This window comes from Bos grunniens, chromosome 29, assembly GCF_055505025.1.
Source record: "Bos grunniens cultivar Pamir isolate PY7600 chromosome 29, Bosgru_T2T1.0, whole genome shotgun sequence".
Classification (NCBI taxonomy): Eukaryota; Metazoa; Chordata; class Mammalia; order Artiodactyla; family Bovidae; genus Bos; species Bos grunniens.
This window is the reverse complement of record NC_141193.1, coordinates 22,830,052-22,956,153: the sequence shown is the minus strand read 5'-3', so window position 1 is coordinate 22,956,153 and position 126,102 is coordinate 22,830,052. Positions and strand designations below refer to the sequence as shown.

Sequence of the window (126,102 nt, the reverse complement as noted above, 5' to 3'; positions counted from 1 at the left end):
TGGGCTTCATATCAGATTGTTTGGGGGAGCCGTTTAACTGTTCAGAATCATCTCCACCGTCCTCCTTTCTGCTCTCACCTAGATCTTCTTTTCAGTGTCTACCTGTTGTCAACACAGACCAAAGGCTGAGCCTGCTCTAGAAATAAATCCAGATCCACTTAAGCCAATTAGCACCTTCATCCCTTCAGGCGACTCTTATTATTCCAAGACCAGACATGTGATGCGATTTAAGCCTAATTAGGAGAGAAGCTCTCAACCAGGGGTGATTTCGCCCCAGGAGACATCGGACAATGTCTGGAGACATTTGGTTGTCACAGCTCAGGGTGGGGAGGATTTCTGCTGTTTGTACCTAATGGGTAGAGCCCAGAATGCTTCTTGTTAGTGTTAGAGTTAGTCGCTCAGTCCTGTCTGACTCTTGGTGACCCCATGGACTGTAGCCCACCAGGCTCCTCTCTCCACATACTTCTTACCATCCTACAGTGCTCAAGACAGACCCCCACATTCCCAAATTAGACAACCCAAATGTCACTAGTGTCAAGTTCAAGAAATCCTGAATTAGGCATTAAAAATGTCATGCGCTTGAGAGGGAAACAAGTTTAGAATAAAACTGACCTGGTAGGAAGTAGAGCAAAAAAGTGGAAAGACACAGTATCTGTCCCTTTACTGATGGTGTTAGGTCAATGACCTGCTGAATCAAAGCTGAAGTCCAAGGACTTTCTACTTGTTTGAGCCAATTAATCCCCTTTACTTTTTTATTCCATTTTAAACTTTTCTTTTATATTGAAGTATAGCTGATTAGGGCTTCCTTGGTGGCTCAGCTGGTAAAGAATCCACCTGCAATGCGGGAGACCTCGGTTTGATCCCTGGATTGGGAAGATCCCCTGGAGAAGGGAACAACTGCCCACTCCAGTATACAGTCCAGAATTCCATGGACTGTATAGTCCACAGGGTCACAGAGAGCTGGACACCACCTAGTGACTTTCACTTTATAGCTGATTAACAGTGTTGTGATACTTTCAGGTGGACAGGGAATGGACTCAGCCACATATTTCCATGTATCCATTCTCCCTCAAACTCCCCTTCCATCCAGGCTTTCACATACAGTGAGAAGAATTCCCTGTGCTCTACAGTAGGTACTTTTGTTAGTTATCCACTTTGAATGTTGCAGTGTGTACATGTCCATCCCACACCCAAACTCCCTAACTATCCTTTCCCCCAATCCTTCCCCCTGGCCACCATAAATTCACTCTTTGAATCTATTTCTGTTTTGTAAATAAGTTCATTTGTATCACTTCTTTTTGGAGTCTGCATATAAGGGATATTATAGGATATCTCTCCTTCTCTGTCTGACTCACTTCACTCAATATGACAATCTCTAGGTCCATCCATTTTGCTGCAAATGGCATTATTTTATTCTTTTTAATGTCTGAGTAATATTTCCTTGTATATATGTACCATATCTTCTTTATCCATTCCTCTGTCAATAGATGTATGAGGGCTTCCATGTCTTAGCTATTGTAAACAGTGCTGCAATGAACACTGGGGCACATGTGTCCTTCAGGACCGTGTTTTTCTCCAGATACATGCTCAGGAGTGGGAGTGCAGGGTCATATGGTAGCTCTATTCTTTAAGGAACCTCCATACTGTCCTTCATAGTGGCTGTACCACTTTCCATTCCCTTCAACAGTGTAGGAGGGTTCCCTTCTCTCCACACCCTCTCTAGCATTTACTGTTTATGGTAAATCCCCTTTATTTTTAGTAGTTTTAAGCTGCAACTGATGTTCTTCTAAACTTTTGACTGTGTAAAAGAATGGAAAGGAGAAATGTAGATATGAAAAAAAGGGAAAGAGAGGAAAGAACCTAAGATAGCGACTAAAGAGAACAGCAGCTACAGCCTGATCTGCAGAGAAAGATAACAAGTGACTGTCCACCAATCTGGCCTTTCCCACCTACCATTTGAGAGTCACTGGAATTATTAACATTGTAGAGGATGAAAGACATACATAGTCATGATTTTGTCTTTCCTCAAGGAACCACAGACATTCATCAAGGAAATAAAACAAAACATCCACCAAAAAAGAGTACAGGAAAGATAAGAGAAAGGATTTTTTAAAAACATGACACAAAAAGCACAAACCATAAAGGAAACAGCTGATAAATATGATCACATTAAAATTTAAAACTTTCAAATATCAAAAAAACACCATAAGCAAAGTGAAAAAAACAGCGCAGAATGAGAGGAGGTATTTGCAATTCAAAATGCATAAAATTAACAAAAGATTAGTATCCAGAATATAACTCCCACTCAGTATAAAAGCTGTGCATGAGAATGGTAAACACTAAATCCATGATAGAGATGACTGTGGAAGGATCAAAGAAGAGTAAAAACAGAGAAGGGAACGAAAGGGATCTCAAGAGTGTATAGTCATCCTTTGGGAGCCATGGGGGATTGGTTGCAGCAGCCTCCATGGATACAGAGTGTCCACTGTGTTTCTCTGTTTTCTTTAATCTGAAGCAAATTAAGACAATGAATGAAAATCAATACAACAATTTAATGAAACTAGATGAGGGAAACATGAGAGTATTTTTTAATATCTTCTATACAAAGCTATGATTTTTCCACTACTCATGTATGGATGTGAGAGTTAGATGATAAAGAAGACTGAGCATGGAATAATTGATGCTTTTGAATTGAGGTGGTGGAGAAGACGCATGAGAGTCCCTTGGACAGCAAGAGATTAAACCAGTCAATCCTAAAGAAAATGAACCCTGGATATTCATTGGAAGGATGGATGCTGATACTGAAGCTCCATCCTTTGGCCCCTGATATGAAAAGCCAACTCACTGGAAAAGAGTCTAATGCTGGGAAGGACTGAGGGCAGGAAGAGAAGAGGGTGACAGAGGATGAGACGGTTGGATGGCGTCACCAACACAATGGACCTGAGTTTGAGCAGACTCCAGGAGATGATGAAGGACAGGGAAGCCTGGTGTGCTGCAGAGGTCACAGGGTTAGACATGACCTAGCAACTGAACAACAACAGCAGATCCTCTATTCTAATTTGTATCTTTCATATCAGTCAGTTCAGTCAGCTGTGAACTGACTGTGTCTGATCTTTGCAACCCATGAACTACAGCACAACAGGCCTCCCTATCCATCACCAATTCCTGGAGCTTGTCCATTGAGTCAGTGATGCCATCCAAGCATCTCATCCTCTGTCGTCCCCTTCTCCTCCACCCTCAATCTTTCCCAGCATCAGGGTCTTTTCAAATGAGTCAGCTTTTCTCATCAGGTGGCCGAAGTATTGGAGTTTCAACTTCAACATCAGTCCCTCCAATGAACACCCAGGACTGACCTCCTTTAGGATGGACTGGTTGGATCTCCTTGCAGTCCAAGGGACTCCCAGAGTCTCCTCCCACACCACACTTCAAAAGCATCGATTCTTCGGTGCTCAGCTTTCTTTATAGTCCAACTCTCACATCCATACATGATTACTGGAAAAACCGTAGCCTTGACTAGATGAACCTTTGTTGACAAAGTAATGTCTCTGCTGTTTAATATGCTGTCTAGGTTGGTCATAATTCTCCTCCCAAGGAGCAAGCATCTTTTAATTTCATGGCTGCAATCACCATCCACAGTGATTTTGGAGCCCAGAAAAATAAAGTCTCTCACTGTTTCCACTGTTTCCTCATCTATTTGTCGTAAAGTGTTGGGACTAGATGCTATGATCGTAGGTTTCTGAATGTTGAGCTTTAAGCCAACTTTTTCACTCTCCTCTTTCACTTGCATCAAGAGGCTCTTTAGTTCTTCTTTACTTTCTGCCATAAAGGTGGTGTCATCTGCATATCTGAGCTTATTGATATTTCTCCCACCAATCATGATTCCAGCTTGTGCTTCATCCAGCCCAGCATTTCTCATGATGTACTCTGCATATAAGTTAAATAAGAAGGTGGCAATATACAGCCTTGATGTACTCCTTTTCCTATTTGGAACCAGTCTGTTGTTCCATGTCCAGTTCTAACTGTTGCTTCCTGACCTGCATACAGGTTTCTCAAGAGGCAGGTCAGGTGGTCTGGTATCCCCATCTCTTTCAAAATTTTCCACTGTTTATTGTGATCCACACAGTCAAAGGCTTTGGCATAGTCAATAAAGCAGAAATAGATGTTTTTCTGGAACTCTCTTGCTTTTTCCATGATCCAGCGAATGTTGGCAATTTGATCTCTGGTTCCTCTGCTTTTTCTAAGTCCAGCTTGAATATTTGGAAGTTCATGGTTCACATACTCTTGAAGCCTGGCTTGGAGAATTTTGAGCATTACTTTACTAGCGTGTGAGATGAGTGCAATTGTGTGGTAGTTTGAGCATTCTTTGGCATAGCCTTTCTTTGGGATTGGAATGAAAACTGACCTTTTCCAGTCCTGTGGCCACTGCTGAGTTTTCCAAATTTGCTGCCATATTGAGTGAAGCACTTTCACAGCATCATCTTTCAGGATTTGAAATAGCTCAACTGGAATTCCATCACCTCCACTAGCTTTGTTTGTAGTGATGCTTCCTAAGGCCCACTTGACTTCACATTCCAGGATGTCTGGCTCTAGGTGAGTGATCACACCATTGTGATTATCTGGGTCGTGAAGATCTTTTTTGTACAGTTCTTTTGTGTATTCTTGCCACCTCTTCTTAATATCTTCTGCTTCTGTTAGGTCCATACCATTTCTGTCCTTTATTGAGCCCATCTTTGCATGAAATGTTCCCTTGGTATCTCTAATTTTCTTGAAGAGATCCCTAGTCTTTCCCATTTTATTTTTTTCCCTCTATTTCTTTGCACTGATCACTGAGGAAGGCTTTCTTACCTCTCTTTTTTATTCTTTGGAACTCTGCATTCAAATAGGTATATCTCTCCTTTTCGCCTTTGCCCTTCTCTTCTCTTGTTTTCATAGCTATTTGTAAGGCTTTCTCAGACAACCATTTTGCCTTTTTGCATTTCTTTTTCTTGGGGATGATCTTGATCACTGCCTCTTGTATAATGTCAGAAACCTCCATCCATAGTTCTTCAGGCACTCTGTCTATCAGATCTAATCCCTTGAATCTATTTGTCACTTCCACTGTATAATTGTAAGGGATTTTTTTAGGGCATACCTGAATGGTCTAGTGGTTTTCCCTACTTTCAATTTAAGTCTGAATTTGGCAATAAGGGGTTCATGATCTGAGCCACAGTCAGCTCCGGGTCTCATTTTTGCTGACTGTATAGAGCTTCTCCATCTTTGGCTGCAAAGAATATAATCAATCTGATTTCAATATTGACCATCTGGAGATGTCCATGTGTAGTCTTCTCTTGTGTTGTTGGAAGAGGGTGTTTGCTATGACCAGTGTGTTCTCTTGGCAAAACTCTATTAGCCTTTGCCCTGCTTCATTCTGTACTCCAAGGCCAAATTTGCCTGTTACCCCAGGTATTTCTTGGCTTCCTACTTTTGCGTTCCAGTCCCCTATAATGAAAAGGACATCTTTTTTGCCTGTTAGTTCTAGAAGGTCTTGTAGGTCTTCATAGAACCGTTCAATTTCAGTTTCTTCAGCATTACTGGTTTGGGCATAGACTTGGATTACTGTGATATTGAATGGTTTGCCTTGGAAACAAACAAAGATCATTCTGTTGTTTTGGGGATTACATTCAAGTACTGCATTTTGGAGTCTTCTGTTGACTGTGATGGCTACTTCATTTCTTCTAAGGGATTCTTGCCCACAGTAATAGATATAATGGTCATCTGAGCTAAATTCACCCATTCCAGTCCATTTTAGTTCACTGATTCCTAAAATGTCAATGTTCACTCTTGCCATCTCCTGTTTTTGTTTTGGCTCCATATCAATAACCTCAGATATGCAGATGACACCACCCTTATGGCAGAAAGTGAAGAGGAACTAAAAAGCCTCTTGATGAAAGTGAAAGTGGAGAGTGAAAAAGTTGGCTTAAAGCTCAACATTCAGAAAACGAAGATCATGGCATCTGGTCCCATCATTTCATGGGAAATAGATGGGGAAACAGTGGAAACAGTGTCAGACTTTATTTTTCTGGACTCCAAAATCACTACAGATGGTGACTGCAGCCATGAAATTAAAAGACGCTTACTCCTTGGAAGGAAAGATATGACCAACCTAGATAGCATATTCAAAAGCAGAGACATTACTTTGCCAACAAAGGTTCGTCTAGTCAAGTCTATGGTTTTTCCTGTGGTCATGTATGGATGTGAGAGTTGGACTGTGAAGAAGGCTGAGCGCCGAAGAATTGATGCTTTTGAAGTGTGGTGTTGGAGAAGACTCTTGAGAGTCCCTTGGACTGCCAAGGAGATCCAACCAGTCCATTCTGAAGGAGATCAGCCCTGGGATTTCTTTGGAAGGAATGATGCTAAAGCTGAAACTCCAGTACTTTGGCCACCTCATGTGAAGAGTTGACTCATTGGAAAAGACTCTGATGCTGGGAGGGATTGGGGGCATGAGGAGAAGGGGACGACAGAGGATGAGATGGCTGGATGGCATCACTGACTCGATGGACGTGAGTCTGAGTGAACTCCGGGAGTTGGTGATGGACAGGGAGGCCTGGCGTGCTGCGATTCATGGGGTCGCAAAGAGTCGGACACGACTGAGTGACTGATCTGATCTGATCTGATCTTCATTCTTTCTGGAGTTATTTCTCCTCTGATTTCCAGTAGCATATTGGGCACCTACCAACCTGGGGAGTTCATCTTTCAGTGTCCTATTTTTTTGCCTTTTCATACTGTTCATGGGGTTCTCAAGGCAAGAATACTGAAGTGGCTTGCCATTCTCTTCTCCAGTGGACCACGTTTTGTCAGAACTCTCCACCATGACCTGTCCATCTTGGGTGGCCCTAGATAGATAGAGCTAGGGATGGCTCATAGTTTCATTGAGTTAGATAAGGCTGTGGTCCATGTAAACAGACTGATTAGTTTTCTATGATTGTGGTTTTCAGTCTGTGTGCCCTCTGATGGAGAAGGATAAGAGGATTATGGAAGCTTCCTGATGGGAGAGACTGACTGAGAGGGAAACTGGGTCTTGTTCTGATGAGTGGGGTCATGCTCAGTAAATCTTTAATCCAGTTTTCTGTTGAAGGGCAGGGCTGTGTTCCCTCCCTGGTATTTGACCTGAGGCCAAACTATGGTGGAGGTAATGAAGAAAATGGCAACCTCCTTCAAAAGGTCCCATGCACGCACTGCTACACTCAGTGCCCCCAACCCTGCAGCAGGCCACCACTGACCCACACCTCCTGGGTCATGCACCGGCAAGTCTGGGTCAGTCTCTTGAGTCACTGCTCCTTTCTCCTGGGTGCTGGTGCACACAAGGTTCTGTTTGTGCCCTTCAAGAGTCTGTTTCCCAGTCCTGTGTAAGTTCCGGTGGCTCTATGGCACGGATAATGGTGACCTCTTCCAAGAGGGCTTATGCCATACCCAAGCCTGCTGCACCCAGAGCCCCTGCCCCTGCAACAGTCCACTGCTGACCCGTCCCTCCTCAGGAGACACCCAGACACAGTTCTGTCTCACTCTCTGGGTCCTGGTGGCAGAAGGTATGTTTGAGTATTTCTGGTGGGTATGGGATTTGATTCTAAATGTGATTTTGCCCCTCCTACCATCTTGCTGGGGCTTCTCCTTTACCCTTCGATGTGAGGTATCTCCTCAAAGTCACTCCAGCACCAGGCAGCTGCCACTCTAGCACCTACGATCTTGCTGGGGCTTCTCTGCCCTTGGATGTAGGGTAACTCCTCACAGTCAACATGGATCAGCCATATGTATACATGTTTCATATACATTTTACCAAAAAAATTTTATGAATTCTTGCAATTCATTAAGAAGAAAAAATTAGACAATTGGGCAAAAAATATGAGCAGAAACCCGAGTCCAAAAAGCAAATGGGAAAAACATGTTCAGCCTCCCCATTAAGGAAAATGTAAATTAAACAATAATGGGATACAATTTCTCATTCATAAATTGGCAAAATTTAAGTCTGACAGTAATGAGTGGATCCTGTGAAACAGTTGAAACTCACATTGCTCTTGGGGATGAATGTAAATTGGCACAGAAGCTGGCAAATGTGTCGACAATAAGCACACCCATTAGTGGGGAAGAAGGTCAGTATATAATACCCCTCCCTTCCCACCCCAAATTCTGAAGCAACTGACAAAAAGGAGGAACACCGGGATCAAAAGACATTGTTTAGAAACAAGAGTATTTGGGTGGAACTGTGGCTGAATTTAATCAGCAATTAATATAGCTCAGAATAGATAGTGAAACCATCTCCCACGTATCAGTACAACTGCTATTGGGACTTGGCGTCTTCTCATTTGGGGAGAGAGTGAGAATGGTTTTGTGAGAAGATGGAGACACAGTGTGGATTTCGTTGTTGTAATGAAAGCTCACAATAGGCTCAGCAGGATACATAGGCATTCAAGTACCCGAAAGCATAGACTATACTAATTACTAAGCGGCTGTCCCTCAGCTTCAAGCCCGCCTTCCGGTTGGCTCTGTGATGCTGGGCCTGGGCGCCACATGCCACACCTCACTCCTGTCCTTTGCAAGCTGGACTCTTTTGTTGTTGTTTAGTTGCTAAGTTGTGTCTGACTCTTTTGCAGCCCCATGGACTGTAGCCCACTAGGCTCCTCTCCATGGGATTTTCAAGGCAAGAATACTGGAATGGGTTGCCATGCCCTCCTCCAGGGGATCTTCCCAACCCAGGGATCAAACCCGTGTCTCCTTCATTGGCAGGAGGATGCTATAACCACTGAGCCACCAGGGAAGCCCTGGACCTCTTTTAGGCTCCTACAGTAGGGCCACGAGGGAGACTGCAAGGCTGAAGGAGAAGGTGACACGTGCTCATTTCTGTCCATTTCCTGTTGGCTTCCTCTGCCCGTCGGTTTCGCTGTGCTTCTTCTCACCCCAGGGCAGTGTCCAGTCCTGAAGCAGCTTAGCCCAGCTTTCCAACAGTCACAGCTGGCCTCAGCACGCCCCCTCAGAGGTGCCGGCCCCAGCCGAGATGTGTTCCTCCTCAGAGGTCTGACTTCCAGCTCCGTGAGCCCCTTTCACTATGTTTCTAGGTTTGGTTGTTGGTTTTTAACTTTTATATCATAGTATAGCCGATGAACAATGTCGTACACAACTCCGGTACACAGTGAAGGGACTCAGCCGTACATACACATGTATCCATTCTCCCCCAAACTCCCTGCCCATCCCGACTGCCACAGAACACTGAGCAGAGTTCCCTGTGCTCTATAGTAGATCCTTGTTGGTTATCCATTTTTAATATAGCAGTGTGTACATGTCCATCCCAAACTCCCCAACTATCCCTTCCCCTTCTCCTTCCCCCTGGCCACCATAAGTGTTTTCTCTAAGTCTGTGAGTCTCTTCTATGTTTTAAAAACTCCAGCTTCTTCTCTTTGTTCCTCCAGGCCTAACAGTTAGTAGCTGCTTCCTGCAATTTCTATCTCCTTAATAGCTGAGGTTCCTCTATTAACTTTTTCAGTCACCATGTTAACAATTCTTTACACCTGATTAACAATTCTTTATGTTACATTCTATCTATTAAGATAACTATAGAGGGTTTTGTTCCATGATTACATGGTGTCTAATTCAGATGGGAATCAAAATATCAGTTTTCTTTTCTTTTTTTTTCCATTAAGAAGAGTGGGACGCAGGCTTCTGGATGAAGTTGGAAGACTGAACATGTGCATCTAATTCTGTGTCCTCCAGTAACCCCACAAAAACAACAGCAAGTGGATTTTTGTTTGTTTTTTACATTCTAGCATGGTTAGTGCAATAGGAAATGAGGCAAAAATCAACAAATTTTAGAAACTGGAAACTAGATTCAGCTGAACTGAGAGCTCCAAATCCCAAGCCTAATCCGAGGAAGGCTGAGCATCAACACAATTCGCACCACCGCATTGGCAGGAATATGCAGGACTCATTAGTTAAAGGGGGGAGGTGGCAGGCGATGTAAAAGAAAATGGCTTAAAAGCTGCTTAAGCAGCAGTCAGATCCTTAGATTCCTTTCTCCATTTCATGCCACTGGGAACCTGCCCCAACACACTAGCAGAAATCCGGAGGTTTGCAATCCAGAGAAAATAGCATAGTCCCCAGACTGGGAGATACAGGCCCCCTTGAGGGCAGAACCACCTCGCCCAAAGAAGTGTGGCGTGACCACGAGCACACTGACTCGTGAGTCCAGAGACATCCAACCCTTTTTCCCATTCCTCCCCCACAGCATAGGGAGAAGAACCCTAACCTTCCAGATGAGAGACTGGAAGGTCCTTCTCTGAAGACTCTCATGGAAATAACTGGCATTAGGGGTTCTCCACAAACAGCCCATCAAATCACTTTGAAACTCAAAATCAACAAGATGACCCATGTGATAGCAAATGTGATCCAGTCAGTTTTCTGGTTCTTTATTCTTGAATAAAATCACTCTTGATCGGCGGAGGATTATGAGATATACAGACAGTTGGTCAAAGCTACTAACGCAGAAAACAGAGTGGTTTTCTTTTCTTTTTTTTTCTTTTTCGTTTTATTGCTTTTTGGCTGTGCTGGGTCTTCCTTGCTGCATGCAGGCTTCCTCTAGTTGCACTGAACAGGTGTGAGGGCTTGTCGCTGCAGTGGCCTGCCTTGTTGCAGAGCACAGGCTCGAGGGCACTCGGGCTCAGCAGTTCTGGCTCATGGACTCAGTAGTTACAGCACACGGGTGTAGCTGCCTCGCAGCATGTGGGATCTTCTCGGACCAGGAGTGGAACCCGTGTCCCCTGCATTGGCAGGCAGATTCTTAACCACTGGACCACCAAGGAGCCCTAGAAAGCAGAGATTTTTAAAAATTAAATTAGCTTTATAAGATAGGCTATTCAGGGAGAAGAAATCTTTTTTTTTTTTTAATTCCAGTGATATCCTCAGAGAGGAGAGAGATTACAACCAATTTTTTTCAAAGGATAAACACTCGGGAAATGAAAAGAAAAGCTCTCAGAAATGTCAAACTTGGTTACAGATTTTTAAAACTCAATGAAGTTGGCAGTTCCTCAAAAAGTTAAACATAGAATTGCCATATGACCCAGCAATTCCACTTCTAGGTGCATACCCAAGAGAACTGCAAACATATGTTTGTACAAAATTTGTACATGAATGTTCACAGCAGCATTATTCGTAATAACCAAAAAGTGGAAATAAACCAAATGTTCATCAACTGATGACTAAGTAAATGAGATGTGACATATCTATACATTTGACCTTTGAAAAACAGAGGTTTGAATTTCTGGAGTCCACTTACACCTGGATTTTTTTTTTCCAATAAATGCAATCAACCCTTTCTATTTGTGGATTTCACATCCTCAGATATGGAAGGTTGACTGTATTCTATGCCATTTTATATAAATGACTTGAGCAGCCATGGATTTGGATTGATTCTGGAAATCCCCACGGATAGTGAGGACCACTCTACAACAGAATATTATTCTGCCCTAAAAAGGAATGAAATATTGTCAAATGCTAGAACATGGATGAACCAGGTGAAAGAAGCCAGACACAAAGTCCACATATTGTATGATTCCATTTATATGAAATGTTCAGAATAGGTGAATCCATAAGAGACAGGAAATAGATCAGTGTTTTCCAGGGGCTGGAAGTAGGAGGCAATCAGGATTAACTGCTAATAGGCACACAGCTTCTTTCAGGGATGTTGGGAATGTTCTGGAATTTAATAGCAGTGATGGCTGCACAAAATAGTGAGTAGACTCAAAACCACTGAAGTATACACTTAAAGTTGTAAATATGCTATATGAGACATATTTCAATTTTAAAATGCTATTAAAATAAAATCAAGAGAATTGAAGGGAAAAGTTGAGGAAAGCTCCCAGAAAGGAGAGTCAAAGGAAAAAGATGGAAAATAGGAGAAAGAAAATTAGAAATTTAGAGAGAGCAGGAAAACAGAATAGGAGAAATTATCCAAGAAATAATTCTAGAAACAACTGAAGGACATAGGTTTCCAGATTGAGGACCCTATGGGTGTCCAGAACAATAACTGAAAGTAAATCCACGGCAAGGCACATGGAGAAAATTTGTGACTACTGGGGACAAGAAGATTCTACTTATTTCAAGACACATATAGATCCCACATACAGGGTAAGAGATCAGAAGACTTTCAAGCTTCTCAATAGCTACACTGTATTGGAAATTTCTTCAAACTTCTAAAGGAAAAAATTTCAAGCCTAGAATTCTATACTCCACCAAGCTATCATACAAGTGTGAGGGTGAACAAAGATGTTCTCAGACATGCAAAGTGTGTTAGGTATCTTCCATTGTCCCTTCCAGACCTTCATCCCGCTCTGTGTACTCAGAGAATTTTTTTTCACGGTCTGCATCGGTGGGCTCCCTTGCCTTCCAGTTTTGATAACAAAAGGCACCATCAGGAGGTCAGAGGACGCAACAAGAGCAAAGGAATGAAATTTGTTCCCCTCACTTGGCTTCTATGGATTGTCTCCATCCCTCTATCAAAGGCCACAGCTCTCATCACACACCTTCTCCTACAGTTACTGCCCAAGTTCTGGTAACTCCTCCCTCCCCTTGATCCTTTAAGCCTTCCATCAGCATCTGTGAGGCTCTGCCCCATCTCTTACTGTTTTTTACTTTTTCTTGTGTATCTGCTGCATATACCAGCACTGCATTTCCACCACTCTGGAGTCCATGTCTTAAAGCAGCCATTTGTTCTGACAGATCTCCAGGTCAGCTAGAACTGGGGTGACTTAGGATGGGCTCAGCTGGACTTCTTTACTTCATGCTTTGGAAGCTGGGGCAGCTGCTTTTCTCACTGGAGGTCTGTGAGATGGAAGCAACTCTGCTCCACAGGCCTCTCACCCTCCTTGGATCGGTAGGTATGTTTCTCTCATGACAGTGGCAGAGCCTCAAAAGAGCAAACACAACACAGGCTTCCTCTTAAGGCCTAAGCTTGGGACTGGCATGGTCTCACGTTCACCCACATACTATTGGCCAAAAAGTCCTCCAAGCCCAAAGAAGTGAGACAGGGAATTACACTCTACAAATAACAATACCATGTAAGGATATGGATAAAAGTAAGGATAAAGAATTGAAGTCAGTTATTCAATCTGCTGGTCCCATCTTCGTCATTATAAATAGCCCCTTTTATTAAATCCACCTCAATTACATTATTTGAATGTGCCATATGTTGCCTTCCAGACTCTAGACAAAGGTAAGAATAGATATCAAAAAAGGACCGAAGAAAACCGTCCCTAAAAATGGGATTCTAATATTCTATAGCTATTCTAATATTCTATTTAATAAATATTAAATATTTATATTCATAAATATTTTTATATATAAATTATATATATGTGCTATTTAATAAATATTAAATATTCTATTTAATAAATATTAAAAATATTTATTTCTTTGACTGCACTGGGTCTTAGTTGAGGCAGGCAGGATCTTTGATCTTCATTGGGGCATGAGGGATTCTTTTTTAGGTTGAGGCATATAGGATCTAGTTCTCTGACCAGGGATCAAACCTGGGCCTTCAGAATTAGGAGTGCAGAATCTTAGCCACTCACTGGACCACCAGAGAAGTCTCTATTACTCTCATATTTAAGAAGCACACAACTAACTTTTTTACCAGGAGAAAATGGGATACTGATAATCCATGGCATTTAGTGGCATCACAGTGACTCAATTTATCATTGGTGTTAAAAGGGATGAAGTTCAGGTGGTGGGCAATAGAAATAAAGTGACTGTGATACTTAGTCACCATGGTGACAATAGCTATTATAAAGATTGTAGAGTCAGATGGCTGCTTCTGATGGCTCCAAAGAGAGTAAGAAGGGAAAAGGACCTGTTGAAAACTTTTAATACCCAACTCAGAACCAGGTGGAAAATCAGGAAGTCTCAGTGTTTGCTCTAAAGAAATACTTCTCCTCCTGTAGCCTCTGGATTGATGTGGGTGAGGATCAAGTCTAGAAAATGATTTTAATGTGGCAGAGTTGCAAACCCAATTAAATACTCAAACCCTTTGGTTTAAGTCCCTTACAATAAGTGGAGGGTATGATGGGAAAGGCCTCCCTGGTGGCTCAGTGGGTAAAGAATTTGCCTGCAGTACAGGGGGCCCAGGTTCAATCTCCAAGTCAGAAAGATCCCCTGGAGAAGGAAATGGCAACCCACTCCAGTGTTCTTGCCTAGAGAATCCCATGCACAGAGGAGCCTCACGGGCTACAGTCCATGGGGTCACAAAAGAGTTGGACATGACTGAAGTGAGTGAGCATGCACACACGGATGAGGAAGAAGGAAGATTCCAAGGTATGGAATGGAGACATTTGTGCAGACACAGATGAAACTGAGACCTTGAATACGCAAATCCTTCTAAACCTTCCCAAATGAAAACCTTTCAATGACCATGCCAAGAAAATGTGATTTTCTTCAGAAACCACCTCCACTATGCTCAAGGAGGGTTAAATGGCAGCATAGTTCAGATAGTAAAGTACAAGACATGTGCCCGGAGGAGACAGATTGTTTGCCAAAAGAAGTGCAGGATTTCATTAACTTACATCAACTCCTGTAAAGAGTTCTGGGGAACATGCATTTAACTAGATTCTAAGGTTGCTAGACAAACAAGAATGTAATCGAAGGCCTGATTACCTAAAATATTTTGAAATGGGTGCTCAACTGGAAAATAGGATGTAATGTCATGGTTTGAGCACTTGGGAAGAGGTATTAATATTCAACTAGGTTAGCCAATCTTGACAGTAAGCTATAGCCAGTAAGACTGAAATATCAGACATGCTATAGACAGAGGTCTAAATGCTAAAGAATGTGAGGATGCTAAAAAGGATCTATTATATGCAACCTACTCAACCATTCAGCAGCCATATTTCCTCAGGAGTTCCTGGAAGGTATTCCATTCTTCAAGGAATTAAGAAATAAATTCAGATCAGTTCAGTTCAGTCGCTCAGTTGTGTCTGACTCTTTGCGACCCCATGAAACGCAGCACACCAGGCCTCCCTGTCCATCACCAACTGCCGGAGTTCACTCAGACAAATGTCCATCGAGTCGGTGATGCCATCCAGCCATCTCATCCTCTGTCGTCCTCTTCTCTTCCTGCCCCCAATCCCTCCAATTAACCTGACCCTAATCCAGGTGTCTCTGTGGTAAATGTAACCTAATCCAGGTGGCTCAGGCCCAGTGCTTGGCAGGACTCTTTGGAGACACAGAAGCCACGGGTTTGATCCCTGAGTCGGGACAATCCCCTGGAGTGGCAACCCACTCCAGTATTCTTGCCTGGAAAATGCCCACACAAATGCTAAAATCTGAAGCCCCCCACCTTCGTCCACTAGTCAGAGTGTGCTTATGAAAGTCAGGTAAAAGATCCACCTTCCTTGGAAACTCAGTGGGACCATGGATCTATTTTTATGGTTCCCAGTCTCAGAAAATATACTTGGAACAGACACACGTAATAACATAGTGGTCCCGTGACCTATGGAGTGCAGTCTATTATACAGAAAGGAGGGCCAAGCAGAAGGTCCCCAAACGCCTTACCCCCACCCATTCTCCTCTGCTGAGCTAGTAACCCAAAAACAAGCTAGAAACCATGCCAGAGGAATCACAGAGTTTGTGTCACCATTAAAGACTTGAAAGAGGCAGAGGTGTGATTCCAACCACATCCCCATTTAACTTCCTTTTTTGGCTCTTTCAAAAAACAGATGGTCTTGGAGAATGGCTGTAGATTATCACACACTTAATCAGTGATGCCATTTGCAGCTGATTCTGGATGTGATATCTTTGCTGGAACAAAGCAACGGAGCCCTTGGAAGCTGGTATGCAGATAGTAGCCTAACAAATTCTCCCCCACTCCCCATTCCGATGGCCAAAGTTAATCAGAAGCAATCTGACTCCAGGTGGCAGAGACAACAATATATTTCACTGTAAAGGCACCTGCTCTTTGTCATGACAGTCTAGGGAGACCTTGATTGTCTTGGTACCCTAAGAACATCATACTAGTCTGTCACATTGGTGTCATGATAGAAAGCTCAAGGATTTGCCACATCAGCAGCATTCCTAAGGATCTAGAGGTCTAGATCATGTCAGGATATACTCTGACAGGCACAATGCTTGCCTCTTTGAATTTTAGAGGCAACATATACCACATATGATCGTGTTGCTCCCACCCACATATCAGGAAACTCATCATAAGGCTGTCAGATCAATGGTGAGTGAGACAGGTAGTGCCTTCTCCATGAAGATGACTTCATGGAAAAGAACAGGTCAAGGAAAGTTTCTTAGGGGGAGAAGAGGTATGGGATCATATGTTGGAAAGAAAAGATGAGTCCATCCGAGTCAGGGGAAACCGCTATAATACTCAGGTATTTTCATTCAGTTTTGTTTCAAAAACCTAAAAAAAAAATATTGTACATTAGTGATATATGTGGAATCTAGAAAAAGGCACAGATGAACCTATTTGCAAAGCAGAAATAGAGACACAGATGTAGAGAACAAACATATGGACACCAAGAAGGGAAAGGGCTGGGATGAATTGGGTGGTATTGACATATACACGCTATTGATTGTTGTTGTTCAGTCGCTACGTCATATCCAACTCTTTTCAACCCCATGGGCTGCAGCATGCTAGGCTCCTCTGTCCTCCACTATCTCCCAGAGTTCGCTCAATGTCATGTCCATGAAGTTGGTGATGCTTCTCACAACAAGGCTATGGTCCATGAAGGAGACGCACTATTGATACTCTATATGAAATAGATAACTATTGAGAGCCTACTGTACAACACAGAGAACTCTGGTGATTTAAATGGGAAGGAAATCCCAAAAAAGAAATATATGTATATGTATGACTGATTCACTTTGCTGAACTGCAGAAAATAATGTTATAAAGCAACTATTTATTACAATAAAAAATTATTTTATTATTGCCAATAAAAAAATTTTTTAATCTTAAAGCTCAGGAAGAAGTATCAATCTTAAATTACAGAGGTCACACAAAGCTCAGAGCATTAGCAGGAGTAGGGACCATAGGCTTGCTTCTACCCAGGTTCTTCAAGTCCAAACCCCACTGTAATAGTCTTTGCCACCAATGCCATATCTGGCTCAAATGATATTAGGAGGTGACCCAAAATAGGGGAAAAGAAAGTGGTGCCCCTGGGCAAACCTGGATGGAGCAGCACTATGGCCACTCTTAGCTGCTATACCCAGGGATGATTTTTTTAAATTATTTTCATTCTATAACAACCTAGGTCCCTTGAAAGACAGACTCCTTCCTAGGAGTAGACTGTGGCTGGCCTCGAGGTGGTTTCTTTCTGGAACTCTTCGCTCAAGGTCCCCAAATCCACACTCAGATGCCAGAGAAAGGATACCCTGCCTAGTTTTGCCTTCCCTTTGGAGTAGGCGAAGTTGGAAGTAAGGGGTAACCCTCAAGCATCTCCCGGACAACTGGGAAAAGGCAGGAGCCAGGGGACTCCAGCCAGTCCGTCATGGGTCTCATTTGTGACACCCCGCAGAAACGAACCCTGAGATGCGGGCTGGACTACATCCCTCATGGGAGAAGGAAATGGCAACCGACTCCGGTGTTCTTGCCTGGAGAATCCCAGGGACGGGGGAGCCTGGTGGGCTGCCGTCTATGGGGTCGCACAGAGTCAGACACTACTGAAGTGACTTAGCAGCAGCAGCAGAAAGGAACCCTGAGATGCGGGCTGGACTATATCCCTCATGGGAGAAGGAAATGGCAACCCACCTCTGGGCAATTCTTGCCTAGAGAATCCCGTGGACAGAGGAGCCTGATGGGCTGTTGTCCATGGGCTGTTGTCGCACAGAGTCGGACACGACTGAAGCGACTTCGCATGCATGCATTGGAGAAGGAAATGGCAACCCACTCCAGTATTCTTGCCTGGAGAATCCCAGGGACAGAGGAGCCTGGTGGGCTGCCGTCTATGAGGTCGCACAGGGTCGGACACGACTGACGCGATTTAACAGCAGCAGCAGCAGCAGAAGCAGCTACATCCCTCACCGGCGTCTGCCCTTGTCCCTGTCCCTCCAGGAGAGAAGCTGTATCAGGCCAGCGTCTGCTAGTCAGGGGCCAGCTGGGGCTGAGGAGGCGGGGCCGGGAACGTCGTGAGGATTTGGCCAGGTTAGCAGCCTTCGGATGGGGGGTGGAGAGAGAGACTTGGAGGCCCAGGCAACTGGAGCGCGATCCTTGCTCCTCCTCCTCCCCGGGAAGAGGAACAGGCTTTCAGATACCAGCCTGCTGAGAGCGCTCCCCCTTCCCCGACGGGGCTCCCAGCATCTCCCGGCGGGGAGGAGCGAAGTGCTGGGCGCGGGGACAGCCGGGGGCGTGAGTGGCTGCACCGTGTCAGCAGTCTGGCTGCTGGGGTGGCGCTGGGGGGTGGAAGGGCGGCCGGCGGCGCCCTGAGTCGGGGGAGCTGCTCTGGGGTTGAAATACTGCAGTGGGAGTTTTAGGCAGCATCATGATTTGTGTCTCCATCACCCTGTTGTTAGCGGCGGTGTTTTTATTGTGGTTTAGCACTCTGCAGTGCCTCGCCTCTCTCAGGGTTCTCCCGCCAGCCCCTCCCACAGCCTTCCCCGCCTCCGCCCAGGGCCCCAGGAGCCCTCCACCCTACCCCAGCAGGCCTCCGGTTCGGTCTCCCCTCCCCACCTCGAGCCAGGAGAGCGTGGGGCTAGGGAGAGGACAGGCGCGATGCTAAGGTACTAACTGTATTAATGAGAATGGCAAACACACATCCTCTCCATCTGGCGCCACAAAAAGAGATGCTGTTGGGGATGCAATTACCCACTACAGGAGAGAGTAAAATATTTGTCAGGTTTCGCAATGAAATTATTAATAATAGCCCCAATTACCAAAACCCTACTAATGAGATGAATACAAATCGCCCTTCCTGCTTGCAAGAGGAAAAACAGGTTGAAGAGAATCCAAAAGGCCATTTGATGGCAGGAATCTCTGCCACTCAGAAAGGCATTTTCTGTGTTTGGGGATTCTGGGGAGCGGAGCTGGAGAGGACGTTCCAATTGTTGGTGACGCACGCTCTGACATTACAAGCTGTGGTTGTGTGTCCGACTGTCTATCTTGAGCTGGGCTCCCCGGACTCCAGAGGGCTCTGGACAATCCCCAACCCGCATGACAAGACGGCCAAGAACCCCCGACCCCCCAGTCACTGTTCCCAGGCTGTCTGTGCAGCCTTCCAGGTCTCCTGCAGAAAGTGGTTGTAGCCCACTTCAGGCCAGATATTTCTGCTATTTCCGACATTTTTTTTCCTTCATGAAATTTGTATATAGCAGAAGCTGGGTTTGCTTTAGGAAGAGCATATGCTTCATATTTATTGGAATAAGTTTTCTAGTTCCTTAGCATTCTGTTCACTGATATTCCGTATGTTAAAAATATCTCTGCTTTTTCCCCTGATACTCTAGTAGGCAGCCACAGTTTTCCTCTCTAGCTTTTCTGGGTAGAAACCAGAACCTGCTCTCCACAGCCTGGGGGAGTATTCTATACCTTTGGAGAGGATGACCTGATTTCCTACCCATGAAGACAAAGACAGTTCTTACTCTCCACCTGTTTTATGGATAATGGTATCAGGCAGCCAGATTCTAGGGAGCTAACTAATATAACTTATATTATAAAGAAAAAAACTAAGGCCAAAGACTTTGTCTCATCCTTAGGTACTCTGCCCTCTTGTAGGTCTTTAATGTGTTAAGTGGAGGAAGCAAAAAGAAGAGACTCTGAACACTCCTGTAAGTCTGGGATTCAAGGAGATTGCAAATCAGCTCAGCAGGTCCACAATTCCCAGGAGGAGTGGGCCATAATTCCCTGGGGACCTCACACGCTAAGCCCACACTCCAACAGGCTCTGTGATTTCCCAGGGGTCTGATGGGAAGGTCTTTGCCCTTGCTGATCTCCCTGAGACACACAGGGGCTACTATCTCAACAACAGGAAACTCATTTTTATGACAGCCCCAGTGACAAGAGAATAATGAATAAGCTGGAATTATCCACATTTGAAAAACAGAACCTGGAGTTAAAATAGTAAAAATCAATATCCAAATTCATATGTGCGTGTCTGTATGCGTGTGTATGTGTGGGAGAGAGAGAGAGAAAGAGAAGGGTGTGATAGAGAGAAAAGAAAGTAAAAAAGGCAATGTGCCTGGTGGTCCAGTGGCTAAGACTCCTGCTCCCAATGCAAGAGGTCTGGGTTTGATCCCTGGTCAAAGAACTAAGATCCCACAGGCAGCAACTGAAGATTTTACACGCCACAATGAGGATCAAAGTTCTGGCCTGCCGTAACTAAGACTCAGCACAACCAAACAAAATAATTAATTAAAAAAAAACACACACACACACAGAGAGGGACTGAGACAGTGGTGTAGGGTCAGGGAGATGTTTACAAATAAGACGGAAGAGCAAACCCCTTCTTGGAGGTGACCTCAGCCTCATATGCCCCTCATCAGGTAGAAGAGTGGGATGGAGGATGGAGTTGCTGAGGCCAAGGGTGATGACTCACTTTTCTGAGCCCAACAGCCCATCAGAGATCTCCTGAAAAGACCCACCCCCTCATCAGCCATTTATATCAATCAGGACAGCTTGTCGTCTTGTCTGAGCCAAGAAACTGCACAGATCAGGGTTGCAGGTCATGGCTTGGTAAACCCACTAGCAGGTCAGGTCCCCACCCTGGGCCATGACCTGTCTTCTCTGGACCTGACCTCAAAGAGGTTGCCTAAGCAGATCAAACTCAGGAAGTCCATTTGCTTCAATATTCTTTTGTAAGCTGGCTATCTCATATTTAAAATGCCTTTCCTCATGGAAAAATCACCACATTGGTTCATTCACTCAACAATTGTTTATTGAGTACCAGGTGCTGAGGACACAATGATGAAAAACAGACATAGGCATTATGGTCTCAGATCTATCTATTTAAAAGCCATTTAATCAATAATGAAGGCAAGCTCCTTTGTGTGTGTGTGGGAGAATTCCATTTTGAGCTCCATCTCGGGCTACCTGGAAAATAGCATTCCCTGCCTTGGCAATAGCAGTCGCAACTCCCACCTGGTCCCTTGAGCAACCGCAACCACAAGTAAGAGGTGCAAAAACCAGTATCTGTTGAGGGCCTACTGTATGCCTGGCGGTGCTCGCACTTCACATACCTCTGTGAGATGCGACTCTGTGAAACAGACACAATTGCTCTTGCTTTACAGATAAAGAATCCAATTCTCAGAACCTAAGTAAGTTGCCTAAGCCCGTTGCGGAGCATGGGCTCTAGAGGGCTGGCTCATTAACTGTGGCTCTCGGGCTTAGTTGCTTCACCATTCATGGGATTATCCCAGAGCAGGGATCATCCCGGAGCAGGGATCAAACCCATGTCCCCTGCATTGCAGGCTGACTTTTAACCACTGGACCACCAGGTAAGTCCCTAAACCAGGAGTCTCTAAGAGTCTTTGCAGTCTCCTGGTTTTGGTCCCCCTACCTAAGCATCTGAGCCATTTTCTGCTTCCTCTCATTTCATAACCTATTGTTATGAAATTGTTATGGCTATTGTTTCGGAACGGCAAGGCTCCAAGGGTTGACTCAAATGGACATATAAGAACATGTTGATAAATCAAGGCCTTTCCCAATCACATACCTAGTTAGACCCCCTCTGTCAGGTTCCAAGGGGCCACTCCAGCCACTGCCGTCAACAGATGTCTTTTTTTTTTTTTTAATCAGAGGAAAATGGCTTACATTTTGTGTTGTGTTGGTTAGGAGGTGTCTTAAATAAACCAAGGCTGCTGCTATCTCCCTACCCTCGCACCATCTCCCCAGCATGTGATCCTTTGCCCCAGTCCAGTTCATAGAGGGCTTCTTTGCACAACAGGTGGCTGCCCACCAGACAGCCCCTGTCTGCAGTGAGAGAGGCAAGACTGTCAGAGGAGACTTGCTCCTCGGCCCAGCCACCCACATCTCAGCCTCAGGACAGTTTTCTCTGCTCCACACGCCCTGCGTGGGTTGGCTCCTGTTGCTAGGAGAACCTGACCATTTGCATTTCCTGCTGTTTTTATTTTAGATTAGCAGCCGCACTGCTGCAGAAACACAGGATATTTTAAGAAAGACAGAAAAAGGAAGGGCGAGGGAAGGACCTAGCATGGGATCTCCTTCCCAAAGGCCTGCAAAACACTTGGACCAAGGTGGCTCCCATCCCAGCCCCCACCCTGGCCTCTTGCCTCCTCTCCCTGAACACCTCCATCTCACCGTCCTGACACCTTGACCAGAACTTTCAAGCTATACAAGAACAAGAGGGACTTCCCTCATGGTCCAGTGGTTAAGACTCTGCCTTGCAATGCAGGGGCTGCAGGTTTGATCCCTAGTCGGGGAACTAAGATGCCATGTGCCAAAACTAAGACCAGAGGCAGCCAAGTAAGCAAACACAAAAAATATTTTTAAAAATAAAATAAAGAACAACACAGTCTCCTCCCAGAATAAAAAGTCAGGCTTTGTACTCAACCCAACATAGAGAGCATAGTTTCCCTGTGTTAAGCAGAAACACTTCTAGATTCCCAAAGGAATTCTCCAGCCCTGCCAAAACATCTGATCTCCAAAGATTATGTTTTCTCTTCCTCCTGCCCCTTCTTTCCCAGTTCAATTCAGTTTAGTTCAGTCGCTCAGTCGTGTCCGATTCTGTGACCCCATGAACGCAGCACACCAGGCCTCCCTGTCCATCACCAACTCCCGGAGTTCACTCAAACTCATGTCCATCGAGTCAGTGATGCCATCCAGCCATCTCATCCTCTGTCGTCCCCTTCTCCTCCTGCCCCCAATCCCTCCCAGCCTCAGAGTCTTTTCCAATGAGTCATCTCTTTGCATGAGGTGGCCAAAGTATTGGAGTTTCAGCCTCTGCATCAGTCCTTCCAATGAACACCCAGGACTGATCTTTAGGATGGACTGGTTGGATCTCCTTGCAGTCCAAGGGACTCTCAAGAGTCTTCTCCAACACCACAGTTCCAGGTGCTGCCCTAAAAATGGGGGTTTGATTTTGCCTTAAGGCCTCACACAAATCAGTATTCCTCCCTAAATTCCTCTCTCTTCTACTAACCTCTCCAGGCGCCCCCGAGCTCAGTTGCTTCAGTCTGTCCAACTCTTTGCAACTCTATGGACTGTAGCCCACCAGGCTCCTCTGTCCATGGGATTCTCCAGGCAAGAAGGCTAGAGTGGGTAACCATTTCCTTCTCCAGCAGATCTTCCTGACCCAGGGATCGAACCTTGTTCTCCTGCATTACAGGTCAATTCTTTACTGTTTGAGCCACCAGGGATTTCTGAGACAGTTCATTAATAGGGAAACAGAAAACTGGAGTGGAACTTTGTTGCCCTCCCCTCTTCGTCCCATCTTTTTCCTTCTCCTGCCTAGAAGACAGATGTTCGGCTAAGGTTCTAGCAGCCATCTTGAGCCATGAGATGGGTACCACATACTGGGGCTGACCCTGTGGAACATTATATTGGCTGTGATGGAAATTCAGAAATCTCCTCAGAAAGCTGCTTATGTACACACACACAATTTTGCAAACAACTTCCAGTTTCATGAACCCTGTAACCAATGCATGGACCCATGTCAAGAACCCTGCCTTATAGATGTGGGGTCACTCAGCTCTACCCCAGCTTCTTAGATCATCAGGTTAAAGTGATCATACTGAGTGAAGTAAATCAAACAGGAAAGGAGAAATATTGTATGGCATCCCTTATATGCAGAATCTAAAAAGAAATGATACAAATGAACTTATTTAGAAAACAGAAAGAAACTCACAGACTTAAGGGAATGAACTTATGATTGCCAGTGGGGAATGATGGGGGAAGGGATAGTTAGGGAGTTTGACATGAACATGTTCAACTCTAAATTTAAAATGGATAACCATCAAGGACCCAATGTAGAGCACAGGAGACTCTGCTCAATGTCATGTGGCAGCCTGGATAGGAGGGGAGTCTGGGGGAAAAAGGATACATGGATATGTATGGCTGAGTCCCTTCAGTGTCCACCTGAACCTAACACAACATTGTTGATTGGCTATACTCCAATACAAAATTTAAAGTTTTTTAAAAAAAACAAAGTGGAGAAAGTCTAGGATTGTGTTGTGACTGTTGCCAAAATCTTGGTTCTCTGCACCAATGCCAGACAGAAATATGGAGACAGAGTTATGGAGGAGAAAGAAAGAGTGGCTTTATTACTTTGCCAGGCAAAGGGGGAACTGAGTAAGTAGGCTAGCGCCTCAAGAACTGCGGTCCCTTCCCTGGTGAGCAGGGAAAGGTTTTATAGTCAGGCAGGAGAATGGGGTAAGGATCAAGGCAGTAACAACCTTGCATTCTTCTTTCTTCTGCAGTTTCAAAAGGGCGGGGTTGCTGACAGATTAGGGTGTGCACAGGGTCCTAAGTGGTCCATCTCCTACTGTGGATGAAACTCTGCCTCAGGTGATTTCATTGCTGCTTCTCCTTTGATCAGCAACTGTTTTCCCTCCTGGAACTCAGAGAAGGTCGTGGAGGCTAGAATCTTGCCTACAAGGGATGGGGGACCAAAGGCATCCGTGCCCAGGAGTCCCACAGGGCCCTGCTGGCATCATGACCACATTTTGTCACCTGACAGCCCTCTTCTTCCCCCTCCCTCGCATCATTCCTCTTAGTTCTCTAAAGCTGGGCTACCCATCTCTCCTCCCCTCTCCTCCTCCCCACCGCCCCCCCCACCAGCTTTCTCCTTGCGCTGCCAATCCCACTCCAAAGTCACTTCATACCGGGAAGGAAATTAGCATTTGTGTTGGGACAGAAAGTGACACTGCTCAGCGCTCACTGTCATTCTGCTCTTAATTAATATTTAACCTCAGAGAGATTGTGCAGCAGACGGAAGTGGCTGATGGGAGAACAAAGCCGGAGCTGGCTCTCCTTCTCAACACTGTCTCCCCCACTTCCAGCTTCTCTCCCTGTACCTTCGGGCCCTGAAGGACCCAGAGGGCCCACTGGGAAGTGAGGAGAGGTGGCCCCTGAAGATCCCCGGTTGTACTTTGTGGATTTGCTCCCTGAAATCTCTTGCCGAGAGAATCCTTCTGCAACAAAATGAGAGCAGCTGGAGCTCAAAACCTGATTCCCAGGGCCCCCGAGCTGGACCCAGGCCTGGCCTGCCCAGCAGGATAAAAAGACCAGAGGGGGAAAGAAGAGCAATGCAAACGTGCCCCTCAACAGATTATATTTAATGCACTATTTTTAGTTGCCTTCAATCCCTCGGGGCTGTCAGGGCGGTTGCAGCCCCACTCCCCCGGGAGAGGAAATGACAGGCATTATTACCCAGCCCAGAACACTGGTGCAGTGCGTGGTGGGTGGGGGAGGTGCTGCCTTGCCAGCTCCAAAACTGGGGAACTGAATTTTCCAACGGGAAATTGAGGACACCGAGGAAGATCGGGCCACGGACGGAGGGCCCCCAGGATCCCTTCCTCCTCCATTCCCCGCCAGCCTGCCAGACCATCCCCGCATCCAGTCCACTGGGCCGGGACCAGGAATGTGGGAGTCTCCTCAGTCCCCAAGTGTCTGTAAAGTAGGTTATACAACATCCCTCACTGCCAAGTTCTTCCTTGTCTCTAATCTTAGCCCTGCCTTCGGTCTAAGCCCGTTTCCCCTTGCTCCACATGCAGAGGCAACGGAGGACAGCTGGTCACCAGCCCCCAGCGAGAGATCCCTTCTTTGTCTTGAAGAAAATGATTCAGTTTCCCCTTGGCCTTCTCCTCTCCAACCTGAGTCATCCCAGTTCCTTTAACCTTTCCACACATGTCATGTTTTTTAGCTCATCTTCTTATCACCCTTCTAACTCCGCTCTGAATAGATCCCGAAGTTCCTCCTTGGAACCTGAGCTGACGCTGGGCCTTTGCCAGGGAGCACCTGAGCATCCATTTGAATGAAGGAATTAGTCCCCCACTGTCTTGGAGTGATTTTTCTCATTGCCTTAGTTATCCTCAGGACCACAGTCTCCTTACAGATCACATCCTCCGCCTCTCCCACCTCCCTCACCCTCCTCTACACCCACTAAGTGCGAGGCTTCTAAGTACTGGTACATACATTCTCGTTGCGTTCAGGTTTAAATGAGATGTGTATATAAAAGTTTTCAGGAAATAGCTATCGTTTACTTTGTAAATTATACAGAGGCCTCTAAGGAGTGGCTTTTATTCTTGTGGTGCCTGCCAGACCTCTGGAGAATGTTTTCTTAACCACAGCATTGCAAATCATAGCATTATTCTGTATTATATTCATTTGTTTGGTAAATATGTTTTGAGTTCCTCTATCTCAGGCAATATGCTAGATTCTGAGATGTCAAAATGAAAGATGGAATCCTGGTTCCACAGGTATTCACAGCCGAGTAAGGAAGGTAAGATGTAAACAATTACCAGGCAGGGCTTGTGTGCTGTGCTCGGTCGTGTGTGACTCTTTGCGACCCCATGGACTGTAACCCGCCAGGCTCCTCTGTCCATGGGATTTTCCAGGCAAGAATACTGGAGTGGGTTGCCATGCCCTCCTCCAGGGGATCTTCGCAACCCAGGGATGGAACCCGAGTCTCTTGAGCCTCCTTCACTGGCAGGCAGATTCTTTACCACTGCACCACCTGGGAACCCCTGAGGCTTCTAGGTAGGCTGATAACTGCTAATAAAGTGCTGGTGTAATATTGAGGAGGAGGAAACAGACCACAGCTCTCCACTCTATGATTCCACCTTGCTCAGCATTTATATGGATGTGTTTATGGCTGTCAGCATCTCATCCTAGGCTTGGTCCAATCTGCGTTTTCCTGGAGTGCTTGTCAGTATTGTGAAGAAATACCCAAGAAGGACTGCACAGAACCCTTTCAAAATTTGGTATATGGATTCATACAGAGAAGGGTCTTTCCATCTCTCTCTTTTTTTTTAATTTTGCAGTTTGGTGCCTGTCTGCAGCCTTTTCACCAATGTGAGGGTCAATCTAACACAGAGAGACTCTGAGAGAAGCACTGTGGAAAGATGGCAAGGGAAACAGAGACTTGACAGCACATTCTAAGCCCCCGGGTCCACCCATCCACCCATGCCAACCCAGGTAAGTGGTCTGATAAAATTCTTGATTTTGTTTAAACTAGTAACTCCAAAAGGAAACAGAAGACTGACAAGAGCCCTCAGAACCAAGATCTTTTCCTAGAGGGGAGCAGAAGGTGGTTGCCTAATGTGCATAGAGCAATTCGGCCACATGGCTCCATGACTGAAAGATACACGGGTAGGGGAGAAATTCATCTAGATAGGAGAGGAGTTGTGTCTGACTCTTTGTGACCCCATGGACTATACAGTCCACAGAATTCTCCAGGCCAGAATCCTGGAGTGGGTAGCCAGCCATTTCCTTCTTCAGGGGATCATCCCAACCCAGGGATTGAACCCAGGTCTCCCACATTGCAAGCGGATTCTTTACCAGCTGAGCTACCTGAGAAGCCCCAAAGACAGGAGAGGTGGCATCATAAGGAAGAGCTTTGTGGTGAGCCAGATTTGAGTGGAATCCCAGCTCTGCTGCCTACAGCTTGTGTGATTTATTCAAGTTACCTAACTTCTCTTTTTCCCCACAAGTTCCTTGCTGGTAAAACGTGGATGACAGTATTTGCTTCATTGCACTATAGTCATGGACAGATGTGAGAGCTGGGCCATAAAGAAGGCTGAGCACTGAAGAATTGATGCTTTCAAATTGTGGCACTGGAGAAGACTCTTGAGAGTCCCTTGGACAGAAAGGAGATCAAACCAGTCCATCCTAAAGGAAATCAACACTGAATATTCACTGATAGGACAGAAGCTGAAGTTGAAGCTCCAATGCTTTGCCTACCTGATGTGAAGAGCCGACTCACTGGCAAAGACCCTGATCCTGGGAAAAATTGAGGGCAGAAGGGGAAGGGGACAACAGAGGATGAGATGGTTGGATGGCACAGTCAACTCAACAGACATGAATCTGAGCAAACTCTGGAAGGCAGTGAAGGACAGGGAAGCCTGGCATGCTGCAGGCCACGGGGTCACCAAAGATTGGATGTGACTGAGCACACATACACATGCAAAGGGTCTCCGACCTGTCAATTTTTTAAAACCAATAAAGATCAGCCATCTGACCAGAGAAAAAATGCCTGTACCTATCCAGTCCTCATCTATCTTTGGGTTCTTGTCTCTGTCTTAAAGGAATTTTCCCGACTCTCCAGTAAGTCTAAGTATAGCAAGCCCACACAACAGACTTGGGACAAGGGAGAGAGGTGCTGAGACAGACCAGGGGACAAAGGCTTTGAGCGTGACTAGAGGAACTATAAATGGTCACCCAGAATCCTACAATGGTTCCTCAACCAAGCAGAGCTAATCTAGGACAACACATGAGAAAGCCCAGCTGCACAAGATCGAATAAACTCATGTCTGAAATGTTAGCTGTTCCGACTTAGAATCTTCAGGGTCTGTCATCAAAGAATCCCTGGAAATAACTCGCACTTCCTGCCCCCGTCCTGTCAGAATACTGGGTACGTTAATGTGAGGCACTCAAACATCTCTTGTATTATTACAGCATATTAGACAGTCATTCGTATATATCTTATAGAAAGCCTGAATTGATAGTGGCTTAACTATATAAGAGATTGTTTCCGCATGAGTTTAGCATGTTGCTTTACGGTCAAAAGACAGCTGATGCAGCTCTGAACTTCAGGTCTGTATTCAAGGCAGGAAGAAGAGGAACTGGTGATGCCAGCTGCTTCTGCCTCCTCCTATCTGGAGAGCAAGAGCTTTCCCAGAAGATTTCTCAGCAGAAATCTGTTCATATCTCATTGGCCATATCTGGGCTGTGTGATCAGCCTTAGCTGTCATAAAAGCTGTGAAAGTGGAAATAGGCTTAGATTGATTATGACGCATTGTCAGGTCCGGACCCATGACAGGCTCCAACAAAACTGCCGTTCTCTTAGGAAGCAAGTAGAGGGAAATACATGGTTGTTGGCTAGGTAACCAATAGCTTCTGCCATGATGGTTTGATTAAGATCTACACATCTTCATATAATATCCCAAATGTGGAACTTTCCTGTTGTTATTTTTTTCTTAAGACATTTTTGATGTGAACCATTTTTAAAGTCTTTATTGAATGTGTTACAACATTGCTTCTGTTCTATGTTTCAGTTTTTGGGCAAGGAGGTATGTGGGATACTAGCTCCCCAACCAGGGTTCAAACCTGTACCCTCTGCATTGGAAGGTGAAGTCCCAGCCACTGGGCCACCGGGGTGGGCGGTGGGGGGAGGGTCTCTTTCCTGTTGTGATGATCTGACATATGTTTAGCAAATCATAACATAGCTCAATTCTGCCATTCTGTTCCCATGTAGGACAGATGGTGCTCTCTATTCTCTAAGAACCAGGCTTTAAAGTACTGGGCTTTCCTGGTGGCTCCGTTGGTAAAGAATCTGCCTGCAATGCAGGACACCCAGTTTCAACCCCTGGATCAGGAAGATCCCCTGGAGAAGGGCATGGCAACCCACTCCAGTATTCTTGCCTGGAGAATTCCACGGATAGAGCAGCCTGGCGGGTTACAGTCCATGGGGTTGCAAAGAGTTGGACATGACTGAATGACTAAGCACATTAAATTATTAGAGAAATGCAATCAAAACCACCATGAGGTATCTCCTCACACGAGTCAGAATGCCCATCATTAAAAAGCCCACAAACAATAAATGCTGGAGAAGGTGTGGAGAAAAGGAAACCTTTGTACACTGTTGGGAGGAAGGTAAATTGGTGCAGCTACTATGGATAACAGTATGGAATTTCCTCAAAAAGCTAGAAATAGGGAACTTCCCTGGTGGTCCAATGGTTAAGCTTCATCTCCAATGCAGGAGGTGCCTGTTCAATCTCCGGTTGGCGTCTAGGATACCACTTGCCTCAGGGCCAAAGAAACAAACAAAAACACGTAAAGCAGAAATGATATTGTAACAAATTCATTAAAGACTTTTTAAAAAATTGTTTAAAAAAAAACGAGTTACCATTATGATCCAGCAATCCCACTCCTAAGACTGTATCTGGACAAACCTATAATTCAAAAAAATACATGCCCCGCTATGTTCACAGCAACACGATCCACAGTAGCCAAGATAAGTAAGCAACCTAAACGTCCATCAACAAATGAATGAATAAAGAAGATGTGACATAAATATATACACATGTGTATGCCATGGAATACTGTTGTTGTTTAGTCACTCAGTCGTGTCCAACTCTTTGTGACCCCATGGACTGAAGCCCACCAGGTCCCTCTGTCCATGGGATTCTCCAGGCAAGAATACGGGAGTGGGTTGCCATTTCCTGCTCAGCTATAAAAAAGAATGAAATAATGCCATTTGCAGCAACACGGATGGATCTAGAGATTATCATACCAAGTGAAGTGAGACAGAAAGAGAAAGGCAAATATCATATGATGTCACATACATGTGGAATTTGAAATCGACACAAATGAACTTATCTACGAAACAGAAGCAGACTCACAGACATAGAATAGACTTGTGGTTGCCAAGGGAGAGGTTGGCAGGGAGGGATGTGTTGGGAGCTTGGGATTATGCAAAGTAGTATATATAGGTTGGACAGACAACAAGGTCCTACTGTTTAGCACGGGGAACTATATTCAATATCCTGTAATAAATTATATTGGAAAAAAGTATGAAAAAGATTGTGTCGAACACGACTAAGCACATACGTGTATATATATATGTACGTGTGTATATACATGTATGTATATATGTATACATATAACTGAATCAGTTTGCTGTACACTGGAAGCTAACACAAAATTGTAAATCAACTACAATAAAATAATTTTTTTTTAAAAGAACCAAACTTTCTAGTCTCACTTATGAGGAACATCTGTTACAGGATTGTGTCTACCGTACAGATTGTTGACTCGGTCTCCCAGGCATGTGTGAATACTGAACACCTCTGGAAAGGCTATCTAAATACCTTAAGACTCAGGGTCAAAGGGACAGAGTGGTTTTACCTAACATGCCTTCTCCGCTAAGCAGTAGGAACATTTCCACTAACAACCCAACCCCAAAACAGCTCATGTTCCAGCACTCCCCACCCTCATACCACTCCGACACAGGATCCCACGGCAGGCAAAGCAAAAATAACAAAAGTATATCAACCCAAATAACGATCAGTTCTTGCCTCGTTGAATGCAAACACTCCACCCAAACTGCAGAATAACAAAAGCTTGTAGTTAATAATCCTTTACTTTCCAGTGCTTCAGTCTGACCAAAAAGAGTAAAAAAGAAAAAAGTCAAACCAAAGAAACATCACCAAAGTTAGAGTCAGGGTTACTCTGGGTAGAACTTCTGTCATCTTTACATAGGGAAAGGCATTTGACCCAACGATCAAATTCCTGTGTCATGGTCTAATCTGAGGGGTGTGTGACATGCCTTGCATATTGGGTGGTGCACTTGAGGAAGTGTTTTTTCTTTTTAATAATTTAAAAATTTTCTTTATTTTTGGCTGTGCTGGGTCTTTGTTGCTGCACAGGTCTTTTTCTCTAGTTGAGGCGAGCGAGGGCTGCTCTCTACTTGAGGTGCGCTTCTCACTGAGGCGGCTTCTCTTGTTGCAGAGCACAGCTCTACGGTGCATGGGCTTCGGCAGTTGCAGCTCATGGGCTCAGTATTTGCAGCTTGCCGGCTCTACAGCACAGGCTCAATAGTTGTGGCGTACAGGCTTAATTGCTCCACGGCACATGGGATCTTCTCAGACCAGGGATGGAACCAGTGTCTCCTGCATTGGCAGGCGATCTCTTTACCACTGAGCCACCAGGGAAGCCCTCGAGGAAGCTTTTTCTCGTAGAAGGCCTGCCATCTAGACCCTACAATGGCTGAATTCTAGTATCTGTTCTCCTATGTCTGGGTCACATATGCCATCCAATAGCATGGCAGTCTGTGAGGACAGATTTGTCTGTGTCCCCTTCCTTGTGAAGTCTAGATAAGAAACCTTTCCATACCAACACTAACTGTCCTCGCACAAGTTCGTGTGAAAATTCAGTAGATGCTTGTTGATAACACCATCTCCAGCCAGATGGCGGATCTGTATTGGTTCAACAAAAGTGACTGCGGAAGGCCCTTAAAAAGTGAAAGTGCTAGTCGCTAAGTCATGTCCGACTCTTTGCAACCCCATGGACTCTAGCCCGCCAGCCTGCTCTGTCCTGGAATTCTCCAGGCAAGAATACTGGAACGGGTTGCCATTTCCTTCTTCGGGGGATCTTCCCAACCCAACAATCAAACCCGGGTCTCCTGTATTACAGGCTAATTCTTTACCGTTGGAGCCACAAGGTAAAGCCACCAGGTAGATCCTTGCTTGCCTATAAATGGCAGTGGCAGACTGATCTTCATCTACCCAACCGGCCATTGGTTTGGCCTGGTAGGCAGAAATCATTAGCATAGAAAATTATTCAAGGGAATAGGGATCAACTGCATCAGACCACCAAATGAAAGAAAAATCCCACTTTTTAAAATGAAAAGAAAACCCTCTAAGCTTATCACTGTAAAGAAAACCTCCAAATTAAAAAAGGACAGCAGACTTCCTTCACATTCCCATGGTTAAAACTTTGCCTTTCAATGCAGATGGTGTATTTTTGACTCCTGGTCTATGAACTAAGATCCCACAGGTGGAGGGGTGTGGCCAAAAAGTTGTTGTTGTTGTTTTTTTTTTTTAAAAAAAAGGACAGCAAGGCCACAAAGTCAGGCTCTGATCCCCTGACAGCCAATTTCCTCTTAAGCTCTCTTACTGACGGATGCTGCCACCCAGCTGGCCTGTGGACCTCGAGCCCTGGGGTGTGTCATTCTTCCTTTGATGTCCCTTTGTGTAGCTAAGACAAAGCTGAAATGCTCCACCGAGCTAAAGGAAGGAAACCATAAAACAGCAAGAGAAACACGAAACTAGATAAACTGGTTGTAGGCTAAGTTCCTTCTCAGGCTCTCAGGCCCTGTCATGTTCTGTCTTCCATGCTCCTCCCATGAAGGGGTGGGGAGGGGGATCTCAGCAAGGATTTCCACGGAACACAGATCCCAATGTCTCGGCTCCTGAGAATGGAAGCCCAGAAGCTGAATCTCAGAGAGTGGAGGAGTCGCCTCCCTATTTAAGGCCCACCTACTACATTCTTGCTGAAGACATACCTGGGCCTCCACCAGAATCATATGTGTGTGTGTGTGTGTGTGTGTGTGTGTGTGTGTGTATGCTGAGTCTCTCAGTCGTGTCCAACTCTTTGCGACTCCATGGACTATAGCCCGCCAGGATCCTATGTCCATGGGATTTCCCAGGCAAGAATACTAGAGTGGGTTGCCATTTCCTCCTCCAGGGGATCTTCCCAACCCAGAGATGGAACCTGCGTCTCCTGTATTGGCAGGCAGGTTTGTTACACACGAGCCACCTGGGAAGCTCTCAGCAAATCTCCCACTGCAAATTAGATCATGCCTGACCACAGAAATATGCACTTTCCTTTACCCCTTACTTCATGTTGAAATTCTTTCACCCATTTTTCAATCATTCAAAAAAGAGAATTTGTGAAGTATCCACTATGTCCCATACATCGAGATAAGGTTCAGTTCAGTTCAGTCACTCAGTCATGTCCGACTCTTTGCAACCCCATGAATTGCAGCACGCCAGGCCTCTCTGTCCAACTCCCGGAGTTCACTCAAACTCACATCCATTGAGTCAGTGATGCCATCCAGCCATCTCATCCTCTGTCATCCCCTTCTCCTCCCACCCCCAATCCCTCCCGCATCAGAGTCGGTGGTTAAAAGAGCTATTTTCATTCTTTATGGAGCTTTCAGTTCAAAGAACATACTCTTTAAAAATAAGAATTAAAGGGTCCCTATTTTTCTGAGAAGCTAAAGGCAAAGGAGAAAAGGAAAGATCTAAAGACCCATCTAAATTCAGAGTTCCAAAGAACAACAAGGAGAGATAAGAAAGCCTTCCTCGGTGATCAATGCAAAGAAATAGAGGAAAACAATAGAATGGGAAAGACTAGAGATCTCTTCAAGAAAATTAGAGATACCAAGGGAACATTTCATGCAAAGATGGGCTCGATAAAGGACAGAAATGGTATGGACCTAACAGAAGGAAAAGATACTAAGAAGAGGTGGCAAGAATACACAGAACAATTATAGAAAAAAGATCTTAATGACGCAGATAACCACAATGGTGTGATCATTCACTTAGAGCCAGACATCCTGGAACGTGAAGTCAAGTGGGCCTTAGGAAGCATCACTACAAACAAAGCTAGTGGAGGAGATGGATTTCCAGTTGAGCTATTTCAGATCCTAAAAGATGATGCTGTGAAAGTGCTGCACTCAATATGCCAGCAAATTTGGAAAACTCAGCAGTGGCCACAAGACTGGAAAAGGTCAATTTTCATTCCAGTCCCAAAGAAAGGCAATGCCAAAGAATGCTCAAACTACCACACAATTGCACTTATCTCACATGCTAGCAAAGTAATGCTCAAAATTCTCCAAGCCAGGTTTCAACAGTACATGAACCATGAACTTCCAGATGTTCAAGCTGGATTTAGAAAAACCAGAGGAACCAGTGATCAAATTGTCAACAACTGTTGGATCGTCAAAAAAGCAAGAGAGTTCCAGAAAACCGTCTACTTCTGCTTTATTGACTATGCAAAAGCCTTTGACTGTGTGGATCACAACAAACTGTGGAACATTCTTAAAGAGATGGGAATACCAGACCACCTGACCTGCCTCCTGAGAAATCTGTATGCAGGTCAAGAAGCAACAGTTAGAACTGAACATGGAACAACAGACTGGTTCCAAATTGGGAAAGGAGTACATCAAGGCTGTATATTATCACCCTGCTTATTTAACTTATATGCAGAGTACATCATGTAAAATGCTGGGCTGGATGAAGCACAAGCTGGAATCAAGATTTCCAGGACAAATATCAATAACCTCAGATATACAGATGACACCACCCTCATGGCAGAAAGCAAAGAAGAACTAAAGAGCCTCTTGATGAAAGTGAAAGAGGAGAGTGAAAAAACTGGCTTAAAACTCAACATTCAAAAAGAAAAAACAAAACTCAACATTCAAAAAACTAAGATCATGGCAACTGGTCCCATCACTTCATGGCAAATAGATGGGGAAACAATGGAAACAGTGACAGACTTTATTTTTTTGAACTCCAAAATCACTGCAGATGGTGACTGCAGCTATGAAATTAAAAGACGCTTGCTCCTTGGAAGAAAAGCTATAACCAACCTAGTCAACATATTAAAAAGCAGAAACATTACATTACCAACAAAGGTCCACCTAGTCAAAGCTATGGTTTTTCCAGTAGTCATATATGGATGTAGGAGTTGGACTATAAAGAAAGCCGAGTGCCAAAGAATTGATGCTTTTGAACTGTGGTGTTGGAGAAGACTCTTGAGAGTCCCTTGGACTGCAAGGAGATCCAACCAGTCCATCCTAAAGGAAATCAGTCCTGGATATTCATTGGAAGGACTGATGCTGAGCTGAAACTCCAATACTTTGGCCACCTGATGCAAAGAACTGACTCATTTGAAAAGACCCTGATGCTGGGAAAGATTGAAGGCAAGTGGAGAAGGATTTGACAGACGATGAGATAGTTGGATGGCATCACCTACTCAATGGACATGAGTTTGAGCAAGCTCCAGGAGTTGAGATGGATAGGGGAGCCTGGTGTGCTGCAGTCTGTGGGGTCCCAAAGAGTCAGACAATGACTGAATGACTGAACTGATTGAATTGATATTTCAGGGACATACGTGCTTAGTCGCTCAGTCGTGTCCAACTCTTTGCAACCCCATGGACTCTTTGTAGCCCACCAGGCTCCTCTGTCCATGGAATTCTCCAGGCAAGAATACTGGAGTGGGTTGCCATGCCCTCCTCCAGAGGATCTTCCCAGCTTAGGGATCGAACCCAGGTCTCCCACATTGCAGGTGGATTCTTTACCGTCTGAGCCACCAGGGAAGCCCATATACTTGAATATTTATAAGTAAAATGATAATGGGGGAGTCATGAGGAATATTGGTAAATTTGGTGATGACCTGAGACTTATTGAAAGTGAGTGATGGGTACTTGGAGTTCCTTTATGTATTAACTCTGTTTACTTTTGCATGTGTTTTTTCTAAAGTAAAACAAAAGGTTATTTTTTTTTTAAGTGTTAATATAAGGCAATAGTAGCTAGATGTCAAATGGATGACAACCATGGCCTCTGGATCCAGACGAAAACCACCACTCTACCCAAGCTCTCAGACTAGAGAGTGTTCAGTTCAGTTGCTCAGTCGTGTCCGACTCTTTGAGACCCCATGAATTGCAGCACACCAGGCCTCCCTGTCCATCACCAACTCCCGGAGTTCACCCAAACTCACGTCCATCGAGTCGGTGATGCTATCCAGTCATCTCATCCTCTGTCGAACCCTTCTCCTCCTGCCCCCAATCCCTCCCAGCATCAGAGTCTTTTCCAATGAGTCAGCTCTTTGCATGAGGTGGCCAAAGTATTGGAGTTTCAGCTTTAGCAACATTCTTTCCAAAGAACACCCAGGACTGATCTCCTTTAGGATGGACTGGTTGGATCTCCTTGCAGTCCAAGGGACTCTCAAGAGTCTTCTCCAACACCACAGTTCAAAAGCATTAATTCTTCGGCGCTCAGCTTTCTTCACAGTCCAACTCTCACATCCATACATGACCACTGGAAAAACAATAGCTTTGACTAGACGAACCTTTGTTGGCAAAGTAATGTCTCTGCTTTTGAATATGCTATCTATCTTGGTCATAACTTTCCTTCCAAGGAGTAAGCGTCTTTTAATTTCATGGCTGCAATCACCACCTGCAGAGAGTGTAGCGTGGAGCAACTTAAATGTGGAATGCTGGCTACGTACACATTCCAAGAGATGCCCATTCTGTATGACTTCAAGAGTCGCTATCTCCTGGATGTTTCCCCTTCTTCCCTAAGGTAGACAATGGCAGGAAGAATGGCCTGCACCTCACCTGACGCACATTACTGAAAGAACAAGGAATCTCTTTTACTTAAAAAAATTGTTTTTAAGTTTTGGGCCATGCCATGATGCATGCGGGATCTTAGTTCCCTGATCAGGGATCGAACCTACACTCCCTGCCTTGGAAGCTCAGAGTCCTAACCCTGGACTACTAGGGAAGCCCCAGGACTCTCTTTTATCCATTGTCCACCTGAACCACAAAAGGAGAAAAGGTCTTCAAACAGACTAAGGTAAAAACCATACCTCATATAAGTCTTTTTATAAAAACAAACAAACAAACAATTAAAACAGGCATTATCTGGACCAAAATTGAAGTGGTTCTTAGGTTTGTGTGGGAGTTTAAAATATTATCAGAATGGTTGTTTGCTTGTTATAAGAATAACTTTGTTGGTTCAATGTTTGCAGGTGGGATGTGAGGCTCAGCAGGTACACATGTTGCTAGGCCATCACTGGCTTTTATTCATCAGGAAACGCAGGGAAGCAAACTGAGGAAAGGGAAACGGAGGGCTAGAGAATAAGTAAATGGGGCAATATAGGAACAAGGAGCAAACTGCATGCAGGACTCAGAATTACGCTGAGACCCAGAGTAACAGGGCATGGACCGGGAGGAGGCAGGCCCCTGGCACAGGGGCAAGGGAGCAGGTGTGTGTTAGAGCTCTGAGGAGCGGCGGGGCTGCTGACCAGGCAGGAGCACACAGCTGACGTGACCTCGAGGCCTGGCAGTGCCCCAGGGTGTCGTCAGGGCACTGATTTAGACATAAACCCTGCGTGAGGGGCAGGCGATGGAATTGCTGTCCTCACAGTCTTTCTAGACAGGGAGACTGCATTGAGCCAACAGCGACACTAAATGCAGTGCGTGCCTGAAATGTCCTTCTGCCTACTTCCAGCCCTATTCACTTCTTTTTTGAAAAAATCTTTACTGAATTTGTTATAACATTGTTTCTGTTTTGGTTTTTTGGCCAGGAGGCATGTAGAATCTTAGCTCCCAGACCAGGGATTGAACCCACACTCCCCACACTGGAAGGTGAAGTCTTAACCACTGGACCACCAGGGAAGTCCCCTGACTTTTATTTCTTTTAGTCCTATTCTTCCTCCAAACCATCCTCCTCCAGGAAGCCTTCCTGGATCATCCAAATTTTCAATTATTTCTCCCCTATCTCAATTCTCATAACACTTACTGTCTGCATCATTCATTTGGCATCTATCATTTATTACTTTCAGATCAGATCAGATCAGTCGCTCAGTCATGTCCGACTCTTTGCAACCCCAAGAATCGTAGCACGCCAGGCCTCCCTGTCCATCACCAACTCCCAGAGTTCACTATTTATTACTTTAGGAAATATAAATATGTCTCATACATGTACATGTAGATACATATATTTATATACATCTATATCTATATATCGGAGAGGGCAATGGCACCCCACTCCAGTATTCTTGCCTGGAAAACTCCATGGACAGAGGAGCCTGGTGGGCTGCAGTCCATGGGGTCGCTAGGAGTCGGACACGACTGAGCGACTTCCCTTTCACTTTTCACTTTCATGCCTTGGAGAAGGAAATGGCAACCCACTCCAGTGTTCTTGCCTGGAGAATCCCAGGGACGGGGGAGCCTGGTGGGCTGCCGTCTATGGGGTCGCACAGAGTCGGACACGACTGGAGCGACTTAGCAGCAGCAGCAGCAGCATATCTATATATACATAAGCTATATGTGCACATAGATATATATACACATACATACATATGTACTTTTATCTGTAAGACTGTAAGAGCCAAGAGAAGAGACACAGCGCACGATTTGTTAACCACTGTAACCCATTCTTTCGAGCCCAGTAAGCACTGGGAGTTGTAGAGGTGAACACTCACAGAATTCAAAGCTGTAACAGAATTCTCGCCTTTTAGTCTTAGTCCTGCAGTGCACCAGACTCGTATCAACAAGACCCGAGTCCCTGAATCTCTCCAGGCCTCACTTCCTCCTCAAACGCGTTAAAAATACTAATACCTCCTCACACAGTTCTCAAAAGCACCAAATTAAATCACGATTGTGGAAACACCTTGTAAATCATTATTCAGATTTAGGATAATATTACCATTCTCTTCTGGGTTTTAATCCGGGCTCTTGCATTTCATGCCAGTGGAAGCTTGGGTAAATTCTTCAACCCCTGAAAGTTCTTCGCATCCTCATCTGTAAAATAGGAAAGATAAGGCCTAACTTGCAGGGTTGTTATCAGAATTAAACGAAATCACATTGACAACGTGGCTAGCACGACACACAGCACCCAGCACTCACTCGGAAGTTTGCTCCCTTCTCTGTCTCACCAAGTGTGTCCTGGTAAGCTTTTTCTATCCTGCCTGGAGCAGCACCCTGCACACGGCAGAAGTTCGAGAAATATTTACTCTTGATAAAGATGCTAATGAGAATGATGTTAATGAAAACAGACAACGACTACCCGCAAAGATGACTTCACGGTGGCCTAACGGCTAGCAAAACCGACTTTTAGATTTGAATGCCGTGTGCTTTCTCCCCCTTGCCTTTCTGAAATGTGGGGGTAGGGTGGGAGGAGACCTCCAGTCTGGTAGAGGCCCCTTTAAAAATGTACCCGGGTTCCTCCTCTGCCAACCAAGTCTCTAAAAATACTACCACAGCAAAAGCTGAAATATTTGCAGAGAAAAATGAATTTCCTGCTACCTTCACCCCTTCCACTCAAAATCCTGACCTAAGAAGCCCCCAGCTCGGCTTCACCAAAGGCGCAGCCTCCCACATCCCACCCTCGTCTTATGGTGGAGTCCCACCGTGGGTTACAGCTAGGATGTTATGTTCAGAAAGTGCCCACTCCAAGGCGGGGAAGCCACAAGTCTTGGCAAATAGCTTGCCATGTGCCTTGGCGTTTGTCTCCGCTTATGAGGACCAGCTCTCTCCAAATCCCCCTCCATCTGTCCCAAGAAGAATCTGTACTGGACCCTAGAAGCTTCCCACTAATCCATCTTTTATCCTCTCTTGTGTTGAGCCATCTCCTCCTCTGCCAGCTTTGCCTTCCAGCTGTGCCCTCCACCTCCCTACTCCCTGCTGAGTCCAGCCTCCTCTCTGCACCCACCGGCCCCAGCTCACTCTCAAACCAGGCCCTTCCAGAGTTCCTCCCCTTTCTAGGCCTGCAATCCTCCTTCAATAGCAGTGGAAGTCGAGGAGTTTTTGAAATGTGAAGAGTCAAGGACAATAAATGCAGGGCCCAAGCCCAGCAGGTTAACAGGTAACACTCCAAAGGCTGACCTTGGCCCCAGGCCCCAGGCCAGGCAGTTCTCTGTGGGGAGTGTCATCTGGTCTCATCAGTTCCTCAAAGTCCTGGGACCCCTCAGTCCTCACTGCTCCTGTCTCCTTTCCTTCTCATTGATTCGAGAATCAGAGGCTCACAGATCCACCCAGCCAGACTTGCCGACAACCTTAGTCACCTAGTCCGGAAGAGGAACCCCTCACCAGAGGATGTGCGTGTCCTTGATGTGTGCTGGTGGAGGGGCCTGCTTCTGTGCGTATCTTTGGATGTGACTGTGTGGCGAAGAGCCCACAGTACGTGTCTCTGAAGATGTGTGACCAGTGTGTGTGTGTGTGTGTGTGTGTGTATGCATGTAGGTGTCATTACATGGGGACATCCCCATGTAGTGGTGCTGCTCCCCTCTGGATACTTGAGTCTGTGGGTGTCTGCCTTCCTATTTCTGTCTCTGCCTTCCTGTCTGTCTACCTTTTCCTCACCTCTGCGCCTGCCCATCCCCCTGACAAGCGCTGTGGCCAGTTCTGCGTAGGCGCCTCAAGTGGGCTGTTGCTGAAATGGTTGTTTTCCAGGTAGAACCACAGTCGCGTATCCATTGTCCCTTGGGCCTGCGGTTGTTCAGAGACACCCTCACCTCCACACAAAGGTGTCGTTCAGGAGGAGGAGAGGGCTGTGCTGCCTGTGCGGGGCTCTGAAGGGGGGGTGCATTAATAAGATACCCCCCTCTTCAGCTCTGACCAGCAGGAAGAAGGGCCCAGAGGCAATGCAGCCTGCAGAGTGATGTTGCCTAGCAACTTGGGAGACTTTACTGCAAACTCACTCAATCCCGAATTCCTCAGCTCTAATTTGGGAAGAGATAAGCACGGAGTCCAGGCCTGATATCCAGTGTGCCCCTCAGGTCCTCCTTCCCTCCCTCCTCTGGAAGCCAGAGTTGAAAACTAACGCTAACTGGCACAAACCCGAGGCCCTCATGTAGGCAAGGGCCCGAGTTCCCAGGACTTTCTGCCATTTGGTGGAGGTGGGGGGTGGGGGATGAAGGATGTGCCAGAGACAGACTGGGGAACAGATTTTCAGTTACAAGGGTGGGTGGGTCCCAAACCTGCTGAGAGAGACACCCCTACACCCCGGGGCCTGGAATCCCAGCCGGCATCCAGCTCAGCTTGGGAGACAAGCTGGCTAACCCTGTCCCCAACCTGAGTGGCCACCAGAGTTTCCCTCCCACTCATTTTCCCTTTGGCAAGCAAAGCCCAAATGTTCAGGTAGGAAGGAAGCATGTGACAGCCGTGCTAGGACGGGCAAGTGGCTGTGGAGTCTCATCAGTGCCGTTTCAGCAACCCCTGTCTCAGCCAGAGCCACAGGGCATTTTCCCCCTCCTCCCCTCTGCTCCAGTCCACACATCTGAAGAGCAGGCATCCTTGCTTCCTTCCCTCCTCTAGGACCTCAGCTGAGAAGGACCTCCCAGTTTTCTCAGAAGTGGCCCAACCTCTTCACTAGCATGCCACGCTGCTAGCTCTGGTACCCTGACCGGTTGGGGGAGGTTGGCAAGCTGTTCCCCCACCAGGCTGTTCTCCTACGAGGCTCCTCCTCCCATATCTCCCTTCCCAAGCCTCTCACAAAGCCCACATCCTTCCTCCACCATGGACCCAGAGAACTGATGACTTTGGATATTTCCCTACACTGGGGTTGAGAGTATTTTCTTCCCCTCCCAGGGGCAAGGGTGAGAGTAGCCAGTATTTGTCTTATACAGAAGCAATGGAACAAGAGGTTGGGGAGGTGTGGCTTGGGGAGTGGGAAGGAAAGGTGTGTATATCTACATATATCTTTCTCTCTATATATACACACACCAAATGGGTGTCATGCATATATGATTTTATCTTGTTAGTGCAGGACATATAGATGGATGGATGGATGGATGGATAGATAGATATGTAATGCAGACATTTCCAGTAGGGTGATTGCCGTGTCCATGCGTGCTGGTGTGTGCACATAACAGGGAGTCTGCGTGTATCAGCACAGCGTGTGTACAAGGCCTGTTTAGTTATTTTTGCAGTCTTTGTCTGCGTGTCGAAGTGCACGTTTTAGTGAGCCTGGGAAGTATCATATATGGGCGTGTTGGGCTCTGGTGTGAGCTTTTGTGTTTACGCGTGCCCACCTCCAGGTTATGTACCCACACCTTCCCCATTCCACCGCAGAGTGATGACGATACCTTTAAACCGCACGTCCTAGGGGGTCATTAAATTCTTTGAGGCCTGAGTGGGGAGGGAAGGTAGAAGAAACCATATTTGGGACTCTAGCTAGTTTGTGGAAGTGTGGGTGAGGGGTGCATGGTTTTCTCTCTGTGGGTGGGAGGAGTGTTGTGCCCAGATGCGAGTGTTTTTGTGCCCGGGATGTCGGGGTCCTCCTTCTGCGTGCGCCGGCATACATCTGCTTGGCAGTCTGCCGCCTCGGCAGCAACGGGGAGGGTGTTGGTGGTGAGTTTGGGAGGATGGGGTGTGTAGGAGGAATGGATGAAAGTGTGTAGGCAGAGGGGTTGGGGCAGGAGGCGGGGCGAGGAGGAGGGAGCCGCGAGGGGGCGTGGCCCTGCCTCTAATCCCCCCGCCCACTCTGCCGAGGGCTTCTCCTGATTGGCTTCTCTTCCGCAGGGCTCAGGATACTTTCTCCAGCAGAGCGGAGCGCGGGAGAGAGGACCCGAGAGCTGAGCTGCTAGTTCGGCGCGGATCGGCTGCCTCGCCACCGCCCCAGGGTCCCCACCTGTCACCGCGCAGACCCCCTGCGCCAGCCTCCGTCCCAGCCAAGGACTCCTGACATCAAACATGGACTGCTGCACCGTAAGTGAGCGGGCCTGGGGGACGGGCACTCAGCTTGGTCTGGGGAAGGGGCTACCGAGAAGCTCCTGGAGGGGCAGTGGGAAGTGAGGGATGGAAGTGGGTGCAGAAGACCTAGGAGCCATAAGGGTGCCTGCTGAGACGCGAATGGTGGGTGGTGGAAGGCGCCCGCCTGACTTGGAAGCCCTAGGAAAAATGCTCCCAACTCGCGGGGGCGTCTGGGCGCCCATCCGCTAAGCAGTCTAGGTTGGACCCGGAGATCGACAAGGCTCTGCAACAGGAAAGCTGCAGGTTAGACGAGAAGAGGAACTTCCCCAGGGAGACGCTGGAAACCGTCGCCTAGCGAAGCAACCGCGACTCCTTTCCCCTGGCTTTCGGCCCCCACCCCAATCCCCATCCCACTACTGCCGCCGTCGGTGGGCGGACAGGATGACCTTGGTGACCCTCGCGTCCTGTGCAGCGCCCGGTGAGATAGTCAATTCATGTTGGTTACCTTAGTACTGATGATGGGCAGCGAAGAGCCTAGTCCATGTGGTCCTGGGGAGGGATTGGCCCGGCCTCCAACGCTTTCTAGCTCTGGAGGGGGCTGGGTGAAGTGACCGCGAGAGAGCCCTGCTGGCGAGGGAAGGAAGTGTCTGCAATTTGTCAGCGCCCACAAGGAGACCTGACGCCAAAGCAGGTTGCTGTTAAAGGTGCGGGCATGAAAGCGCCTCGCACAGGACCAGGCTCCTGGCACATCCGAGGAGTGGTGATCATACGTGTATACGATATGTTTGTATTTGTTTATTTACTTGTTACTTTTATTTATTTATTTTTAGTCCTTACGTATAGAGAAAGTCCGACTCCAAAGTCCTTGTATTCTCAGCCATTTGGTCAACCCAGCTAATGACACAAGAAGTTATAACTTTGCCTGCTCCCCACCCTCCACCGTATGGCTTAAAAAGGGGGGTAAATGAGGTTTGGATGGAAGGAATAGCCCAATTTAGAAGAGGTGAGGGTTCCCTGTGTCTGAGTACCAAGAGGCAGAAAGAAAGGGGCAAGTGGTTGTGGCTGTTATGATGTTTAGCTCTTATTAATACAAATAATTGTTGTCAATTTGTGAATGCTTACCATGTACCTAACACTTTATATTTAAGCATCATGACAACCCTGTGAGGTAGACATTTTTCCATTTTACAGATGTGCGAAGTGAGGTTTAGAAAGATTAAATGATTTGCCCAAGGAAGCACAGCTTCTAAGTGTGGAGGTAGAACACCAGACTTGTCTGATTCCAACAGCTGTAATTTAACCTCTCCTATAAATATTTCCAATATTTCCTCATTGTAAAGGTAATATGCTCATAACAGAAAAAAAAATTTAAACTGAAGAAAAGTATAAAAAAGAAACATGTCAATCATCTACAATCCCACCCCTAGAGAAAGCCCTGATAACATATTTTCTTCCAGCCTTTCCTCTCTGTTGTTCTCCTGGAAGCAGTTTTTGTTTGTGAAAGGAGAATTGGGCTCTTAATGGAGGTTCCTGGGCTCCTCACCCCCCAGTGGTGTTTTACAAAACAGAGAAAATAAATGGATGGTGGGTTCTGGGTATGCCTGTGGGGGAGAGGAAATATTGCCCAGATGGTAAGAATGGTGGGGAAGATAGTCAGGAATCATGGTCAATGGAAAGAAATGCAAGAGCAAAGACAACAAAAAGCCAGAGAAGGACAGTAACTTGTCCCCACTGGCACCTGCAGGACTAATTAGAGTAGGATGTCGGGTGCCTGCCTGTGGGCTCTGGTCTGCCCTGGACCATGTTCCTGAGTGCCCAGAAAGCCATACTGAAGGGCTGGTGGGCATGGTTGGAATAAGTGTCCCCTAAAAAAGAAGACGCTGCTCACTCAAATAATACAGCAGAGGCAAACACACAATTATCCCACTTGCCCTGTATTCTGGGTCACCTCCTCCAGTGCATTCTGTACACAGGCGCCCTCCCCCTTTCAGGTCGTGTCTTAGGTATGCAGGGCTAAAGGGCTGGGCAAGAGACAGCACCACTGCCAGGCTGTGCAGGGGGTCCAAGAAGAGGTGACAGGCTGAGGGTTGGGGCAGGGCTGGGACTGAGCATCTTCCTACCCATCTCCATTCTGTGGAGGGCTGAGCTCTGCACTGGGAGGAAGCTGGGACATGCATAGTGAACAGAGCACATCTGGGAGGCTGGGAACCAGTCCTTCTTCACCATCCATCCTGGGCTCTCCCTGCTGACTATCCAACCTGGTGTTTGGGCAACACCTAGGCCTCCCTTATTCCCTTCTTTCTCCTTGGTAAAGAGGCTCAGACAGAAATGGGAAGAAAACAGTCCTGCTTTTTTTTTTTTTTTAAGAGCAAGAGCTGTTGATTCAGATGTACCGGTTGCCAATTTACATAGTCACAAATATCAGGCTTTTCCTGAATCACTTAATATAAAAAGGCAAAGAAACAGTTTTGGACTTTTTTTTTTTTACTTAGTCTAGTTGTTGATCCAACTCATAGAAATAATTACCTGCCCTGAGGAAGTAGTTCGCAGCACAGGTTTCTGAATCCCATCACTATTTGTCGGCTCTGTGACCTTGGGTAATTTGCAAGATATCTCGGATGTTTCTTGACCTGTAAAATAGAGATTAAATGAAGACGTCCTTTTTGGCTCAGCAGTAAGGAATCCTCCTGCAATGCGGATGACATGGGTTCAATCCCTGGGTCAGGAAAATCCCCTGAAGCAAGAAACAGCAGCCCACTCCAGTATTCTTGCCTGGGAAATCCCATGGACAGAGAAGCCTGGTGGGCTCCACAGGGTCGCAAGAGTAGGACACAACTGATCAACTAAACCATCACCACCACCAACGGGTGCAAAGTGCTTAGCACAGGGCCCAGCATATGACAAGCAGTAGGCAGGGATAATTCTTAAAGCCTTTAGAACAAGGGAGCTGAAGGAGACTGCCTTAATTGGGGACAACTTCTAGATGTGGCTGAAGATATTGAGATCCTCAGAGCTGAAGTGATGTTTGGGACCAAGAGCCATGACTCGTGTTTTGCCCACAACTATCCACCTCCCCCTTCCAGAAGCCCCCTAGTTCATGCAGAGCTCTCAGCACACACCATCAGATCTTGGTTTTGGAAGGCACCAACGTAGGCACCCTTCCTGGGTCTTTTTACTGTCCCTCCAGCTCTGCCCTGAGAACTCAGCTGAAGGAAGAGGGAGTGGGCTCTGGGGAGAAGCAGTGAGTTGGGGGTGGCTCTGCCTGTTGTTCCATTCTGGATGCAGCTGGGGTGGGTGGTGGCAGCAGGTGGGTATGAGCATTTCTGGGGGAAGATACCCCTTCCTCCGCTCAACTGCTACAGCTGCTGGCTCAGGGGAGGGCTTTGGGCATGCATTTTTGATCATTGTCCTCTTTGGAGAAGAAACTTTCACCATTCCCTAAGAATATCCCCAAGAAAGGTTTGAGTTCTGAGAATCGAGGATCAAAAAAAAGAGTGATTTCTGTTTATAAGTGGGGAATGAGATGTCAGGGAGAGAGGGATAGACCCAGGAAAGACAAAAAGAGTGTGTCGGGCCCCTCCAAAGCCACCCCAGCCCTTGATAACACCTTTTATCTGCACTTAACTCAACTGTGGGCATCTTGAGCGCAAACCAAAGATCTCTGAAGCCCAGAAAATGCAGACAACCTTGAGGACCATGATGAGAGGAAGCCATTTGTAAACCTGGACTTAAGCATCTGAGATTGAAACCTATGAAGGTCCTGGGGTGGGATCTGGTTGGGGCAGTGGTCACTGAGGTCCCACTCACACTCATCTCAATTCTGTGAACTGGATGGGTGATGGAGGGAAGAGAAAGGAATGGAACTGAAGTACTCTTAGTATGTAAGACCTTGGTCATCTCCTGCCAGAGAAACAAAAACACAGGGAAAGTAGTGGAAGTCCTCAGGCAAAAAAAAAAAGTCAGTTCAAAGGAGAAATGCCCTTTTAACTCCATAGTTAACCTTAAGCTTCCCACCTCACCTCATAGCTGTTGGGTTGGGTCTCCTTATTTTTTGGTTGCTCCCTATGATATTGCTTTTACATGACTGCTTCAACCTACTGAAACAACTATCTTGCATCAACTTACCATTATTTAAAAGAATCATAATAGCTACCATTAATTGAGCGACTAGATTGTGCCAGAAATTTTCTGCATATCACAGTGTTTATTCTTCCCCATGACCCAGAGGGACCTGATTTCAGATGGTTTGAGTTCTGAGAAGGAATGGAGATAGGAAAAGATTAGAAAACTTGCCCAAGACCACTCAATTAGCAACTGGTAGAGCATGGTTCATTTTCTTGACTGTCTTTGCTTATCTGCAAAGTAGGGGTTAAAAGGGGCTTCCCAGGTGGCGCTAGTGGTAAAGAATGGGGAGACACATGAGACACAGGTTCGATCCCCGGGTTGGGAAGATCCCCTGGAGGAGGGCAGAGCAATCCACTCCAGTATTCTTGCCTGGAGAATCTCATGGACAGAAGAGCCTGTGGTCCATTGGGTCACAAAGAGTCGGACACGACTGAAGCGACTTAGCACATACACAGGCAGGGGTTAAAAATAGAGTCTGGACTCTAACATACAAAGGCTTGACTCTTTGGTCCTGATAACTACCTGTACAACCTCAAGTAGGTTTTCAAGACTTAACTCAGTTTGATTAAGGGTCAACTGGGATAACAATAAAAGGTACGTCATAGGGTTGTTAGCAGGGCTAAATAAAATAACATCTGTAAAACCTTGTGTTGCCATGCCTGGAACAAGGGCAGTGCTTCAGTGGTATTAGGAACTATTGTCATTATTCTTTTCTTTCTCTTGCGCACCTCATGGAAAGGACTTCTTGCTCCTGCTTATCTTTCCTTTGTCCTTTTTTGAAGTGAAGCCTTTTCTCTGTAGCTTCTTGCAGACCATTCCCTCTCTCCTGTGTTTGGAGCAGTGCAGAATAGAGCCTGAATGGGAAACAGTCTCTGGCCTCTAGCCCTGGGTGGGGGAAGGCTGCCCCACTGCAGGGTAAGCCCCCTCTTCACCTTCATCCCAGCTTTGAGCTCTGGGGTGATTTTACTCAGCGAAGGGACAGCCTGCTGATTCTTCTAAACCCTCCCCCAGGGAATCCTGGACTCAGCAGGGACCCTTCTAAGCCAGAGGCACCCTCTGAGGATGGGGGAAAGGCAGCCGTGTCCAGGAGTCCCGCCGTGGTTTACTTTGCTCTTCTCCAGTAATTGCAGGCACCCTCCAGACAGCTAGACGACTCCCCTCACTGGGCCGCTGGCTTGGGCCGTGGCTCACTTACGGCTACCTGGCTGTCTTGTAGCACATCTACTGTGCGCTTCTTTTTCCGGAGTTGGGAACACAGCTGTGTCCACCTGACCCTGAACGTTCCTTTTTGTCTGCCGCTGCCCAAGACACACAAGCACACACATACACCGTCCCCTCCCCCTGCCCCAGTGCGGGCCCTGCCTTAGCCCCTTCTCTGCGCTTCCCACTCCCGCGTAGCCCTGGTCTCAGTCCCGCAAGTCTCTCCTCCTACCCCACCCTCTCGGGGATCTCGGCTGGGTCATCCCACAAGAAACACCCCCTCCCCGCTACCCTACCCTCAGGAGAGCGCCTGCTCGAAGCCGGACGACGACATTCTAGACATCCCTCTGGACGATCCGGGTGCCAACGCGGCCGCTGCCAAAATCCAGGCGAGTTTCCGGGGCCACATGGCAAGGAAGAAGATAAAGAGCGGAGAGCGTGGCCGGAAGGGCCCGGGCCCCGGGGGACCAGGCGGAGCTGGGGGCGCCAGGGGAGGCGCGGGCGGCGGCCCCAGCGGAGACTAGGCCAGGTGAGGCGGGCCGCAGGCTCTCCTTCCCGACACCGGGCCCCTTCCTCCGAAGGTGCAAGGATGACTAAGGGCACTGGGGGATGGAGAAGGGTGTGGAGGGAGCCAAGGAAATTGGCGATGTGGGGTGGGGGCGCGTGGTGGGGACGAGGCTGCGGGCTCGAGAGCTCACCTGTTTCTATCTCCATCCTCCGTTCTGCCTCGCCCCGGACCGAAGGACTGAGCATTTTCGAAGGTAATGAATGCGACTCCGAAGCAGCGGGGTGGGACCCTGAGTGATAGAAAAGCCCCAGACCCACCCCTTCCCTCTTCCGCCCCCACCCGCCTCCCAGCCAGGGAAAATGCCCCTGAGCCTACGGGCTTTCTGACCCTTGGTAACAGCTGACGCTGCGACGGGCGCAACTGGACCGACACACCTGTCACCCGCACTGGACTCCACAAGCCGGGCCCAGGGGTCACAAACACCCCGCGGCTCGCACACCTACCGGCCGCGGGCTCATTTCAGCTCAGTGACTCCGAGTGGGCAGTCCCGGGTGATCCCCGCTCCCCGCCCTGGGTGCCCCGGTTCAGGACGGAGGGTAGAGAAGAAAGTACTGGGAGCGGGCAGGTGCTCACCCCTTCTCTCTGCTCAGTTTCCCGAGACAGATGGATGCCGCGTCCCCTTCGCAGTGACGAGACTTCCCTGCCGTGTCTGTGATCCTCTCCTTTCCACCAACCTGCCAGCTTCAGGAGCCCTCTCTGCTTCCCCCAGAGACTCCCTCTCCCAGGAACACTTCGTCCATCAGTCGCTAAGGCCGTGCCCTTTTAGTTAGCTCTCCAGTCTCGTATGGTCCCCGTTCGCCCTTCCTCCCCATCCTGACCCCCCCATCCTCGCGCCCCCAAATCTTTAGCTTCTCGCCCACCTCTCCCCGCACCCAGCATGCAGCTCTCTCTCCGCAGCCTCCGCGTGCTTCCCTTCGCGCACTGCGGAGGGCGCCCTAAGCCTGGCCCAAGAACACTCCAAAAAAAAAAAAAGAAATCCTTTCGTTCCGCGCGCAGCTAAAGGGGGCGCCCCTGCGTCTCTGCTGCGCCGCTCACGCCCCAGCCTAGTCTAGAACTTTGGGGCGGGGAGAGAGGGGAGGAGGGTTTTTATGATGTCGGATGCCCCTGCCGGTGATCAGAAGGGAAGTTGCAGTGTCACGCCCCAACCCCACGCCTGCCTGTAATCAGCCCTCCCCTCTCCCCAGCGTACCCCGAGAGCCACCTCTCCAGCTCTCCGCTTGTTTACGCGAACGCGGAGCGCGGGGGCGGCTCGGTAGGAGGAGTCTCCCGCGGCCCCGCCCCTGCTCCTGCTGGCCCCGCCCCCCACGGGCTCCTGGGGCTGTGGCCGGGAGGGTTTTTATCTCCGTGTGTGCATGTGACTGTGCTGGGTTGGAATGTGAACAATAAAGAGGAATGTCCAAGTGTTCAGAGGGTGCCAGAAGGGAGGGAGTTTGGGTACATGAGGCCACCGCTGGAAATCTGAACAAGTCTCCTTTGACCAAACCAAAAAGTGGAGGTGGAAGGGTGAAGGGAGGAGGGGAACCAAGATTAGAAGGTACCTTGGGAACCAAACTTCCCGCCCACAGCATCCCTTCTGGGAATACTCTTTGGGCAGTCTAGAGGAATTTGCTAAACCGGCAGAACGAAGAGAGAGACAGTATGGTACCCAAAAACTTTAATTTCTGATATTCCCCCCTCAGGGATCAAGAGAGAAATCAGACAACCATAGGGAGCTTTGACTTGGTCGTCACCGTGCTGGCAGAGGAGGGCCTCTCCAGGAGCCCATTGCTAGAATCTTCCCTTTCCAAAGGTTGCTCAGAAACCCCCGGTGCCATGGCGTCCTCCCTGATGGGATACAGGCAATTCTTAGTGAAAGCTGAGTGCATCCCTCAGAACACACCCATCCTCTATCCCAGGGACTTCTTATTTTTACTGTGCGTAGGAATCCTTGTGGAATTTTGGTTGAAATGACAATTCCAGGCCCTATCCCTCCCCCAAACACACACACACACACACACAGATTCTGCTTCAGGAGGAATAGAAGTGGTTTGAATCTGAATGTTTAACAAACTCCTAGTTCAGGTAATCTGAGGACTGGGCTTCCCAGGTGATGCTAGTGGTAAAAGAACCCACCTGCCAATGCAGGAGACATGAGACACAGGTTCCATTCCTGCATTGGGAAGATCCCCTGGAGGAGGGCATGGCAACCCACTCCAGTATTCTTGCCTGGAGAATCCCATGGACAGAGGAGGGATTGGAGAGGACAGACTGGCAGGCTACAGTCCATAGGGTCGCAGAGTTGGACAGGACTGAGGCAGCTTAGCACATAGGAACTCTCCCAGTGTGAGGACCACACTTGGAGAAACGATGCCTGACTCTGGACCCCACAGCTGACAGCTGAAGTTGATGACAGGTGGCTTTTGCCTCTCCTTTCCTTACTACCTTTCTCTGCCCCACACAGAAGAACTAGACTCAGCTGAGAGCTCAGGACAAACAACTCCCAGCCTCCACAGCCTGTTAATCTATGTAAAAGTTCCTTAAAAGTGAAAAGCAAAACATTCTTCTAAGTGTTAGGAGGGAGAGGGTAGCTCATGAACCAAGCCCTCCACCCTGCACACTTCACTCACACGCTGAAATACACAAGCCGCACTGCACCCACAGCACAACCAAAGCCCAGGGCTGAGCCATGCCCCTCACCCTGAAATACCCCTGAAGGTGTCAGAGTTTGAGAGCTGCCGTCACCAACTCTTAACCCAAGCCCTTTCCTCCCACCCTGACCAGCCCTCAGCCCTCCTGCTCACTGTAGGTCACTCCCCCCGAATGTCTCCTTGGGCCTCTTCCTCCTTTCTTTCTGGAACCTTATCAGGCAGAACACAGCCACGGACAGGAACAGCAGGCCCAGCAGCACCCCAATCACAGTCCCAGCCACTCGGCCTTTGGAAGGGTCTAAGGAGACACGTAAGGAGATAAATGCCTGGTGGCTCAGATGGTAAAGAATCTGCCTGCAGTGCAGGAAACCTGGGTTCAATCCCTGGGTGGGGAAGACCACCCCATGGAGGAGAGCTTGGCAATCCACTCCAGTATGCTTGCCTGGAGAATCCCATGGACAGAAGAGCTTGGGGGGCTACAGTCCATAGGGTCGAAAAGAGTTGGACATGACTGAAGCAACTTAGCACACATACAAGGAGACACATGATCGTCAGAGCAACAGACCTTCCTTGATGCCCCAGATGGCTTCACACTGACCCCCTACCCAGGCAGACCAACCCAGCCTTTACCCAGCATCCCCTACCAGTCACAGAGAGGGTCAGCTCACAGGACGCACTGCCCATCTGGTTGGTGGCCACACAGCGGTAGGTGCCCGAGGAAGCCAGGGAGAGATTGGTGAGAATGAGCTGGCCAGACACCTCATCTAGAGAATAAGGAAGAAGTGTCCATCACTCATTCGACTCACAGTGAGCTACACTATGACAAAACTGTATCTCACTTCATCCTTACCACAATCCCATCAGGAAGGAACTAACCTCGTTCTATAAGTGGGCACACTGGCTCAGAGAAGGAAAGTAATTGTCCAAGGTGACCCAGAGAGGAAGTGCAAAACCACTGCAACTTCTGTACTCTTTCCACCCTACACAGCTGCCTTTTCAGGGAAGGGGAAATGGCACACATGAAGGGTTCAGACACCGCAGTGAAACTGGGGTGGGCTGGCTACTGGCTGATGTCAGGTTCTTGGTTGGTGGAAAGGGTTCGATTGCTAGAAATTGTGTTCTCTGGAGTGGGCTCTAAGCTGACCCAAATGTTCTTCTAAGCTGCTTACCTTCCCTTTACAAGGAAAAGTACACATTGGGAGGTGACCTGGGGGCTTTCTGCATTGGTAAAGTGGTTTGCTGGGCTTGGGAGGGTAGCCAGGGCACTGGAGCCAGCATGAGGAGACTGAGAAGCCAAGGCTCTTAGCCAGCTATGTGATCCCCTGAAGGAGATTCAAGCCAGTCCTTGCTACTCTGCCTCGGCTTCCTCTCTAGGAAGTTTGGAAATGATTCATGACCATTAAGATATCTACAAGGAACCCCAAGCCCCAGAATAGACAAGTGGGAGTCACAGAATACCCCCTGCCTTCCACTGTCTTCCAGGATATCAGAAATATGTTTAGCTTGATAAATGCTCCCAGGACCACACAGCTGCAGATGGTACAGGATGACAGGAGGGAACAGTAAAGGCAGCCAAGGAAGAAGTAGGGGAGATATAGCCATGTATCTCATACCTCCAGACATGGAACTTCTATTGTGGCTGTGTGGAGTTTAGAGGCCAGATTTGCCCAGGCTCTGAGTCCCATCTTCCTTGGTGGCCTGGACCCTTACCTTGCACCATGCTGCCAGGAGAAGGTGTAGGAGAAGCTCCAAGGCGGATCCAGTTGTACACAGGCTTGGGGGCTCCCATAGAAGAGCTGCATCTGAGCGCAGCAGAGCCCCCCACGAAGGTCTGACCACTCTGACTGCATGCAGGTCTACTGGGGGGCACTGCAAAAGTCATAAGAAGTACCTTAGCTTTCTTCTGGCTCCACCTCCATGAAGTGCTAAGTTTCCTGCTTTAATACTCCTACCTACCACCTCTGTTCACACACCACCTCTGTTCACACACCACCTCATCTCCAGGAAGTAATTTCCACTATTGGAAATTCTGATTGTTAGAAAATTCTTCCTCATGTCAAGCCAAATCTGTGTTAATATGATATCCTCCCATTGGTTCCATTTCCTGCCCTCTGGGCCCACAGAGAAAAAAGAAGAAAAATCTCTCCTCCATAAGACAGCTCTTCAGATATTTGATTGCAGCTGTTACACACCACCACCTAAGTCTTCTCTTTTCCATCTCAACATCCCCAGCCCCTTTAATAGTTTCTTCTGTTTGCTGATCTCCAATCAGACTCTAGTTTGAGGTTAGATGGATGCTCTGAACAGGAAGTTATTGCTTAGTGATGGAGTGCCATCTTCCTTTAATTGGCCATAGCTTTTCTCTGCTGCTAACCTAGAGAGAAACAGAATCTATCTGCAAATGGGAGGTTCCCCTAAAGATGGAGCTGTTGGGGGATGACTCAGATCCCTATCTGTGGGAGAGATTTACTAGGGACTGAGGGAGGAGGGTGGAGCAGGGGTAAGATTAGACAACTTTAGGAAAGGGTATTTTCCTTCAAGGTCTCTAGTGCAGTTAGGTGCTTGGGCTAGAAAGCAGGATAGGGGAGATTTAGCAGGCCAGTGCAATCTTTCAGGTCATGTGGGTGGCTGGAGGGTCCCTAGCCTGGCTTACCCAGCACAGTAAGGTTGATTAGCCCCAACCCATTGGTGTAGAAATCTGGCGGATTGTTAATCTGGCAGAGGTAGGTTCCAGTGTCTGAGGGGCGGACATCGGTCAGTTTCAGGGTGGCCACTCCTCCTGTGGGGGGGTTCTGAAGCAGGCTGGCCCTCTCTGCCTTAGAACCAGTTGGATACAGCTGGCCATTGGTGAAGTACAGGATCTAGGGAGAAGCAGAAGACATGCGGATGTGCCTTTTGCCACCTGGTGTCAACTCTACAGTCCTTCAAAGCAGGTATAAGAGACCCTCCCTAAAGCAGCCAGGGAAGCTGATACTCTGTAGCCAGAACCGTGAAGGTCTATCTGTCCCCAAATATCACCCCTTCCCAGGTGGTGAATGAACTGGATTCATTGCTTTCAGCCACGCAAGCTCTCAATCCAGGGGTAGGGGCGGGGAGGGAGAGCAAATATTCCTGGAAGGGGCAGCATTTTATCCTGCTTTTAATCACAACAGCTTAGCCTCTGTGAGTTTATGAACTGACACTGGAGCTGCACTCACATAGGGAAGTGGCTAAGTCCCATCTGACTCTTTATGACCCCATGAATTGTAGCCCGCCAGGCTCCTCTGTCCATGGGATTTCCCAGGCAAGAATACTGGAGTGGGCACCATTTCCTCCTACAGGGGATCTTTCCAGCCCAGGGATCAAACCCTGGTCTCCTGCCTTAGTGGGGCAGATTCTTTACCACTGAGCCACCAGGGAAGTCCAACTATGGGGGAGGAAGTTACAAACTGCAGGACTGTGTATGTGATACAGGGTCATGCAGACTGTGTTCCTAAGAAGATCTAGAAAGAGTCCACTGATTTTTTTTCATCCAAGTATTTTCATCCCCAAATGCACTCTCTCTGACCCCCTGCCCTCGTCCTAGGTGGGTCCCCTGGTCCTACATCTCCTTGTCAAGTCCACCAAAGGCAAGAAGGCCCCCCACTCGCGCAGGCACCCCCAGCTCACCGGTTGGGACATGGAGACAGGCTTCCCAGGCTGCACAAAGCTCCACTCCAGGGCAAAGTTGTCTCCCACCGAGGTGCTGTAGCTGCAGGTCAGCTCCGCAGTCTTGCCCACCGGTGCGCTCAGGGGCTCGGAGGGCACCGTCACCTCCACAGCCAACCCGGGGGCTGGGGGTGCCAGAGGCCGGCGGGGGGAGGGCTCAGATGACTCTGAGTGTCCTCCCTCTGCCAGGGCTCAGCTCCCTCCTCTCCATCCCTCCCTTTCCGAAACCTGAGGTTTCCGGGAGGGAGGAGCCCAGACCCGCCAGGTTGGTGAGTGAAAGGACCAAGACTGGGCCAGGTCCCGGGGTGTGTTTGTCAGGAAAAGAAAAACAGAAGTTGGGTGGTGGTTAAACCCTACCGAGAGAGGCCCAACTTGTCCTCCAGCCTCTGTCCTCGACCCTCCCAGCAGCCTTCCATGTCCCCTCCCCAGTCCGGTTGCTCTCATCCCCATCTGTCAGCCCCCTCCTCACCACTTAAGCCGACCCAGACCAGCAGGACCCTGCAGAGGAAGCACCCCGGGAGCCAGGCCATCATCCCGCCAACTCTTGGTCCGTCTGAGTGTCTGGGTCTGGGAGAAGGAAGGGAGTGCCCACCAAGCAGCCTGCTGGTGCTGGGCCGAGCGAGACTGGCTATCTCAGAGCAAACAAGGGGAGAGGCCGGGCCCTGAGGTAAGGAAGGGCTCCTCCCTCCTCCAGGCCCAATACAGGACTCATTCTCACCCTACCCCCTTCTGTTGTCCCCTTTCCCCCAATTTCTGAAGCTGTCAGGTGTGGGGGGTGGGGAGGGCTGGGTTTGGGGTGGGGTGGGCACTCCAGGGAAGGGGAGGGATCAGAATGGGAGCTCTGCAGGGAAAGAGCGACCCTGGAGGAAAAGAGATGCATCCTGATAACTGAGATGATGTCACCACTTCGGGGTCTCACACTGTGAGCCTGAACCCCAGGCTAAGACCCCATCACCCCCTTCCACTCCCTTCACAGAGTCTTGTTCCTTCTGAGGCCCTCGGAGGTCCTTTTCTCCCCTGAGACCCCTTCTTTGGCCCTTTTGGCATCCCTTGTTGAGACAGGTGTCTCCATGGAAACTACAACCCTCCTCCCGCCTCACAGAGTCACCCCATTACATGGGCAGAGAAACTGAGGTCTAGAGAAGCCCCCGCCCTGGGTATGAAAGCGTGTGGCAGGATTGGTATGGACATAGCAGCCCCACATCCTGTGCCTGGCTCTGCCTCAGTACCGGGGGTCACTGCTGGATGGACAGGAAGGATTCAGTGGTCTGGGAGAGGGCAGGAGGAGTCAGGTTCTTCAGGCCCTGCACTTGAAGAGGAAGCAGAAGATTAAGTGCACAGGCACCCAAGCTGCGAGCTCCAGCAGAAAGTCACCAATTTCATCCCCTTGCTGCTTAAAGTGAGTTAGGACCTCCCCTCGCCTCTCCAGCACCACCTGACAGCACATGACCCTTGTAAAGACTCTAGAAGAGCTATCCTGAGCCAGAAAGCCAAGTCAGAGGCTGTGTGGAGAAGCCCTGCTGGGTCCACAGTCTGGGTACCATCCTCTTTGCATCATCCCGAGAGTCAGCTTCTCCCTGGGAGTTCCAAGTTTGAAAAGGCGACTGGACTCTCACTTTCCATACAAACACAATATATCTTTATTGAAGTTGGCGAAATAAAAACAAAATCATGCATTTCAAGTGAGAGGGAAAAAATATCTTCCTTATCCCCTGCCCCAACAAAACCCAACCAAGCCAGCAGGGTAGGTTATATTAATGCAAGGAGCTGAAGTGGGGAGTGAAGGATGAGGTTAGGTGGGGTGGGGTACCAAAGGGGCCTAGAGGATTGGTTGACTGGCGATCCCCACCAGGTCTGGGGGTTGGGGGGAGGCAGTGGTAGCAATTTCAGCAGCATCCCACTGCAGACTTAGAGACAGCCAGGGGTGGGAGTGCTTCTTAATCCCAGGTCCACTTCCTCTTCTCCTACTTCCTGGAAACTTGGGTTTCAACTGAGCCTCAGAAAGGTGAGGGCGGAGGACCAGAGGTCTGGAAGGCGGCCACCCTCCCAGTCTCAGGCCTCTGTGCCAGGTGTGACTGAACCTTGCAGGAAGGAGAGAAACCAAATGGCTTAGCCACCGAGTGGCTGGGCCATCACACCAGAGACCCAGCCTGACTTTGGGCAGGAACCATCACAGGGACAGCACCCATTCGGCTCAGAGCAGAGGAAGAGACCCCACCAGGGCCGGGAGATATTGGCTGAGGGTGGGCCCCATCTGTCCTGGGCAGCCTTGGCGAGGGCAGGACCTGACTGGAGAGGCTGGGTGTGGGAGTCAATGCACCAAGCCTGGAAGGGCCCTGGGGTGGCCGGAGGGCTCGCGCTGAGGTAACAGAGGAAAGGGTCCCATTCTTGGAAATTGTGTCTGAGCCCTTGGGCCAAAGCAGCGTCCGGGGAGCGATGGCGTCCTCCCTAGTCATCAAAGAAGTGATAAGAGGTCAGAAGGTGGAAGGAGGAGGAGAGGAGAGTTTCCATATGCTTTGTCTTATTCTCACTTCTCCTCCCTTAAAATCTGCCCATAGAAGTGATGTCTCAGCCACCGCCCATCCCTACCTTAGATGGGAGCTCCCTGAATCCCCAGGGAGAGCCCTCATCTTGGCAGAGACCAGGGGCACTTACTTGATATCATTGGCCGGCTCCTCTAGGGCCTTGCCTCGGCGTTGGTACAAGAGCACCAGTCCGGCCAGCAGCCCCAGTCCGACCATGGTGCCCACGACAGCTCCAGCAACCACCGTAGCCCTGGGCCCTGGAAAACCTTACTGTCAGGCGGACTCTCAGCCATTCCCCGGCCCTTTCCAATCCCACTGCCCCTCTGCCCCACCACCACCATACCCAGTTTCTCTCTTTGTTAAGGGGAAGGTGACTGTGAGCAGGAAGTAGTCACTGACCAAACACCTGCACAGACACGTAACCAGGACAAGCACCTTGTCCTGTTCTAACGAGAGGCCTCCGCAGACAGCCCTCCTCCCCTCTCTTGCTGACCCGCTCCCACCACTGATCAATCTTCTCCTTAACCACACTTACCCCTCACTGACCTGTGCTCACAGTCAGGGTCATGTTGCACTGGGCGCTGCCCACCTCATTGTGGGCCTTGCAGATATACACTCCAGACATGGAAGTGGACAGGTTTTTGAGGCTTAAAGACCCGTGGATGGCATCTGTGGACACAATTTGGCCATCAGTCCAAGGATCGATCCCCTTTCCCATAAAAAATCACCCTGCCCTTCCTCTGGAATGTCTATTTTGACTCTCTGAGAGCCTTAGCTATCTGAATCCCTGATGAAAGGTGAAGGTGTGACGATCAGTTGCCAAACTGCTAGCTCACTACCCTTTTCCATTTCCACTGCTCAGTGTTCCCAAGTGATATCTGAAAGAAGGCTAAAGAGGAAGTGATGCCCAGAAAAACTAAAACCTGATTTTTACTTTTATTTCTGAGTAGTGAGAGAGAAAAAACACTGAGCAAGGAATTAGAAAACGTGGCATCCAGAACAGGCCATGGGACTTTAAGAAAGCTATTTGCTATCTCTGGGTCCCAATTTATTCATCTATAAAATGGGGTGATATGACCTAATTGATGGTGTTGAAAGGAATGTATGAAATAATCTAATGATTTTAACAGTTAAAGTTTATTGGTTGCTTACTCTTCACCAAAGACTAAGTTCTTTACATGTACTAATTTATATAAAAGTCTCACAACAAACCTATTATGGAAGCTCTATGTTAAAAAAAAAATTAAAAAGTTTTATTATAAAAATGGTCAAATAAAAAGTAGAAGGAGGAACAAAATGAAAACCCATATATCCACACTTGCTAACATTTTACTACACTTATTTCATTTATTTCTCTTTTTCTCAAGACATTTTAAAATAAACATTTCAGCATGAAACTCCAAAACATAAGGATACTGTCCGACATTACTGCAATACCTTTACCATAGCTGATAAATTAAGAATGATTCTTCCAAAGCATCGGGTTAAAATTGTTCCATCAATAATCTTAATAAAATTGACAAAAAAAGTTCCAGCTGCCTCCAAGTGTTTTTTATAGTGGTATTCATACATGCATGCTCAGTCGTGTACGACTCTTTGCGACCCCATGGACTGTAGCCCACCAGGCTCCTCTGTCCATGGGATTCTCCAGGCAAGAATACTGGAGTGGGTTGCCATATCCTCCTCCAGAGGATCTTCCAGACCTAGGGATCAAACTCCCATTCTCCTGTGTCTCCTGCATTGGCCAGCAGATTCTTTACCACTGAGCCAGCTGGTGTGCTCAAGTCAAGGCTATTGATACTCCCATTTTACAGACGAGGAAACAGTCACAAAGTCACACATATAGTGAATGGCAGATCCTCCAGCCCCAGCGTCTCTTGTGTGGCATGGTCTTCAGCACCTGTCTGCGCCTGGCAGGCCTCTTTCTTCAGCCCCCTCCCCACATCCTCCTTCCCCCGCCCCCCACCACAGTGCTTTTCAGCATTGCTGCCCCTTGCCCCCCAGTCCCTCTGGTCCTCATCTTTCCTCTACCCCAGCCACACTCTCAGTTGTCTCTGGAAGTTCCCTCACCTAAAACAGGTGCAAAGAAAACCTGGGAGGATGGGGGTGACCGCACCCACTGGTACTGGGCAGTGGGCTTACTCCTTGGGGACTGGCAGCTCAGGGTCACGTTGGCCCCCACGTGGGCCACACCGCGGAGATGGCAGGATGGCGGAGCTGGAGGGACTGGGGGAGGGAAGACGGGTTAAAAACTCATATCAGGGGACCAGGAGCTCCCCCTCCCCCTCCCACACATGGACCCTCTGTCACCCTTTTTGCCCCTCCCCCAACCTTCCCCCTCGGTCACTTGGGGGAGAGGCCTGCCTGACCTCCCACGGGTGCCTCTGGCTCACCCAGCACATCGAGCTCTAAATGTTTGCTGCTTTGACCTTTAACAGTGCCTTGATTGTCTTGCAAGTTCACAAAACAGAGGTAGGACCCGGAGTCTTTCTCCTGCAGGTCCCGCAGCCGCAGTGACACGTTCCGGGAGGGCATGGGGTGGACCAGGGATGCTCGAGGCATGCCCGTTGTGACCTGACCGATGTATGTCAACACCTGGTGGGGGCAACAACACCTCCCCATCACAACATGCCTGCTCTGTGCCCAGGGCTCAGCTCGTCCCCCTCCCCCAAACTGGGGGTCCTCAAATACCCCTTATCTGCACCATCCCCTCTAACCTGTAGCAGCTGTCCATCCACCTCTGTCTCCCTAGCCACCCTCTCACCGCCCCAGATCCTCTGCATCAGAACAGGTCCTCTTTCCCTGGATGCTGTTTCTTCATCTCCCACTTGGGTGTTTAGAAAGTGGTAAAAATGGACGTGTGTTAGTTGTTCAGTCATGTCTGACTCTTTGAGACCCCCTGGACTGTAGCCCGTCAGGCTCCTCTGTCCGTGGACTTCTCCAGACAAGAATCCTGGAGTGGGTAGACATTCCCCTCTCCAAGGGATCTTCTCGACCCAGGGATTGAACCTGGGTCTCCTGCATAGCATGCAGGTTCTTTGCCATCTGAGCCACCAGGAGGGGCTCATATAAACATATAAAACATATGTTTATAAATCATATAAACAAGCGGAGAACGTATGAAAGAAACAGGCTGCAGGGGGACAGCCAAAAAGAAAAAGTATCTTATAAAGTTTTCTTTTTCTTGAAGACCCTCCCCTCCAGTGTATAAATCCCAGCCCCACTCCTGCAATCTAAGTTGCTTTCATATTTCATATGTTTTCATCCCCTATTTACCAAATGACTCCCCCCTCAACACTCTTCCTAGGACCTTGCAGGGAGCCCATGTAAAGAAGGTGCTCTGAAAATGACATTTCCCTGGCTTCGGGGTAAATCTGCCTCTGATGTCAGGAAAGTAGAACAGGTAAGAGACTGTAGAAAGAGACCCACCCTTGCTTCTCAAGGAGTTCATAAAGGAGTTGGGCGAGGGGGGGGGCAGATAATCATCTGGGGAGTGGGCTTACTGTGACCTGTGGCCTGTGAGCACATCCAAAGGACAGATAATGTGAAAACAGGAAGATGCTCAACTTTTAAAAGCTGTGTGACACCTGCCCTAAACTTCCTGTTTCCTGTATCCTCAGTCCCCACTTTCCCCCTCACCCAGCAAAGTAAAACGTTGGCAGTGTTTGGTGTGCTGGGTTTCTAGGGAACCCTAGGAAAAGGAGAAATGGCTGGGTGAGGGGAAGACTCCAAGATCAAAACAAAACTTGAACTGGTGACACGGATCTTGCATTTCCCTGACATCTCTGGCGACCCCTCCCACCGTCGCCAGCTCTTCCCAATGCACTCCCCGATTCCTCTCCCCTCCCTCCCCCTAACCCCCTCCCACTCCGAACCCCCCAGCCCCGCCTCTAGTAGGTAGCTAGCCTCCTGCCCAGAAGTTCCCTCACCTGGCTCATATTCTTATCCTTCCCTTCTACGAAGAACCATATCACGGTGGGCACCTCCCAAGGCTTGGGCTTGGTCGGAGACAGCTCCCCTTGCAGGCTGTACCACGCTGGGAGCACCACTTCCGCTCCCTCCACCGCCCGCAGCTTCGTGAGGCTGGCGGACACGTGCACCTCCATCTGGGCCCGCGAGGGGGACGCTGGGGAGGAGAGAAGGAGAGTGAGCGCGGAGCCCAGGGACCCTGCCCAGCGCGGTGGCAGCAGAGGACGAAACTCTCGGGGTTCTCTCCCAAGACTGCCCAGGGCTCGCTGGCCTGTGATCCCGCGATGGTCGAATCCATCACCGCGTCTTCTCCCCAGCCTCAGCCCCGCTGGCTTGTAGCAAGGATAGGACCCATGTCTGTAAATTCATTTGTATTCAGAGGCACAGATTTCAGAGCACCAAGTGGAGGGGGCAGATTTCCAGCGAGAAGGGGAAGACACCCAAGAGGAAGGGCGGATTTAATACCTTTAATCTACACTCTACTTAAGCCACTTGCTCCCGCAATTTCCCCGGGGCATGAGCCAAGAAGGAAAGACGAGGGTCAGGATCAACAGCGTTCCGGTCTCCTGCAGTCCTCCACCAGATGGGCAGAGGGGACCAGGAAGGTTAATCGTTTACCGATTAACCCCGCGGCTCCTTCAGAACTACTCCGAGCCAGAGAGACTGGAGCGGCCAGTGCCCAGTGCGGCCCAGTGACTGCTGGGCTCCACGACTTCCTGCTGGATCTCCACACGTGGGCTCCCCCCAGGAAACCTCTCAAAGGCCCTTTGGGGGCCCACGGGAGATGGGGGGAGGGTACTCTGAGGTCACTGGGAACCTCGGCAGAGCTAGGAGGAGAAGCAAAGTCCCTTGACCATCAGGTACAAAACCGATCAAGCACAGAGCTTCCATCTGCCTGTGGCTGTCCTTCAGGAGGTGGCCGGGGGTATGGGTCTCAGGGAGGGGACTGTCGAATCGGAGCTTGCCTCATGGCGTCCAGAGGCACTCCCTTACTGCCCTTTGGAGAGGCAGAGGAGAGGCCCAAACAAAAGTCCTTTGGGGGAAGAACCTTGGGCTTGTCGGAAGCCAGGCCTGAGGATGCTGGCGGCTCTGGACCTTCACCCAGCTCTTGCTGAGGCTCTTGAGTCCTCGGCCTCAACGGTCTGCACTGGAGTCTGAGATGCCATCTCTGCGTGGTGGTTAGGGGGCCGCCGAGCGGACAGAGGCCGCGCACAGGCCGGGCTGTCCACCCTCCTGGAGGCCGGCTGAAGGCCTCTGAGGGCCCAGGAGCGGATCCGGCCAGGATGCGCGCCACCCCCTCCGCTTCCTGGTTGCGCGTCTTTACAGAACCCTCACCCCAATTCCTTGGCCTTCTTAGCACCCCCCTCCCCATTTCCTGGCGGGGTCCCTGAGGGCTGAGCAGGAAACTTGTGCCCGGTGATAAGCCAGGAGACAATGCCGAGGGCGCCGCTGGACCGGAGGCTCTGCAGGCGAAAACAACCTCCGCTTCAAGGAGCCCGCCGCCCGTTGAGGACCGACCGGCTGGCCGGGACACCAGAGAGGCCTGCGGGGGGCGCAGGCCCTAGCCGGGCCTTCCTGCAGCTCACTCCCAGAGGCCAGACACAGTTCCCGCGGGAAACCTGCCGGGGTCCCAGGAGAAGAGTGAGCCGCCTCCGCCCTAGGCGCCCCTCGCTCAGGTCCTGCATTTATAATATCACTTTACAAAGAGGGGGCGGGCAGGGTAAGTTAGTAAGTAGTAAGCTGGACACACTGGGGCCTGGACACAGGTCAGCTAGGAGCTGGAGAAGGTCCCAGGCTTCACTGCTCTGATCCTGGGTGTCCCCCGGACCACAGACCCCTCAATTCTTCAGGGCTTTTTGCTCCCAGGTGCCACAGGGAGAGGAAAGGGGGGCGGGCGGATCTGAGTGAAGGAACCCAGGGCAGGGAAGGGACCCTACTGGGCCTCTCCAGACCAACTTGTGGAGCAGGCAAGAGCGAAGGAGAGCGAAAATGGGCTCTGGGCTGGCTCCCCAGGGCTACTATTTTTAGTCTCCCTTTCTCTGAGAAACTCCCCCCGCGGGCTTCTCACGCCCCAGGGGCAGCATCGCTGAGCCGCGAGGGAGCATAAGGGCCTCCGGGTAGAACCCGGTCGGGCAGAGCCCAGTGGAGCCGGTATCTCCCAAAATGCTGACCATCCAGAGGACCATTTAACCCTCAAGTGGCCAGCGAGAGTTCGGCAATCCCCAGCGGGGGTGGGGTGGGGGGTGGGGGTGGGGAGAGGTAGGGATGCTGAAGCCTGGACCTTCAGTGTGAAAACAGGCTCAGAGTTATCAGAGCTCGGATAGAAGGAGGATGGGTTGCAGGAGAGACACAGATGATCGGATGACGCCCTGGACACTGACTTGAATTTTTCTGCCTTGCTTCAGAGATCCCCAGCAGGAAGGGGGATGGGGAAATTGAGGATAGAATGCAGGAAAGAGACAGTTTAAGTTGGGAGAGGGGGACCTGAGAAGTGGAGAGATCCTATAGCAGGCCACCAAGCCTAGAGGGGCTGTCTGGTCTTGAGCCCCACTTTGTCTGGGGACCCTAATACTTCCTGCCCTGACACCCTTGCAGCACAGATTGGGCTAAAGAGTACCCAGGTGAGATTTAGATGGTCCCCATCTCAGTCTCAATCACTATGGTTCTTTCCAAGCCCTGGAGACTTCCAGCCTGAGAGAAATGAGGAGTTAAAGCTGAGCCGGACAAACCCACCCTTCGCCCTCATTTGGGATCCTTGAAGGATGGCAAGAAAGCCTGGGAGGCAGCATGTGAAATGGTTTATAATGAGCTTTGTTCCTGTGGGTCCTTTTCTCCCAGATGTTGGACCGGGCCACTCCAGCTTCTGGGTGTTCCTGGAGGCCTTCACACAGGCCTCAAGCACTTGCCCCAAGGAGGTGGCTTTCCTCTCTGACTCTCTGAGGCCCTCCTCTCTATTTCCTTTGTCCCTTTGGCTCAGAGAACCAACAGGGGGTGATGGACCTCTTGGTGGGGGGGGGGTGTCACAATTCTGCTCCTCTAGGCATTCGAACCCCTCCTCCATTTCCTGTGTCCTACATGACCTCACGGTCAAGCTTTGGGGGCACCTCCCTTGATTCCCAGGGCAGGAAGCAGAAGGAGGGGGCCAGAGGAAGGATCCAGGCTTGTGAATTGAGGTGAAGTCCCTGTGTGAGTCAAGCTGGAGTACCAGGGAATTCCCCAGGGGCTCTTGCACATCAGCTTGTGTGTGGGGTGGGGGGCTGGGAGGGGGGCTAGAGTTAAGTCCTTAAGCTGTTTAGCCAGTGTCTCCTCTAGCAGCTCAGCTCATCTGGCTCTGCCGGTGGAGGTGGGGAGTGAGGGTGAGGAATGGTTCCAACAAACGTTCTCCCCTGCCACAAACATACAGCACCCAAAGTGGTGGCTGTTCCCCAACACAGGCGACAGAAATCAGCACCAACCAGTGACACCCAACCTAGGGGAAAGTTTAAGTGCTGGGAGGGAAAGAGCCGGAGGAGGCGGGATCCTGTCCCACCCAGCTCCTCATCAGCTCCCCAAACCAGCCTCTCAGGGTGGGATTCATCCCATCTCCCATCTCATGTCCCCTCCAGGTCCATCCAGGCTTTCACTCACCCAGAGTAGTCAGCCCCAGGAACAAAACCCGCAGCAAGCTGGTCGCAGGAGACCCGGGCAAGGAAATCATGGCCTTCCCTGGTCCCGACGCAGTCAGGGGCGCCGGCTCGGGGCGCACCGACCGACAGGTGTTCAGGCTGCCCGGCAGCTGGAGCGGACGCGGGAACCGGGCCACTGATACCAAGGGCGGCTCTGGCCAGAGTCTCTGAGTGTGTGTGCCGGTGGCGGGGTGGGGACCGCCGGGGACTGGAGGGCGGGGCACTCGAGGGGGCGGAGAGGTCGCCGTCCTCCCGGGCGTGGCTCCAGGGTGACCCGCCGCAGGGGGGCGATCCTCGCGCTCCGACGGCCGGATCCCGCGGCCTCCACCCGGTCAGGACGCAGGGTGGGGTCGGGTGAGTCGTGGGGCCCTCGCAGCCAGCGGAGGTCCAGGGCAGAAGAGAGGGTCCTGACCTGTCAGACCATGCCATACCCTTCCCCGTCCGCTACGTGGGCTAGGAAGGAGGGCCAGGAAGGAAGGGAGGTTTGGGGATTGTCCGATGTCCAGGGGTCACCCTAAGCGTCCGGGGGTCCCGCCCCATTAACTGACTGGGGGAGTTTGCGGGTACAGAGTCCTCAGGCGCGTGTCCCCGGGGCCACTGGGGCTCACAGTGTGGGGGTCGGGGCGGCAGGAAGGGGCCAGAGTGCCGGCCACGCGGGCCCGGTTCTGCTGCCCGAAACGACCAGTTTTCCAAGGCCAGCGGCGGGCTGGCCGCGGGAGCCGGCCGGGAGAGCGGCGCAGGGATGCGGCCGCGGCCGCCCCCGCCCATCCCTGCAGGTGCCGCGGGATCCCTAGGCTGCGGGGCAGGATGCGAGGACCTGCGGGCGGAGATCGGACCTCTCCGCAGGTTCCCCGAGGCTCCCTAAAAGGCAGACCCGAGGGTCACTCGGAGCTTGTGCCGGAAACCCAAGGAGGGAAACGATTGGCGCAAGGAACCCCAGGTTCTGAGCGGGAAACAGGAGAGAGGAGCCAAGTTCCTCTCTCAACTCTGAAAAGCCTTAGGCAGACCGGGGAGGAGGGGGCAGCTGCGGGAAGATAGACTGGACTGAGTCCGTCGGTTTATTTCTGCCCATATCTTCGCTGCCTCCCATCCCGCCCCCAGCGCGTTCTGATCTTTTAATTCCCCGGACTAGATCATGTTCTAGTGAAATTTAATTTACCCGTCCCTCCCCCACCCCACCCCGCCCCCACCTCCCCGCGCGGGTCGGTCAAATGCTCCTCTGCACCCTCTGGCGGCCGCAGTTCTCTTAGAGAAGGGCGCGCACCTGTTCTGGCTTCTCTGTCGGACAGCCAAAATAAAGATGCTTCAAACGTCGGGGCACAACTCAACCACCGAGTCAAGGTCACCGAGGGCAGAAACCATAACAACGAATCCCTGGCGCTGCCTGCTCCAGGTGATAGTTTACTGGGCAGAAAAGATGCCAGGTCTCCTGGATTCCATTTACTCCACATGGTTCTCAGGTCTTTGAGCCTGCACTCTCCAAGCAGGAGAATACACGGTGTCCCACTGACCCTCTCGGCTCCTTCTTCCTAGTATGACCTTCGTGACTGCTCTTTAAATACCTGCCATGCAGTGGCGTTGAGAAATGGCAATGCAAACACTAGACTGCTCATGCAATCCCTGGAATCTAGTACTCGGCAGCTTAGTGCCAGCAAAGGGAGTAGTAATAGGTAACTGCTAGTCTCATACCTTTATGCAGGGGCTACAGGCTTGAAACTGTCAACTAGATTGTGTGTGTGTGTGTGGTGGGGTGCTGTTGGTTTGGTTTTTCTAGTCTATCACAGTCATTTTTTTTTTAACTTTAGTCTTCATTGCAAAGCACCTTTTATAAACATCCCTCCTTTACTTCCAGGTCAGGCTAGGTTACCCCTTCCAAGAAGAGCAGTGAGCTCTTGGTTGTCTCAGGTGCACTAAAGCATCTGATTACAGGCTGTAATCAAGCGCCACATAATGCAGAACCTCAACATTCACTCTCAGTAGCTAACTTTTCAGAATTTGCACCCGAAGTAATTTACATCAGAAGTAAAGACACAAATATTATTTGTCTGGCAACCACCACAGTAATCATTGTTGTAGGCAAGATTATGGGAACAAGTGAATATACAGGGGCATACTTTGCACTCTTCTTACAATATTTTATAAATCTTAAATTATTTTAAAAAAATCTTAAATTATTTCAATAAAAAGCTTCTTAAAGGAAAAAAAAGAGGTAAAAATACAAATAAAGATTTGTAGGCAGCGATTCTCTCCAAGTGACACAGAAACAGTGCTTTCAGGACTCTTTCACTGTTCTCACCCAATAGAAGAATTTTCTATACTATCTCCTATTCCAACCACTTTTTTTTCCCTGCTGACCCTGAGGGGGTCAAGTGTAGAAGTTAGCAGAGCAGTTCTATTACTTCCTGAAAGTTTTTGCTGAGATGTAGTAATTTAGGGTGAACATTTCTCTTTACCCTTGTATAAAATGGGAATATTAGAAGATGATCTGTGAGTGATCTGGGAGCTGCTTGCACAACAGATTATCTGCACGAGCTAAGTTCGTATGTTAGAGATTTGCAGTTCACTAGTGTTTCTCCCAGTCATACATCATCTTTTACCTCTACAGTATTTTAAGATTTTTTTTTTTTTGATGTGGACCATTTTTAGTCTTTATTGAATGTTACAGTATTGCTTCTGTTTTGATTTTTTTGGCCCCAAGGCATGTGAGATCTTAGCTCCCCAACCAGGGATCGAACCTACACCCCCTGCATTGGAAGATAAAGTCTTAAACCCTGGACCACCTGGAAAGTCTCTACGGTACTTTTTTTTTTAATGCTGATTTTTATATTTGAATGTAGCGTCTCCATTCCCCTGGAATCAGTTATAAGGCTTCATTAAGGTCTTAATAGTCCACTTTTTGTTTTTAGGAAAACTCATAGTTATATGACACCCTGCTCTCCCTTTTTCTGGATTGTTCCGGCCAAAAAGAATAGATATTCAGAATCAGCAAGGTACTTCAAGTCTCCATTTCCCAATGCTCAGCTTTGTCCTCTTGCCCCGACTCCTCATCCGTCCCAAGCCACAGGGTAAAAACACACACAGAATCAGTCTTTGCCATATTCTCCTTGCTGCTCATAGTGGTCTAGCAGTGCCCTGTTCTCAGTAACAGTAGGTAGATCTCAAACGTCCTCTGTAAATGTTCCCAAATGTTCTGCCCCTGCTAAGTAACCAACAGCAGTGAGAATTGGGATGGGGAGAAATTGTGTTAGTTTTAGGGTTGACCAGTGGCAGTTTGGGGAATGCCATGTACTACTCCTGGCAATAATGCTTTTTCCTGCAGCACTTGGCATGGATATTATGAGATCATTGCTTCAAAATGGTCAGTGTAGCCTTGGTCTTCAGGACAATAATTCCAAGTTCCAAAGAAGAGCTGACTCATGAGAGTTTCCTAAGGCCCATTCCTACAGCCTATGCCTGGCAAGATGTGCTGCATTCAAACATTCCAGACTATTTACACACTCCCTGAACTAGCCCTCATTTTAGCATCTCATGTCAGGAAACAGCCAACTCCATAGAGCTAGCCTCAAATGCCATTAATAAGGGTCATCTCATTGATCATAAGCTCTCTAGTCATTAGACAAATAAATAAGCACTGACCAACCAGAATGAGGACTTCCCAGGTGGCTCAGTTGGTAAAGAATACACCTGTAATGTGGGAGACCTGGGTTTGATCCCTGGGTTGGGCAGATCCCCTGGAGAAAGGAACAGCTACCTATTCCAGTATTCTGGCCAGAATTCCATGGACTGTATAGCCGATGGGGGTCACAAAGAGTCGGACACGACTGAGCAATTTTCACAACCAGAATGAGAAAAATTACTGATATAAGGCCATTCAGGCTATAAGAAAGAAAGAAACTTTTTTTTTTTAATCAATATGCAATTTTATCTTCAAGAAAAATGGGGAGATTTATAGCTATTCCTTGGACATGTAGACCACTTAAAGTAGAAAACCTGAGAGATGTTGGGGGACTCATTAAAGGTAAATGAATCTAACAAATCCCTGCCTAGACACTAAAGTATCCCTTCACAACACTACTGGTAAGCTAGTTCTTAGCTGAGAGTACTAACCTCTATGTGCAGTGCACAGAAATCTCTGAAAGATCTGAACGTGATAGTTACCCTCCTAATGAATCAACACGTTACCATTTCCTATCCTATGGACCACCTAAAATCTTTGGACGTTTCTCTTACATCTTCTCTCCTTTTCTAGGCAGTATGATGTCAGTCCTCCACCTGTGTTCTTGAGACAGCTGCCCCTGATTCCTGAGTATAAAGATGAGGAATGAAAGTCTCTTGCAAATATTATGTACCGAGGGCCAAAAGGAATATCCTTTTGTAGCTTTTTAAAAAGTAGCACAAAATGAAATGTCCCAGTGACCTTCGGGACTCTGAAAACGGATCATGACATTGGCCAGTGGGGTACAGAGAGTGAAGATGAGTAAAGCAGTGAAGCTCCTACCCTGCTCTGTTTTGTTCATCCCTCGCAGTCAAGTCAGAGAACAGTCCCACTGCCGGTGAGACCACACTCCGCTACAAAAAGCTCCACTACTACAACGCCAAGAGGCCAGGAATTCCTTTAATTTTTTTTTTTTAAGTTTTAAATGGCAACACAACCAAAAGTTGGTACATCACAGAAACAGAGGGCTTTGCAGGCAACACTGATTGGGAATAGCAAAACACTTGGTTGGTGAAAAAAAGTGAAACTCTAAATTATATACAATAGTAGCTAAAGGGTAATATTGAAAAACAGTCTTATTCACTGTGACTCAAGATTTTACTTGCCATTATCTATTGCTTATTTATTCAAGGTTGTAAATAATACTTATATAGAGACATAGAGATGTGTAAAAATGAAACATCGTGAAAAAAATACAATTTTTCAATTTCATATGAAACTCAAAGTATAAGTTTTGTCCAATATGGAATGTACCTACATTTGTTTACATTAGGGCTCTAAAATTCATTTAAAAATTGGTTTTTTGTTGTTTTAAAAAAGAAACAGCTGACCCACCACACAAGTCTGCTGTGTAGCTTGTTTGCTCAAAATGAGCATTTTTCAGGTGAGGTCTGTGTTCTCTGCCCAAGGTCTACTATGGTTTCTTAGTTGTACTGGCCCAATCGTGGAAAGAGTTTCCATGAAGAGTCGATGGCAGCATCTGGATGAGGGACAGTCTGGGTCATGGGACAGGGGTAGAGAAGAGAGAGGTAAGAGCCCAGATCCTTATGAAGGATGACATTCAGTTGTTATATTTTAAAGGGTACCCGATGGCTTTTTCCAGGCACTCAACTAACGAGCCAGCAGAAAGAAAATCCCTCTCAACTTCTACAAATTTGATGTAGATGGATTTGGGGGACACACCGGGATCCACAATACAGTTCTGAGACAAAAACCCATTTATACCAACCCAATCCTTGCTGAAGGTTTTGGTATTTGCTTGGAAATGTAAAAACAAGCATTGCTGCAGAGTCCTGACCTCAGCAATTCCGAGGTAGCAATAGGTAATTCGAGTGGGTTCTATCTCCACCTGCAGGGAGGCTTGTGCTGAAAGGGTTTCCAAGTCAACCCGGCCCTCCTTTCCGGGGTCCAGGGTACGTCGCTCCACATGGGGGGAGGGAGGCCTCTCAATACACTCCTCATAGCCAATGGCATAGAGACCCGGGCTTTTGGGAATGCCTCCTGGCAATAAATACTGAACCACATTCCCACCAGTTGGTTTGGAGTGGGCGATGGGGATCCAGTCAATTTCCATGTGCAGCTCCAGGCACCTAGCTTCACTGATAGTGATCTCCAGAAATTTGTAGTATACATTCTTCCAGTTCATTTTCTGCACTCGGGTCATGATGATCCGGCCCTCGGGCTTCTCAGAATTGAAGTACTCCCGGAGTCGCTTGCCGAGGGGCACCTGGGAGCTGATCTCAGCATAATGGTAACGGATATCCTCTTTCCAACGGGTGTTGTAACCGATTCCAAAAATGGCCAGTTTATTAGAAAGGTGAAGCCTTGAAAAGTCTGTCCAGCTCTGAAACAGTTCCCATTTCAACTGTACTGATTCCAAAATTTGTACAATATTCTGCATTATGTCTCTTTTCCTAGAAAGAGAGATAAAAGTCAGATTCCTCAGGTGTCTAGATGAGCACTGTCCGACAGAACTTTCTGCAATGGTGGAAATGTTCTATGTCTGTGCTGTCCAGTATGTTAGCCATTGCACTGAAATGTGGCTACTGTGAGTGAGGTATTAAGTTCTTAATTAGCTAAAAATTACGTTTAAATAGCCACAGATGGCTAGTAGCTACCATATTGGACTGTGCAGTTCCAGATAATCATAGTATTAAAATCTGAGACACGCTTACCCCGAGCAAGTTTCTAGAACTAGTGATAAACTGCTTTCCATTATTCTATAGTCTAGTTGTATTACACTTAGTAACTATTGATACATAAGACCCTAGGATTTCAGAAACTCAAGAATAATGTGTGTGTGTGTGTGTGTGTGTGTGTGTGTGTATAATAGTGCGTATCATGGCTTTCGGACCTATCAAAAAGTAGGTGAAGAATGCTGTATTCAGAAAAGTAATCAGAATCACTTAAAAGAATAAACAGATTAATTTCTAACTTGGAAATTCTGGAAGTTAAGGAAGTTTGACCCATACATGCTGGCCATAGGAAAACATGAAATTGATAACGACTACTGCTCTGAATTTTTCAAACCAGGCTTCAGCAGTATGTGAACCGTGAACTTCCAGACGTTCAAGCTGGATTTAGAAAAGCCAGAGGAACCAGAGATCAAAATGCCAACATCCGCTGGATCATCAAAAAAGCAAGAGAGTTCCAGAAAAATATCTACATTTGCTTTACTGACTATGCCAAAGCCTTTGACCGTGTGGGTCACAACAAACTGTGGAAAATTCTTCAAGGGATGGGAACACCAGACCACATGAGCTGCCTCCTGAGAAATCTGTATGCAGGTCAAGAAGCAACAGTTAGAACTGGGCATGGAACAACAGACTGGTTCCAAATAGGGAAAGGAGTACGTCAACGCTGCATATTGTCACCCTGCTTATTTAACTTATATGCAGAGTACATCGTGAGAAATGCCAGGCTGGATGAAGCACAAGCTGGAATCAAGATTTCCGGGAGAAGTATCAATAACCTCAGATACACAGATGACACCACCCTTATGGCAGAAAGTGAAGAGGAACTAAAGAGCCTCTTGATGAAAGTGAAAGAGGAGAGTGAAAAAGCTGGCTTAAAACTCAACATTCAGAAAACTAAGATCATGGCATCTGGTCCCATCACTTCATGGCAAATAGGTGGGGAAACAATGGAAACAGTGACAGACTTTATTTTTTTGGTCTCCAAAATCACTGCAGATGGTGACTACAGCCATGAAATTAAAAGACGCTTGCTCCTTGGAAGAAAAGCTATGACCAACCGAGACAGCATATTAAAAAGCAAAGACATTACATTACCAACAAAGGTCCATCTAGTCAAAGCTATGGTTTTTCCAGTAGTCATGTATGGATGTGAGAGTTGGACTATAAAGAAAGCTAAGCGCTGAAGAATTGATGCTTTTGAAGTGTGGTGTTGGAGAAGACTCTTAAGAGTCCCTTGGACTGCAAGTAGATCCAACCAGTCCATCCTAAAGGATATGAGTCCTGAATGTGCATTGGAAGGAGTGATGCTCAAGGTGAAAGTCCAATACTTTGGCCACCTGATGTGAAGAACCAGCTCATCGGAAAAGACCCTGATGCTGGGAAAGACTGAAGGGAGGAGGAAAAGGGGACGACAGAGGATAAGATGGTTAGATGGCATCACCCATGCAATGGACATGAGTTTGAGTAAGCTCTGGGAGCAGGTGATGGACAGGGAAGCCTGGCATGCTGCAGTCCATGGGGGTCGCAAAGAGTCAGACACGACTGAGCGACTGAACTGAATTGATCTGATTCAAAAAAGGATATATTGAAAAAAGGATATTTTCCTCTATTTGTCTAAAATTCATTACTACTCCCAAATTTAAAAGAACAGTTTAGCACAGAATCAAGATCTGAAAATTCAGATGGAAAAGTTCCATTATTAAGCTTCCGTTTTAAGAGAGAAAAATTCCAGATAATGAATTGAGATTGTCCTAAAATGTATTTTTATAAAGGGAAGCAAAAGCATAGAAATTATTTCAATTTTGATTTGGACAGTTAACAGAATAAGACAAAGTGCAGGGAAATTCTTGTTTCACATGCTGCTTATTTCAAGTAATTCCAACTGACACTTCATAATGACTTATATAGATATGAGGATATTTGTTTCTCAGGGCACAACTCTGATATTGGAAGACTGAAGTTTGTTAAATGGTAACTTGGCAGCAAATAATCACACTCTACATCAATCACAAGTTTAAACTACAAAAATACTCAACTACCACACTCACATATAATCAAACACAGGCAAGAAAAGAGGGTGGTTTGTGAACAGCTTCTTGGTAGAAGACAGACTGTACACTTTCCTCTTAAATTCTCAAATCTTCTAGAAGAGCTTTTGGAACAAACTGGGGGATCTTCCACATAGCCATTCTCTCTTACTTTCCTTTACTTTCTTTCCAAGATGACAAAGAGCAAATGTTTTGTTATCAGTTTTCTTGGTCCAGTGACTGTCCTGGACTCACCCTCTACCCTTCAGTTTGTCTAAAAAGCTACTCAAGTACTTGAGTGGCCATGCAGATGAAATCACTGCATTTCTGGGGACTGTTCCTCTTCTCAGAGTGCACAAAGGCACTCGGTCACTTTGCTAATGTTGAGGATGTGGTGTCTGTGAGGCTAAGATGTAGGACCATGTTTCTGCATGGGTCAATGCTTTAAGTATCCCAATGCCTGACATAGAGTAGGTATTTGATAAATAAGTGGTGACTCTTCTTCATGGGTGAAGGATGGTATAATTGACTGGTGTAAAAGAATGTATCAGTTAGTTCAGGTGAATTCCACCTAAAACTTAAGAGTGAAAAAATCCAGTGCCCAAATGAAGTTATCATATTTGGCACTGTCACAGCCCTAAGTCAGCAATAAGGAACAGTTCTTAGGAAACTGGCACACTGGGAAATGAGTCGCCTTTTAGGACCCACTCACCCTATGGGCTGAATCCTGGAGAAACAGCCATGCTGGACATTTCTGCAGAGTCTGCCAGTTTCCTGCCCCACTGATCTGATCTCAGCCTGAAGTTCCCTGGGCTTAAGCCTCAGACCAGCTTTTGACAGCTGTGGAACACAGCAAGAATTAGACCCAGCTGTCTGAACAGTTCCTAAGAACTGTCTGCTGTATTTCTGAAGTTCCAACTGGGAAAAGTTCAGGGGGTTCTGAGACTGGTGACACCAATTCTGTGAAAATGAGTTCATTTCCAGTTACATCAGTTGGCCTACCCTGCAGTTCCTAAGAACTTACTTTTTGATTCCCAAAATGGAATATTATAATCTGGGGTCCCTAACTTCTGGGAGCTAATGCCTGGTGATCGGAGGTGGAGCTGATGTAATAATAGTAGAAATAAAGTGCACAATAAGTGTAATGTGCTTGAATCATCCCCAAACCATCCCGTACATCCTGGTCCATGGAAAAACTGTCTTCCAAAAGACTGGTCCCTTGTGCCAAAAAGGTTGGGGACAGCTGTAATTTAAGTGTTCCTCTGGCCCTCCTATCATTTCACTTAACCCCAGACAATCTGTGGGCCCTGCACCTCATCTCTGTATCATATTTAAACATCCAAATGCCATATCCACACAAATACCATAAACACACTTATTTTCATATATCTGTTTCTTCTTGTCATATACATAATTCTCAGCATTTTTGGATTAACCACTGGAAAACTTAGGCTAAGAAGATGAAGAAGAACAATGAGACATGCTCCCTCAGTGGCATGGCAGGTTCTTGAGCCTGTGTCTGAGCCACCAGAGAAGCCCCTAACTTTCATAGCATGTCGAATTACAGCAAGACTTTTGTCATTAAACTTAGGTATTTACACTTTTTAGAAAGGGGGAACATCTACTTACTGTGCTTCTTCAGAAGACTCTTGTTTTATTTTTAATGTTCTCTTTGTGACAGGTATTTCATCTGAAAAACAGAGATTTTGGAAACATTATATTTTCCTAAGTGGTGACATGTATTTATGTAGATGAGTAGCTGTAAGTTTACTGTTTGTTCCATACTTTCCAATGCGAGAACTTAATTCTAGTGTCAAACACTGTCCAATGCCAGATTTATAGATGTAACTCATATATAATGAGATGCATACATTTATATGCAAGATCAGAAACCAGCTCTATGAGTATAAAGTTCTTCAAGGTCACTAGTAGATTTCTAGCTAGGAGCTTAAAGCTTAATTTCATGGCAAACATGATTTTTAAAGGAATGAGAATGAAAATAATTGTTTTATTTAGATTTTCTATGTAGGTTTTATAGAGCAATTATTCTCCCCCAGCCCAGTATCAGGATCAATGTGCTCTACATGTTATTTTTGTCCCAAAGGTTTGGGTGGCTTAACTCTCTTCAGCAAAACCAGAGTTATAGGATGCCAAAGTAATTTAGACCTTAGAACTGTTTTGAAATTAAGAGGCAGTGATCACTTAGCATCTGCCCTTTTTTTCTTCCAGGAATCAATTCTCTTACATAGTGTTAGTCTTACAGTTTTATAACCACTTTCTTTGCTCCTTCTCTCTTTCAATATTTAAGATTTTTTTTTTTTTTAGGAAGAGCATTTGAAAGAAATATTGGGTTGGTCAAAAAGTTCTTTCGGGTTTTCCACACCATTTTATGAAATAATCCGAATGCATATTTTGGCCAACTCAATATTAGCATTTAATCCTTTTTCTTTTGAATTAGCATTTCTCTGTCATAGGAGGATCTGTAAAACAGTGCCCGTGGCCTTTTGTCTTAAGCTGGGGAGGCATATTTATAGAGCCAGTTCTACTTATCCTTCCTTGGGGGCTGCCCGAGTGCATCACTAGAGAGTAAGAACATTCACTTACAAGTGAGCACTCATTACACAACTTGCTACGAATGTACAAAGGCTGCAGCAGACACTTGATTAGTACTGGCAAGTTATGAAAACTAAAACCTGAACATTTATTGCAAAAAACAAAAACAAAACCACCCAACTACATATATATATATATATACCCTCTTAATTAGTCCATACAAATTTAGATTTGATGGCCAGGAGTTTTATTTTCCATTTTTAATGTGAAGATAGTGAATAAATCATTCTACCTATTGTTGGGATGGGAGCCTTTATGAAGTTGGAAGGAGTATGATCCCTGATAAAGTTCAATTATCAGCTCCTTTCAAACCAAGGCTTTCCTTCATTTATGGTTCACCCTGAAGCCTGGAAAGGGACCTTTGCCAAATTACAAACGGGGGTGGGGGGAAAGTTCTGGGGATAAAAAAAGGAAATGACAGTTATATCTATACCCGTTGAGCCAGGAGTCAATAACTCTTAGCAGTCATCTTAGAACAAAGAGGTGCAGGATATTTTTAATTGCATAGCTTGTCACTGAGCTTCCCTGTGCAGCCCAGAATTAGGAATTCTTGTGTGTCTTTAGGGACTTTGTGGAATTCAAGGCACCAAGCACCAGCTGGCAGTTTAAGGCTAATTGAAGGCTACCCAAACTGCCCCAGACAGACACTGGCTCTGTGTGTTGGGCTACCAGTGGGAACGGTAAAACAAGGTGTTACAGATATGAAACACCCGAGCACAAGTGAAGATATGTACAGACACACACACACGCACCGCAGGTATCAGACGCCAGCTTTCTTACCCAATTCCTGATCTGTGGGGTAGCCATGGAGCTCCTGACTGTGGTTTCCCCAGTCCTCCTGTGAATACTCCTCCATAGTGCTGCCATCTGACTCCAGCTCCTGGTACAAGCCACTACTGTTAATAAGTACAGGCTGGCAGGGCTGAGCATCCCATCCTCCCTGACCAAACACCTGTTCCAACTGTTCAAATGTGTAACTGCTCTTTCTTTTCCCAACACCATGTTCTTTCACCCGACTGTAACACCTGCGAAGGGTCTAAGACACAAAGTCTTTTGTTATTCCTTTAAAGCTGTACTTCCTCTTCCAGGTACGGACCACAGATATTAATTACTATTAGACAGACACGGACAGACAAACACAGACACATTGTTACAGGAATGCTAGATTTTAAATTCATTATTATATTAGAAAAAAAAAAAGACTAATTTAGCATTTACTCAAACATGTTATAATTCAAACAATTATTTTGCAATTAATTATCCATTAAACAACAAGAAACATTAAAACATTATTGCATGTATCCCATACACATATTTTTATACCCCCCACCCCCATTTTAAAAGAATAAGAAAAAAAAAGAAAACAAGAAATACCAGCCAGCCAATAGGATGCACACCTGCCACAGAAAAGAAAGAGCTGCTGTTGTGCCCAGAATTTGGAAAAAGTGAGGGGAGGGAGGACAGAAAGAAGAATTTCCCAAAGCAAAGAATGTACCCTTCCTTACTCTCGATTAAGAAGGAATATAGGGTAAAAACAATTGCCTAAATGAATTAGCTAGTAAAACAAATTACTTACATAGTCCATACTCCTTACTAACTCACTCTGTCTTTGGGGCAGTTGCTAGAATCGAATTTAAAAGAGATCAAATCAATAACACTACAGATGCTCAGTCTCAAACATCAATCATCAAGAAACAACAAGACACAACAATACCAACATCTAACAATTAACCAATGATAATACTAGCCTATTCTACCAACTCAAACTGCCAGCCAAACACCAACAGATGAAGCCAATCATTTCTTTTGGGGTGGGGTCACAGAAAGTGAGGTAGAAGGGTGTTATTTCACTTCTTTTTCTCTTTGTGGTACACAGGGAATAACATATCCTTATGCAAGTCCACAGATAAAACCTTTATAATTTTATTACCTTGCACAACCCTTTAACCTGCTTCATGGTCTTCTAATGCATATTTCTGATAATTAACCCAGTTTCCTTGGTTTAATGGTATGTCTTATGCTAGCTTACATGATATTTCAAAAGATAAATCAAGGATTTAGTCCCAGGCCTTGCGCCTCAGTTCCAAATTTAGTTTAATTATATTCATTCTCTGTCCCATCTCTACCTCCTTTTGCTCCTTTTAATCTCCTTTCTACTTTACTGGGTTTTACTCTTGAGAATTTTCACGGCAAACAAGACTCTTTTTCTCCAAGTGCTTTTGAACTCAACTGTGCCAAACCAGCTTACCTTAGATTTAATTTACACACATCAGCCAGACTGTAAATTTCTCCTGAATGTGGGATGACTTTCCATAAGCTAATACTGCACCTACTCTCGCCAAAATAAAACAACTCTGAATAATCTTTATGGAGCCTCCTCGAAAGTTCAGTACTGTTAAATCTCAGTTGACAAACTACAGGAAGACACTCTGTCAAACACTGCAGATCTCTCCCTTGAGGCCAGAAATCCAGACGGGCAAAGGGAATAATAAACACAAAACATACATGACAATCTTCCTCCGACACAGAGCAGCAATTAAGAGTCGTCCATCCTGAAACCAGCCAGCCTGCTCCCTGCATAAGCACCTGCCTTACTCTCCCTTTCTGGAGATTTCTTTTGGTGCCCAAAAGGACGCCTTAAAGAAGTGAGGTTTCTGATCATACACTCTTTAATAAAAAGTGTTTCTTCTTCCTCTTTGTAAAGGATATTCACAAGTACATAATACATAACTTTCTGGAACAAATCGGAAATGAACCTGAGAAATGTGTCGTAGGCAACTCTTCAAATGGGAGAGGACAAATGCCTCCAGCTGACTTCACGTGACTTTCTATACCCCATTACCCGGCACCCTCTGCCCTCCTTGACGGGACTGGAATTTGAATTGCAAACATCTCCTGCCAATTTATTTTTATCTCACAATGTCTACTTTCTGCCTCCAGGAACACCCCAACCGCACTTTTCAGCTCCTCCAAGGACCGTAAATAGAGAGTCCCAGCCTTGTCCCTCTCACCCTTCCAAGGCCATAAATGGAGATGGAAACCACACCACTCAGTGCTCACTACTTGCTGGCTGCCTGGAGCACAGCGCTCCTCACACAAAGAACCCCGACGGATCTGCCACTGAGGGTCATTTCGGAAGTCAGGGAGTGAAATTAACACTCCTCTGAAGGAACGTGCCACACTTAGACGTGACCAAGGCGTGAGCAAAGCGACCAATCTTTGACACTACATTTGGTGGGAAACTACAGAGAAGATTTACTTTCTTTGAAACCATCAAATCGAGCTTAACATTTCACTTCTTCTGTGTATGAATAAGGAAACCAGCAGTATTTAAGGGTTCCAGATACGGAAGAAGAGTCAGATGATATATTTTATATTCCATCCAAAAGAAAAAGTCTAACAGATCCTGTCACCTCTTACTTTGCAGTGTAATTTTGAAATACACTTTAGTAGTGTAATATGCTGAAATGTAAAATATCTATTAGGTGTCTGAATGAAAAATGTTTGGTGACATCTAAATCTATAAGATGGGAATTTGATGTATTGAAACAATGTTAAAAAGATTTCCAACTCTCTGGAGACATAAATACACAAAAGAGGTACCTTCTGGGTTCAGTAAAGACCACAGATCCAAGTAGAGGCTATTTAAAAAGCATATATCAACTGAGATAGAAAACAAAGTGAAATATCAGCTTAACTGCTACTCTAACAAACACTGGGATTTAGATAAGCTAGAGGGACTTTAAAAATGGAGAGAAAGGACATATGGAAGCCTTCCAATTCTTACCATCCATAATAAACCAGAAAAGGTTACACTTTCCACACTCTAAATGATTAACCAAAGCACAAAATTAAGCGATTGTATGTCTGTATCAACAGTCCTCAATAAACCAACTAAACATCTACTGTACATCTTAGATTAGATAACGCTATGGTATCTAGGAAAAGCGAAGTCTTGCCTCCCATTTTGGAAAGCTGTACCAAGCCCAACAAGAACCTCAATTCAGCTTCCTTCGAGAATCATTTCCTGTTCTACACAGAAACCTTGTTTCCCTTCCTTTCTTCCTTTATCTCACCCATCTTACAAATTTATAGTCACTTGGCTCTAGCGTTTTTCAAAAAATTAAGACCTCAGAGAGGAAAGAATTTGCTTAAAATTATTAAAGACTATTCTATTCACAGTGAAGAAGAACACTTCCCTTATTGTTAGAAATGTCCCTGGTAAATCTCTATTATTGTCTCCCCCAGGCTTTATTGAGGTAATACTATATCCTGAGTGAAGTCACATGGATAGAAGTCAAGAAAACCTGGATGGAAGAACTAAAACAACTTGACCAGGTGGTCAGATCAGAGAAATCCAAAGGTATCTGATTCAGAAGAACTGCCAAGTGAATGCTTGATAAATCCACCATGCCAAGGGTTCAACGACTACCAGAGAAAAAGAACCAGAGAGAAGTAAGAGATGTCCCATTACCAAAGCAGGAAGAAAAAATCAGATGGCTGACAACTGACAATTCATAGACAGAGGGAAGGTTTTGCCAAAGTTTAAGATTACAGGGAGAGGAAATGAGAGAATAAAAGATGACATTCATTGTGGGTGAATGTAAGGGGAGTCTGGGGGGTGGGGAGCGGGGCAGGTAAACAAAGGCAGGAGCTTTAAGATTGGCAGGATTGGGGGTTTAACGGCAGCAATGCAGAGAGAGACCCAGGGTTACAGTACACGTAACATTAAATACAGTGCACGATGCAGCTATCTTGCCAAATAAGTAAATCCAGTATTGGGTGGTATAAGCAGAGGAATCACATGTAAGCTATGGAGGTGGCTCTTCCTCTCTATTCAGCACCGGTGAGGCCACAGCTGGAACACAGCATTCAGTTCTGGGCATCGAACCAGCTACAAGAGAGGGAAATTGCAGAGTTCAGAAAAGGGCAAATAAAATAATGAAAGGCTTGGAAAATAAGATCTTTAAGTAGGGCCAGTGGTTTCATCAAAGCCCTTCCTGACATTATATAAGCTACTCTGGGGGGGTCAAAAAATAAGGCTTCTTTTTATTTCAGTGTCCTCCAATTCCTCCTTTGGCTTTCAGGAAGGGAGAAGAATAGAACTCTTCCCTGGTATGGCAGAGCAGGAAGCAAGCTCAATAAATTACATGGGCATACGCCACCTAATTCTGCTACTGGCTCCATCATTTTCTCAAAATGTGCCCCATTTCATACAATCATAAAATCATCACCATGACAAAATCACTGTTCTAACAGAACTGTCTGTAACTGGAACAGGGTCTATAACAGGGAGGAATAGAGATAAGGCATAATTGCCACATAATGTTTTGTTTAGAAAACACTGGCATGATCAGTCTAAGATGTCAGATGAAAAATAGTCAAATTGCAGGGAGGACAGCTTAGTTATAACAGCAGGAAACAATGTTATAAGAAAAAAACAAGCAGTGAAACAGATTTTCAAACGTGGTTGTCAAATTAGCCATACTAGAAATGGCTTACAGTTTATCTTAACCCTCTGCCAACTAAATATGATAAATTTAAGCCTCTTTAACCCAAATGATTAAATAAAGGATACACTTACTTGAAAACAAACTCTTAAAAATCACATACTATATTTCCATAAGCAGTAGCGGAAATTACACTAGGTGCAAATCTCTAGGAATTGTTTATAAAAAGTGCTAAAAACAATACTTTGGCCTAAGCCCACGTGTACTGTAAAGCAAAAGAAACAGACCTATCATCTTTTAAACTAAAGCTGCTGCTTTACTGTGTTACAATCAGTTGCTCTTAGTTAATTGAGGCAACAGAACAATACTGAGTTTATTTCAATATTTCTAAGAAAGACTCAGAATTTCTTAAATTAGTTTGATTTTCTTACTGTGAGCACAAAGGCAGTGGGGGGAAGCTTGAAATGGCAGACAACTGTAAAAACATTTTTGCACACAGTAAAAGGAATATTAAGAATATAGCATAAATTTATATATATATATGTATGTATATATAGACAGAGTTATAACTAATGATGAGGAAATCAGTTAAAGCAAAATCCATCTAAGGTCAGTGTAATTTTTACTGTCTATTTTCTTAGGTTTTCTGTACGTTAAAATTTGGCAAAATGACTTGCCAATCACCTAATCCTTCAAACCAAACTAAGTCATTTAAAACCAAACCAATCAACCAAAAAACGCAGAAAAGAAAACCAAAAAACACAACAGCACTTGTTTCACACTCCCCAGTTCTTAGCACTATAGAAGATCTGACAAGTGAGAAATCTATTCTCAAGATGCCCTTTTCCTCTCTAGAGCAGAGGTGCTTTTTTGGGTCCTGGATCCCCTCCTCAGAAGACCTGTACAAAACTGTTCTATACAACGTCAAGGGGCACATGGACTCCCTCAAGAGCTCACACAAGAACCTGGGGTTAAGAAACTCTGCTCTATGCCACATGGGTTTTTTTCTTCCACAAAAGAATATATAACATATTAGTCAGAAATCCTAAAATAAGGTAGACTTAGTCTATGTTTTACGTTTTACAGAAGAGGCTGAAGACTGGGACCAATTCAAATACAATTTCTCCAGCTTCCTCAGCATCCTACTCATTTAGATAAAGCAGCCTATTTTCTTTAAGAGGTAAATTAGCAAAATTCCCTTTTCTTGAAAGAAACAATTTCTATAGGTAAAAGCATACAAAGGTATCAACTTACTCTTCACAAAAATATAGCACTTTTTTCCTACCTACTGGGAAAGAAATGTTTTTCTGTAGTGGCAATGAAACAGTAATAAATGATTCATAAGTTATGTTATCTGTTCCAGCCCTATCATAAAGTACTTGATCATTCATTATCTGATTAACTTATCAACTGAGATTCTAGGTAAATCACCTAAGGTAACCACTTAGACCAGGGAAATTTACACACCTAGGAAAAAGTATAGGAACGTTAAGTCTTGACTGCCTTCCTTAGAGGACAACAGCTAAGCCTTAACATCTCCCCACTTTAATAGCCTAAAGGGACTCCAAGGAATAGGCAGTGTCTACAGGAACTCAATCCTTAACTCCATGGGATCAAAGCTGATCTGTTATTCCACTGAAACCATCATGGTCAGCAATGCCTTCCTAATTACTAAGAACAATGGTCCTCAAACTTCGTCCTTAACTCATCTGACTTTCTTGCGGTACTTGATACTATTCGGTACCTATCCCTGTCACTACTCTTGCCAAGTGCCTCTTCTGTAAAATCGCCTGTAATATAATGATTGACAGAGAGTGGGTGGGGCTGCCCAAGGTTCTGAGAGAAAACCAGGTTCCAACTTCCAAAACATTACAGAAGTTCTGAATGGAAAAGAACTCAAGATCATCTAGTCCAACTTTCTCATTTAACAAATGAGCCAAGGCCCCAAGACAAGTGTTCCTTCAGAAGGGATCTGGCATGTAAAAATTACCAAATGACACTCTAAAATGTTACTGGATCCTAAAAAAGCTATTTCGCTATATTGTAAACTCAAAGGAGCAAAGGCTGTCTGCCTTGTTCCCTGTTTCCTGAAGCCCAGAATAGTGTCTGTCATGTAAGGATTGTTCAATATATGTTTATTAAACAAATTAAGGTAATTTTAAAGTATTAAATCACTTGCAAGAAGGTGGAAATCTTCTTAGCAAAGAAAATGGGGAAATTCACTGTATAACCATACAATGCATTAAATGTATTAACGTCAATAAATCCAAGGTAGGTAGGAGTCCTAAAACCTTTTGAAAAGAGCAGGAGTGGCAAAAGGTATAAAACACAGATACCGCTATAATTAGCAGAGCAAATTAATTTCTTTGTAATACAGGAGGACTAACTGCAGAGGGCAAGGCTATTTCAAAATATCTACCATTCCTATTACACTTTTCTTTGGTCGGGGATGGGGGGTGGTGGGGCAGGATGGATTGACTGCCAAATACAGCTCTGTACACCCTGTCCAAATTTTATTATTTCTTATGCCTTACAAATTAAATAGTGAAGAATATTCTTTGACAGTAGTTCAGTTAAAGATACAAAAGGAAAAAAGACTTGATTGCTTCCTGGATTTTATCAGGGCCAAACACAAGAATGACCACCAGAAACCAAGAGTTCTTACCTCTCTAGTGCCTCAGTCTGTGGGGAACTGTCCAGGATCGAGTTCTATCAGCTGCACTTCATCCCAAATCTGGCTATCAGTGACTCACTTTTGTGTCTATACCTGATCAGTGTGTCTTTATGAGGGAGAAATTCTTGCATAGAACAAATCATTCAGGAAATTTTCTCAGTGAGTATTCTAAGCTTTCTAGCTTCCTCCATGCTAGCAGCTGAGGGTCTTACCCATTCCGAGTAAGAAGAAAAAAGCCCTCGAGGAAGGAGGACAATACTAATTGTCAAAATTAAACATCTTCCACTGCTCAAGGAACTAAATTCATATGGCCATAAAGCTTTTAACTCTGCACTGTCTATAAATCATACAGATACTCATACAAAATCTCATCTTGGCCACAATACTAGATAAACCATACCTAGTCTGCATGGTCAGGTTTAAGGGCGTCTTTGGGATACAAGAGTCTTTCTAGATATGGAATCCTCAAGGGTTTCTCTATTTAAGACAAGCAAAAAAAAACAAACTAGAGTTTACTGAACTACTTAATTATTTCAGATGTAGGCAGCAGGCAGGCAGTCATCAAACCCAGTCAGATAACACTATGTATCTAGAACTTCCCCCACCCCACCCCCCACTTGAAAGAGGAAAAAATCAGTTGTTTCAAAAAGCACTGACTTGGAGGAGAGGTTATTTTCATCTGACCTCCTATATCAGCGCTGACGTTGCTACATTAGCATCTCTGTTGAATCTTTTCTCAGTACTTCACATCCCAGGGCACCACCTAAAAGCAGTATTTGGATGATGTTAAAGTGGTAGCTTTTATTAGTATGTGATAACTAAAAACACATTCAAAGAGAATTATCTAAAATCTCTCTAGGATAGCAGTGAGAGCCATTCATCTTTAAAGTCCTCTCTCATACAAACATCCTGCATTAAACACTGACAGCTCCATAACCAACAGTGTCTAAAAGTTAAGCATGACACACGCACATGTGTACACGTGTTCCGAACATCCTCAGAGCATCATCCTTACAATACTGTAGTGCTTCCCAAACACAGAGGTACTTTCTTCGATCCATGAGACCAATGTTTAGGCAGACCAGGCTCCCCTCTGAAAAAGGCCACTTGATCTGTTTCATAGGGTGACCATGTGATTCTCAATTTTGTAGTTATCTTCTTACTGAATACTACCATCTATGATGCAAAGATAACTTACAATAGTTTTTTTTTTTTTTTCCCACTAGTAAATTTTAGGTATTTGGTTGTGAAAAAAATAATAATTTGGACATCAAGATAAAATCACCTAAATAGTAAGATTAGAAGTCCTCCTGGGTACAAGCATTAGATTAAGATTCAGTTGACTATTAAAACCTGGTAAATATTAAGTTATTTCAAAAGGGTTTTTCTTTCTGCATTTACAGGGTATAAGCTATAGGTCCCAAATGCAGGAAAATAATACATTTTCATATCTTGACACATAAACTTTCTATGAAAAATCTGAAAATAAGCCTGCTTTAAGTTTGTGCACCTGTCTTTGAGCAACCTCAACTTACTGAGAAAGTTGTTACAAACTCAGAAAATCTACCCTAACACTTTTCATAGCTCAGTTGGTAGCATTTTTATATTTTATTCTTACCTTTATGAGGACTGCTAAAAGGAATTACTGTATGAAAAAAAAGTCTGTACCTTCTACAAAAATCAGACATTTTCCATAGGTGGCTCAATGTCCCATGCAATGAAAGTAAACCATAACTAAAATTTTCTCAGTTCCTACCGTGTGCTGAGAATTGGGGTCAGCAGTTTATATTTATTATTTCTAATTTCTACGATGCTAAAAGAGAGGGTCCCAGGAAAGAGGCACTGAGGAGGCTCTTCAGAACAGCATTTGTGAGCACAGGATGGGGAAGAGAGAGGTGAAGTAACTCACGGCTGCTGCAGAGGTCTTGGTTAATCCTAAAGTGAGGTATGGAATATGAGTAATACTTTAGAACTCCCTTAAGGCAAGGCGGCTGGACTTTTGAATTTCAGCACTGACCAGTCACTGAGACCCGGCTGCCAGTGGAGAGGGAGCCTAGCCATGGACAACCAGACATTCCTGGGAGGATTCCTTCAGGAGGATTCCTAAAGCCATCACCACTCAGGCAGCTGGTGGGGACACACCAGTGTCTCACCCCCGGGGGAGGGGTCCGGGCAATGTATTACATATACACAGAAGATGCGTCATGCTGCCCTATTTAACAGAAAAGAGAATGAAGAGAAAAGAGCTTATCCAAGGCCGCTATCAGAGTGTCCTTAATGAAAATTCATCTTAGGCTTCAGAACGAGGACTTGGTGTGCTTCTCTTCTGCAGACAATGAAAAGTACAGAAAATCACTGTATTTTCCCATAGTTGCTGGGAAGTTCATAGCTCATTTTCATATTTAGCTGAAGTAACCACATTTACCTGGGTTACTGCTATACTCCCTGCACTCTCTTGATTTCTCACTTCTTGAGTCTATTTTGAGCTTTCTTCATCTGCATAGTCTCCTTTTTGTACATTTATATCACGCATTATGAAACAGTCCATGTCACCCTCATCACCTCTGAGAAGAGCACCCAGTCGTTTACACATTAGGTGAACAACGGCAGGCATAAAGTAATGGTCACTCTGCGGTCTCCTTCAATAAGCCACATCCTTATCCACTTTTACTGTCAAAAAGTTCATTCTACCCTGTAAATGTTTCTCCTTCTTTAACCTCAAACTTAATTTCTTGAAGAAGAGTTGGTAGTCCAATAAATACCATTACATAAAGGTCTGAATGAATGACTGAATGAGCTGTCTACAATAAAAGTCTTATGTTTCAACACTTTGTTTTACATTCTTGGGACTTTCAAATCAATGTTTCTCATTATGTTTATAATCTTAGGACACCATGAATTATCTGCAAGGATTTTTAAAATTTGTGTTTCCATTTCTATGACAAGGAACATATATGAGCCCTATGAGGTCCATCTGTGTGTTGCAGTGTGATTTTGGCATTTCTGAATTTATGATTTCATTGTTGTCAAAATACTGTTTCAACTGTTAAATTTTAATAAAGGTGGACTGATAATTCACAATGGGGCAATACAATCAAGTGGTTAAAAGTGGAGAGTCAGACTTAGTCTAGCTTCACCACCCGCTAGCTCTGTGACATTAGAAAAATTAATCGCTCTGTACCTCAATTTCTCTATCTGTAAGGTGGAGCCGGTAACAGTCTCTCCATCATGAAGTAAAAGTGACAGCTGCTCAGTCGCGTCCAACTCTCTGTGACCCCATGGACTGTATCCCGACAGGCTTCTCTGTCCATGGGACTTCCCAGGCAAGAATACTGGAGTGTGTTGCCATTACCTCCATCATAGATTTGTGTTAAATAAAAAAAAATTCAAGTAGAGAATTTAAAACAGTGTTTGCTTAGTAGCTTGTACTCAGTAAATGTTAAATATTTGTTATTATTAAAGAATAGTCACACCACCTGGAAACCAAGGTGTCTTATGTGAAGGTTAGTTCAAGTAGAGAAAAAGTAGCAGTGAAGCTTTATCATTAAGCACATGATAAGAATAACAGACTCAAAAGGACCTTACTGTACTGATCAGTGTCAGAACCTTGTTTAGAAAAGCAAGTAACTTTCAGCTAAACAACATCACCCAATATAAAAGAATGCTCACTTCTTTATTAATACTTAAAGTGTTGTATCAAGGTTTGTTTGACAACACGTGAAATCTTTAAGTATTAATAAAAGGAGTTTATACCTAGATTTAGGTTTGTTACATATTAGGTAACATTGTTAAATGAATATGTTATTGCCCACACATTATTCAAGTTTCACCAACACCTGGCTGTGTCATCATAACTTCAACTTTTCACTCATATTCATTCTTCTATGGCTAAAAGCCAATCATTTAGCCATTTTCAAAGGTTTATAGTCTGAGCAAGAATATGGTGACTAACACAGTGACATATAAACAAGGGAGGAAAAAAGGAATCCTCACTACCCACCCAGAGTGAGGACTTAGCCTCACTCACTGGGCAACCTGTTTGCAAGAAGCAGGAGGCAGGCATGAATCAAGTAAGAAGCATGAATGACATGAATATATACTTCTGCAGAGTTCAATACAACAAAAAGCATGTAGATTTCTCATTTCTTCTTTGGTGCATGGAAATTTTGCATGTGTGCTCAGTCATGTCCGACTCTTTGCAACCCCATGGACTGTAACCCACCAGGCTTCTCTGTCCATGGGATTTTCCAGGCAAGAATATTGGAGTGGGCTGCCATTTCCTTCTCCAATGGAAATTTTACTGGAATTAAAATAAGCTTCACCACCACTTCTTGAAAAATAACATCTCACGGACTTGTAGATATGCTATTGTGAAGAAGTTAAACACTTTCCCTTGCTTTTTCCTCTCAGTTTTGTAATGTGGTTTATATAACTTATGTCAAAAATTATTTTATAGTGTTCTAAAACTGGCAAAACTCTGATTTCTCAAATCCAACTATTAACCATATTCCCTGATTTATACAAGACAGAAGGAACAGTATCCATTTCTGCTGAAGGCTGTGCCACCAGGACCAGCACAGATGTGCTCATTATCTAATGAGAGATGAATACCAGCAGCATGGCACTTCGCTGCTTGGAGGGGCAAAACTCAGTGACAACTGGACATATCACAATAGGAAGTCATAATATAAAAATCATGTATATCATTCTTAATAAAGCCAAAGCAAATGAATTTCTATTTCCTATGCATAATGGAAGGTTGAGAGCTCAAACCTTCTAAGGTCAATAAGGCTAATATAAAGGAATATCTTATTTGAGGGGTTTTCCGATTGTGGTAATAGTTTTGAATTAACATACTTAAAATATTCATATTGTTTTCGACTGGAATACAACCTCTTTGAAGGCAAGTGGGTTTGTTTTTGTTTTTTTCCCAGTTTTATTCTTTTACGTATTCTTAGAACCTAAATCAAATATTTGGCACACAGAAGCGACTCAATATATATTTGCTAAAGGGATGAATGAATGATGGAAACTCCTTAAGATTGTACGTGGCAGTTGAGAGTTATAAGGTCAAGGTACTTTCTGGCCTATCACACTCCTTTTTCTATATCATTAAGCAGCTCTATCCATTTAGAGAAAAGTATTTGTAAATTTTAAATAATAATGATAAGAGCAGGTTTTGGTAGATATGAACTTTATTCTGGTTTTATTAATTTCAAGTACAAACATAATTGACTTATTTGGATAAATGTAGTAATCTGAAGGTAGATAGTAGAGAAACAACATTGTGAGTTTCAAAAATTCAGGCTGTTACAACAAAGTCATCTTACACAGGCTGAGAAAACGCTACTAGAAAACAAATCTAGGTAAATAACTTCCATTCTATTTCATCACTTTATAATGAATGAAGTTATTATTTGGTAGCTCAAGAAATGTAATTTATGAATACAGCCAAGAACACATAAAAATAAGATGATGGCTGTTATTCCTAAAATGTCTGAGAATAAACACAGGTCTGTATTCTATTAGGAAATAACATCACACCCCACACACTAAGTGACAAAGTAACACTCATTTGATTAGTGCCAAGAAAAAAAGTATTTCCATTGGCTCTCAAGGACTCTCTCAACTACAAATAGGTTAAGAATTATACAGATTTAAATATACATCTTATTCCAGTATGCAGACATTTTTCAATTCTTCAGAACAATAGCGGGGAAGATTCCGCATAGATTACAAACCGCAGATAATTTGTAACATATGCAGCAAGGAGACACAGATTCATTGAGCATTCATTTTCAACACTGAAGGAAGTTTCTGCAATGGTAAATAGCAGGCAGAGCACACTGCATAAACCCCACAACAGAATTAAAATTACACAGTATCTAGTAGTCAATGGGCAATCCTAACAATTGACTATCTAAAAAATGTACTGGTATTCGTTTTTGAAACTCAAGAAGTTTTTTCTCCCTTTTTAAAAAAAAAAAAAAAAAAACATTTTGCAAACACGACACAGATACAAACCATCCAAAGTGTGTGTGTGTGTCGGGGGCGGGCGGCTGCTATTCTACTTCATCCTAGTGACGTGAGCATACTTCTGAGAGAATGCATGACAATTTACATTGAAATTTTAGATCTGAGTTTAGTTCTTGCCCTCTGGTAATGTTAGGAAAAAAGAAGGCAGGACCATCACTTAAGAAGCCTGGGGAGCAGATCAGAACCCAAGGGAATCTGTTTAACACAGACAGGACTGCCCTAAAGCAGTGTTTTATTTAGCTGGGTCTCATTGGGTTCTGGGCTCCCCTAGTGTCTCAGACGGTAATGAATCTGCCTGCAATGCAGGAGACCTGAGTTCAATCCCTGGGTCAGGAAGATCCCCTAAAGAAGGAAATGACAACCCAGTCCAACAGTCTTGCCTGGAGAATCCTGTAGACAGAGGAGCCTGGCAGGCTACAGCCCATTGGCTCACAAGAGTCAGACATGACTGAATGACTAACACTTCCATTGGGTTTGAGAACCAAACCTAGGGAACTCCCTGGTGATCCAGTGATTAGGACTCTGCGCTCCCCTTGTAGGGAGAACTAAGACTCCCTGTCACGTAGCACAGCTTAAAAAAAAAAAAAGAACCAACTTAGAACTTAAAACTTAAGCAATCAAGTACTGTGATGACCTCTAAGGACTGCAATTACAATCCTCTGTGTACACTGGTAGACAAGTACACAGTGAGTTGTGTAGCCAGGTTAAGATCTAGCAAATCTAACTTTTCAGATTCTCCAAAACAGCTCCACTACTTTTGATTATGTCTGAAATCTGTTCTGTTCTCTCCCTTTTCACTGCCACTATTTCACCTCCTGCGTAGGTTTCTACAAGGAGCGTCTAAAAAATCTTAGTCCTTGAAGTCTTAGCCTTGCCAAGTCATTTTCCACCTGCCAGCCAGTTCGAGAACCTAAGAGGAACCACGCCACTCCCCAGCTGAAAACTCTAATAAGTTCGAACAAAGTCCAAACTCCTTAGCCCATCCTCTGACCTCCTGTTTGTCTCCAGTCTGATTTCTTACCACTTCCCACCCCCTTTCACCTTTCCCTCAAGCCCTAGGTTCTAGGTCTCTAGAACTACACAGGATAAAACATTTCATGAGAATATCTGGGACATGACCTGTCCCAAATGAATGATGTTTCTGGAGTTTTGATACCTTGCGTCTAAAGTAGCACAATGACTGAAAAAACTAAATGTCACCTCATTCTCTTTTATTCCCCTTCTATCTAACTGCAGGTTCTGGCCCATTAGCAGGTTGGTAATCAATTTTAATGAGTTGTGGGCACATTTCTCAACACCCCACATGGGAGATGAAGGGATAACCATCCAGGGGAACAGGACCAGTTCTGGTGCAGAGGATCTGGGGCGGTGAGAAGGTGGCTAGGGAGACAAGGGTGGATGGAGAGTTGCTACAGTTAGAGGGGACGGTGCAGGTAAGGGGTATTTGAGGACCCCAGTTCAGGGGAGGGGGACGAGCTGAGCCCTGGGCACAGAGCATGCACGTGGTGATGGGGAGGCACTGCTGCCCCCACCAAGTGTTGGCACACATCGGTCAGGTCACAACGGGCACGCCTCGAGCATCCCTGGTCCACCCCATGCCCTCCCGGAACGTGTCACTGCGGCTGCGGGACCTGCAGGAGAAAGACTCCAGGCCCTACCTCTATTCTGTCAGCTGTTGGTCCCCTAGATGTATTTAACCCGTCTTCCCTCCCCCAGTCCCTCCAGCTCCGCCATCCTGCCATCTTCGTGCTGTGGCCCACGTGGGGACCAACGTGACCCTGAGCTGCCAGTCCCCAAGGAGTAAGCCCACTGCCCAGTACCAGTGGGTGCGGTCACCCCCATCCTCCCAGGTTTTCTTTGCACCTGTTTTAGGTGAGGGAACTTCCAGAGACAACTGAAAGTGTGGCTGGGGTAGAGGAAAGATGAGGGCCAGAGGGACTGGGGGGCAAGGGGCAGCAATGCTGAAAAGCACTGTGGTGGGGGGCGGGGGAAGGAGGATGTGGGGAGGGGGCGAAGAAAGAGGCCTGCGAGGCGCAGACAGGTGCTGAAGACCATGCCACACAAGAGACGCTGGGGCTGGAGGATCTGGGTTCAAGTAGAAAAGAATAAACCAGACTGTGTGGCACAGTTAAGTACAGCATCACCATGTGAGTTAATTAAGTTAGTATTTGTAAAGCACTTAGAACAGTGCATGACACGCTGTAAGTGCAATATAAGCGTTACTATCTTGTGAAATGTGCTTTGGTTACATACATACAATCATCTATTTATGCACATATATGTATGTCATGTGAGTACTAGGCCACAGGGTAAAATACAATTCTTCTTGAATGTTCACAAAGATGCACGGCTTTGGTTTTTCTTTCTAGTATATAAATTAAGGAATGAGATATATAATGGATATAACTGCAATTCAAACTATAAAAAAGTTACTTATGGAAACATAAATTTCTAGAACTGGTACCTCTGCTGTTGTCCCCAAACCAGTGACTCCACCCTTTGGCCTGGTCCTGGATGACGCCCCCCACCAGTCGCACGTGGTGTCCAGGGCATACCTTCATGCACTACAGCAAACGGTTCTTCAGCTGAAAGGCATGACTTTTCAAACAGGCTATAGCACCAGGAGCTTAATGTCCACACAGTTCATAGACTATGCTCACAGTACTGGAACTGGTGCTCTAGTATCCTGACTCCTGCTTCCCTGGAAAGGAGACTCCTTGACAGTAAATGGTACACTGCTGTATGTCAAGGGCCTCCCACAGAAAGCCCTCACATATCTGTTGATGAATAATGGGGGAAAAAAAAAGTCCTTATTTCAGACCTTAGTATTTAAAGAAACCCTGTGATCCATCTGTCAGATGAGTGTGATGAAAGGGAATGGGTAAGACTTCCAAGTCCTCCCCAGATGCCTGGCCTTTAGCCAAGAGTTAAGTTCCAATCTCTCGTGGCTCCTCAGGGCAGTGGAATTCCAAGGGCCTGGGAGCTCTATATCAGCCAAGAAAGAAACAGAAAAGATGCTCAAAGTTCTAAATTAGCGGTCTCTAATTGTAGTGCCTATACGCCTTCTTTGATGATTGATCAAGGCACCTTAAACCTTAGGGACTCCTGTCATTCTCAGTCTTGTATATATTTTTTAGGCATGAAGCTTGGCTGCTGAATTTAGAACAGTCAAAGGAATATAGGTTAATCATACTGTTTAAGTGTAAGTGGAATATTGTGGGATCATCAACATTTTCAAGATATATTTGATAAAACCTATAGATAAGAATTTGTGGTGACTCTTTCAGATTCAGAGTACATTATTCAGTAAGTTTTACATCAATCTCATTTTACTCATACTAGATTTAATATGTCCTATATCCTGTTAATGTCCCATAAATTTTAAAACATATGATGAAAAAACATTAATGTCAGCTTTCAAACATTCAAGAGAGCGCATGGATTTCAAAAGTCTTTTGGGAGTACACAGCAAAAAAAGTCTGAACACTATAATTCCAAAGCTGTTCTGGTCAATATGCTGCTGCTGCTGCTGCTAAGTCGCTTCAGTTGTGGCTGACTCTGTGAAACCCCAGAGACGGCAGCCCAACGCATGCACTTCTCCAATGCATGAAAGTGAAAGGTGAAAGTGAAGTCGCTCAGTCGTGTCCGACTCTTAGTGACCCCATGGACTGCAGCCCACCAGGCTCTTCCGTCCATGGGATTTTCCAGGCAAGAGTACTGGAGTGGGGTGCCATAACAGCCACTAAATTAACTTACCTTTTTAAGTTAATTTTTATTGGATTATAGTTGCTTTACAATGTTGTATTAGTTAAATATAAATGAATTAAAATTGAGATTAAAAATCCAGTGGCACAGTCACACTGGCCACCTTTCCAGTGTTCAATTACTGCCTGTGGCCAGCAGCTATTGCACAGTCGGCTAGACAGTGTAGATATGTTTTGCCCCAGTCAACTGAGATTATAATACCTTATTCCTTACAGGAAAAGCTCCTCTTCCTACAATGGTGAACCCTATCTCTCGACTTGTCAAGGTTCCTCCTACTCAGGGGTAAAGCAACAGGGAAGGCACGAAGAAAGAACTTCCAACACGACAAGCCCCCTCGGAGGTCTGAGGGTGTAGCCGAGACAATCCTTTCATAAAATAAAGCCTTCTTTAATATTCTGAATAACAACTTTTTACCTATATTGTTCACTATGGTAGCCACTAGCCACATGTTGCTATTTATAATTTAAAATGTAATTAATTAAAATGAATCATAATTAAAAATTCAGTTCCTCAAGCACACGAACCACATTCAAAAGCTTAATAGCCTTTGGCTAGTGGCTCTTGCCCTGAACTGCAGCAAATACAGAACACTTCCATCATTACAGAAAGTTTTATTGAACAGCACTGCTTTATAGTATGGGTTTCCTTTTTTTTTTTTTTTCCTTTTTTTACATATCCTCTTAATGAAGGATCCAGAATATTTCACTCCACTTTCCAGTAGATTTCCCAAAATGACAGGAAATAAACTCAGGTGCCTATTCACGCAGTTTTAAGGTGTGCTTACTAGAGTCCTTACCTCCAAAACCAAAAGCCTAAATATATGTTTGTATGGCTGGGAATCTATTCTTTCAGTATATATATCAAATCTCCGTCAGATTCAAAAGCAGACAAAAAAACTGGAACACATATGTTTTCTGGTGGCTATGGCTTGGGAACAAAAGAAACGGAAGGAGATAAATCTGACTAAATCTTTCGTATGAACACTTTTGAGTGGCAGACCGTATTTCTGAAACATCTTTCAACGATAATGCAGAAAGTCTAGTGTGCTGACATCAGAAAAGTCCTTAGAGATAGGCAGTCTTAAAATGTTCAGACAGGGACAACAGTATTTGTGGGATCCAAGTTATCTTTGTCCTATTTGTTCTCACAGGACAGATAATGACAAGTCTTAATAGTTACAATGAAAGATCAAATATACCACACTGTGATTTGTCTGCTAAAGTACAATATTTGTTCCAAAGATTACGAGGAATTACTGATGAATATAGATCAAGACAATGTCCCTAAAAAGTTAATCATCTTGCTTGTTAGGCAGAAGACTCCCACCATTTATAAGTTTATCTGGTAAACAATCAGCATTGACCGAGCAAAGACAAGTTCTTTAGGTCATATGATCACCTTGCATTTCATCTTCAGGCAGAGCCAGAGTAAAGCATCTGTTTGAGAGACAAAAAGCCAGCTCTCAAGAGCCAAATTTTTGGAGAACACCCAAAAATATGGGACTTGAGAATGAGTTTTGCAGGGCATCGGATTAACTGACTTAAGTGTGAATCTGGCATCTGGCTCCAAATTCCAAGTCTAGATAGGTCTCTCAACTGCTATAGTATGGGCTGTGCTGAGCCCTCTTCCTCCTTTGAAGTCATCACACTTACGGTCCGCTTTTGTCATTCGATACGAAGTACTGCACTGCATACCATCCCCTGTGTTGTCTGGTACAGCTTTTTAACTCTTAGGTGTGGGTACACAAACTTTAACTACACTGTAAGCTCTTGGACTCTGTACTACAGCTCTTCTCTTCACCCTAACACCAAGCAGACAGTAAACACTCAAGCACTTACAAAATGGAAATATGACAAGGCTTATAGGAAAGGATAGTAAATCACCCATTTGTTTATCTGACTCCAAAATTAGGCTGGAATTGTTAGCAGATTCATTTTCTCCTGGCAAACAAACAGAAAGCAACAAAACTTCAGAACCAAACAATACCAAACACGTGTAGCAAGCCAGTCTCAAAAACACCCATTTTATCCAAAAAACTGAACAAATACCAGTAACAGGACATTTCAGACTTTGCAGCAATTAAAAAAAAAAAAGTTTATATCTGACTTTAAGTTAAAATCCTGTGCACTTAGAAATACATATATTCGCTTGGATAGTATTTAAAAATAGTACTTTGGTAGCAAAATCCAAGAGTCATCATATGACAAGGTTGTTACATCAATATATTGAAACTATAATTCAGGGAAAGTTTCAGGGAAAAACTGAAGTTACTATATACCCTCCTTCCTTTCAAACTTAGAAGAAACGATTTACTTCATAGCTGAATCTTAACAGATATTTAAATAAATACATTGGACCAGAAATGAACTGATGCACACGGTGCTCCTTCCCGGGGAGCCTCTGACGTGAGTTCACACTTAAGTGAGCTGCATTATTCTGGATAAGATGTACCTCCAGGTCCATATCTCACTGCACTACTTTGTTTCTATTTTGCAAATTCCAAAGCAAAAAGGACTGTTGAATTTCTTTTTGTAGTTCTCATTAACAGAATCAGATGAAAGAGATTTCTGAATTACTTGTTCTAAATCTGCATTTCTGAAACTGGGATTGAAAGATTTGTTTCAGGGGTCTGTGATGATTCCCTGGGAATTTCCTAAGGTTGCCTTTTGATTTTCATAAACATAATCTGGAGTACTTGGACATCCACCTCATAATTGTGTACGGCTATGATTTCAGTGACCACGTGTGCATCTGTGTTTAAGATTACATTCATCTTAAGTCTCCAAGAGGGACAGAGTTCAGTTTTTAAGGAAGTACTTCTCAAATTGGGTTTCAGAGTCTACGTTTTGGGGTTAAAATCTGGACACTGCTCTAGATTATTATACTTTCCAACATTCTCCTTCAAGGCTTTGTTTATTTGGTGAATTTAATAAATATGTATCCAGTGCCTACTTATGTCCTAGGCACTGGAAATACTGTTGGGAATAAGAGATCAGAACTCGTCTTTATGGAATTCCAATAGGAAAGACCAATGCTGTTAATGAAGAAGTCTGGTTCCTTGATTGAAATCACACTTAAGGAACTGTTTATGTAAAAAAGAAAACAAAAAACGGTGATCTGGTCTCCTCACCAACTGCTACTATGGATTAGAGTACATCAACATCCATAAGGTCTCCAAATATTCTAAGAACTTGAGGTCAATCTGATCTTATCTGCTTGGAGACAGAGACAATGATCCTCTTTTGAAAATTCTTCAGACAAACCCAGTTTCCTTTCTTTGCTTTAGGTTATGCTTTTCATAACTGGACAAAGATGCAACCCAACTGGAGATTTCCTGGCTTTTTGAGAAACAATTTTATAATCAGTGAGATTCATAAGCAGCTTTGGATAACACCCTTTGTCCTTCTGATTGGGAAATTTCTATGGACAAAAGAAAATCAATGAAGCTAAAACAATTACAAAAGCCTAAAGAGTATTGCTAAACTCAAAACAGTTCACGGATAGAGGCTAAACAGCACAATGCAAAAACTCCCCTGAACTTAACCTTAACAACCTTGAATAGAACAAGGAATGAGATTCAGAGAACAGTGGCTACTATTAGCTACTATTTATCCTATCTATAAACTATTACTTTCATAACATCCTTGTTTAAAATGGAGAGGGAGGGGGACCCAAAGATAACATGTTATCAGGTAAACCAATCTAATTCTCTAATTGAGAAATGGGTGTTAGAGTCCCTAAAAATAGTAGGTTTGAAATATCTTGGTTTCTGGACCAAATTTTCTAAGCCGCAAAGTCCTCAAATGAACACTTGAGACAAGATCTCTGGAATTTTGGAGCCATATCCTTCTCCAGTGTGAGTATGACAGTTCCCACTGGGTTTTTACCCCGTCATGGAGTTCCAAAAAAGTGTCAGCCCTGCCAGAAACGAAGCACACTGATACTGTAACTCTGAACAAGTAGTAGTTCCGTGAACTAGGGGGAAAGTCTCCTACCAGAATCTTTTAGCAGACCCTGCGAAGAGGACACCAACCAACTTACCTAAAAAACAACTCCGTATCTGCCAATACTACAAATGTGAACTCCCAAATTAAAAGTCATCAGGAACAGAAAACAGTAACCCGACTGGTGGTAACATTTCTAGCCGAAATTGAGCCTCTGTACTGAAACCTTCAGGTACACAAGGATGGCCAGACGCACAGTGAGAGCTTCACTTGTCATCACATCCGGCACAACAGCTATAGCAGGGGAACACAGGCTTTCAAGAAGGAGCTTCGTCAGAAACACTGCAGGGCCTCAAGCCAACCTAACTCTGAAGACACCACACTCAAATTTCGGACCAACTATCAGCCAGGCTAACTTTAACTGTGCCCTAACTCCACAAAAGCAATACAATATCTGGCTACAACCGAGCCTTCCCAATTCTCCAAAGCATCTCAAGACTTGATCGCCCTTCGACTTAGAAGCAAGCTCAAGACAGAAGCAAGACAACTGACACAAAGGCCATCGTCTGAAGGCGCCTTTCGTACGGCTCTGCCCCTGCCACTCACTTGAAAATTCCTAAACTGGGGGGTGGCGGGGGGGAGCTCAGCACCTCCCCGCACCTCCCCCGCTTCTATCCCTGCTCCATCCCGCCCCGGCCGGTAAGCCTCTGCCTGGGAGCCCCCCAGCCTAGAACAAAGCGAGGGGCCCCGGCGGTGGGGGCGAGAAGCGCCGGCTGCACGGGACCGCCGCCGGGAGCACAATTCGAAACTACCAACTTCAGAGCGCAAGAACATCCTCGATTGGCAAGAAAGAGGGGCGGCGGCAGGCACGCCCAACTTCAAACTCAGAAAACCTACGGGCTGGCGGCCATCTGGAAAAAAAGCCCCCCCTTCCCAGGGAGAGAAGAAAAAAGGCGGAGGAGATGCGAATGGCCCACCGGGCCCCGGAGGGGAGCCCTGCGCTCAGACCGGCCCCCGCCCCCGAGGCCCGCTTCCCCGCCTTCTCTCTGCCTCTGGTTTGCTGCCCCAGGCCGGGCGGCCGGTTACCTTGATGCGCTCCCGGCACTGGGACGGGGTCCGCTCGTAGCCCAGCTCGGCCAGGGCCCGGGACACGCGCTCGTACATGGCCGGCCCGGGGGCCTTGCTGCCGAACACCGTGCCGGCTCCCTCCAGCTGCTGGTACCGTGCCTCCACCAGCCGCTCGTTGCCCCACACTGCGATGAGCGCGTTCGTCTCTGCCGGCGTCCACGACATGCCCCGGCAGGCGGCGGCGGCGGCTGCCGCAGCCCCGCCACCACCGCCGCCACCAGGGGAGAAGGAGACCGAGGACGAGGCGGCGCTGCGGCCCCCCAGCCCCAGCCCGAGACCCCCGGACGCCGCTGCCCCCGAGCCCGCCGCACTGCCCGGCCCGAGCGGGGAGGCACCCCGAGGCGTGGAAGGGTCGGACAGCGATGGGTTTCCGTCGCTCAGGCCACCAGGAGAAGCCGGGGAGAGCACCTCCATCTTCGGGATTTTTAGCGGCGAGTTGGCGGGCAGCTCCGAGCCACAGGGCGCAGCCATCTTCCAAGCGGCCGCCGCTGCACCGCCCGGAAGTGACGCGCCCTCACATCCGGCCGCCCCGGACTCCGGGGCTGCCCTCGGGCCTGGCTTGTTGGCCGGCGAGCGGCTGCGGGCCCCGGCGGCAGCGTGGAGGTCGCCCGTCGCCCCTGGTCTTTCTCCGCGCACCCGGCCGCGGCGCGCGCTCCTCTGCCGGGGCGAGGGGCGAGAATGAGGCTCGCCGGAGCCCCGAGCGGAGGAGAAGGGTTGGGGCATGAGGGCGCCGGTGTGAGGAACAGATTGAAACCTTCCCACTTCCTCTCCAATCTCAGCCCCCGGGAGGAGGGGTGAGGCCCGCGAGGGGGCCCGGAGTTAAGGAGGACTTGACCATTTCGCTCGTTCGCTCTCCTCCCTCGGCTCTGCCGCTCCCCTCTTCGGAACTGGCCTCCGCGTGCAGGGGCTGACGTCCCGGACGGAGGCTGGGGAGTCCCGCGCCGGGAAGGCGCCGAGGCTGCAGGGAGAGCATACCTGGAAAAGACTTTAAAAAGTATCTGGGAACCAGGCTTGGTTTGTGCTCTGTAGCTTTTCGAGACTCCCAAGCGCAGTATTTGAAGAGCAACTCCTATTCCAGTTCTGATCTATTTGCCAGTTAGTCTGGATGGGGGTTATGGTTTGTAGAACAGTTAGTTAGACGTCTTTATTGCGCTTGCACGATCTGTCTACAGCTTAAATGAGTATGAACTCCCAGCCTCAGCAGAAAAGTTACTTTCCCATACCGTTCTCCATCCTCCCTAACTGGGAAGTTACATCGTTTTTCCCACAGTTTTTCATACTCTCCAGTGTAAGGCGACGAAAAAAAGACTGTCAATTATGACGGCTCTTGTGACCTCCAGTAATTAGTGGTAATCGTTCCATAAAGTGCTGCAGTTTAATGAACGTTAAACACCCCAAGTCCAATACGTCGCTGTAAGCTATTTCAATATTCTTCAAAGCCAAACATTAATCTTGGATGCTAAACTTGAAGGCCCCAGCTGTTTGTTGTTGTTTTTCAAATATAAATAAGCTATGCAATGTTTTTTTTCTTTTAATGGCAAATATATCAGGTTTTAAAAAAAAAGGTGAGGTCAGCTGCATTTTGAACTCAAAATCAGGGCTTCCCTTGTGGCTCAGTGGTAAAGAATCCACCTGCCAATGCAGGAGACGTGAGTTCAATCCCTGATGGGGGACGATCCCACATGCTGTGGAACAACTAGGCCATCATGCCACCGTTACTGAAGCCAGGGCCTCTAGATCCTGTGCGCCACAAGAGAAGCCACCGGAATGAGAAGCCCACACACGGCCAACTAGACTGCTGGGCTCCTGGCAACTAGAGAAAAGCTAGTACAGCAAGGAAGACCAAGCACAGCCAAAAATAAACTCAGAATCACCCCCAGAGAATGACATGGTTGTCATTGGAAAAGCCAAAGGAATAAGCACCAGGGACAAAGTAGAGGAGATAATTGTCTCTGTATGCCATTTTAAAATGTCGCCGTACTTTATAAGATAGGAATATGAACACAAAGAAATTCCAACATTCATGCTATCTCTTCCTTTTTTTCTAAGAAAAAGTTAATAGTCTAGTAGATGTATAACTGATTCCCTTTGCTCTACACCTGAAACTAACACAACACTGTGTTAGTTTCAACTATCTTCACCTATCTTCCAATAAACTATTGGAATCAACTATCTTCCAATAAAAATTCAAAACTGGGGTGGGTGGGTGGGAGGGAGGCTCAAGAGGGAGGGGAGGTATGTATACTTCTGGCTGATTCCTGTTGTTATAGGACAGAAACCAACACACTTGTAAAGCAATTATCCTCCAATTAAAAAATTCAAAGCAATAAATCTTTCACATCTATCTATCTATATGTATATATAGTCTAGCACCACAGTTAAGAGTATGAATTCTAGACTCAGAAGGCCTGGCTTCAAATTCCACTTCTGTAACCTCAACCAACTTATTTACCCAACCTTTTGGTGTCGTGGTATCTTCAGCTATGAAATGAGGATGACCTCACAGCATTGTCATGAGAGTAAATGCATTAATATAGATGAAACTCTTCCAACGGTTCCTGGTTCCTCACAAGCATGTGTGAGCACTAGCTATCACATCACTTTGCTTGCACTCTAGTTAATCTAATCTTCCCCCTTCACTTTCTCTCTACTTCTGGTTTTCAGTGTTCTCATTTCCAACTCTCTCACAGGCTCTAGTGGAATCTTAGACACCTATGAAAGCAAAACTCACTCTCATTTAGGCCAACAGTAATTTTTTTTAATGTCAAGGTGTATAGTGTGTATGAAAGAGAGTGAGTGAAAGTCGCTCAGTCATGCCCGACTCTTTGCGACCCCATGGACTATACAGTCCATGGAATTCTCCAGGCCAGAATTCTGGAGTGGGTAGCTGTTCCCTTCTCCAAGGGATCTTCCCAACCTAGCGATCAAACCCAGGTCTCCCTCATTGCAGGCAGATTCTTTACCAGCTGAGCCACCAAGGAAGCCCTGGTGAAAGAGAGAGATGTGCCTAAAATTATACATGAAATCAGAAATGCCACAGAGTTTTAAAATCATTGCTTCTCCCACTCTTATTTTTCCACAAGCCTGAAAAAAAAAGTTGCCTCCTTCTATTGTTAATTCTGGATGATCCTCAAATCACTCTGACTCATGCAGGAAACCTTCCTAGATAAAGTGGGTTGACTGAGAAGTCTCCCTTCCCACTAACTTCTGTTTTAGACATTATTTCTATATATCCCCCCCTTTATTCCCACACCCATCAGTCTATCCAATGAGAAAAGCTTGTATCAAAAATAAAACTTCCAGTAACATCCTAAAGGTAAAATGAAGCCAATAATGTAAAAGCTATTAATACGTATTCCATTCTATAGTGTAGAAGCACCGCCATATTGGCCACCAGGATCATGTGACCGTGGTGTTGGCTTCTAGGAGTTGTGTGATATACTTGTTCAAGACTTCATGGTTCAGTCGGGACTTGTGGAATGGCTGCTGCGTTTGAAGTAATTTGCTAACACCTTTTATTGTGGAGCTAAATGGTAATCATAAGTAGATAAAAACTTATTTGAGAGATAATGCACGAAATGCCTCAAAAATAAAATAATGTGCAAAAGAGTACAGGATAATACAAAGCTTCTACCTGTAAGCAATCCACTAATCTCCTTTAACTGTATCACCCCTCATCCATTTCCTCCATAATCAGTGTCAACTGTTTGTTTTCCCAGCTTTTAAAAATACTTATTTGATTTATTTTTAATTATTTGTCCATGCCGGGTCTTAGTTGCAGCATGTGAACTCTCGGTTGTGGCATGCAGGATCTAGTTCCCTGACGAGGGATGAAACCCGGGCGGCTCCCTTTGGAGCTCGGGAGTCTTAGCCACTGGACCAGCAGGGGAATTCCTTCCCAGCCTTTCTATGAAACCTTCCCTGATGTGTCAGACAGAAGTCCTCCATCTGATACCCATTCACACAACTTAGCACTTCACATTAAAGTTTTCTGTTTCAGAAGCTTAGTTAATTCTGTTGCATACTCTCACTGTGCTTTATGACTAAGTGTGCTTGTTGCTGTATTATTTGCCCTTCATATTCCACATCAAGTCCTGTTACCTCTAATTCTAAACTATTTCCTATATCTGACTACTTCTCAACCCTGGTCCAAGCCTCTATCTTGTCATTCCTGGACAACTGGACTTTCTGCTTACATACTTGTGTGCTTACACAGTAGCCAGAGTGAACTTGGTATTTTAAAACTTTTTTCTTGTAAAATACAATGTATAGAGGAGTACATAAAGCATGCATCAGAACTACTAAATGAATTTTTATAAAACAGGTACGCCTGATGCTGGGAGGGATTGAGGAAAAGGGGACGACAGAGGATGAGATGGCTGGATGGCATCACTGACTCGATGGACATGAGTTTGAGTGAACTCCGGGAGTTGGTGATGGACAGGAAGGCCTGGCTTGCTGTGATTCATGGGTCGCAAAGAGTTGGACACGACTGAGCAACTGAACTGAACTGATATGACGACACCCAAGACGGTAAAAATAAAATATAGCCAGCACTCTAGAAGCCCTATCCTACAACCCCTTCCCAATGTTCAACTCTATCTTCCTCATAAAAATAACCACTATGCAGTCTTGCCCTTCTTTACAGTTTTATCGAATGATTGAAAAAAGTGAAAGTGTTAGTCGCTCAGTTGTGTCTGACTCTTTGCAACCCATGGACTTAGCCCACCAGGCTCCTCTGTCCATGGTTATGCACCGCTAGAAGTTTTCCCCAGTTTTGAATTTTTTGGAAATGAAATCACATGTATTCTGTGTCTGTCTTCTTTCATTCAATATTATGTTTTCAATTAAAGATTCATCTAGTCTGTATGAGGCTGCAGTTATTTCATTTTTGTTGCTGTAAAATACTCTGTTTTATGAATATATCACATTTTATTTATCCATCCTACTGCTGAATCTTTGGGTTGTCTCTAAATTAGGATATTATGAATAATGCCGCTACAAACATTCTTGTGCATGTCTCCCAGTGCATATGCACGAATATTTCTGCAGACTATATACCTCCCCCTCCCTTCTTTCCTTCTTTCTTTCCATGTGAATACATAATTACTCCAATTCCATTTACTGAAAGACCATCCTTTCCTTCTTTTATAATGCTATCTTTGACATCAATCAAGTGTCCATATGTGCATGAGTCTATTTCTGGGTTCTTCTATTACGTTGGTCTATTTATTTTTCTATCTGTGTTCCTCATGGCAATATCACACTGCCTTAATAGTAGATGACACTGGCTTTATGATAAGTCTTATATCAAGGATAGAAAATCCCTCTTCCGCTTTTCTTCTTCCTCCTTCTTCAAGGGTGGCTTACTATTACTGATCCTTCACATTTCCATATACATTGTTAGAATTAGCTTGTCAAGTTCTACAGAAAAAAGCTATGGATATTTTGATTGGCATTGCACAGAAACTATGGACCAATTTAAGAAAAACTGACATCTTCATAACAATTGGCCATACAATTCTGGCAAATAGTAAATCCATTTATTCAGTCTCTAGGTTCTCTCAACAGAGGTTTGTAGTTTTCTGCATAAAAGTCTTACATGCATTTTTGTTGGATTTATTTCTAGGTAGTTGGTATTTTTAAAACATTCTTGTAAATAGTATCATTTTAAACACTTCATTTGCTAATTGTTTTTGCTGTTATTTAATAACGCAATTGATGCTTGCATGTTGATTTTGCATCTTAGTAAACTGTGGAAAATTCTTCAAGAGATGGGAATACCAGACCACCTGACCTGCCTCTTGAGAAATCTGTATGCAGGTCAGGAAGCAACAGTTAGAACTGGACATGGAACAACAGACTGGTTCCAAATAGGAAAAGGAGTACGTCAAGGCTGTATATTATCACCCTGCTTATTTAATTTATATGCAGAGTACATCATGAGAAACGCTGGACTGGAAGAAGCACAAGCTGGAATCAAGATTGCCGGGAGAAATATCAATCACCTCAGATATGCAGATGACACCACCCTTATGGCAGAAAGTGAAGAGGAACTAAAAAGCCTCTTGATGAAAGTGAAAGAGGAGAGTGAAAAAGTTGGCTTAAAGCTCAACATTCAGAAAATGAAGATCGTGGCATCCGGTCCCAACACTTCATGGGAAATAGATGGGGAAACAGTGGAAACAGTATCAGACTTTATTTTTCTGGGCTCCAAAATCACTGCAGATGGTGACTGCAGCCATGAAATTAAAAGACGCTTATTCCTTGGAAGGAAAGTTATGACCAACCTAGATAGCATATTCAAGAGCAGAGACATTACTTTGCCAACAAAGGTCCGTCTAGTCAAGGCTATGGTTTTTCCTGTGGTCACGTATGGATGTGAGAGTTGGACTGTGAAGAAAGCTGAGTGCCGAAGAACTGATGCTTTTGAACTGTGGTGTTGGAGAAGACTCTTGAGAGTCCCTTGGACTGCAAGGAGATCCAACCAGTCCATTCTGAAGGAGATCAGCGCTGGGATTTCTTTGGAAGTAATGATGCTGAAGTTGAAACTCCAGTACTTTGGTTACCTCATGTGAAGTGTTGACTCATTGGAAAAGACTCTGATGCTGGGAGGGATTGGGGGCAGGAGGAGAAGGGGACAACAGAGGATGAGATGGCTGGATGGCATCACTGACTCGATGGGCGTGAGTCTGAGTGAACTCCGGGAGTTGGTGATGGACAGGGAGGCCTGGCGTGCTGCGATTCATGGGGTCACGAAGAGTCGGACACAACTGAACTGAACTGAACTGAACTGAACTGAATCCTGACAGACTGACCTTTTAAAATTGCAAATCATTGCGTATCATTCCCTTGTTAAAAACCCACCTGGCTTCCTGTTGTAAAAATATGACCCAAAATCTTTGCCATGAATATGATGGTTTTAAAACATGCATGCACGCTAAGTCGCTTCAGTTGTGTCCCAACTCTTTGCAACCCTATGAACCGTAGCCCACCAGGCTCCTCTGTCCACGGGATTCTCCAGGCGAAAATACTGGAGTGGGTTGCCATGTCCTCCTCTAGGGGATCTTCCCAACCCAGGAGTTGAACCTGTGTCTCTTATGTCTCAGGCGTTGGCAGGCAGGTTCTTCACCGCTAGTGCCACCTGGGAATCCCAGTTTTAAAACATATCCACATATTATCTGATGCTCTTCCAATAAGAAGTTGAATTTTTGTTCCTTCCCCTTGGACCTGGGTGAATCTTTGTGACTACCTTGACAAACCAAATGTGGTGGGAGTGACATTGTGTGACTTCAAGGCTAGGTTTGGAAATACCCTGAAGCTTTTGCCAGTTTCTGCTCTGAAAACCTTTAGCCACCATGTAAAAAATTGGGCTACCCTAAGTCGAGAGAGAGAGAGAGTGAAGGAACTAGAAATGTTCTATCCTTTAGTTGTTTGTCTAAGTAGCCCAGGCTCTAAATATGGGGATGAGGAATCTTTGAGATGACTCCATTCCCACCCATCACCTAATTGCAACCACACAAGAGACCTGTAGCAAAAGTCACTTGGCTGACCTCAAGCACCCCTAGATTCACGAGTAAAGTTCATGATTGTTGTTGGTCTATGTTATGCAGCAGTTGATAGCTGGAACACTGATCTACAAGACTCTTTTCCTCTGAACTCAAGAGCCTGTTGCTGGGAAAGATTGAAGGCACAAGGAGAAGGGGACGACAGAGAAGGAGATGGTTGGAGAGTATCAATGACTCAATGGACAGGACTTTGAGCGAGCTCCAGGAAATGGTGAAGGACAGGAAAGTCTGGTGTGCTGCAGTCCATGGGACTGCAAAGAGTCGGACACAAAGGAGCGACTGAACAACAACAATCTACCTGCGGCACCAACTTCATCTCCCATCTCAGATACACTCCAGCCACATTGGCCTTGTATTTGCCCTATGAAATAAGCCAAGCTTATTTCTGTTTGGACTTGTCATATCTCCTTATATTAGAACACACTCTTAGCTCTTCAAGTGACAGCTTGTTTCTCATAAGTCATCTCCTCAAATGTTTCCTCCCCAGAGAAACCTTTCCTGCATCTCTATCACAGTACCATCTTATTTTATTGACACACATTTTCTGAAATCATTTATTTATGCAAATTTACTGTTCTTTCATATATTTACTGTCACCCTGGTCTGGAATGTAGGCTTTTTGAAACTAAGGATTTTGTCCATTTTGTTGCCTCCTACTGGATCCAGCACTTAAAAGAGTCCAGGCAAGCTTTCACAATCAACCAAGATGAGCAGCAGGAACTAGATACACCCTCCTCCCCTGAATCACTAGAAAACCAGACAAACTTATGAAACAAGGGCTTTCGAGACAAAAGACATCAGAAAACAAATGACAGTGAACCTAAGAGATGAGAAACAAACAAGGTGACTGTGGGGATGGTTTCACAGGTGCGTGCATTCCTTGGGTGCGTGTGCCTAGCCACTCAGCCCCATGGACTGTAAGCCACCAGGCTCCTCTGTCCATGGAGTTTTCCAGGCAAGAACACTGGCGCATGCATACGTTCAGTTCAGTTCAGTTCAGTTCAGTCGCTCAGTCATGTCCGACTCTTTGTGACCCCATGAATTGCAGCACGCCAGGCCTCCCTGTCCATCATCAACTCCTGGAGTTTACCCAAACCCAGGTCCATCAAGTCGGTGATGCCATCCAGCCATCTCATCCTCTGTCATCCCCTTTTCCTCCTGCCCCCAATCCCTCCCAGCATCAGAGTCTTTTTCAATGAGTCAACTCTTCGCATGAGGTGGCCAAAGTACTGGAGTTTCAGCTTTAGCATCATTCCTTCCAAAGAACACCCAGGACTGATCTCCTTTAGAATGGACTGGTTGGATCTCCTTGCAGTCCAAGGGACTCTCAAGAGTCTTCTCCAACACCACACTTCAAAAGCATCAATTCTTCGGCACTCAGCTTTCTTCACAGTCCAACTCTCACATCCGTACATGACCCCTGGAAAAACCATAGCCTTGACTAGACGGACCTTTGTTGGCAAAGTAATGTCTCTGCTCTTGAATATGCTATCTAGGTTGGTCATAACTTTCCTTCCAAGGAGTAAGCGTCTTTTAATTTCATGGCTGCAGTCACCATCTGCAGTGATTTTGGAGCCCAGAAAAATAAAGTCTGATACTGTTTCCACTGTTTCCCCATCTATTTCTCATGAAGTGTTGGGACCGGATGCCACGATCTTCATTTTCTGAATGTTGAGCTTTAAGCCAACTTTTTCACTCTCCTCTTTCACTTTCATCAAGAGGCTTTTTAGTTCCTCTTCACTTTCTGCCATAAGGGTGGTGTCATCTGCATATCTGAGGTGATTGATATTTCTCCCGGCAATCTTGATTCCAGCTTGTGCTTCTTCCAGTCCAGCGTTTCTCATGATGTACTCTGCATATAAATTAAATAAGCAGGGTGATAATATACAGCCTTGACGTACTCCTTTTCCTATTTGGAACCAGTCTGTTGTTCCATGTCCAGTTCTAACTGTTGCTTCCTGATCTGCATATAGGTTTCTCAAGAGGCAGGTCAGGTGGTCTGGTATTCCTATCTCTTTCAGAATTTTCACAGTTTATTGTGATCCACACAGTCAAAGGCTTTGGCATAGTCAATAAAGCAGAAATAGATGTTTTTCTGGAACTCTCTTGCTTTTTCGATGATCCAGCAGATGTTGGCAATTTGATCTCTGGTTCCTCTGCCTTTTCTAAAACCAGCTTGAACATCTGGAAGTTCACAGTTCATGTATTGCTGAAGCCTGCATATGTTAGTGATTATCAAATTGAACACTTAATTGTGCACAGTTCATTGTACGTTGATTACATCTCAGTAAAGTTGTTATGAAAATATAGTTCCAGAGAAACAATAGGTATTTACTGAGTGACTGTTGGTTTTCTGGGACTGTGATTTCTTAGTGGTTAGGGATTTTTTTTTAATTGCTTTACAGTGTTGTGTTAGTTTCTACTGTTCTGCAAAACAAATCAGTCCTACTTGAACATATATCCCCTCTCTTTTGGACTCCCTTACCATTCAGGTCATTGCAGAGAATTAAGTAGAGTTCCTTGTGCTATTGGCACCCCACTCCAGTACTCTTGCCTGGAAAATCCCATGGACGGAGGAGCCTGGTGGGCTGCAGTCCATGGGGTCCCTGAGGGTCGGACACGACCGAGTGACTTCACTTTCACTTTTCACTTTCATGCATTGGAGAAGGAAATGGCAACCCACTCCAGTGTTCTTGCCTGGAGAATCCCAGGGACGGGGAAGCCTGGTGGGCTACCGTCTATGAGGTCACACAGAGTCGGACACGACTGAAGTGACTTAGCAGCAGCAGCCTTGTGCTATACAGTGTCTTCTCATTAGTTACCTATTTTATACACAGTATCATTAATGTACAGGTGTCAATCCCAATCTCCTAATTCTTCCCACCCTCTTCCCCCCTTAGTATCCATACATTTGTTCTCTATGTTTATGTCTCTACTTCTGCTTTGCAAATAGGATCATCTATACCGTTTTTCTAGATTCCACATACATGCATTAATATACGATGTTTGTTTTTCTCTTTCTGACTTACTTCACTCTGTATGACACTCTAGGTCCATCCATGTCTCTACAAATAACTCAATTTCATTTCTCTTAATGGCTGAGTAATATTCCATTGTGTAGGTGCACCACATCTTCTTTACCCATTCCTCTGTTGATAGACATCTAGGTTGCTTCCATGTCCTGGCTGTTGTAAATAGTGCTGCCATGAACCTTGGGGTGCATGTATCTATACCAAGGAGTGAGGTTGCTGGGTCATATGGCAGTTCTATTTTTAGTTTTTAAGGAACCTCCACACTGTTCTCCATAATGGCTGTATCAACTTACATTCCTAGAAACAGTGTATAATGGTTCCCGTTTCTCCACACCCTCTCAGGCACTTAGTGTTTGTAGATTTTTGATGATGGCCATTCTGACTGGTGTGAGGTGATAACTCATAATAGTTTTGATTTGCATTTCTCTAATAATTAGTGATGTTGAGCATCTTTTCATGTGTTTGTTGGGCATTTGCATATCTTCTTTGGAGAAATATCTATTTAGGTCTTCTGCCCATTTTTTGATTGGGTTCTTCGCTTTTTTGATATTGAGCTTCATGAGCTGTTTATATGTTTTGGAGATTAATCCTTTGTTAGTTGCTTTCTTTGCAATTATTTTCTCCCATTCTGCATTTTGTTTATGGTTTCCTTTACTGTTCAAAAGTTTTTAAGCTTAATTAGGTCCCAAGGCTATGGTTTTTCCAGTGGTCATGTATGGATGTGAGAGTTGAACTGTGAAGAAAGCCGAGCACCGAAGAATTGATGCTTTTGAACTGTGGTGTTGAAGACTCTCTTGAGAGTCCCTTGGACTGCAAGGAGAGCCAACCAGTCCATTCTAAAGGAGATCAGTCTTGGGTGTTCATTGGAAGGACTGATGCTGAAGCTGAAACTCCAATCCTTTGGCCACCTGATGTGAATTGTTGACTTACTGGAAAAGACCCTGATGCTGGGAGGGATTGGGGGCAGAAGGAGAAGGGGACGACAGAGGATGAGATGGCTGGATGGCACCACCAACTCGATGGACATGAGTTTGCATAAACTCCAGGAGTTGGTGATGGACAGGGAGGCCTGGCGTGCTGCGATTCATGGGGTTGCAGAGAGTCGGACATGACTGAGGGACTGAACTGAACTGAGGTCCCATTTGCTTATTTTTTGTGTTTATTTTCATTACTCTAGGAGGTAGGTCAAAAAAGGATCTTCCTGTGATTTATGTCAAAGAATGTTCTACCTGTATTTTCCTCTAGGAGTTTTATAGTGTTTGGCCTTGCATTCAGGTATTTAATCCATTTTTATTTTATTTTTGTGCATGGTGTTAGGGTATGTTCTAATTTCATTCTTTTACATGTAATTGTCTAATTTTCCCAACACCACAGTGGTTAGGGATTCATTCTTCTATACATGTTTAGTAATAACCAGCAAAGTACCATGTTGTATACCAAGTATTCAAATGATGCTTTATAAATATTATCATGGCACATTTATTACATACCCATTATATTAATGTCATTTAAGTGGGACTAAAGATGTTTTGCTTGACAAAATGTTTAACTTACTTATCAAAGAAATACAAATTAAAGGCATAAAATACTAGTTTTAACTTTTTAATTTGCAAATAGTTTTAAATTATAGCATAAGCATGAGTTATTTTTGTATCCAGAAGGAAAAAGAAAGCTATTTCAAATTCTGAAGCATTTTGTAATACCTCCTTAAGAGCCTGGGGAAATAGATGCTTTCTCTGTACTACTGATAATTTCTGTTGGGCAATTGTAATAAATATGTACTTTCCTGGTGGTTCAGTGGTTAAAACTCCTGCTTCCACTGGAGGGGGGCCTGAGTTCCATCCCAGATCAGGGAACTAAGATCCCACGTACTGCATGGAGCAGCCAATAAATAAATTACAAAAGCTTGAAAAAAATAATAACTCCTTAATCCAGCTAGCTATTCCACTTCGAGGTATGTATACTGAGAAAATAAGATTGTACACGAAGATTTAGTTACAAGATGGTGTGCCATTACATGGTGTGCAATACCAACAATTAGAATGGGTGTATAAACCCAGCAGTAAGATACTGGCTACATGAACACTGCTATAATCATTCCATGAAATACTATTCTGACAAGACAAGTATTGTAGTAAGTTAACTTAGAGAGATGTTCACAGTACGTCTTGTTAATCAAGAGTAATAGGCTTCAGAAAATGAAATGACAAGCCAAAGGCTGAGAGGAAATATTTATAAATCTAATATTTAATAAAGGATTCATCTAAAATATACAATGATCACTTAAAACTTAACAAGAAAACAACCCAATTAAAAAATGGGCAAATGATCTGAATGGACACCTCACTACAGAAGATATATGGGTGGAAATGCACATTAAAATATCCTTAATGTGATATATTTTGAGGAACTGCAAATTGAAACAATGACAACATACCTCCAGACACCTACTACAATAGTTAAAATCTAAAACACTGACAGTGCCAAATGCTGACAAGGTTATGGAGCAACAGGCACTCGGATTCATTTTTTGTGGGAATGCAAATTGATTTAACCACTTACAAAGCTAAACACCCTGGAGAAGGAAATGGCAACCCACTCCAGTATTCTTGCCTGGAGAATCCCATAGACAGAGGAGCCTGGCAGGCTATAGTCCATGGGGTCGCAAGAGTCGGACACAAGAGTCGGACTTAGTGCACTGTCTCACCCCAGAGATCCTGCCACATACACCACAAAAACCAAACATCCCCCAGTGACCTTGGCCCCACTGTTCCAATCACTCCCAGGTGGGAATTCAGGCACATGTCCACAGAGGTCACAGACAACATACATGTGGTTCTGTTATGTCCCATATATTACCCTTTTATGTCCCAAGGAAGACATTTTCTCTTAGAGATTTTCATTTAGTGTATCTTTAAAAAATCTTGTGTTAAACTTGCCTCCATCTTTTTCTTGGGTAAGGACAACCCAGAAATGGCCCTTTTGTGTCTGTGATGTTGCCATTCACAGCTTTCTGGATAGGCCTAGTACAATCTTGAGAACAGGGTTGCTGTATGCTGAATGTCAGACGGTAGCTCTTAGCTTTGCCTATCTTAGGTATTTACGCTGTGCATTTTTTATTGGTGTACCATGTTTGATTTGTCCCTAATACTTTTGAAGTTTTTCTGAGAAATGAATAATGCAACATGAACTTATTAAAATACATTTTAAGCCTTTTAAAAAAAAAAAACAAAGCTAAACATACCAACAACGGTGCTTACGTCCACACAGAAAGCTGCGTGCGTGCGTGTGCGCATAGTCGCTCCGATATGAATGTTTGTAACAGCTTTATTTATAATTGCCAAAAACAGGAAGCAACCAGAATGTCCTTCAATAGGTTAATGGAAAAACCAACTGGTACATCCACATGATGGAATATTATTTAACAAATAAAGGAAATGAGTTATGGAGCCATGAACAGGCACGGAGGAATGCATACTGCTAAGTGAGGGAAGCCAATCTGAAAAGTGACATACAGTGTGACTCCAACTATATCATGTTTTGGAAAAGTCAAAACTATGGAGACAGTAAAAAAAGGATCAGTGATAGCCAGAGGTGGGGCAGGAAGGGAGGGAGGGATGAATGGGTGGAGCGCGGCAGAGTTTTAGGGCTCTGAAACTATTCTCGGTGATACTGACGTACGCACAAGGATCCATGGCGTTATACATTTGTCAAAACCCATACAACTCTACAACACAAAAAGTCAGTGCTAATGTAAACTACAGACATCAATGAATATTAATATTTCAGTAGTATTAGCTCCAAGTCACCATTATTTCTTGCCTAGATTGAAGAGCTGCTTAAGTTCTGCTTCCATCCAGTTGCCTCTCTGACCTCATCTCATATTGCTATTCCCTAGACAGTCACACTGACCTTCTTGCTGTGTCTTGAATATATAAAGCATGTGGATGAGCTTCTTGGGTTGGCAATAATCTGCATATTACCATACACTGATGCCAGGAGGGAAACACATTCTTGAGGACACAGAACTTCACATTTGGAGCCCGCTCCATTCTACATTCTGCTATATGTATCTCTTCCTTTGGCTGGTTCTAATTTGTATCCCTCTATTATAACAAAACTGTAATCATGAGTCCTGAGTTCTCTGAGTCATTTTAACAAAGACTGGAACCTGAAGGTGGTCATAGGAGCTTCCTAATCTGTAAGCAGCTGGTCTGAAGTGAGGGTGGCCCTAGGAATCTCTGAACTTGCAGTTGGTGCCTCAAGTCTCAGGCAGGGGGTCTGCGCTCTTAACCTTGGTTGGCTCAAATGGTAGCATTGGAAGAGGTCAGGCAACAACATCTAGTATCTTAGGTTGTGAGAAATAGTGGTGTCCCTCAGGCGTCCCTTTAGGTGAACATCCTAACACCATATATTTGTAAAATTCACCTTCGCAAATTGCAATTTTGAGTTTCTAGACAGGTAACATCATCCTCCTTTTACAAGCAAAGAAACTGAAGTGAAGGGGAGACGCTTGTCCAAGGTCACTAGACTCAAAGACGCATGTTCTACTTCAATGTAGAACTCTTTAAGGCATTTCTATTTTCATCCACTAGTGTGCATGCATTGCTTCAGATGTGTCTGACTCTGCAACCCTATGGACTGTGGCCCGCCAGGCTCCTCTGTCCATGGGATCCTCCAGGCAAGAATACTGGAGTGCCCTGCCCTTCTCCAAGGAATCTTCCTGATCCAGGGACTGAACACACATCTCTTATGTCTGCTGCCCTGGCAGGTGGGTTCTTTACCACTAGGGCACCTGGGAAACCCAGTGCAGAACTCTTTATAGCAGCGTGCATGAAGTACAGAAATCAATTACAACACAGAAACACGCATGTCTTTATGGTCACTTTTCCCTAAGCCTCCATTAGGAAATTGAAGGCAATTAGGTCCCTCCAGACTTAGGATTCTCTTCTGCCTATGTGACTTTCTCTTCTGGGAACGGTGAAATCTGGGGGAAAATATCTAGAAACCCAGGTCTTCTCCAGTTAGAGAACCACATATTCCCGTAGAGCTCATCATGGTCTCATACTATTAGCTTTTCGCAGGGAGGAGAGAAGTTGTTACCCTTAGAAAGACCAAAACCAGGTATGTAAGAAAACAGTTTAGAGACTCAAGAGAACCTGTTCCAGAATTGTATTTTACTACTAACATGAGAATTCATGAGTGCATTGAAAGATGATAAGCCAAGCCTACAAACCAAATGGAAAATGCAAACGTAGCCACTTTCAAGGAGGAAATGCAATTGGCTCTTAAACAAATTTATAAAATATTAATATGCAGATAGAAAGTAAAACTACAAGAGGTCGTTTAAAATTATTTGTTTGTCTATTTTTAATTTTTATTTTTGTCTGCACTGGGCCTTTCATTGCTGCATGGGGGCTCGCTCCAGTTGCAGCAAGAGGGGGCTACTCTTTGTTGTGGTTCACAGGCTTCTCATTGCAGTGACTTCTCTTGTTGCAGAGCACAGGTTCCAGGCTCTCGGGCTTCAATAGTTGACACCCATGGGCCTAGTTGCTTGGCGGCATGTGGAATCTTCTTGGACCAGGGATTGAACCCATGTCCCCTGCACTGGCAGGCAGATTCCTATCCACTGTACTACCTCCAGGGAAGTCCAAAGATGTCATTTTTACCTGTTATAATGGCAGGGGAAAAAAAGTTGGATAATACATTGTCTTGTGAAATCTGAGGAAACTTCATCTGCCATCCCCTTCTAGTTTGCTGGTGAAATTCAAAATTGGTATAACGTCTATGAAGGGTGCCTAGGCAGTATTTCACAAATGCATACTTGCCTTTGACTCAGCAAGTTCACTTTTGGGAATGTATCCCAAAGATGTATCCACATGTTAGTGTAATGATGTCTGCTGTATACCAAAAAACATTGTCACAATATTTTATGACTCTTTCCATTACTAGATGAGTCTGTTTCCTCTACTCCTTGAATCTGGAATGGCCCCATGGCTCCCTTGCAATAAAATGTAGCAGAAGTGTTCCAGCCTAACCTCAAGAGGCTTGTATCTTCCACTCTAGTGTTCTTGGAATTCTGCCCTTGGACCAGTTGGTGGTTAGAAGCTGGAAAAACACCAAAGAGGCTGTTAGCAAAGCCTGGAGGGATGGTGAACAAACAGTTGCTGGAGGCTGAGAAAGCAGCGAGAAAAGTTATTAGAGGCTGGAGAAGGACAACACGTGTCAAGTGTGACGGAGTAAATGGAGAAATGTTGCATGTGGCAACTTGGAAGATAGAAAATGTACCTAGTAAACTTTAAAATAGATGATAAGGAGATTTCCAGACAGAATGTTGAAAGTGCCATTTGGTTTCTTCTAACGGAGTCTGGTAACTTGCAGCAAGAGAGGGATGAGCGAGAGAAGGCATCGTGCAATTTGTAAGCAGAATCTGGAGGAGACACAGAAGCGCCAGGACTGGCTGGTTTGGCTGATAGAACTGACTCTTATTCCCAGTTCTCCCAGCTGGTAAATATTTTTCAGCATTGAAGGAGTCCAAGGCCAAATATCAAATCAAGGGTATGGCTGGAAGGACATCTGTGAAGACTCCTGAATGATTTAAGATAAATGCTCTCTCATCAAGGGCTTCTGAGAATCCTAAGGATGTTTTCCCACAGCACCTCCAAATTATTACTCCAAAGACCTTGATTGTCTTGGTACATAGACACAAAACATCACCAAATTCCCCTATATATTTTTTTTAATTGTTTATTTTTGACTGCACTGCATCTTTGCTGCTGCATGAGGGCTTTCTGTAGCTGCCGTGAGCAGGGACTGTGGTGACTGGGCTTCTGGTTGCAGTGGCTTCTCTTGTTGCAGAGCACGTGCTCTAGGGTGCACAGGCTTCAGTAGTTTTGGCTTGCAGGCTTAGTTGCCCCATGGCATGTGGAATCCTAGTTCCCAGACGAGGGATTCAACCTGTGTCCCCTGCATTGGCAGGTGGGTTCTTAACCACTGGGCCAGCAGGGAAGTCCCAAGTTCCCCTATTTTGAAAGCAGCGTGTTAATTGGATCACTTGAATACCAGCAGGGAGGACATAAGCCCTGAAATGATTGGCAGGCCTGCCATGTCAGTAAAGTTTTTAAGGTTCAGTTGTCTTGGGCATCCCTAAGAGGTCCACTCCAAGCTTGAGGACAAGTTCCTGCATCCTGCTCCTTATACCACGTGGCGGTGCAGTAACGGTAGGCTTCTTCCGATCTTGGAGACAACACGTACCACATTTGGGAATACTGCTCCAATCCATGTATTAGGTAACTTTGAAGACCACACATTATGAGGGGGGCCAGAGCAAGAGCAGACCTTCAGCAGGTTCTGAGAGCAGTTTAAGTGGCCTTGCTGCCTGGCCCTGTGACCAGTAGATTCCTTGGTGCTAGCGGCGTTAGTTGCAGTTGTATGCCATGCAGAGTCTTTTGCAAGCTCCACTGGGAAAGCTGTGGCGTAGACCTCGAGGGTTGTGCTACACGGCTCTGCTGCAACAGTTAATGCTTCTGAAAGCAGATCTTAACTGATGATGAGAAGTTGGTAAATAAATAAACTTCCTTGCTCTTCCTGGTGGAGAAGCTCCAAAGTGTGTCCTACACTGTCTCCCAGGGCTCCCTGATGGGATTAAACCCCAGTTGTCCGCACTCCTTCCTTTCTTTCAAACACCTCCATTTCCCTGCTGGTGACTTCCCCAGATAAACAGCTTGCACTCTAATCCTTATCTCAGCATCTATCTCTGGGAGATCCAATCTAACCTACCAATAATTTCCCTACCAAAAAAAGGAAAGGATCTTGCTCACCTATTGACATCTATCCCACAGAGTTTCTCCCCAAACAGAAAGTTCTATGATGGGGTATGCCGACTTACTGGCAGATCAGTGAGCTTTCTGATACGCTGCATGCACAGTGGGTTGGCCAAGAAGTTTGGCCATAAGATGTTATGGAAAACCCAAATGGAAAAAAAAAAAAAAAAACCCAAACGAACTTTTTGGCCAACCCAATAGTTTCTTGATCAGAGGTGAAGATCAACCAGAAGCCACTTGAAGTGTCAGAGGTGAAGCAGGCTTCGACTCTCACAGAGCTTTGCAGGATGCCAAGAACTTCCACTCACTGATGCATTCTAGTAGACACTATACTACGCATTTTACATATTTGTCTAATTGAAGCCTCATGTTACAAGTGAGAAGTTTAGCCTTAAGTCAGAGAAGTTGTTACTTTTCTAAAACCAGATCACTGGTAAGTGATAAATCTCAACTTTGATGCTGGGACTGTCCGACCTCAGCTTATGCTCTAAACCTATATTCTTTTCCGTATGTCTGTCACCACAGTTCTGCCACTTGATGGAAAGTGTATTTTTTTCACTTTTAAGACTCATCTCTTGGGGGCTTCCCTGGTGGATCAGTGGTATAGAATCCACCTGCCAATGCAGAAGAGATGGGTTTGATCCCTGGTCCTAGAGGATCCCACATGCTGAGGAACATCTAATCCAGTGTGCTACAACTACTGAGCCTGTGCTCTAGAGCCCGGGAGCCCCAACTACTGAGCCTGTGCTCTAGAGCCTGGGAGCCCCAACTACTGAGCCCACGTGCCACAGCTGTTGAAACCCGCATGCCCAAGAGCCTGTGCTCCGAAATAACAGAAGCCACCACAATGAGAACTCCAAGCACCACAACTAAACGGTAGCCCTCATTCACCACAACAACGAAGCCCACACAGCAACGAAGACCCAGTGCAGCCAAAAATAAATAAAGAAAAATATTAAAAAAGAGACTCGTCTCTTAATGGAAAGAGTTATATCGTGACAATGTTTTCAATATAGACAGCAGATATTCTTACACTAACATGTGGATACATGTTTCAAATAAATTCTAAGGCCCTCTGCTCAAGTCTGCTTTCTTTCTTCTTCTTCCCTAAAGAATCTAGGGGATTCTGTAGAGAATCTTGGGTCGGATGCTATTTGCAGAGAAGATTTGGGACTAGAACATGGGACAGGAGTAGCAATGGAGGGACCCTACTATGACCAGGCACCATCAACAAGACCTCACATCTCCCTCAAACTGAAACTCTCTACTAGATAACTCGGGCTTTGCAGGATATGGGGGTAAGTTTGTTACCGAGTCCAAGCTTACTCTGCTCGCTGCACGACAGGCCAATGAATCCAAGAGACAGGTGTTGAGGCAAGAAAGAGACTTTAATAGGGGAGCCGGCAGACCAAGAAGATGGCAGGGTAGCACCTCAAAATAACCATCTTATGGGGTCTGGATGCCAGGTCCTTTAATAGATTAAAGATGGGGGGAGGTGAGGAAGTAAAGTAAAAAGGCCGTTAATCTTGTGGACATCTCCTAGAGTGGCAAGCCTCAGACAGGGGATGTGTTAATTTCTTCCTTCCTGCCACCCACAGGTGGACAAGGTTCTGAACAAAGGCACTTTAGTTTAACAGTCAGGCAGAGAGGCAGGATGCTCTGAGGCAAACCATTCTGTATGATTATAATAATAAAAGCAACGAAAAGCAAGTCAAGGAAACAGTTCCAAGTGGAGTCAGAATTGGCTTCCTCCCTGCAACAAGTTCTGTTTTAGTGCCCTAAGTATGTGATGAAAATTCCTTGTTGAACTAATAATTGAAAAAAGGCAGAACCAACTGTGTATGTGTACATATGTTAATAAAGGTTGCTAAAGTTAGCAGTGGGAAAAAGCAACAAACAAATTTACGAAATCTCCTTATGTTTATAAATTAATTTCAAAGATCAGATTGTCAGGTGAGTGTATTCTCGGTTCGGTCTGGTCACAACAAAGATTGGGAGTGACGGACGTTAAAGCCCTCGGCGAGTCACAGCTCTCGGGTCTTGGACAGACCATGTTATAGCTCTCAGATCTCAAACAGACCATGTTATAGCTCTATTTTATTTAGAAAATAGCAGGAGAATCCATCCTCAAGGCGTGAGGGCATGTCGACTCAAAGACGCGAAGAGAAGAGAGTGGGGGAGCATGCCAGGGCGCAGGAGAGAGAGAGACCTGGCCCTTTGGCTCCTCTTTTTATGTTTTTTACTTCCCCTGGGCCTGACCTATGTAAATTGGGCTAGCCAGGAGTGCTGTTTGTTCTACCTGAGGTCCTCACTCCGGTCCTCCGACCTTCCTTTGTTCTATTTTCACGGGCTTTTCCCTTCCTTGTCTTTTGGCCACCGCCATTCTGGACTCCTGTTTCCTATTCTAACTACCTAACATTCCCCCGTCAAGAGATGGGAAGCCCAATTCTTTGGGAATAGGGGCGCTGAGGTCTTTCTGGCTACTTCCTGCTGAACTGGGACGGCGAGGGGTATTGCCCCCCCCCACCTCTTGTTAGTCTCAGGCCTCAGAGTCCTTATAGCAGTGTCCATCTAGAGGTGAGTGATATTTTCCTTGGTTGGGTGTAGTTTTATATCTTTGTTGAACCGGCACTGCACACTGTAGCTTGTCGACCTGGTGGCAGAGGCTTAGCCTCTATGGTCTCAAAATTGGAGACTACTGCATACCCGGCTCTTCTTTCTTCATCCAAGGCAAAGCTGCTTCCATCAGAGTACCAGATTTTCTCAGGATTGGTCAGAGGATCTTCCGACAATCCCTCTCGGGGTTTTATCCTGTGGTCCAAGGTTTCTAGGCAAGAGTGAAAGGGGAGAGAGTACTCGGGGTAGGCAGGAGGGTGGCTGGTTAAGAACCTCAAGGAGATATAGTGAGGCCTGGATTTTCCATCAATACTACTTGATATCTGAGGATTCTTTGGTCAGACATCCATAAATGGCCTCTTCCATTTAAGAGTTGTTTCACTTGGTGGCTGGTAAAAATAGTTAGTTTGCCCCCAAAGGAGAGTTTTAAAGCATCTTCTATCATGATTGCAATAGCTGCAAGATTTCCAAGGCTGGGGTCCCAGCCTCGGGCGGTTGGATCAAGCCTCTTGGATAAGTAAGAGCCTGGGGCTCAGATCCCAACCTTTTGAGTTAACACTCCCAAGGCTATTCCCTCTGTTTCTGGACATAAAGTTGGAATGCTTTTTCTGGGTATGGCAACCTCAAGTCAGGTGCCTGAGTTAAGGCCTGTTTTAGTGTAGCCTCTGCCTTCTTTTGAGGAGTTCCCCCCATCAGTGGGATTGAATCATCCCGTCCCTTTAAGCTTTCATATGAGGGCTGGGCAATTAGACCGTAGTTCGATATCCAGATTCTACAATACCCAGTTAGCTCCAGGAAAGCTCGCAACTGTTTTCGAGTCATGGGGGAGGGCAACTGGAGGATTCCTTGTACGTGATCAGAGGACAGCCTCCTGGACCTGCGTGTAATTTGAACTCCCAGGTAAGTGACTTTTGTCTCGACCATCTGTGCCTTAGCACGGGAGACTTTATATCCCCTTTCTGCCAAAAAGTTTAGAACCTGAATTGTGTGTTGTTGGGCATTTTTCCCATCAGGAGAGCAGATTAGTAGGTCATCTATGTATTGTAATATTTTCCCATTAGGTCCCAAGTCCAGATCTAGGAGATCTTGGCTAAGGGCCTGTCCAAACAGGTAGGGGCTATCTCTGAACCCCTGAGGTAATACTGTCCAAGTCATCTGTTGGTGTTTTTCTCCTGGGGCCTCCCACTCAAAGGCAAAAAGATATTGGGATTCTTTCGCCAGTGGTATGCAAAAAAATGCATCTTTGAGATCCAAGACTGTAAACCACTTGGCACTGGGTGGGATTTCTCCCAAGATTACACAGGGATTGGGTACTGTGGGATGGAGGGGGACGACAGCTTCATTTATGATCCAGAGATCTTGAACCATTCACCAGGCTCCATCCTTTTTCTTTACTGAGAGGACTGGGGTGTTACATGGTGAATTGGTGGGGACCAATGGCACCCCACTCCAGTACTCTTGCCTGGAGAATCCCATGGATGGAGGAGCTGCAGTCCATGGGGTCGCTAGGAGTCGGACACGACTGAGCGACTTCACTTTCACTTTTATGCATTGGAGAAGGAAAAGGCAACCCACTCTAGTGTTCTTGCCTGGAGAATCCCAGGAACTGGGGAGCCTGGTGGGCTGCCGTCTATGGGGTCGCACAGAGTCGGACATGACTGAAGCAACTTAGCTGCAGCAGCAGCAGCAATAGCCCACAAGCAAGGAATTTATTTGTTAAAGGCTGTAGTCCCTCCTGAGCTTCTCTTTTGAGGGGATATTGTTTCCAGTTAGGAAACTGAGTGGGATCTCAGAGGACAACGGTTCAGCTTGGTGGGCTCGTCCAGGAATCCCCTGGTCCCACACCTGGGGGTAAATTTTGTCCTCCCATAGTTTTTGGTCCCTCTCTATTGGAGAAGGTGTAATGGGTTCTTCAGTAGTAACCAGGAGCTGTAGAGCTCTCGGGGCTGAAAAGCTTCCCATCACAAGGGTGGTCCCCAGTTTAGTGAGTATATCTCTTCCCAATAAGGGAGTAGGACACGCAGGGACCACCGGAAACTGGTGGGAAAATATTTGTCCATCCCAGCAACAAAGAAGTGCTTGGGTGAATCTTTTAGTAGTTGTTTTTCCTGTAGCACCCAAAATGGTACAGGTTTGGGAGGAGAAGGCTCTGGAGTAGGAGATCAAGACAGAGTAGGTAGCCCTGTGTCAACCAAGAAATTCTCGGACCTACCTGCCACATCCAGTTGCACCCTTGGCTCCAGCCCCGTGATGGTTATCTGTGACAGGCAGGCTGGCTGAGGCGGGCTGGCTGGAGCGGGCTGCTTCAGTCCTGTTGAACCCCTGAGGGAAGGCTTGGCGCTTGACCTTGAGGCTCTTGGGTCCCAAGGGCAGAGTGCCGCCCAGTGTCTCAGTTGATTTTGTATTTGTATTTGTATGCAAGCATGCATTTGTAGCGAGCCGTTTTAGGAGACTTGTAATGGTTTGGACACTCTTCGGCCCAATGCTCCGCCTGTCTATAGATTAGGCATTTGCCTTGTGCCTTGTCCTTCAAGGACTCGGGGTTTGCCACAGGGCTTCCCTGGAGGGCGGCCAGCATCTGGGCATGCCTTGTCTCTTTCCTTCTCTCCCTCTCCTGGGCCTTGGCCTCCTTCAAATTTCATGGGTGGACTTCCTTAGGGATGAGTCATTCTGAAGATTATCCTACCCAGTACTGTTGCAACCTGAGAGCCCGGGTCAGGGTGCAGATCCCCAGGCAGGCTGAAGCGTGACAGCCTCCTAGGGATCAAATCCCCAGGCAGGTCGAGGTGTGATGGCCTCCCGAGAATTGGGTCCTTGGGCAGATCGAGGCGTGATGACCTCCTGGGACCCCTGGACTGGTGGATCCCCAAGCAGGTTAAGGTGTGACAACCTTTCGAGGGCCAGATCCCTAGGCAGATCAAGGCAGGTTGACCTCCTGGGACCCCCGGACTGGAGTTGGGTGTCCCCAAGGTCTCCAGCATGACCAGTGCTGGGTAGGATTAAGGGGTTGTAATTTTAACTCATCGCCAGTTTGTTTACCGCAGATGGGAATAGATATCATGATATAAAGCAATCCAAGCCTGTGCCCTGAGACTGGGAAACAGTGAAACAGTCATAAGCCTTGTCCTCTTACTCTAAAGGATTGTAAGTCACTGATTTCTTCCCTTAGTCCTCCTTAAGAGCAGGTTAGGGTGTCTCCCCTGGTAAGCATTTCACTGTCATAGACCCACTTTAGGTAATAACAGAAGTAATGACAAAGGAGTGGGTTATCTGGCCCTGTTAGTGACATTAAGGTATTTTAATAATAGGCTGGGTGGAGCAACATTGCCTACAAGGGGACAGGGTCCTGATTGTCAGTCAGTTCAGTTCAGTCGCTCAGTCGTGTCCAACTCTTTGCGACCCCATGAATCGCAGCACGCCAGGCCTCCCTGTCCATCACCAACTCCCAGAGTTCACCCAGACTCAAGTCCATCGAGTCAGTGATGCCATCCAGCCATCTCATCCTCTGCCGTCCCTTTCTCCTCCTGCCCCCAATCCCTCCCAGCATCAGAGTCTTTTCCAATGAGTCAACTCTTCGCATGAGGTGGCCAAAGTACTGGAGTTTCAGCTTCAGCATCATTCCTTCCAAAGAAATCCCAGGGCTGATCTCCTTTAGAATGGACTGGTTGGATCTCCTTGCAGTCCAAGGGACTCTCAAGAGTCTTCTCCAACACCACACTTCAAAAGCATCAATTCTTCGGCGCTCAGCCTTCTTCACAATCCAACTCTCACATCCATACATGACCACAGGAAAAACCATAGCCTTGACTAGACGAACCTTTGTTGGCAAAGTAATGTCTCTGCTTTTGAATATGCTATCTAGGTTGGTCATAACTTTCCTTCCAAGGAGTAAGCGTCTTTTAATTTCATGGCTGCAGTCACCATCTGCAGTGATTTTGGAGCCCAGAAAAATAAAGTCTGACACTGTTTCCACTGTTTCCCCATCTATTTCCCATGAAGTGATGGGACCGGATACCATGATCTTCGTTTTCTGAATGTTGAGCTTTAAGCCAACTTTTTCACTCTCCACTTTCACTTTCATTAAGAGGCTTTTGAGTTCCTCTTCACTTTCTGCCATAAGGGTGGTGTCATCTGCATATCTGAGGTGATTGCTTTTCTCCCGGCAATCTTGATTCCAGCTTGTGTTTCTTCCAGTCCAGCATTTCTCATGATGTACTCTGCATAGAAGTTAAATAAGCAGGATGACAATATACAGCCTTGACGTGCTCCTTTTCCTATTTGGAACCAGTCTGTTGTTCCATGTCCTGATTGTAGGAGTTAGTAATTGGCTTAAGAACAAATTTGTTTAGAGGCAACAGACTAAATGTTCCATAAAAGTGGAGTGGAGATTTGATCCAGGGGTATGTTTGTAACTTTAGGACAAGGGTGGTAAGGGTTTGGACCCAAAAGGCCTGCAGGGCTGACTCCCAAAGTGGCAAACATTATTCCTGGAAGCCCAATTGCCTTTGAAGGGATGCCAACAGATGGACTTGTAGCAGGCACTGTGTGCCTGGCGCCCGCCCTAGCGGGTTCACTGGGAGATGCTGATGTTACACATGTTGTAGGAAACATGGAAGATGAAGGGCTGAATATCTAGAGGGGTTGGATGTTATACAGTATTTCCCACCCAAGGGCCAGCTATTTTCTGGTTGTCCCTCCAGAAGACTGTAGAGGCAACATTGTGGACTGGGATGGGGCTGAGGAAAACAGCAAGAAACAGGAGGGAAGGGGGCAGAGCACAACCTTTGACAGAATGACATTGCACAAGGGCATAACGTAAACCGGTTAAAATCAATTGGGTCCAAGATGACAAGTCAAATTCAAGTAAACCTTAATCCCCAATTTGTAAGCCAAAAGACACACCCAGAGGTGGCAGGACAGCTCTAAGGCAATGTTAAAAGAGGAGTGGGTGGTTCCCCAATGATTGGGATGATCCTCCCCACCGTAGCATATGAATTCACCCCATAGCAAAACCTAGCCAGGCCACATTCCTTGGCCCAAGCCCTTGCCCTTGGGTATGGCCCACACCCTGAAGAGTGTGCTTCTCTGTGAATCCTAACAAATCCACCTCTTATGGCTTTGTCGCTCACTGAATTTTTGCAATGAGATATCAGAGCCTGAGCTACATTAGGTCCTGAAGCCGGGCATCCTGGGTTTTGGCCGGGCTCAAGTCCCAGAAGAGAGCTAAAGGATAGGAGGAAAAAGCACTGGGAAAAGTGTGCCAAGGGATCCCCTTCATAGCCTGCCGGAAAATCTGCTAAATACCTGACCCGTGCTCACAGTTTTCATTGGCCAGATCCTTGCCACAGAGAAGAGTAAGGACAGAAGAACCCCCAACGGCTTGGGTAACAGCTACTGGGGCTCAGCAGATAGTGCCTTTGGGACATGCCAAAGAGTAGCCTCTCCAGAGTCCCTCATTTGCACTCACTGCGGCCTGTTCGCGGGGCGGGTAAAATGTTGGTTTGAATGAGTTTACATTGATCAACAGTATCTCAGTA

At 45.8% G+C, this 126,102-nt stretch overlaps 4 protein-coding genes and 2 long non-coding RNA genes across 29 annotated transcripts; 2 read left to right on the top strand and 4 right to left on the bottom strand.

Annotated features, from left to right (window-relative positions):
* Positions 1 to 10,397: 10,397 nt before the first annotated feature.
* On the bottom strand, positions 10,398 to 49,597 carry LOC147342275 (uncharacterized). Of its 12 annotated transcripts, XR_015157323.1 has the most exons (8): positions 49,136 to 49,597; positions 48,734 to 48,812; positions 47,966 to 48,091; positions 47,238 to 47,365; positions 45,639 to 45,742; positions 43,618 to 43,739; positions 39,127 to 39,221; positions 10,398 to 10,829 (listed from the first exon to the last, which is right to left on the bottom strand). It is a non-coding gene; the product is annotated as an uncharacterized LOC147342275 (long non-coding RNA). The 12 variants fall into 12 exon arrangements; XR_015157319.1 differs by lacking the exon at positions 47,238 to 47,365; XR_015157320.1 differs by lacking the exon at positions 47,238 to 47,365 and having other exon boundaries at positions 47,966 to 48,063.
* Positions 42,900 to 50,412, top strand: NRGN (neurogranin). The gene is made up of 4 exons (XM_086382987.1): positions 42,900 to 43,127; positions 48,740 to 48,966; positions 49,181 to 49,198; positions 49,596 to 50,412. Exons 1-2 carry the CDS (start codon positions 43,113 to 43,115, stop codon positions 48,959 to 48,961), a joined length of 237 nt encoding a protein of 78 aa, XP_086239113.1. The 5' UTR covers positions 42,900 to 43,112; the 3' UTR covers positions 48,962 to 48,966; positions 49,181 to 49,198; positions 49,596 to 50,412.
* A 232-nt stretch (positions 50,413 to 50,644) lies between these two features.
* VSIG2 (V-set and immunoglobulin domain containing 2) lies at positions 50,645 to 55,945 on the bottom strand. 2 transcript variants are annotated; one of them, XM_086382985.1, is made up of 7 exons: positions 55,789 to 55,945; positions 55,281 to 55,444; positions 54,286 to 54,493; positions 53,343 to 53,501; positions 52,277 to 52,396; positions 51,786 to 51,930; positions 50,645 to 50,829 (listed from the first exon to the last, which is right to left on the bottom strand). In XM_086382985.1, the coding sequence occupies exons 1-7, from the start codon at positions 55,850 to 55,852 to the stop codon at positions 50,700 to 50,702; spliced, it is 990 nt and encodes a 329-aa protein (XP_086239111.1). In that variant the 5' UTR covers positions 55,853 to 55,945; the 3' UTR covers positions 50,645 to 50,699. The 2 variants fall into 2 exon arrangements, with proteins under 2 accessions (XP_086239111.1, XP_086239112.1); XM_086382986.1 differs by lacking the exon at positions 51,786 to 51,930.
* A 990-nt stretch (positions 55,946 to 56,935) lies between these two features.
* ESAM (endothelial cell adhesion molecule) lies at positions 56,936 to 65,644 on the bottom strand. 2 transcript variants are annotated; one of them, XR_015157317.1, is made up of 7 exons: positions 65,441 to 65,644; positions 61,774 to 61,970; positions 60,238 to 60,439; positions 59,915 to 60,070; positions 58,380 to 58,513; positions 57,975 to 58,101; positions 56,936 to 57,767 (listed from the first exon to the last, which is right to left on the bottom strand). XR_015157317.1 is itself a non-coding variant. In XM_086382984.1 (7 exons), the coding sequence occupies exons 1-7, from the start codon at positions 65,508 to 65,510 to the stop codon at positions 57,452 to 57,454; spliced, it is 1,191 nt and encodes a 396-aa protein (XP_086239110.1). In that variant the 5' UTR covers positions 65,511 to 65,644; the 3' UTR covers positions 56,936 to 57,451. The 2 variants fall into 2 exon arrangements, 1 of the variants encoding a protein (XP_086239110.1); XM_086382984.1 differs by having other exon boundaries at positions 58,391 to 58,513.
* An 89-nt stretch (positions 65,645 to 65,733) lies between these two features.
* LOC147342271 (uncharacterized) lies at positions 65,734 to 70,405 on the top strand. The gene is made up of 3 exons (XR_015157333.1): positions 65,734 to 65,832; positions 68,177 to 68,274; positions 69,728 to 70,405. It is a non-coding gene; the product is annotated as an uncharacterized LOC147342271 (long non-coding RNA).
* Positions 70,076 to 101,038, bottom strand: MSANTD2 (Myb/SANT DNA binding domain containing 2). 11 transcript variants are annotated; one of them, XM_086382981.1, is made up of 6 exons: positions 87,835 to 87,870; positions 85,338 to 85,416; positions 81,334 to 81,423; positions 77,310 to 77,409; positions 75,546 to 75,606; positions 70,076 to 71,607 (listed from the first exon to the last, which is right to left on the bottom strand). In XM_086382981.1, the coding sequence occupies exons 4-6, from the start codon at positions 77,383 to 77,385 to the stop codon at positions 70,755 to 70,757; spliced, it is 990 nt and encodes a 329-aa protein (XP_086239107.1). In that variant the 5' UTR covers positions 77,386 to 77,409; positions 81,334 to 81,423; positions 85,338 to 85,416; positions 87,835 to 87,870; the 3' UTR covers positions 70,076 to 70,754. The 11 variants fall into 11 exon arrangements, 8 of the variants coding, with proteins under 8 accessions (XP_086239107.1, XP_086239106.1, XP_086239102.1 ...); XM_086382980.1 differs by having other exon boundaries at positions 77,310 to 77,565; positions 87,835 to 87,868; XR_015157314.1 differs by lacking the exons at positions 85,338 to 85,416; positions 87,835 to 87,870 and adding an exon at positions 99,485 to 101,038 and having other exon boundaries at positions 77,310 to 77,565.
* Positions 101,039 to 126,102: the final 25,064 nt, after the last annotated feature.

What these genes read in the sequence shown, in the direction of transcription:
- VSIG2 (XM_086382985.1), bottom strand. Translation starts at nt 55,852, where the DNA reads ATGATGGCCTGGCTCCCGGGGTGCTTCCTCTGCAGGGTCCTGCTGGTC. An exon ending in TCCTGGCAGCATGGTGCAAG is followed by an intron (nt 52,397 to 53,342) that starts GTAAGGGTCCAG and finishes CTTATTCTCTAG; the next exon opens with ATGAGGTGTCTGGCCAGCTC. An exon ending in GCTGACCCTCTCTGTGACTG is followed by an intron (nt 51,931 to 52,276) that starts GTAGGGGATGCT and finishes GTGTCTCCTTAG; the next exon opens with ACCCTTCCAAAGGCCGAGTG.
- ESAM (XM_086382984.1), bottom strand. Translation starts at nt 65,510, where the DNA reads ATGATTTCCTTGCCCGGGTCTCCTGCGACCAGCTTGCTGCGGGTTTTG. An exon ending in CCTGGGGCTGACTACTCTGG is followed by an intron (nt 61,971 to 65,440) that starts GTGAGTGAAAGC and finishes TCTCCTCCCCAG; the next exon opens with CGTCCCCCTCGCGGGCCCAG. An exon ending in AGGATAAGAATATGAGCCAG is followed by an intron (nt 60,440 to 61,773) that starts GTGAGGGAACTT and finishes TGCCCCCACCAG; the next exon opens with GTGTTGACATACATCGGTCA.
- MSANTD2 (XM_086382976.1), bottom strand. Translation starts at nt 100,249, where the DNA reads ATGCCCCAACCCTTCTCCTCCGCTCGGGGCTCCGGCGAGCCTCATTCT. An exon ending in AGTGCCGGGAGCGCATCAAG is followed by an intron (nt 77,566 to 99,484) that starts GTAACCGGCCGC and finishes TTTGTGTCTTAG; the next exon opens with ACCCTTCGCAGGTGTTACAG. An exon ending in GAGTCTTCTGAAGAAGCACA is followed by an intron (nt 71,608 to 75,545) that starts GTAAGTAGATGT and finishes CTCTCTTTCTAG; the next exon opens with GAAAAGAGACATAATGCAGA.